Source organism: Marmota marmota, unplaced genomic scaffold (genome assembly GCF_001458135.2).
Source record: "Marmota marmota marmota unplaced genomic scaffold, marMar, whole genome shotgun sequence".
Classification (NCBI taxonomy): Eukaryota; Metazoa; Chordata; class Mammalia; order Rodentia; family Sciuridae; genus Marmota; species Marmota marmota.
In genome coordinates this window covers 32,239,720-32,383,898 of record NW_025999900.1, presented here as the reverse complement: position 1 = coordinate 32,383,898, position 144,179 = coordinate 32,239,720, and positions in this window count along the sequence as shown.

Sequence of the window (144,179 nt, the reverse complement as noted above, 5' to 3'; positions counted from 1 at the left end):
GAAGAGTCACCTGACACCTAAACCTGGTTTATGCAACTACTAAAATACTTAGTCATGGGCTAAATTGCATTAGCATGAGTTGTATGCAGATAAGCTCAATGCATGCCTCCTGCACACTTGTACTGGCCTGCTCCTGTTAGAACCCAAGGGACAGGGACCACCTGCCATTCATTTGTGTATTCCCAGTTGGCTTAAGCTTTTTTTTTCTGCTACTATAACCATTTACAACAGACTGGAAAATTATTAATAATAGTTTCTTTGGCTTCTGATCATAGAATCTAGGACGGCAAAGATCCTGGGGTTATATTTGGTGAGGGCTGATTTGCTGCAGAGCAATTAAATTGCAACATGAAATTTGGAAGGGACATTTAAACCATAGCACCTAGCATCCAGCATAACATGATTACCTAATTGGAACTGGATAAAATGATTTGATGACAGTGAATGGATTTTCCAAATCATAGCAAACTATAAAGTAAAAGAATAAAAAAATCAGACCTTTGGAAAAATTATAAAAGACCTTGAGAAATAGATAAAGTGTTTAGATTCAATTAATAATAATTGTGATTTTTGCATCAGAAGAAATGGATATAAGCAATGTTGTTTAAGTTAGGATAGTCTTATACCAAATTTCAAGATAGAGGAGACTATAAAAAAGCCACGTGACTGACAAAATTCTGTCAGCAATGGACAAAGAAGAGTAATAACACAAAGACGTCTCCAAGATGAGAGGTCAAGACATAAAAAATTTCCTTCTGACAGGCACAAATCCAACAGTTGAAACCAGTATACGAAATGTGTTTTTCAAGAAGGAGAATTAGAAGAAGAAAAAAACAAAACTAAGAACTAAGCTTTGGGACATACTCACAGCTGGTCAGACATAGAGGAAAAAAACGAAATCTGTCATTTTCTAGAAATCAACAGAAAGAAACAGTTAGAAATTACCAAAAGGCCCACGGTAGTCAAAAAGTCACTGGACTTTTAATAACAAGAAAATCCGTGATGCCCTTTGAGAAAGTGATATTTTGGGCTGTTGATGGGATTGGAATGCTAAAGGTGTGCAACGGAATAGGTGGAAATGTGGAGGCTTTGGGTGCTGTGATTATATATAGTTCTTTGTTCAAACACCAATATATATGTTGCTATGAGGATTATTTTTCTTTAATTTTTTTTTGTATCAGGGATTGAACACCAGGGTGCTTAACTACTGAGCCACATCTTCAGCCCTTTTTATGTTTTATTTTGAGACAAGTTCTGACTAAGTTGCTTGGGGCCTCACTAAATTGCTGAGGCTGGTTTTGAACTAACTTGCAATCCTCCTGCCTCAGCCTCTGGAGCCACCGGGAATTCAGGCATGTACCACCACACCCAGATCAAATAGTACATTTTTAATAAAGCAGATTATCCTCCATAATATGGATGGACCTCATCCCATAAATCAAAGCCTTAAGAGAAAACACGATGTCCCCAGATGAAGAAGGAGATCTGTCTCCAACATGTCTTCAGACATAATGTCATAGAATCTTCCTTTCCTGGTTCTCCAGCCTGCCTGTCTGCACTATGAGTTTGAGAACACAGTAGACATTTCCTCAAAATAAGTCATTCTCTACTTCTACATTCTAGTGATTCTGTTACTCTGAGGAATCTCTCTCATAGAGGTCTTAATCATTAATTTGAAACATTTAAAAGAGAAATATGGTATAGGAGCAGGAAAATAAAATACTATTGTTTCTGAAATATATAACATAAACCTGAGAGTAAGATGTCTCCAGATTATGCTTTGTCACCCAGATCCTTTCAAATGATTGAGGATGAAAAATGACACCATCCAATGAGGCCAAATCCACCTAAAACAAAAACCACATGCAAATCAATTCGGCCATGATGTAATGGCCCACTCTGATCCCAGGGCTTCTGTGAATAATCTTTTGGATAAAATGTGTATATCTAAAATCACTGTGCTTCACTCGCTGTTATGCATTTTCATTGCCAATGTGTAGTACCACCTTGTTATATACAAGATTTCTATATCCTCATCTCTGTTATGCTCAATGACTTTTTTCCCACAGCATAATAATGTTCAGGTCATGTGTCTTTTCTCTGTAAGATTACATAGCAAAGTAAAGAATTTTAAACTTTACTGTACTATATTGTCATTGTTTTTTACTCACATATATCTCATACCAGACTGTGAATTCCATGAGACCAGAAACAGTGTTTAGTAGCATGCTAATAATTACTCAACAGATCTTTGTTCTATAATAGAATAAAAGAACAAATTAGTAAAGTCTTTTTCCTTTTGGTATTGGGAATTGAACCCAGGAATATTCTACCACTGAGCCACATCCTCTTCCCCTTTTTATTTTTTTTATTTTGAGACAGGGTTCTGCTTAATCGCTTAGGTTCTTACTAAATTGCTTAGGTTGACCTTGGACTTGGGATCCTCCTGCCTCAGCCTCCTGAATCACTGGGATTACAGTTATGTGCCATGTACCCAGCTTGAATAAAGTCTTAATACAACAATCAATACCTCTATCAATTAACTCTTAAAAAGTATACTCAAATTGGAAAACCTCTGAGAGAGTTAAAACAAACAAACAAACAAAAAAACTCAGAATTACAGTGAAGTACTTAACATGGGAAATTATTGTTGTCAACCTTAGGCTCAAAGCAAGAAGGTAAAGGAGAGTTTACTAGAATCTTGAAAGAAGGAGACTCAGAGGTAGAACAGGTGATATGGCAGGAGTAGTGGGTATTGGTGCATGGACAGAGCCCACTTGTAATTATCTGTCTCTAGGGGAAAGTCACCAGATAAATAAATGTCTTTATTTCTCTTGCTCCTCCCTCTGATACATCCTGGGGCTTTCCAATGGCTGGTCCCAATTGGAAGCAAGAAGACAAGAGAACCTCTGGATACTTCCCTGCAGGCCAGCTCCTAGGGAAGAGAGCAGAATACAGTTAAGAGGGAAAGCAGATACCTATTTGGCTTAGCTTTTTATGTCTGAGATGTGGAAATTTCCAAGCCTATCTTCTAGTACTAAGTTTTGCAAATTGAATCTCCCAAACATTTTTTCTCATTTTCTTTTTTTTTGGCTGGGAATGCCTTTTTCTACTATCCCATAAGGTAATTAAATTAATTCTTCAAGATCTGAGTTAGAAATATTTCTCCTGATACTTTATCTGATCCTATCCCCAAAGATATTAGTTGTAATATATACAAATGACACTGTAGCATTTTATTCAGAGTAATTGTGATGGTAGAAATAGTCATAGTAGCTTACACCTTAGTAAAGAAAATGTTGTCTGCTGGGTACTTTCTTTTGCTTTAAGAATACCCAGGCTTAACCTCATTTAATCTTCACACCAACCCATAAGGCATATTCAAGTTTTACAAATAAGGAACCTAAAGATTAGAATTTATTTTATTTACCTTAGTCCTTACAGATGATATGTGATAGAATAAGAATGTGAATCCCTGTCTCATTCCAAATCTTTTGCCTTTTAATCACCCTCTGCCACTACCATGTCTGTCCACCCAGTAGGCTACTGGGTCCATAAGGGAAAAATTTATATCTTTAAACTACATTTTTAAACTACAGCAACTTGCATAGCATCTACTCCATAACAGACATTTCTGAATGTTCCTAGAATTAAATATTAATGATGCAGAGAAAACAAACTAAATAGGCTTATAGAATTAAAGCACATTTATCAATAAAAGAATCCAAGATATAAAACAAAGGAAAAGCAGGCAAAAGCTAAGGACACAAAATATTCCTTTTCCTGGACATGTAGTAGGTTTACTTTGATCCACTTCTGTCAGCTGGATTCAAGATAATATTTCCTCACTATTTTGCTAAGAGCCATGCAATCGACTTCTTTTTTTCTTTTTTTTTTTTTTGAGTTTGAAATAGCCAGCCTCCTTTTCCTCCAAAAAGTCTTTTCCTGAAGCAAAACCCTCCCTCCTGCAGCAAAGCCTCTCTTCTAGTTTTGTTCTACTAGTTATTTGTTCTACTAGTGTCAGTCCCTTTGAGTTTCTCTCTGGATCAGATCTAGAACCAATAACTCCTCCTTCTTTTGAATGGCTGAGCTAGTTGTCCCTCTCAGTTGCACTTGCTATGTTGGGGGCCTCTGCAGTCCTGTCCTTTATCTCAGCTATTTCAATAGCCTCCTCCAGCAAAAGCTGGTTGAATTCTTAAACAGGTTGAGTTTTTTTTGTTTTGTTTTGTTTTTAAGGTGAGGTTATTTTGGTACAGGACAAATATCTTCCATAAAAAGTAAGTCATTTTGCTATAAGCAAGTCAACTCCATAAGCAACACAGACATAGAACTCAACTTCAGTGATAAGTAGGTAATGAATCCAGTAATTCTGCATTTAAGATACTGAGAAAGTCTTGAGCATATTTCAGACCAACTGCCTATTTGGTGAAGAAATCCCTATTATAACAAACTGGGACTTAGTAGTCCATGATGAAAACCTTTCCTGTTTTGAAAGAAGAATCTAGTTCTGTGTTGGGTGCAGAGCTGCCTCAAATTAAACCGAAGTTTGCTTCTCTTGAAATTTATGACTCATTCTTTTAAGTAATGCTTACTGACTGCTCGATTCACTGGCAGTGTGCTATGTTTGAGGATTTCTACTTATTCATCGACTAAAACTAAATGCAACAGTTCTGCCTAATTGTCTACGAAATTACATGAGAAGTCTGAAATAAAAAAGGTGGAGAGTCCACTGGTGGGAGCATTAGGATGCAACATGTTGTCACGGAAAGAGAAGGTGAGGAAACATCATTTCCACATCCTAAAATAGAAAGCCATGATGCATCAAAAAAGGGTAGGAATGGAGAAGACATGAGGGGGTAGGTAGTCCATGGCCTGGGTTGAGCGTGAATAGGATGGTGAAAGCCAGATGCAATAAGTTAGAGATGAGCTATAAGATCAGAATGTATGTTGAAATGGAAGCAAAATAAATCTTTGCATAATTATAGATCTTGAAATTGACACATTTCACGACTTTCCTCCATCTCTCTTTTCCACATAGTAGCTATTTTTCATTTGTCTGGTAGGGCTAGCCCTACAGAATGTCTCCTGCAGCTCCCTCATTCCTCACCGCCACCCACCAAACCCCATGGATATTGGTGGAGTCTGAAATTAGCAGGGCAGCAGGTGGAGATAGGACACCATGTTGCCAGCCCACCAGGACTGCCTTGTCACACAATGACAATGACACAGCTTTGTATAATCTACTCAGCAGTCCTCCTCCCTCTTCTGTTACAGAAATAGATGCAGATAAAATGTTCTTATTGCCACCAAGTAGGAGTGGCTTTCACAGAAAGCAAGTACTTTTACATAATTCCTTTCAGGAAAAAAAAAAGATTAAAGATCCAGTGTGTAAAATCAACGTCATTATTTTTGGTAATAGATTCTCAGATCTAAAAAAAATAAAAATAAAAAAATACATCCTAGATATTGGATCATCCCTCCTAGTGGCATGAAAACATATTACATTGCTAACTTTCTTTATCTACTATATTTATTTATCTTATTATTCATCTTTATTTATTACCTATATCAAAGTTCCTTACCTTATTACCTCCATCTGTGACCATAAGCATAGATGAAGTTATTAAGTCTGTGTTTCTATAATTAGATTTTATTGTATTTTCTCAAACTTTTCATACCCTCTTGTCCCCTCAGCCTACTCCATTCAAGCTGTTCCAATGAACCATTTCCATTGAGTTCATGAATGACATAGGTGAGTACTTCTGGTTTTTTTCTTTCAACTTAAATTTAATTCATTTTAATCATAGTAAGTACTGCTATGGTTTACTCTCTCTGAGATTTATCATGAAATTTGATTGCCTTTTCACAGTACTGGAAGGTGAGCCGAGTGGGAGGTATTTGTATTGTGAGGTACAGCCTTCTAGGAAATGGATGAACTTATGGGAGTTTGGCCCATCTGTTCCACACGCATCTGCTTCCCTTCTGCCTTCTGTCAAGAGCTGAAGCAGTATCAAGCCTTCACCAGATGTAGCCACCTGATATTCCCAACCTCCAGAACCACAGGCCAGAATCAACCTCTTTTCTTTATAAGTAACCCAATCTCAGATATACTTTTATAGCAACACTAAACAGATGAAGACAAGTATTAGTGCAATAACATTAAATAATGCATTGCCACAGTCTGGCTGGGCACAAAATCACGAGCCACTCAAGCAGGAACAAACTTTATTTCCAAAACTCCCGCGAATGCCACATACGCGGCCTTCTCCTGGGACACACTACAGCAAAAGGAAATCCCTCCTCCGGAATTCCCTCCTACTGCACTTCCCCAACCAATGGGAACTCTCCAGGAGTCCGGCAAGAGCTCCAAAGTAGCAGGAGGAGGCGGACAGCAGGGGTCTAATCTCCAATTGAATGCACATCTTAACATAATCATTATCATCTCAATGGCTTGCTGGCATCACCTTTCAACCAAAAATGCCATGTGTCATTCCTACTTGGCTATGGCTCTCAGCAATGCATAATATGGCAAATGAAATGTTCTCCCTAACTTCAACCCTGTTACCTAATTTTTATCCTTATAGTAAATTTCTATGCAATAATTTTAGCCATGCATCTAGAAATATTTAATACATGATGTTTTTTTTACATTTTCTTTAAATGTTCGCATGAACTCTGCTGCTCATTTCTTTTTTTCATTTATTATATGTATTATTTGAATGTCTGTGTCCATCCAGAATTCACATGTTTAAATCCTACCCCTCCCCTAAGGAGATGGTGTAAAAAGAATGAGTCTTTGGCGGGTATTGGGGTTAAGAGGGCAAAGCTTTATATTAGTACCTTTTTAAGGATTTGTACCTTTTCATAAGTTGAGGACACAGGTAGAAGGGACTATGAACCAGGAAGTGGCCTCACCAGATATGAACTCTTCCTGCTCTTTATTTTTGGATTTCTCAGCCTCTAGAACTGTGGAGAAATAAAATTTCTTCTGTTTAAATGTTACTCAGTTTATGGTTATTTTGTTATAGCTGCCTGAAGAGACTAGGACACTTTTCATTGGACATTATTCCATATATGTACATAAGAAAAATTTCTTACAATCCCTTCTTCTATTGTGTGTTTCTACATAATATTCTTCTCCTTTTAGTAAACATTTTAGTATTTTTAGACTTTTGCTATTACAAGTGATTCTATAATAAATAACTTGTACATATGTCATTTCACATATGTTGGAGATTGTAAATTATTTTGAAATAGAATTGCTAGCTCAAAGGATACATGTATTTTTTATCTTTGCTATATATTGTTAAATTTCCCTTAGTATATAAAGCATGCCATTTAAATTGTTGCCTAACACATTTATCAACATGATGTGCTGTCAATCTTTTTGATGTTCCCCATTTTAAGAAATGGCATCTCACTACCATTATAACTTTAGTTTCCCTTATCCTGAGTAACTTTGTGCAGCTATTCACATATTAATAGCCAATACATGCTATTTTCTGTGAATAATACATGCATTCTCTTTCCCTATTTTCTTACTGAACTTTTGGGTCATTGGATTACTGATTGGCTAACATTCTTATATAGTAGAAAAATGTCTTCTGTCTATGAGTTGCAAATATTTCTTCCAACTTATCTTCTATGTATTTTCCTTTTTATGGTGTTATATCCCATGATTTTTAAAATCTTTGTTGAGGTAAATGTATTAATCATTTCTCTTATGATTTCTCTGAGTCTTATTGAGAAAATGTTTCCTTGATATAAGATTATGTAAAGAAAATCCCTCAATGATTTTGTCTTTTACCTTAATATTTCATTTTACCAATTTGCCTAGTCAGATTTTTCTCATTATTTTTCATTTTCTGAATATTGCTGATAATTCTTGCTTATTTGTTTTTTCACATATAATTTAGAATCACATTGAATGTTTTCTAAAATAATTGTGCAGTTTTTATTTAGATCGTGAAATTTCTGGGTTAATGTAGGGAGATTTTGATGTTCATCTTACCGTGATGAATTATGGTATTTATTCCCATTTGCTGAAGCCTTTTTCTCAGTAGCATTTAAAAAATATTTATTGTTTTTGTAGTTTTCCATTTGTTTTGATGGAACCCAGGAACTCAGGCATGCTTGGTGAGAGCCCTAATACTGAGCTATATCCTCAGCCCCTAAACTTTTTAAAAATATAAAACCTACTCATATCTTATTGATAATATGCCCAAATACTTTATTATATTTATTGCTACCATAAGTGGAATTTTTCGTTTACATTTTTAAATTTGTCATTTGAATGTAAATAATACAGTCAAATGCCAATGTGAAGTTTTACATATTAATTTTACTCAGAGACAAACTATTAGAATTGTTTTATTAATTCTATCTATATTGTGATGGCATTCCCTTTGGTATTGTAGGTATGAATGGCGGTTTTACCTCCTTTTGGGTTCATATACCTTTTGCTATGGTCTAAATGTGGTTTGTCACTGCCAGAATTCAAATTGAGACTCCATTCCCCAGTGAAGCAGTACTGAGACGGTGGATACTTTAAGGAAGACAATTGGTCATGGGGACACCACCCTTGGAAGGATTAATTATTGTCTAGCAGAAATGGAATAGACCTCAAGAGACTAAATTAGTTACCCTAAGAGTGAGACCATCCCACATGCTTGTCCTTTTATGCATAAACCATTTACTACGTTCACATACTCTTCTGCCATGTTGTGCTGCTCACCACAAGGCCCTCACCAGAAATTGATGTCAGTGCCATGCTCTTAGACCACCAGAACTATATAAAGCTAAATGAACCTCTTTTCTTTATAAAATACCCAGTTTCAGGTATTTCATTATAATAACACAAAATGAACTAAGGCAATTCTATTTTGATTTCTCTTACCTAATTTCTTAGCCTAATGTTTTAGGACAATGCTAAATAATAGTAGTGTTAGTGAACATACTTGCCATATTCATAACTTCGTGATCTAACTCATATTATTTTCGGATTAAGTATCATACAATTTAACATGATGACATTGGTATATTTTATCATGTTAGGAAAACATCATGTATTCTATGCTATTTTTATCAAGAATATTTAAGGACATGAAAATGTTATCTACTCTGATTTAATCATTACATACTATATACATGTGTCTAATTATTATACTATAGCTGATATATTTGTGAAATTAAAATAACAATAAAAATAAAATAAAGAATGGGTATGAAAATTTATTCAAACATTAATATTTATGATTTCATGACTTTTTGCACGTTTCATGTATTCATATATTTAAACACATTAGGAGATTTTTTTAATGTTTTACTTCTACATATTTAGTATAACCCCGACTTTATCATGGTATTGTGTTAAGACTTTTACAACAACAAAGACAACTTTCATGAAAGATCTCCATGCTTCACTACATTTTGTTTTATATCAATGCCCATACTTCTATTTACAATTATTCTTAAAAAAAATTGACCACTTTTGCAAAATATGTAGAAATTCAGTTAAAATATTAAAGTATTTCACAATGTTATTAAGTTCGTAATGGAGCTGGGAAAAATGAAAATCCTCATTGGTCAAATGTTATAATAAAGGTCAGAATGTAGATGACAGGGTCCATGTGTGTGTAGCTGTCTCTTTTGGTAATTTACAAGTTTTTTCTGATATTAAAAGAAAGCATTTTATTGAAGCTGCTACTCCTCTGATCATGATTTAATATAAGAACTATAAGATTTATCAGAATCGTAAACTTTGTTTTCTTACATAGTTTGTTACTTTATCTGACCATTGATAAAGTTAGTATATAGAATGATTTTTCCTCTTTCTCATTTTCTCTCTCCTTCACCATCAATTTTGGCAGATTATCCATACATTATCTTTCTTAGGATTTCAATTTTTTCTTTTAAATTGTTTTATACTTCTGTTACTTGATTTATCGATTTTATGTGTATATTTTACCCCATGACTACACATTATTTTAAAAAAAAAAACACTTTTTTCTTTCATGTACATACTTTCCCCTTCCTTCCTACTTTTCAATGACTTATTTATTGTCAAGATTTATGTCAATTGCTTTTTACTCTGTAACTATAGCCTCCACATTTGACAATCAATTAGTCTTGAAATCCTAATTAATCTTCCAATCACAGCCTCAATCACAGTCTTACAATTCTATTTTAGTCCTACGTTCTTAATTCTCTTGTCCAGGATTTTCACTGTAGTTTTCTATTCATCTACTTTCTTAGTATGCATTTTTAATTAACACATATTGAATTATACATATTAATGGGATTCGCTGTTTTATTTCCATCCATGTATGTAACATGCATTGATCATGTCCATCTACCATTCTTCAATCCTTCCCAAACCCCAAGAACTTCAAGTCCCTAGTAATCACTGTTCTACTTTTGGGTCAACTTGTTTTTTAGATTTCATATGTAAGAGAGAACATGTAGTACCCATCTTTCTGTCTGGCTTATTTCACTTAACATGATGTCCTCCAGTTCCAACAACTCTATTTAAATGACAGGATTTCATTATTCTTTATGGGTCAATCATACTCTATTTTTCACCATAGACCATGTTTTTTAGACACTTTGGGAGTAGTAGGATTCATTATGCCATATTGGTACATGCACATAGCGTTACTTGTTCAAGCCCATTCCTCAGCACCTTTCCTCCCCCTCCACCCCTTCCTCCCCACTCTGCTTGTTCTGTTCTACTGATCTCCCTTCTATTATTGCTACTGATATTTTAATTAGCACATTATAAATATATGTGCACATATATGGTTGATCATGGTATATTTGTCCACAGACATAGCGTAATTTGGTGGATTTTATTCCCTAGTACTTCCACATGCCCGTCTCTCCTCACTCCCTCTCTGTCTCCTTACTCTACTCTATTGGCCTTCCTTCTCTTTTTATAAGATCCTCTTCCATTTTTTTATTATGTATTTTTTTATTATTCCATTTTTTTATTATTTATTTTTAGTTATCCATAGCATTAGGATTCATTTTGACATGATTTGCTCTAATTCAGTCTCCAGTACTTCCTCTTTCACTCTCCTCCTCCCTCCATCCATTCCCCTGTTCTCTGCTCTACTGAGCTTTCCGCTATTTACTTAAAGACTTTTTTTTTTTAAATTAATGCCTTGTGGATATACATAAAGGTGAGATATGCTGTGGTATATTCATATATTCCCATAGGATAGTTAGGTCAGATTCATTTCACTGTTCTTCCCTTCTCCTTTCACTACTCCCTCCTGTTCAATTCCCTTCTTCTTCTCCAGTGATCTTTCTATTTTGATGGAATTAACCCCCACGTAATTTTCTCCCCCACCCCTATTTCAAACTAGGTTTGCATATCAAAGATTTGACCTTTAACTTTCTGGCTCTGTTTTTTTTTTTCACTTAGCATGATGAGCTCTAGTTTCACCCATTTACTGGAAAATGCTGCAATTTCTTTATATGTCTGAGTAATACTCCAATGTGTATATATAACACATTTTCTTGATCCATTAATTTGTTCAAGGGCGCTAGGTTGGTTCCATTGTTTGGCTATTGTGAATTTTGGTTCTGTAAACACTGATGTGGCTGCATCCCTATAATATGCTGATTTTAGACCTTTTGGAGAGGAGTGGGATAACTGCCACATATGGTGGTTCCATTCTAGTTCTTTTGAGGAATCTCCATGCTGCCTTTCCAGAGTGGTTGCACTAATCTGCAGTCCCACCAACAATGTTCGAGTACAACTTTTCCCCCACATTCTTGCAAACATATATTATTATGTGTATTCTTGAAAATTGCCATTCTGACTACAGTGAGGTGAAATTTTAATGTAGTTTTGATTTGTGTTTTCCTGATTGCTAGGAGTTTCAACATTTTTCATGTGTTTATTGGCCATTTGTATTTCTTCTTTTGAAAAGTGTCAGTTCAGGGCGCTGGGTTTGACCCTCAGCACCATATAAAAGTAAAATAAAGATATTGTGTCCACCGAAAACTAAAAAATAAATGTTAAAAAATTCTCTCTCTCTCTTTAAAAAAAAAAGTGTCAGTTTAGTTCTTCTGACTACTTATTAATTGTGCTATTTGTTTCTCTGGTGTTAAGTTTTTTTGAGTTCTTTATACATTCAGGATGTTAATTCTGTATCTGAGGATTGGATGGTAAAGATCTCTTACTCTGTAGTTTCTGTCTTCATGGTCTTAATTTTTTCCTTTGCTGTGTAGAACCTTTTTTAATTTGATGTCATGCCATTATTGATTCTTGGTTTTATTTTTTGTGCTTTTCCTAAAGTCTTGTTAAGGAAGTTGATTCCTGTGCCAGAATGTTGGAGTGTTGCCCCTGTTTTCTTCTAGCAGTATCAGTGTTTCTGGTCCAATCCCTTGATCGTTGATTCACATAAAGTTGACTTTTGTATAGACACCATGTTTTCTTTATCCAGTCCTCTGTTAACAGTCAGGCTGATGCCATATCTTAACTATTGTGACTAGTGCCACAATAAACATGAGCATAGAGGTATCTCTTTTTAGATATACCCAGGAGTGGGAGAGCTGGATCATATATATGGTAGTCTTATTTTGAAATTTTGTTGTTGTTGTTTCTTGTTTTTCTCTTTCTTTACCCTTTTTTCTTTTTCTTTTCTTCTATTTTTTTTGACAATTTTTTTGACAACTTGTTCCTCTGTTGTCTCAGGCAGGCTAGACCTGAACTAACTAACCCTCTCTTGCTTCAGCCTCCAAGGAGCTGGGATTAAAGACATGTACCACTGCACCCAGTGGAGAGGAGATTCCATACTGTTTTCTGTAGGAGTTGTACTAATTTAATCCCCAACAACAGGATATAAGAGTTTGTTTTTCTTCACATTCTTGCCAGCACTTTTTTTAAAAAAAATTAGTTATTCTAACTTGGATGAGATTAAATCTCATTTTAGCTTTGATTTGTGTTTCCCTGAAGACTCATGACTAATGATATTGAGCATGTTTTAAAATTTTCTTATTGGCTATCAGTGTTTTTTCTTATGAGAAGTGTCTATTCATATCATTTGCTCTATTCATCTATTTTTACTGTTTTTTGAAGAGGTACACAACAATAGGATTCATTTTGACTTGATATCAATCTCTACTAGTGTCTTCAAGAAGGATTTGTGGTAATTCTATTATATTGCATGTTCAAAAATGTTTGTGCCTTTATCTTAGAAAACAGATTCTTCTCTACTATCTTTGAGTATTTCCCATTGACATAAAGAAGTCTAGTTCAGTGTTAACTACCCAAAAATTGCAGAATGTTTTAGGCTGGATTACAAAACAACCAGAACAGTAACTATTGACATTTGTACATATTTGGGAATACAAATTCTCTGTGGAGCTGTTTGTTACTGCTGCTGCTGCTGCTGCTGCTGTTGAAATATTTACTCTTATATTATTTGTTTCTGTGATTGGCATATCTTAAATATATTGTACAATGCCAAAAAGCAAATGATAATCAATGAATACTCAAGCATTATACATGTAGTATTTGGGACAAAAACAAAACTCCAGTCCCTCTGGAATTCCTGCTGTTAAATCAGTGGTAACTAACCTGTGGTTTCTCTCATGGAAATCTCACAAGCAGCCTATCTGCACGGTGAGTCTATACTAAGCCAAGCTATGTCTGCTTTAGAACAGATAATATCTTTCTTCCACTGAAAATCAAAGATTATGAAACATTTGTAACATGAGTTAGTTTTATTTCCTTCCCTAAGTCACATGCTACATTGCTATGCTTCAGTGAATCAGTGGAGATCTTTCCTTTAACTACTAAGGAAATTGATTTGTATTCTAGCATCTCCAAAACACATTGCATGAAAACTGTGCCTTCAATGCCTATGGACTCACTCTTCTGGACATGATTATTGCCTACATACGTAATGGTCTCTGATGAGATGTCAGTGAGCTGTAAAATCTTTAGCGAGAACAACTTTTTTTTTTTTTAATGATGTCAATGAATTTTACTGAGTACTAAGAGCCTGGCATTGTACTTAAGTCCTTTAACACATTTTATGGTTGAAGGACTTAGCACATTTAATCCCCAAAACAAAAATAGGACAGGTACTGTCACTATTCGCATTTTACAGAGGTGAAAATTGAGCACCAGAAAAATTAAATAACCCATTTAGGAAAACACAGCTAGGGAGTGCAGAGCTATAATCTAAAGCCAGGGCTTCTGATTCTACAGCCACCAGCTAGTGCCTGGTATAACAATGTCACTAACACACCCCCCAGAACATATACAAGGGGTGTTTTGACTTATCAAACCACAGATTTACTCCATTTCTTAACAACATTAAAATTACAGTAAAATCAGGGTACTTCATTTAGAACAATAATTTAGTACTTTCAGTTGGTTAAATTTTTCATTCCTCAATCTATTTGGGCACAATATAAATATGTCTAATAAGGTGGTTAAGGAATGAAACGTGGACACACCCCCTCCCCATACACACTTGCGGACTATAGATTGGTGGCACAAATCTGTGCAAAGCTGGTTTTATGCCTTAGGTGATGTAGAAGGCAGGACTGTGCTTAGTTTGCTCTCACTATGCTCTTTGGGAAACTGTAGTAACAGCATCATTATCATATTCTCATGCTTCTCAACTGAGGGCATGATAAAGTTGCTGTGAGTATAATTTCTTCTTGGAGAATAAAACTTTGCCTCTTCTCTAGTAAATTTGCAAAAATGAATAAAAACAAAACAGGAGGAAAAAATAAAGGAGTTGTTCTGAAAAATATGCTCCAATAAAGAAAAGTTAAAAAAAAGAACATTGTTATGAGTTGAAGAGTAATATGTTTGAATAAATATTTATGTATTTTCCACAGTTTTCTTGTTTATGCTTCTGCATGTATCTTGCAGGCAGTTAAAGAAACAACTATAAATCATAAATAAGGAATAAAATGAACTCCATGAAGGTCTCTGATTACTCCATTACTGAAATCCAGCTTAGCAATCATTTCTTTTCCTTCCCAGTGTATTTCTGTAAGCAATCAAAAAAAAAAAAAAAAACTGTAGGATTTATAGAATGCATTTAATATGAATGAAAATAGGACCATATACAGAACTAGAAAGAAATTAATTCATATTTCCTTTCAGCAAAAAAAATGGTATGTTGGGAAGACAACATCTTTCTAAGGACAAACTCTACAGAAGAATTTAAAATAATTTGAGACAAATGACACAGGGAATTTCTGTGGGCTATGAAACAAATCAGATGTTGATGGACTAAGCATTTTGATATTCTTTTCTATTGTTGATTATTGTGTGAACTTTGGGAGGTCATTTTACCCTGGTTGCTTTAAATGATAAAGGTGATTAAGTGAGTGTGAGCCAGTCCAACTGAGAGAGTGACAAAAACAAGTCTACCAGAAGCTGGGTATAGTGGCACAGGCCTGTAATGCCACCTACTTGGAATGTTGAGGCAGGAGGAACACAAGTTCAAGACCAGTTCCAGCAACTTAGCCAGGCCCGGCCTCAATCAATCAATCAATCAATCAAGTCTGGGGATGTAGTTGAGTGCCCCTGGATCAGTCCCCAGCACTGAAAACAATAACAAAAGGAAACCAAATCTACCAAAAACCAAAATATGTGGTTTTGGCCAAGAAAGGCCTTTTGAAAATAGTTTGTAAGAACTACAGAGTTTTCATATCCTAATTGCAACCACAAAAACAAAAAAATACAATAAAACCCAATTCTTCCCTTCATCCACTTACATTTGGCCAAAACCATAACTTTATTATTTGTTTCCCCTAGTTATACAGAGGAAATGTCTATCCCTTGTGTCGGAGAATCTTCTAGGCTACTTTACTTCTATAATTTCCTGTGACCATCCGGGCACACATCTCATCCATTGCAGATATTCACTTTCCAGTTTTAATGCAAGAAACCAAGTGACTCACAAACCATAACTCTGGATTATCGCCTTATAAAAACTTGATCTAGTATTAATCAAAGATTAAATGTAATTTTTAAGTCTATTCAAAATGCATAAGAACACGTGATCATGCAAGATGATTCCAATGTTACTTATTGTGGAAGTAAAATTTCAAATAAATTCCAGTTACTGTCAAATGTATTTTGAAAGTAACTGAATATTGGCTCTGTGTTTGAAAAATAAATCAAGGCTTCTTGAGTCAGTTCACAGCAAGGTGGAAACTAATATCTATTTTTCTCAAATGTGTTAGAGAAGGCCACCAGAAACTATGTTAGGGGACTAAAATTAGCCATTGTAATAAAGCATAAGGCAACACTATCATGTGCTGTCACTGTGTTCCAATATAGGATATGCTTTGATGGGATTTGGTAGTTTTTATGAGTTGGAGTCTTTTGAGCAATGTTTTTTTTTTTCCCCTTTGCCTAGATTATTTAATGCAAAATAACTAACTTCATAGACTTAGTGCTTTTTAATTAAGTATTTGGTATAATGTAAGCACAGTCTTTATATAATTATTAAGGATACACAAACCTATCAAGTATTTATGGAAAGTATGATTAATGTGCCATGTGTTTTTCAACTAAATCTTAAGTTTTATACATAAGAGTTTATGAACATCTCTTTAAATAAAAACAATTTAAGATATGATTGATTAGTCAAAACAACTATGCCAACTCAGAAAATTTAAAATCAATGTGGCAAACTTCATTTGTTACACAATAGAAAAAAAAGAGTGCCTAGTAAGGAATAATATTAAATCCCACATCAAAGTCATTGAAATAAAGATCTTCAGTGAGTAACTATAGAAGAAAATATTACTAATAATGTTCCCTGGAGATTTAAAAAAAACAAATACATGCATCTGCTAAATTGAGTGATAGTCTTCTCTAGAAACTGAATGGTCTTGAGTTTTATGCTATGAATTCTCTGCTAGTTAAAATTATAGTACAATTTGATTAATGATGGACACTGTGAACACATCTTATCTACAAAAGCTCGATTTCCAAAGAGTTATTGCAAGAGGTGTATGAATTCTTGTGTAAAAGTTTTGAAGACTAAATAAATCACACAGATATTTATTGCAAGTTTAAAAATATATCTAAACATTATTGTTTTATATAGCAAAGGTTTAGGGCTGGGGGAGTAGTGCATTTGCCCAGCATGCATGAAACACTGGGTTCAATCTCCAGCACTGCAAATATATAAATAAATAGTATGAATTCATTTACACATGTCTTGCAGAATCAGGGCCCCCAAATTATATACTCTTACATCTCTCAGCCTCCACTACAGATTGATTAGTGTCCTATTTCTAGGCAGGCCAATGGATGGATCATGGATTATGAACATCTCTTTAAATAAAAACAATTTAAGATATGATCAATTAGCCAAAACAAATCAGAAAAATTTAAAATCAATGTGGCAAACTTAATTTGTTATGCAATACAAAAAAAGAGTAATCCTTACTAGTAATCCAACTAAGGAATAATTTTAAATTCCACATAGAAGTTATTGAAATAAAGAAGTGACATGGGTCACTTCAAGGTCAATACAGTTAAGTATACTCAGCACCTACTCCATTTCTCATTTCTGCTCTTGCAATGACCTTGAAGTCCTTGTCTTCTGAGGTCACCTGACCCATACTATCTCCATATGAGTGAGAAAGTAACAATTTGGGTCAAGTAGAATAGGTTTCAGGTTTGTTGACTGCAACACTGAGAGTTAATTAAGCTGACCAGTAAGACAAATAACTGAAGTCACAAGTTATAGTTTTCCTATGTTTTCTCAATCTGTAATTAATAAAAGTATATGTAAGTACTACCACATAGGAATTAGTGATTTTTTTAAAGAGGACTTTGTATTCTAAAACATCAAAAATACAGAACTAAAATATTCATTTAAAAAGAGAAAGTATTCATTGCTTTTTTCTGAGGGAGGGTAACTAGATATTGAACCCAGGGGCGTTTAACCATTGAGCCACATCCCCAGCCCTTTTTATTTTTTACTTTGAGATAGAGTCTCGCTAAATTGCTTGGGGCCTTACTAAGATGTTGAGTTACTGGCTTCAAATTTACAATCCTCCTGAGCCTTTGGGATTATAGGTGTGTGTCACCACACCCAGTTTACATATTGCATTTTACAAAATTGTATTATGGTACAGTTGTGTATATATAGTTGTGCATAAAAGTTCACATTTCTCTGATTGTCATCAATATAATATGTCATAATAAGTGTTATTTGGTTCCAAGTTGAAGCATTAAGAGGAAAATCTGATAAAAATTAAGGTATTAGCCAGCAAGTATATAAAAATATGCTTCACCAGAAAGATATAAATGTTGACAAGGATGTGGAGAAATTAGAAGCCTCACTATTGGTGGGATTGTAAAATGATGCAGCCATTATAGAAAATAAAATGATAGTACCTCAAAAAATTAAACATGGAATTACTCTATGGTCCAGCAAATCCACTAATGGGCATATTCCCCCAAAATTCAAAGAAGGATCTCAAATAGATAGTTATATCTTTATATTCATAGCAGCATTATTCACATTAGTCAAAAGGTGAAACCACCCATGTTTCTATCAACAGACAAAGAAAGCATGGTATATGTTTATGATGGAATGCTATTATACAGCCATAAAAAGGCAGAAAATTTTGACACATGTGATGGGGGATGAACCTTGAAAACATTATTCTAAATGAAATAAGCAAGTCACAAAAGGTCAGATCACTTCTGTGAGGTGCCTGGAATAGTCAAACTCATAAAGACAGAGAATATGATGGCGGTTTCTAGAGACAGGAGCACGAGAGAATGGGGAGGTTTTTTGTTTGTTTGTTTGTTTGTTTGTTTGTTTGTTTAATGGGCATAGAATTTCATTTCTGCAAGATGAAAGCATAGCAATGTGAATGGATTTAATATCACTGAACTATATACTTCAAATGGTTGACAATAAATTTATATTTTACCACAATTAAAAAATAAAAAGAAGACAAAAAGTCATGTGTCAGAATTAAATTAATTCAGTTTTTGGTAAAAACAAAACAAATCTTTAGAAGAAAAGAAGCCTTGATTGTACCAAATCACAAGGTGATTTCCTGAAGTATCCTCCAAATCAGTTCTGAACTATAGCTATGTAGCTGAAATAAGAATAGAAAACAACTGTCTACTACTGTCTGTGTCTATGGTCACTAAAGTTCTGAGTTAAAAAAGTGCTTTCTGGACTTAAATCCCATAGTTTAAATCACAAGATACTTTTAGTGAGTTAAAAACTGTGAGAAATCAGTAGAAAGGGGGGAAAGGCTTTTTAACTTTCATAAACCAGCCTTTCTTAATAATTTAACTAATGGACATTTTAGATTTTACTTAATATCTATTAACTCCTATGTGTCTAAATTTCTCTACCACACTATCCAAAATGCTAGAGTAGCCTCTCCAAAATGACTTGTTAAATTATTATGTTCATTTTCAGTGTGTCTCATTGTTTTACACATGTTTACACTTATGCCTTGAACAGCAATCTGCCATACTTAAATCATCACAACAAACCTTTGACAATGTGTCATCACTATCAGGATTTTATGGGTGAGGAAACAGAGGTTCCAAGAGGTTAAGGAACTTGCCCAGGATCACATGATTAGCAAATGCACATAGCTTGAATTTGAAGCAGGTCTGAGACTCCAGCATCAACCTCTGTGCCGCCATTTATTTTAGAGCACTTTTCTAAAAGCATAGGTCTGAGTCTTCCACAAACTATTCATTTTATAGGGAAAAGCCTACTCATCGTGATCGAAAACAAACACAAAAACCCAACAACTCCAAAAGAGATACTTGAACTTCCAAGTTCCCTCAAGCTAAAATTTCACTTTGAAACATTTAAAAATTAGTTAATAATCTCTGTTGAACTAAAAGTGGGAAAGAGATGGTGAAATATATTTTAAAGTACTATTATGTAGTTTAGAGCATGAAGTAGCAGGGCTTTGGGTAAAGAACTGGGCTAAGAATTCCACCACTAATCAGAAGTTTTCTTACCAATATCCATCAACTTTTTTTATGCCTCAGCTTCATCCTCTGAAAATTGTGAAGAGAGTCCAGACTTGCTTATCTCAAAGATATCTTCCACCCAACTTACAACTTTTCAGTGAAGGTGCCTAGTGGAAGATGAGCAAGGGTGGGGATCTCAAAACAATGGAAGTATTCACTTTAAAAGTGATACATACCAATTTCCTGTACTGAGTAAACATCCTTCTTGCTGCATTTGTGCATAAGCATTTATTTCATTTAAATAAAAATTTATATGCTCAGATGATGCAGGGAGCAGAACAGCTCTCTCAGAAGGGAGAACAGTTCAGAGGAAGTTCATTCTCCTGTGTTTCTGCTGCTGTTTGAGCCATCAGTGCCTGAGACGTGGTTTATAAAGGAGCTCTCCCTCCATCCAGAGTCCTGCTTCCTATATGAGTGGCATCTCACATGCTGGCCAATCTGCCCGTCCTCAAAGATAGAAGAAAAGAGAGGGAATAGTATGATAAAAGGAGACCAAATATGGAAACCAGAATAAAAGAATTAGAAAGAAATAGATAATTGGTCTTTTGCTTCTGAATTTCATATAGAATGGTTATGAATAGTAGAAAAGCCACAGAAAATTTATGTGTGCCCCTCCTTGTCATATCTGTACTAGTTCTACTCATGTGAAATGGAAGAAAAGCTAATAAAAGATAAACAATTGTGGGGTGGGGAGGTAGGTCAATGGTAGATGCTTGTCTAGAATGTGCAAGGCCCTGGGTTTGATCCCTAGAATCATAAAAATAAGAAACTACTGAGACAGATTATGCTTCTATACCATCACAGGGTTTCTATCAAGATGTCAGGTTCAAAGACAGGCAAACAAAAACAAGGAAAATAGGATTCATGTGAAATATGACATATCAAAAAAACTGGAATGGGATAACTGTAGGAAGCCAGCGTAATTTTCTGGCCCTAGGTTACCTTTGCGTAGGGAAAACTTTTCAATCTAACTTATATTTGGATTGAAAATAATACCAGTACTGCATAAAGTATCTGTCATAAGTCAGATGAATATTTCTATAGTCTTCTTTACTCCCAAAATGTCACTGAAGATATTAATACTGCTTACTGTTTTTTTTTAGTCCTCTGCACCACCTCCTTCCATAACAGTGCATTTTAAAATCCAACTGATAACACCCATGTGGTCACCCATGCCTCGAAATCCCAAAGACTAGAGAGGCTGAGGCAGGAAAGAAACAAGTTTGAGACCAGCCTGGGCAACTTAGTGACAACCTACCTCAAAATAAAATTTAAAGGACTAGGGATATGGCTCAGTGGTAGAAGACCCCTGGGTTCCATCCCCAGCACCACAAAAATCAATCAATCAATCAATCAATCAATCAATAAAATTCATATGATACATATTCTTTCCCAAGTTTCAGCTGACACTTGACCACTTGACTGTATCTAAGTGGAAGTACAGCCTCCATGCTGCCTGGATCATAGTGATCCCTTGATTGAGTTGGTAGCCCCTGTATCATTCTCTGTCTCTTGCTCTGTTTTCCCGTACCTCCAGTTTTCTGTTTTTCTCTCTCATTTGCTGTCTATTCTCCTTTTAACCTCATCCTTTCCAAGGCCCCCTTCACTACAAACACCTCGTCCCTACCTTCAAATTCTCATAGTTATGAATCTTGCCATGTCAGATGACCATTTGCTCTCATGATTGCTCATTGACTGCTTTCCGCTCATCTGAATCAGGTTGTGTTTGCTTATCGGTCTAGTCTCTGAAGCTCACCTCATCTTTTTTTCATTCATTTAGAGGGTGGCCATTTGTAAGCCAAGAACTTGGTAGAATCAACCCAGATTTTTGCTTCTGTTTTTGTTTTTATTTTCCTCTCTACCTCCTCCATATCAAGCATGGGAGTTTCCACTAGAAAAATGCTTGCAAACAGGTAGCAAGCATTCCTAATAATAAGTTCATGTCATTCTTACCAAAAAGAGAATGCATCCTTTTCTCCTTTCATCTGACATGGTGTTAAAATAATTTCACACTGTTGCTTTTCCATATACCAGCAATGGAAAACAGGCTCAGGGATTAAGGTAATCTCTCACATAGCAGGAGATTTGTATTTTCTAGTTTTAAAAAGCAAATTCCAGGGTCCCAGTAGATGCCAAGTCATTTATGAAATGTAAGTCTTCAGATTGTATGAGAAATAGAAGCTTCATTCTTCAACTCCAGTCCTATTCTTCTCAGAGATTAACTGTTCAAGCCTTGAACAAGAAGATCTCAAGAGTGAAATATCAACATCTCCAATAGTAAAAGAGTCAATAATTAATTCTCCTTTCTCTCTCTCTCTATGTGTGTATATATACACACACCCCCCCCCACACACACACACACACACAAATCAGGAAGGTCTGGGCCCAGGCTGAAGTAACAGGGACACAATTGCCATGACTCTTCTCTGTTGGGTGTTATGGTGATGGGTGATAAGTACACTCTCTGGCCTCCATCGCTTAACCTGCTGTAACAGATTTCGAGTTCTAAACTGTTACACCCTAGGGTAGATGTTTTGCTCCCAGGAAAAGAAGTAAGAAATCACCAACCTTATAGACGAAGCACATGATATCAAGTGTTTTCTAAGTATGATTACTCTTCAGTGCATGTCAGAGTTACTATAATTGGATTTGTTCTTTCTATATAGGTCAATAGAAGCATAAATATTGACAAAAGAAAATAAATTTCTTCACCCATATGCCATTCAAGGACACCATTTTTTGGCTGGACAGTGAAGGACTCCAAGTAGACAAAGTTAAAATCAGAGATGCACACATTCATGTAGTATTGCTTGTTACAGATACAGACAATCTCTCCCAAATAATTCTGTTGCAAAGAATTCTCTTTGAAATAAATTAGCCAAAGAAGAGAATGGATTAAGAAAAAAAATGAAAGGAAATGAAAAGAATAGAAGAATAAGATGTTATAGAAAACAGATGAAAGAGTAACAAAAAAATGCAGGAAGAAAGGTAGAGAGGGGAGGAAAGGAAAAAGATAAGAGAAAAACAGGAAAGAAAAAAATCTGTCTGAAAGCCTTTTTATATAGCCCATAATTAGCACACTTTTATACATTTAAACTTTGATATCATGCTTTATTAGGGGAAATATGTTTATAAAAGCAAGATCACTTTTTGCTTCTTTCAACCTGAATGAGTCTGATTTTTTTTTTTTTTTTGCCTTAGGAAGTACAGTACTAATCTTTCTAGTGTGTGAAGGTTTCTCTTGCCTGCCCCTCCAGCCAGTTGGAGCCAGTAACATCAATTCCACAAAAAGATCATTGAAGCATAAGAAGCTACTACTTTAGGCCATGTTCGGTGAACCAAGCAAGGTGAGGCATGACTGTAATTCCAACACCTCAGGAGGCTAAGGCAGGAGGATTGCAAATTTGAGGGTAGCCTTGACAATTTAGCAAGATGCCATTTCAAAATAAAACAAAAGGGTTGGGGATGTAGCTCAATGGTAGAGTGTTTGCCTGACATGAATGAGGGCCTGAGTTTGATCCCCAGAACTATACAAAAAAATATTATTGGGACGGTTCTAATTCATCCTTAGTCACATCAGGATATATAAACAATGTTTGTTGAATTAGTGGTAAACCTGAGAAAGAAAGTGGATTTTTGGTCTTTAGGAATAGTATAGCGATGCTATCATAGTAAAAATATTCAAGAAGTAGAGGGGACTATTTTAATTTTTTTGTTCATTTAAAGATATCTTCAGATTAATCTTTACATATTCCATTTAAGCATTAAACACATAATCCTAAAATGCTTGAAATCATGAAATTTTCAGTTAAAAAACTTTCCTTTTCTTTCTTTTAACTGAAAATCCTATAATTTCAAGCATTTCCAGGTTTATTACCAATTCTTCCATAGCATGTGCATCCCATCATGAGTGTGACTTAAGAGAGCTTGAACTCTGAGGTACTATCCATTACCATGGTGTGTGTCTTTTCTGGCACTTAACAAACGTCTCTTATTATTTTATCATATTGCATTCAGCTCTGAATCCTGAAACAGTGGGAAAACTTTTTTTAGTGCATATATTTGGCTCTTGACACACATCACTAAATAATAAAAAATTTATACAAGAACTAATTTAATGTCTGAGTTGCTTTTATGGTTTTGTTAATTTTTATGATAGATAGTTCCTAGAGTTGCATAATGATTAAGAATACAAAGTTTGATTTCAGATAAAGCTAGATGAGAAAACATCCCCAACACTAGTTATTCATCATGTGAATGCTAAATAATTTCTTCAGCCCTCCAGGGTTCAATCTGCTATCTGTAAAATGGGAATAACAATATGGGACATTAGGGTTTAATTTTTTTAATGATAGGTTAAATTATTTGTGTAAGACCTTCAATTTAATATCTTTTGTATGGAAAGAGCTCAATAAATACGAAGTGATTTTTTTTTTACTTTTAGTTTTTGCTCTTTTTCCCTTGTCTTGATTTAACTTAGTAACTTAATAATGATGCATCTTTTCTTTTTTAAAAAATGCTTAATAAAAACTTTTTAAAAATCTTAAGAAACTCTGGAATAGCTCCTTTTGACATTCCTCATATTAATAAGCCCTTGAATTCATCAGGAAATCAGGTAAGGCTTTCTGTTCCTCTAAAATATGCTGTTGGAACCCCAGGTAGCTGCCATGAAATTTCAACAATATAAAAGACAGAATCAAAACCACAAACTTTTAACTTTGGAGATAAGAATTAATATCACCTTAGAGATAAAAGCAGCACAGCTTTGGATTCACATAGGCCATGTTTTAAATTTCACTTTTGCCAAAAGGTATGTGCCTTTAGGAAATTACGTAAGCCTATTTTCTCAACAGTAAAATGTAGAAGACAATTATATCTCATGGATTGATAAACAAATTAAATAATGGCTGTAGTAAATGTAGGTTCTTAGTAAAGTATCTGGCACTTAGTAGATGTTGTATAAATATAGTAAAATATCCAAGAAATAGAAGGTCGAGTATAATCATAAATGTACCCTGGATATTAAACTGTATATTTCAAGCTACTAAGAGAAAAAAATATAGAAAGCTCCATGATGATATCTAAAGGATAACAGAAGTTAAATGCATTGAAATAAATAGAAGTTTATAAATTTATAATTTTTTAAAAGTACAGCTAAGGAAATAACAGAAACACAAAAATCCCAGTGGTTTCATATTTTAGTGTCAACAATAAATTTAATAGCATATAGCTGATTACAAATGGGAAATTATGGCCATGCATGTAAAAATAGTAATGTTACATATATAAAAGTTAGAATGAACTTAGACTGGCAAACATAATGCCAAGATACCAAAGTAAGCTGACCATGAGGGTGTGTACATATACATGTGAGTTCATGTGTCTGTTTCAAACATACAGTGAGAAAGAACAAGACAGCTAACTGTCTGGAAAAATATTGTAGCAAGTCTGGTAGCTAAAAACTGACCTCTCCAAATGATTTATATTTTCTCAGTAAAAGCAGGTGAAATTTTAGATCAGGGGATTGGAGCATATGACATAAGAATTTTGAAATTTTTCCACAATGTAAGAAAATATTGAATAGAGCTTCAGAGAATGTGGTACACACCATTAGGCCCACCAACATAAATGTGATGAGAATACCCATTTGTTTATTCTTTTGCCTGCTTAAATCTACCACTGAGTTCTTGTTGTGAAGTTTACAAACATTATTATTTCGAATATATTTTCTACTCATTTCCCTTTTTATCATGTTGGTGCACATAATAGTATCCCACAATTCTATGAGGTTTTGTCCATTTCTTTCATTTATTGTTTTCCTAAATATTTTATTTATTTTTCAATAATATTATAAATGGGATTTTCTTGATATCTTCTTAGGATAGTTCACTATTAATCTATATAGAAATATTACTGATTTTTGTATGTTGGTTTTGAATCCTACAATATTTCTAATTGTTTTTTCATTCTAACTGGGTTTTTTTTTTTTTTTTTTTTTTTTTTGGTGGTATCTTTAGTGTTTTCTATGCTTATAATCATGTAATCTGCAAATAAAGATAATTTGAATTCTTCCTTCCAAGTTTGGATGCCTTGTTTTTTTTTTTGTTTTGTTTTGTTTTGTTTTCTTGCCTAATTGCTCTGGTTAGATTGAGTACAAGTAGTGAGAGCAGTCATCCTTGTCTTGTTCCTGATCCTAGAAAGAAAGCTTCCAGATTTTCACTGTTGAATTAACGTCAAGCTCTGGGCTTGTCATATCTGACCTTTATTGTGTTGAAATACATTCCTTCTGTGCCTAATTTGTTGAAAGTATCTATTATAAAAGGATTTTGATCCTGTCAAATGCTTTTTCTGCACCTATCAAGATGATCATTTTTTTCCCTTCATCTTGTTAATGCAATGTGTCATATTTATTGATTTGTCTATGTTGAACTACCATTGCATCCCAAGGATAAATCCAATGTGGTCATGGAGAATGATAGCTTTTAATCTTATGTTGAATTCAGTGAGCTAGCATTGCTTAAGGATTTTTGCTTATATGTTAATCAATGACATAATATTTTTGGTACTGTCTTTGTCTGATTTTGGCATCAGGGTAATATGCTTATTTCATAGAATGAGTTTGAAAGTATTCCCCCCCTCTTGATTTTTGGCAAGAGTTTGAGAAACAATGATATTAAATATTTAATTATTTGTTAGGATTCAGTAGTTTAGACACAAACTTCTGGGTTTTAATGGGAGATATTTTATTGCATATTCAATATCTTTTCTCATTACTGACCTGTTTAGATTTTGCATGTCTTCATAATTCTGTCCTGGCAAGTTGTATGTTTATAGGAATTTATCTATTTTTTGCAGGTTATAATAGCTACTTATAGGTAGTCTGCTAAGCCTAATATATTGGCCTCTTCTAAGGTAGTGGGATTTTTGTTGTTCTATTGCCTATTTTTCCTCCCATATATGGGTCACACTTTTCTGTTCTTTTCATGTTTCATAATTTTTGAACTGGACATTTTATAGAATATATTGTAGAAACCCTGGATATTCTTCCCCCCCTCTGTGGCTTATTGTTTGCTGATCTGCTTGTTTTTGTTAAAGTGATGCAGCTGGAATAGTTTGATGAGGTTCATTTCCTACAAAGTTTATATCTTCAGACAGCACTCCTCAGAAGACCCAGACTTGAGTACACGATTGGTCTTCCTGACTGCCAGAGATGTCTGTGACTTTAGCAAGCCTCTTTTACTATCTCCTTCCCTGATCTCCAATTAAGCTTCTAAATTGTCTGCCTTAATGGATATCACACATGGCAGTTCACTTTCACTAATTGCTAGACGTCTCCTCTATAATTTTTGACAACATGCTGAGGTGTAAATTGCTGTGTGATTAGATGCAGCTAAGGCTGGACTCCTTGGCAGGGGCAAGGTGTTTCCAATCTTTGGGTCTTACTCTAACTATGACCCCTGAGGAGAACTTTTGTGCCCAAGAGCATGAATTGAAGCAGATGGAAAACTCACAGGTGTGGAGGCTCAGAAGTCCAAAATTATGTCCCCAGCAAGGTCAGTATCCAGTAAGGGACTAGTTCCTAGTTCACAGATGGCTGCCTTCTAACTGTGTCCTCACATGATGGAAAAAGTGAGGAAACTCTATAGGATCCTTTTTATAAGGACAGTGATACCATTCATCAGTGTTCACCCTCATTATTTAATCACTCCCCAAAGGTCCCGACACCAAATACTATAATGCTGGGGATTAGCTTTCAACATATGAAATTGATGGGGGTGGGAGGCACAGGTACTCCGTCTTTTGCAAACATCTTAATACTTTCATTCCAAAGTCTTCATTGAATTTTCAGAATTATTTACATCAGAAGTGGATTAATTCTATTTTTTTACTCTCTCCCATATCCTTATCACAATTATGTGCATTTGAGAAATTTATATAGATTCTAGATTTGGGAATTTCAATCACTTCAAGTTATATTTTGGAGAGGAGGTTCTTTAATGCATTTAATTGTAAGCACAGCCATGCTCAGAATTAAACCACACCAAATCTCAATGTTTAAGACAACAATCATTTATTCTTATTGATCTGCTGGTCCTCAGTGGGGGGTCTTGGATCTAAGTGTTTGGGCTTGTTTCAAATTTGGCTCCCTGCCTACCTATATTGCTTTCATTCTTCTTGGACCATCAGGTAAGGCCGTACAGGTTCTCATATGATGATGATTACACAATTCATGCTGCTTTTTGTATCATATCTGCTAATATCCCATTGGCCTAAGAAAACCACAAAACACAATATATGGGCAGGAGGAGAGAAATTACACTTCATACATGGTGAGAGGAAGGGAACAAACATTATTGAAGAGTACCAGTTCATTGTGTTATTGGTTTGCTTTCTTTCCCTCTGAATCTGTAATTTGTGATTGCCTGAAGCATTGGGCCTCCAGTTCTTATGGTAGTTTTATAAAGGTATTTAGAACTCTTGTACTGGGTGCTAGTTGTGACATCAGCAGGTCTAGCCTGTGAGCCACTGAAAGACTTGAATCGGTTTTTCATCTTGAGGCTTTGTCTTTCTCCTCCTACTTCCCTAAACCCAAAGTTTCCTAGAAAGTTATAACCCAAAGCACTAGGTTAGCAATTTCCCCGCCTCCTTTCAAAAACATCTCAGGTTCTGAACTCCCCCTACCTTACCACATTTTGCATGTGTTAAACCTCCAGCTATTGCTGCCTCCATACTTACTGAGGACCAAATGACCCTCTCAATTCCCACGTGTGTGTGTCTGTTCTGTGCTGAATTGTGGTAACATTCTGAAGCAAGCTATACCTTGTGGTTCTGTTTTCTATACTTCATCTAGTATTACTGTATGTCTAAAGAACAGAGAAAGGGAATTTTACTTAAGATGAAGTATGTGATCCTCACTAAAACTTAACTCAAAAAAATTCCTAACCTTACTTCATTTACTGCTGCTTACAGATCTCTCTAGGACAGATGCTCGGTGTGAAGGGCACACTACTAAGGAGAATCTGATGCCAAGACCCAACTGCTTGGAATAATCCAAGAAATCTATGAGGTACCAATTTGATTTGGCTTCATCCCTCAACACAATACTAACCTTCTTAGTTTCCTTAATTCCCTACACTTAGTTGAAGATATACTAGAGTCTAAAATAATCTTTCTCCAAATGTGCTCTTTAATAATGTTTAAAATTTGGTGACTTAATTTTAATATTAATTATAAAAATTAAAATAACTACACTCTGAATTATTGACATTCTTACTTTATAATTAAATACTACCATGTAAATTTAGTGCTCATGTTTGCTGGTATGTGCACAGCTGTGCCTGTGTGCTGCAAGAATTCCATGAGAGGTTGGACTAAATTTCTAAAGTAATTTGAAAAATAGTTGTATAATAATTGAAATATCACAAGCCTGTGGGTTTATGAATATGCCAAAACCAAAGGATCTGCCCATAGGAGAATCAGTCCTATTCTTGCAACTTCCAATAATTTATTACTGCTTAGAAGAAAAACTCAATGAATTCCTTTTCAATTCCTGTTTCTAATAATACTGATAAATGAATTGAAAATTCTTCAAATAGCATTTTCAATAGTACCCCAAAACCATATCTTAACATTAATAAGAATGCTACACAATGTTATCAAAACTTCTATTCAAGCTTCTCTCAAAGATGGGTATTGGGCTAAGAAAGAGGGCTTATTGTTCTAAATTAGCAAACTAAACTTTAACACTGTTGTCACCACCTCATCTAACCCATTTATTCAAATAATAATAATTCTCTGAAATGGAAAAGTGGAATGACTGTGGTCAAGCAAAAAAAAAAAAAAAAAGAATTATAGATTAAGAATCAAGATGCCAGATGAGCAGATACAGAAAACCTCCTTAGCCTCATATCAACCACATAGAAATTGAGCTTCCTAAAAAAAAAAAAAAAGAAAGAAAGAAAGAAAGAAATTGAGCTTCCTCTTTTGTTCTAGAATGTAATAAAATGCTGCTTTTTTTTTTTTTTTGAAAAGTGATTTAAAATCTCCACCCGAAAGACCAATTGCAGCTTTAAGAAAAATGTCTATGTGGGATGTAAAGACAAATTGAGTCATCTAAGAAACTTGGAATCTACCCTGCCCGTGGTTCCCGTTCTGATTTTTTATAACACATATTGTCAAACAACTTCAACCCCAGTTTATATTTATAGAACGTTCTACCCTACAACAGAAGAATATATATCTTTTTCAAATGTACTTGGAAGATGTTTCAATAAAGACAATATTCTAAGCGATAAAACTGCTATCCATTAAGTATAAAAGGATTTAACTATACCAGTTATGTTTTCTTATAAGAAAACTATAAGAAATCAGAAAATAATAACAAAGATATTTGGATAATTCTTAGGCATTTGAGTTAGCTCACTTATACATAGTTCTTAAAAGAGTTTTAGCAAATAAAATTCAACAAAATATGAGAAGCATGGTGGGGTCTAGTGGCACACACCTATAATCCCAGCAACTCAGAAAGCTAAGGCAGAAGGCTCACAAGTTCAAAAACAGCCTTGGAAACTTAGCAAGACTGTCTCAAAATAAAAATAAATAAATAAATAAAAATAAAGGGATTGGAGTGTGACTCAATGCCCTTTGGTTCAACTGCTAGCATCAAATAAATAACTAAAAATAGGAGCATATTATGAATTTATTCATTTTCTGTTGTTTGACAAGTTACCACAAACTAAGTGGCTTAAAATAATATGAATTTTTTTATCCCACAGTGGCTATGGGTCAGGAGTCTGGACACCTAAGCTTGATCTTCTGCTCAGGGTATGACAAGGCAGAAATCAAGATACTGACTAAGGCAGCAATCTCATTTGAGGATCATGGTGCTCTCCTGGCCTCATTCAGGTTATTGGTAATATATATATTTTTTACTGTGACTCTAGGACTAAAGTCCTCATTTCTTGCTGGAGTTGGTTGATGGTTACTCTAAGCTCTTAGGTGCTACCCTCAGGTCCTAACAGTTTGGGCTTCTGGAAGCATGGCAATTTATTTTTTTCAAAGACAACAATTAAATCTATCTCTAGTCTTCTACCATGAACTTTCATACATTCTAATATAACCTGGGTAGTGATTTTCTTACTGTTCCCACACCCCACCTCACTCAAGGACAGCCTGTATGCACCTTGAAGCAGAAGTCTCGGAAACCACCTTAGCATTCTGCCTGTCATAATGGACAACAGGAGTTTATCCCAGAATTCTAAGCCCAGCTGAACATTCAGAGATCAGTGTTATTTACCACCTTAAAACAAAAACAAACAAAAGAGCATATGATTTTCTCAACAAACATGGTAAATATATTTAACAAAATCTAGTATTCATGCCCACAAAAAATCCAATGTCCATTTTTTATTTTAAAAACTCTCCAAAAAAATATAATTTAATGGAAAGTTTCTCCATATGACAAAAAAAAATCTATGGCTGACATTCTATTTAATGATGAAAAACTGAATGCTTTTCCTCTAAGGTCATGCTGCAAGCAAGAGTATTTGTTCTCACACATAAACATACTTAAAAGCAAACAAAAAGAGCATATGGTTTTCTCAATAGACTATAATACTCTGCCAGTGTAATAAGGCTTGCATAATAATAAAAGGCATACGGACTACAAAGGAAGAATAAATCTATTTGAAATAATTGTCTATATAAAATACTAAATAATCTTTAAAACAATAAGTGATAAATGAATCTATCAAGGTTACAGAGTACATAATCAGTTTAAAACTCAATTGTGCTACCTACCATACATTAGCAAGTAATGCTTAAAAATTGAAAAATATATATATATAAGCACTAAAATTATGAACTATTTAGCAACATACCTAACAAAATACATGCAACACCAGTAAACGTAAAACTACAAAATACTGCTTAGTGGAATTAATGGAGTAAAAAATAAATGTAGACATATATTGGGTATATAGATTGGAAGACTCAATATCATTAAGATGTCAATTTTCTTCAAATAGATCATGGATCCAGAGCAATCTCAATCAAAATCCAAACAGACATTTGGAAAAATTGACAATCTTTTTCTAACATGGAAAACAAAAGACTTTTAAAAGCTAAAACAATTTTTAAAAAGGAAAAACAAAATTGATGTATTAACACTCACTACCTGATTTCAAGACATGTTAAAAACCCATTGCAAATACAGCAGCACAGCATTGGCCTTGAGATAAAACAGCTGCTACAGAAGAGAATTCAGGAAAAGACACAAGCACACACGTGCACACACACACACACAAATGTGCACACACAAGTATAAGTGATTTTCAATAAATGTTTGGCTCAATTGATTGAGGATCATCTTTTCCATATATGACATGGAATGATTTTATATCTATAGGCAAAGAAAAAAAATAATTTCACACTATAAAATGAACTGAAAATGAATTGTAGACATAAAAGCAAAATGCAAACATGAAACTTTTAGAATAAAACAGGAGGGGAATCTTTATGAACTATAGCTAGGCAAAGATTTTATCATTAGCTCATGAAAATACAGTTTATTAAAAAATTGATAAATAGGACTTCTTCAAAATTAATTTTTTCTGTCCTTGAGAGCTCATTTCTATATGTCAAGCATACATATACCAAGTACACATATATCAAATATATTTGTTTCAAAAAAAATAAGTTGTACATTGTAAATGTGTGCTATTTATAATATGCTAATTTCCCCTTTTATAGATATATATAGCAATATCCTTTTAAGTAACTCAAATATCTCTCCTCCCATACTTTCCCCACAAAAATACATTAAGTCCAGGTCATTGTTCATGTGGAATTCAGCAAAATTTTCAAGAAAGGATAGTTCTTATTTTGAAATTTTCTAAGCATTAGAATAAGAAAGCATCTTCCAAAGTTATTCATTAGGCAAATATATTTGTAATATTTAAGCCAGAGAATGAAGAATAGTACAGAATTAGAAAACTAAAGGCTCATATCAATTATAAGTATAGATAAAAAAAATTCCTACATAACATGTTAACAAGTTCACTCTAATAAGAGGTTTAAAATGGGTATTATGTGTATATAATGTGTTTATGCAGGCACACATTTGTATGTATACTTTATACATACCATTCCTTTAACCTGATAGAAGTTATTTATAAAGCCTTAAAACAAACTGTGCACACACTGAAGAAGCATTAGAAATACCGCCATTACTGTTGGGTACAAGACAACTGTCCACGTCCACTGCTAATATTTAAGAAACTGGTGAAGCTGGAATAGTTCTACTTGTAATTATATCATCACTGCTCTATATTCAATAATGAATAAAATACCCACTTCTTTTAATCTGCTACTTTTTCTTTCTTTTTTTTTTTGCAGTTTGCAATTTTTATATAAGTCTCATGCATACAAAATTTGTACGCACTTAATCAGTAATTATAAACTTAAGTCAACACTGAGAATGAGGAAAAATTTCCCACTTTAAAAATTAGGCTAGCGTAATAAGTCTTAGAAACATCACTCTAGAGGGATCATAGCATGTGATATTCCCCAGACTTGCCTTTTTCTTGTTCTGTTCAATATTTGTATCAACATTTAATATTCAATGAATAATTTAGATGAAGACATGGAAATCATGTTGATCGCATTTATGTAAATTCTTAAGTTCACAGGGAGGGCTAATGCTGAATGAAGAAATGGGAGTTTAAAAAATCTCTTTTAGCTTCAAATCTGGGTTTAAATATCCACAATGCAAAAAAATAATAATAATAATAACAATCTAATTTTTAAATCCTATATTTGGCTCAGAATAACCTAAGAAAATACAATGCTTGAATTGAAAGCAATCATGTGCAAAGGCTTTTAAATGAACTAAACATGGTCAATAATATCCAATAAGACCCTATGGTTTTGAGGGACCCAGAAACCACATCACAAATTACAGATGATCATGTTTTGATGTGGGAAAGAGGAAACTTTGAAAAAGATATGCTATCTCCTATTACATTGAAGAAGAAACTCTTATGAAACAGGTTTTTAAACAATAATAAAAATATCATTCACAAAAATAAATCATTGACTCATTTGTCTTGGGGCTGGAGGAAATTGTAAGGAAACTCATGCATGTTAACCAATGAATTGGGTTTTCTTTTCGATTCTTTCTCTATAGATAGAAACTAGTGCTATAGATAGAAACTAGATGTACTGTTTTGACTGAATTGAAATATCAGTTCATAGAATTTCAGAGTTTAAGCCCTCATTAATTTTCACCACTTAAAATGATTCAGCAGCTGTAATGAGACAATCCATCCCATCTTTGAAAACTCTTATGAGAAAGGTGTTATTATTTGCAGGAGAAAGTCCCTCAATAAAACAGCCAGTTAATCGAGATAATCAGATTATCAAATAGTAACTTATTAGCACCTGCTTTTGTGGCTAATCAGTTTGATCCACGTGGTTAAATTGCTTCTGGGACTCTACATTTTGAGAAAACTTTCCACAGCTAAGAGAGAAATTGTGTTCCCTTAACTGAAAGACCCAGGGAGCACTAAACAAGGTTTGGAAGACAAGAGCCGAGGGTTGAGTGTTGCTAAGTGCAATTTAGATTTTGTAGCTAGGAAAAAAAAATGTATGATTTTAAAATTAGTCTCATAGCTGATGTCAATCAAAAGAAAGGCAAGAGGCTACAGTTGGGGACAGGGGTTGAAAGAATATTTCCTAATTGTCTTTAGAATTTCAAGAGTAGAATAGAGAATTCCCTTCCTAACAAACAAATATCACTACTCTTACAGGCTCTCAGATTATTTAGAAAAAGAAAGGTCCAGGTTCAGGACCTGCGCTTAGCACTCTGGCCAATATATACAGTCATTTCATTGCTCCATTTTCTCATAAGGCAAGGTGATGAAGGAGATGACATCTGAAATCTAATGTCATCAACTCAGAGCAAACTGCCCCCATCATTTTCATCCCTTTAGCTGGGTGATGATTATTATGATCTTACAATATTCATTATTCTCATTTAATCAATGTACTACACTTACATTGTGTTTAACTCATTTTTTTCAGTTTAGATATTATACATATTCCACTTGCATAACACCTAGATTTTGGGACCTTATGGGTGATTTTGTCCCCTTTTGTGTCGTGATTGAAAGATGGGAGATGAAAGGCAACTGATCTGGAAGAGGATAATGCACCCAGCATGTGAAAATAAGAGAAGGGGGTGGCATAAATTCTTCTAATAAAAAAAATTATTATTATGTCCTTGTGCATGTAATTACTGTCCAGTATGCTAAGGACAGAAACTATAAAAAATAGAAAATCTCTTCAAACACCAGCAGTCTCCATAACCCAAGTGACTCTCTAAGCTAGGAAAAATGGCAATTCTAGAAAAAAAATAAAGACTTTAATAGAGAATAAAATATTCTATTTTGCAACGCATGAGGTAGAGTGTAGATGAACTGAGTAAAATATGTAATAAGTCTAAGTAATTTGTTCTGCCCTTGGAAAAAAAAATCACCCTCTGTTGAAAATAGAAGCTATTATGTCCCTAAACTCAGGAAGTCTTCATTATTTTTCATCAAAAGCAAATATATGTAAAGGACAAAGCAGGGTGCTTACACCAAAGGTTCTACCATTTGTTTCTTATTAATTGTATTTCTGATTCCAATAGCATCATTAAGCACTTTCCAAACTACTGAGGCACTGAGCCAGCTTTGCCCTCACAAATGACTGAAAAGAAAATCAGAAGAGTAAAGGTGAAGGGAGAAGGTGAACTGCTGTGTTAAGCTGGAGAGAGACAATGATAATGACATCATGGTTCTATGATGTTGAACTTTCATTATTTTTTAGACAATGCAGGTCATTCGGCAATACTTTACCTAGCTTTAGCAAGTGGTTGCTAATCTCTGTCTTTTATTTAGTAGCTTTATAGAAAAAAGTGTTTATGGAGAAATGCCTCATCTTCTGGCACATTATACAGCATGCAGACCCTGACATATTACTACTTATATGGGAGCATCATTCTTCAAACAAAACACATTCCTGGAAGTTGTATGTAAATTTACACTTGGATAACTAGCTGTTTTTTTTTTTTAAGTTTATGGAAGTTCGTTTTGCTTTCCTATTTTTTAATGGGAGCAAATCCTTTTATAATGACTTAACTCATATTTAACCACTTATTATTTTTATTTTGTTATGTTTCAGATTTTTTAAATAAAAAATTTGTTTTTAAGAATTTTATCAAAGTAGAAAATATGGCAAAGAACTAGAAAATGCATGTTGATTTATTTCTTTTAAAAACACCAGCTTTAACTATTCATTTTATGCATTTTTGCCTCATTTTTCATAAGTGTCAAATAATCATGAAGTCCCTTGCAGTTCCATTATCCTAACATAAAATAGGTAATGTTGAAAAACAAACAAAAGTCGCTAACCTCTACTGAGGTGCTGTATGCTGTGGTGCAGTTGCCTGCAACTAGGGAGCGCTATTCACATTGGAGACAATTTCCGAGGAGAAGCCGGTAAATGTCTTAGGGCCAGAATACCTTTTCTTCAATTGTCTAGCTAGCAGTGAACCTCCCAAGTTCCATATTACTTTACTATTAACACATCGGGAACGATTTCTTTATGACCATAATACTTACTATTTCATAGAAAACTAAAATTAAAAAGATAAGGTTTGGATCCAGAATCCAACTGCATATTGTCATGTCCTCCATTTCATTGGAAAAGTTCACAAGGCATGGATCATGAAGATTGGATAACACATTCACAGTGGCTAGTTCTCAAAACTCAAGTCTTTTCCTGCAATGTTTTGAAATTCAGGAGACCCCTCAGTTTCTTTTACTACCCAGCAAGAAAGAAAAGCCTTCCCATAAAATAATCAGGATTTCATTTCCTGCCATCTAGATACTCAAAGTACACGAACTGACTCAGAAAATAAATGAGTCTGTTATTTATTTTACCTGAGTTTTGTGAAATAAAAATCATACCTCCCAATTATGTGAATGGCTCATAGTAACATATGGATATTTTCTGAATATACTCCTTGGTCATGGAAAGCTCTGAAAAACTAGAGTAGGAAGTAACTTGATTCATCACCTCTTCCTGACAGAAAGCCGATCTTCTCTTTGTGGACATCTCCTACTAATAAAAGGAAGTAAAATGCATGGTCATTGGCAAAGTGACTCATGAGAAGTCTCCTTACTTTTGGTCACTATCACATTGGTTGCATGAAGAAGTGGAGGATGGCAGGTTGAACTATCTGGGTACCTAACAACTTCCACCAAACGATTTTCCAAGTGTCTATCATGTGAATAAAATCACATTAATTAAGATGCCATCTAATGTGGTATAAGAGATAAACAGAAAGACTACAGGAAAATTTGTCTTTCTGTGCCCTGTTTCCCTATCTTGGAGGCCAAACTTTGCCCTTGAATGAGCACAAACACCTCCTATCTCAATGAGTCATGGCCGATGCTGGCTCCAAGTCTATTAGATTATCATCATGTCATCTTTGTTTTTGGCAGTGTTTGAAAGCACCTCTAGCAGCTTTATTTGAACACTGTTTTCATACCTAAAAGCCTGAATCTGTAAAACAAATACACAAACATTTATAGACATCCTTATATCACTTCAAATTGTTGTGATTAGTGTACACACTTTGAATATTATTACTTAAACAACCTCCAGCTGATGTTTAAAAAAAAAATAACACTTCGGAACAAGGCATTCTCCAAATGTTCTATTAAGGATGCTGTTTATTTATATCAGTGTATAGAAAAGTACAGCTGTACAAAACATAAATCAATGTCAAAAGTAAAAGGCATTAAAATTCATAAGGTTCATTTTCCGACATCCAGAGCAAACTGTAGCTGAGAGTTTGTCACAGTCTTCACATCAGCAATAAAATTATATAACTGCTGATGTCACATTCTTTGAGGTACACTCAAAGGCATCTAAAATTTTATAGCTCGGTTTTGCTTATTTTAAAAATGAACATATATTACTCTTAATTTTGTTTCTTATGTTACCTAGAAGACCTGAATATTAAAAACAGCATCAGAGGGGAAATAACTTGCAGTCTGTAGAGTCTTAACCAACATGAGAAACTATATATATATATACGATCATTCTGCTATTGATCAGGAAACCACAGGAATTAGTGTTGGCTTAATGCCTCTTAAGGGAAAGGGTGATTTCTGTAGCAGGATGAAAAAGGGTTATTGCCAAGTAAGAAAGAACAAAAAGCATTTCATGCAGATACTAATATTCATTCACATTTAGGTAATATTCTTCTTTGGCTTTCAGTGATTAAAGCTCTAGTGTCATTTGCCTCTAGTGATTTATGAAATTTTGATTCCTATTTAAATATTCACCTGGCTTGGGAGGGATATGTGTTTTGTCTTATTATGTAGAAATCCTAATTTCTTATCAGATCCTAACTTCCTTGAAGGCAAGAACCATAAAGCCACATCTCCATCTCCCAAGAAGCTGAAATAAATTCATTTGCTATTTTTTTTTCCTACATGGTGAATTGGTGACACTGAGCTACTACTGGGAAGGTAGGGTCTGAAGTGCATCATCCCATTTCTGTGTTCCAAAGAAGGCATGAAGCTGCCATTGCTTGTGGGACAGACACCATCCTCAGCAAGTTACTTATAGAAACTCATTTAACCCAGCAGCAGCTCTGTGATGTAGGGACCATTACAGAACCCATTTGACAGGAGACGAAACCGAAGCACAGATACCTAGTTTGCCCAAACCACATGGCTGTGGTGTAGCAGAGCTAGGGTTTGAGGCCAACAGTGAAGCTCAGGAATTCCTGCTCCTCAGCATTTTATCCTACCTCCTTTACCCTAAAGATGGAGATGGTGTTTTGATTCCCAATATCTTTTTTTTTTTCTTAAGAAAAAATATGGCCTATTTGTTGTGAGCTATCACAAGGCATATGTCTGTGAACCAGAAAGTATTGCAGAGTAGTTTTTCCTTTAGAGGACGCACATATCCATGCCCACTTTCCCTTCTCATGGGACTTTTAATATTTTTATGAGCGATTTTATGTAAACACATACACATGCACACCCTTGGAAAGCTATATTTATGTGGCAAAAAATGTAGGTTGTTTGTGTGAAATTACCACAGTCACACAGGGAACCCGAATTCAAATGCCTTTTTTTTTAAGAACATAAGAGAGTGGAATTTTAGAGGAGAGGATGGCAATTCATCCAGTGTTACCTAATTACCCATGCTTGCATATGTCAGCTTTTTGTTTTTTTCCATTTACTGTGTACCACTCCCAACACTCAGTTCTGTGTTTATTAATGTAGTCGAAATGCCCCATTTCTCATCCTCCTTTGCTCACGTCTTCATGAAAATGACAACAGACAGAGCCTGAGCCAAGCAGGATTTCGGCGCACTGAGGTGCCTCCTGTGCCTGCATCCTGTGCAGGTGAAAGCAGCTCAGCCCATCAGGACCCGCCTGCAGGACCATCCTGCCGCAGGCATTAGGGAACGTGGAATGCAGCCTAGTCTGACTGGGAACAGCGCTCTGAATACAAATGTGTTTAAAATGGCTGACTCTGTACAAGAGTAAATAAGAACCTTCCCAGCTTTTCATTAAGTCACAAGATCAGGAGGTCTCCTCACCCCAAATAGAGTAGAGAATTGAGGTAGTTTTCCAGCTGAGCCAGGCAAAGTAGGAAGATGGGAGAAGGTGACTTTCTCTAGCAAAGACCTTGCCTTTTAATGCTCTTTTTAAAAGAATAGAGCTCAGACTGAACTAATCCCTGCCTGAATATATGCCCTAGGAAATAATTTTTATTAATAGCTGAATATTTTTACTTCCATCCACATGCACCCAAATATTGGGTTTATGATATTTAGTTGCATGCATACATCACTGTGTCAAAGAAAAGGGGGAAATCCAGCCTTAATAAAAAATGATTTATTAACTGTTCCACGTCCTATAAATTTAATATGCTATGGGTTCTTGCTCTCATTGCAGATTTCTTTTAGAAGTCTGTTTCTGAGTATGTGCTCATAATATTTCTGAATAATGTATTGGTACATACTAACACCATGAAACATCTCTGCGGCACATAATCTACAGACACGATTGGGGTGACTACATGTCAGTTAGCCATGCTATTTGTTTTGTGTTATTTTACTCTCAACCAGTTCATCTCTTTCCTCGAGAGAAATAGCTGAAGCTGGTTTATATTGCTCCATAACATTAAGCACTGATGTATTCATTTTCTGAACACAAAGTAGCACAATGATTTTTTGTCATTCTCCTTTTAAATCATAGGCCCTGTTTTTAGTAGCAATGTTTTTTTGGTTTTGTTTGTTTGTTTTTTGGTTAGGATGCAAACTCATTTCCTTCTGTTCTTTGTAATAATCATAACAACAACAAAGTACAATCTTTGTATAAATATATATATATATATATATATATATATATATATATATATATATATATGTTTTCCTCCATAATTGCACATAAAATCCATCCTTCTTAGAAACTGCAGAGAGTAAAAGAATCACTGTAAATGCTGGCCTCGGGGAATCTACACTTCCTACAAGATATAAGGTACAAATATTCAGAGGCCATGTTACTCAAACAAGACCCAACCATTTTTTTGTTGTTGTTAGTTTCTTTCCTTTTCTTTTCAGCAAAATATTACCTAAAGGTAGCTCTAAGCACTAAGGGATTGAGGTTTCTATTTAGTCTACAAGTGAACTAACAGGTTTTTGCTACCTGTGGGTATCAACTTGGGATTTCAGTTAGCTAAGCAACTTTGGACCTAGAATAAAGCACTTAAGGGACCAGAGAAAATCTAGGCAGCAAGAATCTGCAGACTGGCAGACCTCATTTATTTATTTATAAATTGTACTTTCTCTTTTTACTGTAAAATTTAGATAGTCCAGAGTTCTCATATACGCCACACATAGTTTCCTTTCCACCCTCTCTTAGACAAATGCACAATAATATTTTTGTATTTCTATTGTGCCTAATGTGCCTGTTTATACTGTTCCCCAATAACTATACATGCATTCTATATACATACATATCACATGTATAGATTATATATTATTACAATTGTAGTCTACCTATGTGTTATAGGCAGAAAAATAGATATTTTTGTATTTTAAACTGGGGAGTGGAAACATATAGTACTGTCCAAATAATGCCATCTGATTTGATTTAAGAGACCAAGAAGACCTTTGAGTGGGGAAAGAACCCAAAAGCTGCCCAGCCTTTGAAGAAATTTGACCCTTTAGGGGGACAACCAATGGCAAAGGATGTCACCTCTACTATGAAGCCAATTCCACCATTTTTGCTTATTGTGATAGATCTAGAACTATTTCTAAAGGTCAAGGATACAGGGTGGAAAGAGTTGTGTAACCGTGTCAGATGTGTCATCCTCTCATCTTTGACATAAAGGGTTGTGACTAACTGGTGTTTAAAGTCCCTTCACAGCTATAATACTGCATGGGGCACAGATGAAAGGAAGAAGCTCTTTACAAGAAAGAAGAAAAATTCTCATCGGGCTCAGCCCTTTTGTCCTGTGCATTATCAACACAAAGATTGAAAATATATAATATATTGTAAGCCTTTTTTATTCCAAGATGATATAAAACTGAGAAGTTTGACGAATGATCAGACGCATAGAAAACAGTTTGAAAGTATAAAGGGATATGGAGGAACATGAGAAATTTTGTCCCCAAAAGAAGGTCAAAGTGTTTGAATAACATTTACTTACGTATGACTTGATGTTTTCTTCATCAAAATTGTTTATGCAATTGTCATATGTATCACTATGCTCTTCTTATTAATGTATTTTTTTTCAGAGTTTCTTCCCCTTGAGGCAACTTCATATGGAACATCTTTGAAGGCTTCTCTAGAAACTTTATGGCTTATATGCAGGAGACATAAATTTAAACTTTTTCTTGCCTTTTCTTCAAACTAACTAAAGACAGAAACTCTGAGAAATATTAGCCGGAGGGTATTCTGTTTCTCCCTTGCTATTTCTCTATCTTCTTTTCCTATTAGGCTAATAAACAAATTCTGAAACTTTTGTTTCTGGGTCCCAAGACCCTGCCTTTGTGATAGGGAGCTCTAGGGAAAGACTTAACAGAGGAACTTGAAGTCACCCTCAGGATGTTTGTTCATTCTTCTCTTATTTTCTCCTTAGATTGGCTTTAGGACTCTGTAGCCTGAGCTTCCACAATATAGTTAGAGGAAGCAGAGGTACTATATGTATGATTTGTACTTGTACCTATTTCCCAATTCCATCTGTTTTTAATATATTCTCTTGATAAAAATTTATCCCTTCTTTCCAGTCAGGCTTTTGCCTGATTTGATAGAGAGTCCCTCTGGCTTGTGTTGAAATTGAAATGTATGATATCTTATTGTTTGCCTATACACCCAGATGTCCAGGTGCTGAGTTTACTTTTATAAATGAAATATTGAAAATAAACATAAAGCTCCGGGGATGCAGTTGCAAGGGACAGGATCAACATTACTATATTAGAAATGGTCAACATAAGACTAGAAGCTTCTACACCTCAGGTGGCAGATCTCTGAACATCTCTTTTCATGGGCTCCTGGCAAGTCATCAGTATAACAAGGGAGCACAGCAGTGTCACATACAAGAAATACAGACTTTGAGTTTTAATTCAGATTTTGCCACTTGACTTTGGTAAGTGGTTTAACGTATCTGAACCCAACATTCTCACTTGAATCAGGGGTGCTGCAGTTTAGGGGAGAAAGATGATCCATGAACAAGCTGTTTTAATACTCTGTGATCTACAGATTCTGTGAGAGGTGCCTGGGAACATGAACAAGAGACAAGTAACCAAGACCTGAGTGACCAGGAGGGTTTGCAAAATGAACACGGTGACATCTTTGAAGAAATATTACCTAAAAGGTAGCTCTAAGCACTAAGGGATTGAGGTTTCTATTTAGTCTACAAGTGAACTAACAGGTTTTTGCTACCTGTGGGTATCAACTTGGGATTTCAGTTAGCTAAGCAACTTTGAACCTAGAATAAAGCACTTAAAGGATGCTTTATGGAATTCTTATGGAATGAAGGAACAGCGATGCACGCATCAAGAGCTAAGCATTGTGCTTGGTACATTGCAGTAGTTCAATGGGTTGCATTTCTCTTTACCTTTTCTTCTGCTATGGCCCCTGAACTCCTGCAAATCAAGCCCACACAAAACATTTCATTCACTGACATAAGAATATTTGCTGAGCACTTGATATATGCCATGATTAGTGCTAGTGATGAGGGATACGTCCATGAACAAGCACATGAGCTGTCCTTTGGAAGTTTATGATTTGGCAGAGCCAAAACGCCAAACCCAGGGATTATCACAGTTCCCCCTAGAAAGTGAAAATAAGATTAATCTATCGGTTTCCTTAAAAAGTACTCAAAGAGACTGAAAATTTGAAATGCAATCCAGGAACCACCAGTGACAGATCACTTGACTTCATGTACTGAAAACATAGATTTAGTCTCTCCTTTTAAATTATTTCTTCTAATTAAAAAATTCTTATTAAAAAAATACTGAAAGGCTTAGAAATGGCAGTGTCCTAGAATTCATAGCTTTCTTGGCAAACATGGGTAAAATTCATCCATTTCCTGGAATATTACTCATTCTAGGTGAAGAGAAAATTAAAAACAAAATCAGGGTAGAGGTAATATTTTATTATAGAGCCTGTCTTTCATTTTTGTACCATAAAGAGAAAGACTGTGTTTTTTTTTTTTCCTTTTGGAAGAATACCTATTCTCATTTCCTAGGCATATTAATTTGGTGCCATTCACTGCAGAAGCTAATTTTTATTTTTTGGAATTAATTGAGCTGAAAGCTGGATTCATGACAGCCCATCCCCTCAGTGGCCAGCACAGAAGCTGAGGACAGACGGCCATTTCAACTTTACTAGCCTGACATCCTGCATAATCAATGCACGTCAGCCACAAAAACTGGCTGCCTATGTTCATGCCCATTTGCAAGTTGGCTGAGTGCCCATTCACAAATTGGGATGCCAGTTCCACTAGGGCAGAAGTGTCAACAAAAGATCACTTCAAACAAGAAGCCTGCTCGGTTTTGCAAGAGCCATCATTTTGTTTAGGAAAAAAAAAAAAAAAAAAACAGGTTTAAGGTGGTTCCTCCCATATCGCTGACAAATGGCTATTTACATCCCATCATACCTTCAGCCTCAGGGGACATTTTATTTAATAACTTAATGCGATCTTCTCAATCCTTTAAATTTGACTTTCAATCTCTCCATTTCAAATGAGGCAAAAAGGAGATGGTATGTCAGTCCTGAGAGTCTCTGGAAATGCCCATATCCTTTATTCCCATCACGTGCATTAGAAATGGGAAAAGTAAGCAAGCAGCATCATGTGCACAATGTCTCCAGACACCAATTAGAATGGTGAATAGTGCACCTAACCAAATGCAAATACATTTTTTTAATATTCAATTAATTCAGCAAATATTGGTTAAGTGCCAGGCACCCAGTAGGGACTGATCTCCCTGCCTGGATTCTTCTCTCTTCAATCGAGCCTGCACACCTGCTGTCATATTAGTCCATCTTACTAAAGCATGGTTTCCATTTTATTAATCTCATACTCAAGAGTCTCTTAAGGTTTGCCACTGGCCACTGAATAATTCCAAATGTTTTACATGGAAGAAAAGAACCCCTTGTATTCTAGCTGAGGCCAATGTTTTTATTATCATACATTCTTATAGGTTTTCATAGAAGCTAAACTTAAGTGTTCAGAAATGTTCTCCATCTATGTCTTAACCTCATTCCATCTGTGCCTTTCTTCTCTCTAAATCCTTTCCTCTCTCTAAACATTGAAATTCTCATCATTTTGGTAAAGACCAAATGTCTTCTTAGATTCAGCTTTTCAAGTTCCACTATGAAAAGTATCAAGGAGAGGCATTTAAAACAACGATCTCATCTGATCTTCAATTTGAATGTGAAAATAAGATATTGTTAACAATAATTGTCATGTGTGTGACCAAATGTTGGGAGAAACCAAAGACACTCGAGGTGTTTAGCTGGCCACACTCAAGGTGTTCAGTCTGAGCTGAGGCTCCTGGGTTCAGCCAACTCCAGGGCCAGGCTCCTGCATACTTTATGGAACCCTCCCTGTCCCCTTTCCCTTCATCCCAGCCTTCTCCTGAACATTTGTAACACTTAATGCATGCCATTCTTGAGATTTAATTGCCTTATAACTTGTATTATTCAACAATTCATTAAAGATTTAGGGACTAACTCCATCATTTTAATAGAAACTGAGGATAATCATAATAGAGAGGAAAAGAAGAAAGAAAGACATCTGAGACTGCAAACATTTTCTGATCCTGATGCTGGTGTCAGAACTGTACTGAGTACTTCATAGACCTCCACCTTGGATCATTACAACACACCTCCAAAGCTATAAAATAGGCATTGTTCTCTCTAAAATAGAGATTGAGACTGGAAAAGGTTAATGACTTCCCAAGATTGTTAAGTCAGTAAGTCATTAGATAAGGATCAAACCTACTCATTCTTTCACCATTCAAAATAACAACAACAACAACATTTAATTGCTTGCCATGTATGTACTGGGACTGCTCTAAGTTCAGTACATGGAAGTAAATGAAGTAAACAGATATCTCAGTCCATGAAGAACATGGTTCTAGCAAGGAGGATCAGGCTGGCAAGCTGAATATACCATGTGTTACAAGATGAGATGGGAGATATGAAGCAAAGTTAAGTCAAAACTTCCACATTGAGTTTGAGTAGGCAATTCTACATATATAGCATAGTCAGCATAAGAAGAAGGTGAAGCTTGAGAAAAGTTACCGAAAACTAAGTGAATGAAAGAGAAAGGCACTCTAGGCAGAGTCCCTACAAAGCCCCAAGGTGGGAGCAATCTTACTCAAATGTAAGACAGAGAAAAAGGACCCAAGCTGAAACTTGTTTGTGTGATCTGTTTTCCAAGCCTCAATCCCCCCAAAATAAAAAATAAAAATCAATTCAACAAACAAAATAACACCGCTTAATAAAATAACAGTAGTATTTGGAGCTCTGACAAGTACTCTTATGCTTGATTTACATGTATGTGCATTTAATGCTTTGAAGAAACAATAAGGTTGGTACTTTTATTATTGCCACCTGGAAAAAGAAAATGTGGCGATGGGTTTTTTACTCATAGTCACACAGGTCTTAAGAGCTGAAGGTATGCATGAATCAAAGTAGGCTTGCTTCAGAGAACCTGTTTTGAACTACAAATGGAGTTCATTAGTATTCTATTTTATGAATATAATATAATGCTTTTGCCTAATGTCTTGCGGATGAACATATTAGTGTTTCTAGCTTTATTATTACTAAAAATTATGCCATTGTGATTTGTTTTATATGTCTATGACATATATGTCAGAGCTTCGTTAGGTTATATGCCTTCAAGCAGAATTGCTGAGCCATAGATCATATGATAAAGATGCTATACACAGTCCTTTCTGATATCAGACAAAGAAAGATGCTCACTGCTTACTCTTTCTCAGTGGGGCTCAGTATGATTTGGAATTTATCATTACATAAGATAGCTCGTGAATCCTTTATTTAATATTTTCCTAAAATTATTTATGATTATTTTATTTAGTTTTCTTAATCAGTTACACAATTCTTTAATTCTACTTTGAAAAGACTTTATTGATCACTATTATTTTAAAATCCAAAATGTATAATTAAAACAGGATTGACATGTTTCAAAAATCTGAACAAAGTTGGATATGGTGGTTCATGCCTGTAGTTCCAGACACTCAGGGTCTGAGGTAGAAGGCTCATTTGAGTCCAGGAGTTCAAGGCTGTCCTAGGCAACATGGTAGATCCTGTAGGAAAAAAAGCAGCTTAATGAAATAAATAAAAATGGCTCATATTCTGCTAATATTATTACAGTTCATCCATACAATTAGATAATTTAGCTACTAGAATACTAAAAAAAAAATTTTTAAATCATTTAAGAAAATAAAGAATAATTCTGATAGTATGAAATAAATTGAGAATATTAAGTTTTATAATCACAGTTTGTAATGTATATATCTATCATTTACAAATAATTACAACAAATATTATATATTTATAATATATTATATTATGCATATAATATATTATATTATTATATAATATAATATATTATTATATTATTATAATATATATGCATACATATAATAATTATTCATGATATTTCACAGTACACATTTATATTATATTTGAGATAGAGACAACCCTTGGTATTTGTGGGGAATTGGTTCTAGGATCTCTGTGGATTCCAAATTCCATAGATGTTCGACTCCTTTACTTTAAAATGGCATAATGTTTACATATAACTTCTGTACATCCTAGATTTCTTATAATAATTATACAGTGTAAATTGTTACCGCATTGTTTAGGAAATAACAACAAGAAAAACTAGTCTGTAGATATCTACATGTTCAATACACATTTATTTATTTATTTATTTATTTATACATCTTGCAAAGTGCTTTGACTAACAGAATTCAGTAAAATTTGCATTGTGTCAGTTTCAAGCCTAGACCTCAAGAAATTGGAGTGTTTTTCATTCCTGTAGGAATACTGCCTCTGCCATAAGAAGAATAAACCTGGGTCAGCCTGCTGGAAGAGTGAGAGGCCATGTGGAATAGAAAGCAGTGATCTAAGCAGAGGCAATCTCAGGACACTTTCACTACAGGAAGCTCCCAGTCAACCCTAACTGCCCCATCGGAATGGCAGATACAAATATTACCAGCAGCCCACCTGAGATCAGCTAAACTCAGCTCAGACCAGAAGTATTTCCCAGATGACCTCTGGATCCATGTGTATTAATAAGGATTTTATTTTTTCCATGAGTTTGGATTTTGAGATTTTAGCAAAAGCTAATTAATACAGGAATTTCTTTGAACATAGAAATTAGAGCAATTTTAGTGTTATCTCCCTTTTTTGTTTATATTTTTATCAAGGATCATTTATGAGACTTTTGAGAAAAGTTTAACAAAAGTCTGCAAAGAGATTTCCAGTTTTTGCAAATATTGATTATGCATTTATGACGTGCAAGCATTGTGCTAAATGCAGAGGTAAATGGTGGGAAGAAAAAAAAAAAAACTCCCTGAAAATGAGTGTAAGCTGAAAAGTACGGGTTGAAAAAAAACTTAAAACATCTTATAAGAAACTCAGCCCAGTCTAGGAGACCAGACTTTAATAATGTGTACAGTGGTAACAGCAGTGGGAATATTCAGATAATGGTGGTAATTTAAATACTGATGGAGAAGCTAAAGTAAAAAAGGAGAGAGCAGGTAGGGATAGAGAAACCTGAGTAGAGAGTAGGAAGCTTGGAGAAATTGGTTTCAGTTGACCTAGATTGCAATGAAAAAAAAAAAAAAAAAGACAGCTATAGCTTCTGTGAGCAGAAGCTCGAAAACAACATATTAGTAACTGTCTACAGGAGAACACAGAATGTGAACGGCTGGCCTTTGACTAGGGCTCTAGATCAAGGCATTGACAGATATTGTTGTTTTATCACTAAGACTAGTAACTTCTGGAGTGGCAGGGGTTAGTGGGTATGCAAACTCAGACCATCACTTATAAAGGCCAGGAATGCACTTGAGTCCTGAGTGCAAACATTCCCTGGCACCACCTTTTCTACAATAGAGAATCATTTTTCCAGGTGTCCACCAGTCCTCTATTGATCTCTCTTCTTTTCTTCTCCTCTACTTCCATCCTTCTTGTGCTTAGCTTCAGCCTGCTGCACTCTGCACCATGTACCAACACTCAGTTTCTGTTTTATACTTCTAGCCCTTGAATCCAAGCTAGCATATCCTACTAGTACTGTATCCCCACATTTTCCCCAATAAATGGAGTTTGCAGCAGTGGGCAGGGAGCATTGAGGGCAACTTCGTTTTGCTGCTATTGTTTGTCATTGCATATTGGGTATATGTAACTTGCTTTTGATCATTATGGGAGCTCACGGCCATGAGTTTGCCTTGAGTCTCAGATGAGACTTTGACTTGAACTTTTGAGCCGTGGTGGAACTGTTAAGACTATGGAGACTTGGAGGTGGCCAAAATGCATTTTGCACTGTGAGATGAACATGAGCTTTTGGGGCCAGGGTTGGAATGTCATGGTTTGGATATAGAATGTCTCCTGAAAGCTTGAGTGAAATGATTAGATTATGAGAGTTGTAACCTCATCGGTGATATAATATACTCAGTGGATTAGTAATTAAATGGAATAACCAGGTAGTAACTGAAGGCACCTGGGGTGTGGCTAGAGGAAGTAAGTGTTGGGGACATGATTTGGGAGTATATATTTTGTCCTGGCTTCTCTCCTCCTGCTCCCCGTTCCCAAGCTGCCATGAATTGAGCAGCATTCCTCCACCATGACCTTTTGCCATGATGTTTTGCCTCATCTCAGGCTCAGAACAATATATTCATTCAACCATGGACCGAACCTCTGAAAAAGTGAGCCCAAAATAAACTTTCCTTCTTCTAAGATGTTCTTGTCAGGTATTTTGGTCTCAGCAATGAAATGCTGAATAAACCACACTGTAAGCATATTTCTGAAGCAATTTTACCACGAGATCCCTACTACACTTGGAGAGAGGGTAATGAGGGGGAAAGGAAATAAAAAGGAAAGAGAAACAAGTATTATTTCTCTTGTGGGGATGATTAAAGTGATCAACATAGGACAGCACCATGTCCTGCCATATCTTTCCTAGAAAAAGAAGAACCAGGATGTGCTCTTCCTGGGTTATGGATGAGTCATAAATATTTGTATTTGTTTCCCCTTTTGGAGTCCACAGACAACATTATGAAAATGGGCAAATCCTCTGGGCAATTGCTTATATTATTAGTCTCCCAAAACCATTCTAGTCCCAGAGTAGAGGGAATCCATATTCATGGGGTACATTTAAAATAATACTTATACTACATTTTTTCTTCTGTTTGCATTTTATTATGTGCCATTTTCTCCTCTATATAGCAGTTTTGATAGTAATAGTGCAGTGTACCTACTCACAGTTATGTCAAGAACTACTTAGAGCCAAACATAGGCAATGGGTTCTATGGCTTCAGTGTTTGTGCGTCCACCCAAATTCATTTTGAAACTTAATTTCCAATGTAATAATATAAAGATATGGGGCCTTTGGGAGGTGATAGGTGTGCATGGAATTATAATCTTATTAAAGGGCTAGAGCGATGGTCCTTTTTGACCCTTCTGCTCTCCACCATTTAGGATGCAGCAACATTGTGCCATCTCCTGAAGCAGAGTCTTCACTAAACACTGAATTTATCAGTGATTTTAATTGTGACTTCATTGTCTCCAGATCTGCAAGAAAATAAATTTATGGTTCTTATAATGAACCAAATCTCAGGCATTTTGCTATTGCAGCACACACAGGCTAAGACCTGGGTAAACTTCAGGTTCATATGAACAGAAAGAGAGAAACAGTACCTATGAACAGAAAGAAGAAAAAAAAAAAAAGACATCTGGAAAGGTTTCTCCTACAATGGTGTGTAACCTCTAGTGATAACTGGACACAAGGGAAAACTTGCAATTGCCAGCAACTCAAATTGCCCCCATTTGCATGTGTGAACTTTAAATTGGAACAAGGCACAAAAATGTTTTGCAAGAAAAAATGTGATTTGGAAGATGAACGTCTAGAAGTACCTAGAAGATTGTTCTTACTACCAACTGGCTAACCACACAAAAGAAACTCAGTCTGTGGTAATGACTTCACCTCTTTCAGGACTTCTTGATGGGAGAGGAGCTACCAAAAAATTTCTGATGTGTTGAAAAGGTGTACAACAAGATTAACAAATATAAGAGCTAATTCATCAGCAAAATGGGAAGCCAAATGACAGGCATGTGCAGATTCAGCATACTATCCTCTCCATTCTTGTGTGTTTGAAAATTTTACAACATGTAAATGAGAAAATAAACAAATTCTAGATCAAAGGTAACTAAGAACAATAAAGATACTGTGTTAATTTCAAAATATTATCGATGGGACATGAAGCTGGCAGAGGTACCTCTAATCTCCAACTCAAGTTGTAATTCATTCTTTTTTTTTTTTTTGAATTATCTTTTTTTTATTATTTTTTTTTTAATTGGTTGTTCAATACATTACAAAGCTCATGACATATCATTCATTCTTGAAATAACATATACTGGGGCTGGGGTTGTAGCTCAGTGGTTGAGTGCTTGACTCACATGCATGAGGCACTGAGTTTGATCTTCAGCACCACATAAAAAAGTAAATAAAGATACAAAGATATTGTATCCATCTACAACTAAAAACAATGTTTTTAAAAAATATAAACATATATTGATGTAGCCGGGCATGGTAGCACATGCTTGTAATCTCAGAGGTTCAGGGGGAGCTATAAAGAAAGGATTGTTACATAACTAGGTATAATTTTGCATTCACTAAGTCAATAGGTGAGACATTTCTGATTGCAGACAAATTCATCGTTGCTCTTGACACTGCACATTATTTGAATGAAAAGCTTCCCTTTGCTTTAAACTCTTAAAAAAATGGAAAAGGAGTTAGCAAAGCTGAGTTGAATCATGAGTTCAAAGCCAGTCTCAGCAACTTAGTGAAGTCCTTAAGCAACTCAGAGACCCTGTCTGTAACTAAAATAAAATAGGTCTTGGGATGTGGCTTAGTGGTTGAGCACCCCTGAGTTCAATCCCTGGTACCAAAAACTAAAATAAAATAAAATAACAGATATTGAGAAATATAATAGGAGCCCCTATGTGGAATGTGTAGTAAGCTCACCTCTGCTATAGAATATGTCACCTTTTCTTTCTGTATAACCAGAAAGTCTTGATGTCTATCCAGTTGTAAATCTGTTTTATGGAGACCTTTTTCATCATCTGAACTTGAAACATTCAATTGCCTTCAGGAACCCCCCCCCCAAAAAAAATGAATCTGTATGTCTCTGATTCTCGACTCACAGGCTGCCCAGAAAGTGGCCCTAGAGGGGAAAATGATAGGAGATAAAATTATAGAAAGAGTACTTCATTTCTAAGAGTTCCTAGAGTTTCTTTTATACATTTTAAGATTCTTTCTGCAAATATATTCATTTTTTTCATAAAGAAATAGTCTGAACACTCCTGGTTTTCAGATGAGCTATCTATGGAATTAATCTCTCAGCCTTTTAGAAACCTATCATGGGTGGCCTTCTTTCTCATCTTAATTTGTGATCTTTCCTGTGGCTATATGTACAGAATATAACTCACTGGTTTACAGTTATAAGGAGCGATAAAGAAAGGATTGTTACACAACTAGGTATAATTTTGCATTCACTAAGTCAATAGGTGAGACATTTCTGATTGCAGGCAAATTCATCATTGCTCCTGACACTGCACATTGTTTGAATGAGAATCTTCCCTTTGCTTTAAACTCTTGAAAAAAAATAGAAAAGGAGTTAGCAAGACCAAAGAAAATATTAATTTTCCTCTGTTTCAAATCTTTTTCAGCTGTGTATTGATTGGAAACCAACTCAGTGATTTAATTAGAAATACAAGCTTTCCTCCTTCCCTTAGGTTCATATCAAATTTACCAATTTTTTTTCACATATTTTCTTAGGCTAGAGCTACAAAGATCAGAGAAGGCCTCATCTCTCAGGTACCCTTTAATTTGTTATGGAGTAATTATGATCTAAATATGAGCAATGATAATCCAGCTACAGTGTGCTACCTCAACTTGCCTGCAGCAAGTGACTGGGAAGACTCATAGAAGTGCCCCCACCCCCCAACTTTAACAGGAATTTCCTTAGGAAATCTACTTGGGGAGTGCTAAAGGCACCACATTGGATTATTTCAATTCACCAGTCCCCATAGATTGTTTTGTGTATTTGGAAACACAATTCTATTTTTCTAAGAACTCTTAATTGACAAAAAAGAAAAAAAAAAAAGGTGTTTATATTCAATTTAAAGCAAATTATTAATAAGACATTTTTGCATTTGGGGGTAATCTTACTAAAGCTGGGTAAATTACTATGGTGTTATGTGCAAGTGTAAAATATTCCCTTTATCACAGTTTATATATACATAAATAGTAGAGCAATGAACAGGAGACAAGATGGTGAGAGGAATTCATGATCAGAGAAAGGGAGGGGCTCTTGGGTTACTGCCATTATGATTCTGTAAAAGGTTTGAAAATATCCTGATAACATGGGCTACGGGTCTTCATGCCCTAAGCTCACCAGGACTAGATTAAAGCATGCAGATTACCCAGAGCAGTCATGCCAAGAGACCAGAAAAAAAAGGAAACCAGTTCCAAGTACAAATTGTACTGCTTTCTTTAACCTGGTAAAGCCAACCAGGCTGCAGTCTAGAGTAGAAGTCTGTATTACTTCCAGTTGCACATGTGTTCTTCACCACAGTGTCAACATGATGTCAGACCACAGAGGGTTCCAGTCTGGTGACCACTTCTTGCTTGTAGTAAACAGTAGTTGCTTAACAATGTTTCAACAGTAAGTAAGAAGAGAAGAAAACATGGGCTCCAAAGGCCAAGACAGACTCAGAAACCACACTTCCTGGGCCTGAATCCTAACCCAAGATGTACTAGGCTTGGTTGGGTCACCCAAGGTCTCAGTCTCTCAGTTTCCTCATCTACACAACAGGAAAAAGAGTATAATCCTACCACACACGATTGGCCTGTGGGTTTAATGAGCTGTTATATGTAACAGCTTTAGAATAATGTCCCAGTTACAGTGAGATTTCAGTAAACACCATCCTTGTGATTAGGAATCGGACCTACCTCTTTCCTGCAGCTTCTTCTTTTCAGATAGCAGACTAAGGAGGTAAAATGCATAAGGCCTTTTTCCTCCAACAAAGATAAATTCCACAAACTTTGAGACATCTGAGTGGATATCATAGTTCTTCAGGACAAAATGCGAGGAAAGGAGCCTGGGAAATAATAGAGACTTAAAAAGCACACAAAAAATGCCTCTGGGAGCCAAGAGGCCTGGAGGCAGAAAGAAAGAGACATCCTGAATGCCAGCAGAAATTAGAAAAGAATATAAGGAGAGAAACGACTCCCTAACCAGGAGCTATGGGGAGGGAAACCAAAGTGCCCAGCCAGCACCCAGTCAAAGGCAGCTGTCCTGTTTGCTTACTTATCTTAAAGGCTTTTTTTTTTTTCTTTCTTTCTTTCTTTGGGTGTGAGTGAGTGTGAGGAAGAGGTCAAGCACAGTACTCTTCTTTTGTTTTGTTCTTACTCTTATTTGTTCTGACTTTGAGAATTTGCCCCCCCACCACCCACCCATTATAATTCTTCAGGAAAAAAAAAAAGGCCACCAAAGGGAAACAACAACAAAAAATTCTCAAACCTGGTGTCCTCCTTCCAGAGCGGAGAAGGAACAGCACAGGAGGTTGCAGAGCTGAAATTTCTCCTAGAAAGCCATCACTGGGAAAATAATGGGGAGGTGGCTTCCCTAGTTCTCCTTTTACACGCTCTTTACTGGAAAGCACTAGGGCAGAGATTCTTTTCAGCAGCTAGGATTTTTTGCCATGACAGATAATATTAAAAACAGCTTATTATCATTTGCTTCACTTCTGTGTTAAGAAACAGCCAACAATATTCATATCCTCTAAATAATTACCGAACCAGTCATCTTCTGGAATTCTGTGAGAGATGTAAAAGTGAACTATAAATTCAGAAAATTTTTTCTAAACTAAAACATTGCGGTCCCCTGTCACTGCCAATTAAATAATCAAACTTTGCACTGAACATGATATTTCTCCTCGTGGTTTTCCTTCCTAAAAGGAGAAAGAAAGAGCACCTTTTGCAAGTGGATTCCATGAGTTCTGTAACCCCACACCATTTCACAGGCCTCCAGAAGATTCTCACAAACTGAAACCTTTTTCAAGGTACTAAACACTTCAAGTGTCGACAGACCCAGACCTAGCGATTCACCTGGGAACTGATGGGCTCTTCTCTACGGTTCATTGTCAGCTTTCTATAGTTAAATTAATACTAACCACAAACCTAGCAGTTACTGGCAATAGTACATTATCTTTTCTCCACCATGTCCTCAATACATTTGAAAATCCCACACACTGGTGAGAATTATGTAAGAGGTTCAGGACTGTAGCTTCAGAAATTATGCATTCAATTGTCTGAATTATGCCCCAATTCTCTTTCTCTCCTAATGTTCTATAAATACAACATCCCTGTGAAACCACTTTTTTTTTCTTTATAAAAAAAAGGAATTGAAAAGATTCATGCAAAGAATGTTTTGGATTTTTTAGTTAAGTAAAATATTTCTTCCTAGCCTCCTGCATTCTATCATCACAAAATCACTTAATTAAAAAAAAATAAAATTTTATATCACTAACTCCCACAACAAGTAAACTACTTTCAGATTCCCAAAGTGACTTTTATTATCTATTTTTAAAAATACTTTTGACATGATAAAAACCATAGCTCAAGGCAGCAGGGGCAAATTAGCCTTTGATTAGAAGCAAATAATTCATTATTCTTTCTTTAGGCTTGATCTTCTGTAAGTAAACATGAACATCTACATACTTTTTTATGTTTCCTTTGAAACAAATAATAGTAACGTGAAATATATATTTTTTCCAGTTATCTTTGTATCTATTTTAGTCAGCTTTTCACAACTGTGACCAAAAGAACTGACAAGAACAGTTAGAAGATGAAAAGTTTATTTGGGGATCATGGTTTCAGAGGTCTCAGTCTATAGACAGCCAACTTCATTCCTTAGCTGGAGGTGAGGCAGAACATCATGGCACAAGAATGTGGGGGATGAAAGCAGATGAGGACATGGCACCAGGAAGCAGAAAGAAAGAGGGTGGGGCTCTGCTCACCAAGAACAAAATATGTACCCCAAAGACACTGGCCCAAATGGCCCACATCCTCTAGCCACACTCCATCTGCCTACAGTTACCAAGTTAATCCCTATCATCAAATGAATGCACTGATTAGGTTAAGACTCTCATAACCCAATCATTTCACCTCAAACTTTTCTGCATTGTCTCACACACAAGATTTTGAGGTACACCTCACATCTAAACCATAATAATATTCATTTGGTCTGCTGTGTTCTAGACAATGTGTGCCTCCAAAAATGAGCAAGATCTAGTACTTGCCATGGGTGACTTTATCACACAAGATATATAGAGAGAAAATCAGCCATCATCATTATCTGGTGTGATTAATTCTGTACTTGGAGAACCTCTTCAAGGGCAGCATCCGTTTCAGGATGAGATGGGCATTATTTAGGTCAGTTATTTTGTCAGCAATTATTCAGCACTTAGTAGAAGATTTCTTTGAAAACATGTTCCTTGTGCAGAGCCCATCAGAATATATGAAAGATGACCAAGATGAAAAATGATCAGATTCCAACATGGAAGCAAAGAGATTGAGAGAAAGCCATATGCAAAGATGAGGAGAAAAGAGTACTGTGTGTTTAGAAGTATCCAGAAAGATTAGCATGGCTGAATGATAAAGTGGTGTCTATGGGAAGTGTTATCTTGTGTATATCCTTTTATGTCATGCTAAGGATTCTGAAGGTCATCCTAAAAGAAAAGATCCAGATGTACCAGGGTCCTCCTGTTGCTGCTCAGCTCCAATTCCTCTCTTCTTTGCCCTGCTTCTAATGTTGGAACCTCTTTCCACTGCCAGCTAGCATGACAGTAGATCTCATCAGTAGAGGGTGCCAGAGGGACCATAAATGAAGGAAGGGCTCTGCTCCCAAATTCTAGAGTACATTTTTATGGTGGAATTCTTGGCACTCCAGAGCAGGGTTTCCATAGAGTCCTGTCAGTGTAGACTTCTGTAACCTTTCTGTCATGCAGGGGACTCTGTTCACCCATCAACCCCCTGCAGTGAAGGCTGGATGTCAGTTACAGTGGAGGTGAGGAGGCTCATCCAGATTTACTCTACTTCAGGCCTCTGGGCAGTGACTACTTTATTCTCTCTACATCTCCCAATCCAATCCCTTGATATAATTAATAATTTTTTCCATTGAACTTGTTGTGTACAAATTACTGCTTGTTTATGTCTCCAGATTAGAAGCTAATTGGCCAAGAATTGGTACTTGGAGAGGTACCACAAAATAGAACCACAAAGGTGAGATTTGTGGTCTGGTTTAGTCACTGAGCACTAAGTACTTGGAAATGGGAAGTGGATGTTACTAATCCATGGCATGCAATGGTATCACAATTAATCAATCTGTCACCTGTGGTTGGTGGTACTAAGGTGGCAACTGGGGCATGTACCTTGAGGGCCCAAATGAGTGGCTGTAGCATCTGACACTTATGGCAGTAATCTAAGGATTATTAAAGAATCAGGTATGAGATAGATTTGAGATAGATTCTTCTGAGTGCAATGGCATGCTTACAGAAAGGAAATGATGATTTCAGATCTTTTTTAAAAAATATACCTTTATTTATTTATTTATTTATTTATATGTGGTGCTGAGGACCGAACCCAGCGCCTCGCATGTGTTAGGTGAGCACTCTACCATTGAGCCACAACCCCAGCCCCCAGATCTTTTAATTATCAGCTCAAATCAAGACTTGAGAACAAGAGTCTCTTATTAATTATAGCTGTTGATCACTATTATTGAAAATCAAATTTAATTGAGAAGAGTTTTATTATTATTTGTAATAGAAATTGAATTCACAATCTTACAAGTTTTTTGTGTAAATGTCAGGACATTTATTGGGAAATGATGGGACCTTGAAACTTTGACTAGTGACATATAGTTAGACCCAAATGACATGCTTGAGTCCCAAATCATTTTCAGATTCTTTTGCCAGTGAGCAATTTGCTACAATATCTGAGGAGACTCTTCTTCCTCTGCTTGAAAACCCCATGATGACTGGGTACGATGGCACATGCCTGTAATTCCAGCAGCATAGAAGCCTGAGGCAAGAGGATCATGAGTTCAAAGCCAGCCTTTCAACTTAATGAGGCCCTAAGCAACTCAGCAAGACCCTGTCACTAAATAAAATATGAAAAATGGCTGGGGATATAACTCAGTGGTAGAACGTCTCTGGGTTCAATCCCTGATAACCCCTCTCCCCCCAAAAAACATAATGGTATCACCTGGGTTAAATATTTTTAAATATTATTTCTTGTTATCCTTAAACCACCTCTTGCCACAAATACTCTACACTGTCACCAGACCAGCTAAGGTGAAATATCAGCATGCTCAATGGGGAGCAATATACACCATGACCCAAGAGAAAATAGATTACACTTGGGTGTGCTTTGGTTACATATATTGGGGTAAACTTATATGTAACTTATTGATGTACATATAAATGTGTGGTAGTAGATTCTAAGGCTCTTAGACCAAGGAAGGTAAAAGATAATGCTAGAGCTAGCCAGCATTCCCAGATAATGACATGTACATACCTACTAAAGATTGTGGATTTAATGTGTTAGCACATAAGCTAGAGATGACTATAAGAGCTTAGTTAGCTGCTTAGCTGCAACCTAAACTTAATGATGACTTTCTTGATAAGCTTGGGGTTCCTTGGAATAAGCTATAGGGGGAATCCAGAGGCTAAAGTTAATGGTCTAGTGGTTATGTGGGGAATTTATGTGTGGGGGTCCTGAGGAGAATGAGAATGTTGGGCTGGATTCATTATGTGAAACCTACATACCCATCCCCAACTATATTCTTTAGAAGATTAGAAGACCCTCCTATACTGGAGCATAGAGAAACACATTAGAGAAGAGAGAAACTGCATCCTTGAAAACCCCAAGGTTTCTCTTTTTCTATAAGCCATGTTGAGGGTAGGGGACCCTGACTCAATGAGCCAGCCAGTCAAGCTTGGGGAAAAAAAACTGGAGGAAAAGCAGAGGATAGAATATAGGAGATAAACCTTGGAGTAAATTAGAAAATAAGTTAGGCTTGTAATGCCATTAAAAATTTAGAAAAGCCTAAACTAAGACAAGAGAAGTAAGGGTGTAAAAAGAAAAAAAAAATGTACTTAACAAGCATTTGGTCAGCAGACTACATGATGCTAGACTGCATCTAACATGAGGCATGAGAAAAAGTCCAAGATACTTGCAGTTTTCATGTTTTCTTTGGTTGAAAATGGGACCCATGGTATGTTCAGAATGATTTAAAATACAGGAAACAGTGTTTTCTAAGGATTATAATGAATTTGTTTAGAGATATGTTGGATTTGTGAATCCAGGTAGAGGTAGTAAGTTATATATGCAGATCTTGACCACGAGAGAGAAATCTAACCTCAAAATTGAGTCTTAAGCTTCAATAATGTGTAGGTTGGAGCCTTAGACACATAGAAGATATCCCCCAGGAAACCGATATTTAACAGGCAGATGGAAAACCAAGCACATGGAAGGAGCCCATAAACAGGGAAGAGGAGAAACACAAGACAGAGCATAACATAGGATCAGCTGCAATGGAAACACCATGCAGATTTTAAGGAAACAAGTTAAAGAGCATTTGACGTATCAATGGAAAAATATTGGTAACTACAGCAGACTACAGATGACTGGAGGCTGAAGATGGATTTCATGGGTAAGAAGTGGTCAGGAGGTGAGGAAATAAAGATGCTGTGAAAGCAACCATTTAGTCACATTAAAAATATCTTTGATCCCTTTCTTTAACCTCTACAAACAATAAACTAAAACACCAAATATGCACTCTCGAAATCCCTTTGCAAATAGGGCTCACCACTTATGGGCCATAAACTCTACATAAAAATATGCTACGGGTCTTGAGGGAAATATATTTTTCTCCCAGATAAACATACACTAGAGGGGGGAAAGAGGGACAGGGTATGGAGGATAAAGGACAGAGTATATCCCTTTTTCTTCTTTAATTCAGTTGCGATATTGATGCTGCAGCAGCTGTTTTGGCATCATAGGAAACAAACCTATAGATGAGGATGAAAACATAGTAAAATGCAAAAAGGAAATTAATCATTAAGAATATTGGTATCCAATAACATAAAATTCTAACTCCAGAATTATTATTATGTAAGACAACATAAATCCCTATCTATTTGAGACTTGGTTAATCAGGGAGGTTTTTTGTTTGTTTGGTTGGTTGTTTTGCAATTTGCAATGTGAAGAACTCCTAGAGACTCTTTTAAGAAGCCTGTCTGTGAGATCAGTAGGACAGTAATTAGAAGATAAGGATTTGATATTTGCTTTTTTTTTGTGTGTGTGGGGGGGGGAGAGTTGAATATTTATTTTAATTTTATGCTTTTTTTAATTTTAAGAAGGGACATAACTGTGCTAATTTCTAAGCTAATGAGAAGGTATCCATGGAAAAGGAAAAACTGAATAAATAAGAAAACAAAATAACAAGTAATGGAGAAAGGTCTCCTATAAGAATAATTGATGGATGGTACAGGTGAAGAGATTAGCTTCATGTAGAAAGAGGGAAACTTCCTTCCTCCTGAGGGACAGGAAGAGTTGAAAGGAAAGAGCAGTGGAAACCTGAGAGAACTGTCACCTGATTACCCTGTAATATTCCCCAGACCAGCCAACCTTGCCATTCAGTCCTGCTCACCCAGACTAGAAATCTCCTTCCTATGTGAAATCCTAACCGGCTCACAAAAATCCAATCTGTAGGGTTGGTGATGGATTTTAATCTCTCTCACCTCTTCTTTTGCCCCAAGCTACTTTGCATTGTAGTACAGAATTCATTGAAAAGAAATCTACAGGTAGAATTTCAGGCAAGCATTGGAAGGAGCAATTTAAAGCACCAGCCAGTCAGGTCTGTAATAGGTAGTGACCTACTTACTCTAAAAAAGCAAAACAAAACAAAACAAAAAAAACTTCCAGCAGACCCAGTGTGCACTCCTCCACTGTCCAGGAACTTAGAGAGGTGATATGAGATCCCTGGGAAAGAGGCGTGGTATCAGAACTGGTTTGACTTTTATTATTGTATCTTGGGGTTATCTTTGGCTGTAGTGATTTAGTAAAGGAAATCTCAGTAGTACTTTGTAAAACACTGTTTAAAACTGTTTTTTTCCCTCTACAATGAATGTGGGAGCAAAAATTCAGGTAATGCTGAACTTCACTGCCTACCTCAATTGAGTCATTTAAGTTTGCATACTACATTTCGACCTTGAGGTTTAGCAAGGGCAATGTCTGATTTGATACAAGATGGAACAGACTGTTTTATAGTTTGACCTCCAGCCATCACTTTGCCTCTTTTTTTTTTTTTTTTTTTTTTTGGATTTTTAAGCATCATGGCAAATAGTCTTTTACATAGCTGGCAATTCTCCATGGTACTTCTCAGGAGCAGGTTTATAAACAATGGAAAGCTTTAAGCTGTCTCTCTTGGCTGGTGAAGAACTTTCAGGGAACTGGAATCACTATTGCTGTTCACCCTCCAGTCCCTAGAATTAGCTGCAATGGACTCTGTAGCCTCACATTAAAAAGGGCTTAAAGCATAGCACTTGCAAGAGGGCTCATATGATCTTATAAATTATTATTCATGGCTAGGCTGTTTCTAAGCCAATTCAAGGGTATACCGTACTTCACAGAGCCAAAAGCTCACACCCCAAGAGCCTACCCACTCCATTCAATTCTAAGCATTATTCATTGCATATAAAGAGAAAAATAAAATAGTGATGACTCTTTATGCCCTTATTGTAGACTCCACGGAATAAGTAGTGTTTAGCCCAATGTTAAGAAGGCAAAGAAGGACCTGTCAAGTGCGGATTAGTAAGTTAACTTTCTGACATAATGCAAACCACTGTAACTTCCCCTGCACAAAAGGAAGGAGAAAGAAAGCCAGCGTGTGATAGGAGAAACTGCACTGAAAGAAGATGCTGATACTCCTAAGCACTGAAATGTTGAACTTTACCTAAGCCCTATGCTTCTGGAAAAGATCAGGGTTAACAAAGACCCTCTCTTTTGTGTTGCAGGAAATGGCTTGAGGTAAAAGACCTTGCCCCATATGACTGAGAGAGTTCTCACAGAGGTCTTCCTGATTTACCTATGAAGAGGTAAGACACAGACCCTCAAAATTCCCATTCCTTGTGGAATGGAGAGTATCATGCCATGTGAACATCCTGCTAATGAAGTAAGACAAACCTATTGAGAGAAAGGCAAAAGTCAAATGTTTTCTCTCATATGTAGAAGCTAGAGAGAGATATGATAACTGAACTGTCACCACTGACCAATTGAGACAAGATATCTTCTAATATCCAGGCTTCTCCCATCACCCATGGGATCCAGGATTTGACCCACCCTCAGCTTGAGTCTACCTTGGTAGAGGGACCAGCCTCTTTCCTAGATCTCCTCCTGAATGTCAACCAACCACAAAGAAAATAGTTTTCTGATGAGCTGTCCAGCCCCGTTCCCACTCCTCCCAGGTGCCACAGATCTTTAATCTGCTTACTTCTCCCTAGAGGAAGGCTTTGCCCATATGAACTTCCATGAACTTGCCTGGAGATCTCATTTGAGCATTCTCCACTGTGGCAATGGTGCTCCTGCCCCAGGACTAGAGCCCTCCTCTCCCTATCCCAATAGTCTTTAAATAAACTTTCTCCTTATCTGAGTCCAAATTTGTTTTTATTTGACAATTCTTACATTTAGTGAGCTTTATGTCTTTTTTCAGAGAGAGCAGGTCATTCTCCAACAGTGTTATCAACTCAAATGGAGGCCCAGACGGTGAAAAAATCTGATCAAGCATCCTCTGCTCAAAGAACTTAGTGGTTTTGATTCAACTTGCAACTAACTTTGTATTAAAAAGATGGTACAATATAATCTGTGCACCTTATGAAGCCATCACATAGCACAAAGCCAGGGAATAAGGAGGTGGTTACCTGTGTTACCTGGCAGGCAGCCTGGCGCAGAGAACCATCACTGGCCTGGGGACCAGCACCCGTGTCCCAGTCTCACATCTGTCAAATGACCTTTGGAAGATGACTTATTCTCTTTGGGGCCTTTGTAATTTTATCTGTAAAATGAGGGGATTGAACTTCATGATCTCTAACCTCCCTTCCAGCTCTAGAAGTCTATGATTCTAAAACAATTTAGAGTAAATCATAAAGACGGACGTGCAGGCAGTCAGATCAGCAAAGGTGACTGCAAGGAGGGCTACACGGTGTTATGGCCAGGGCCGTAATGAGATTTGTAATTAAATATAACAACACGGGGTCATAATCAGATCTCATGCTTCAGAAACCACATTAATCACGATAGGGATCAGATAGGGCACTAACCCTAGAAAGCAATGGGGACCTTGGAAAGGAGAGTGAGCTATCCCCTGCCCCCTCCAGGGCTGAGCAGTGTGCTGAGAGGGGCACAGTCGGGGGCAGGCCTGGAGATGTGAGCTTTAACCCTGAGCTACACTTCAGTTTCTATCTCAGTAAAGTGAAAAATGTAGATCCACGCTCTCAAACTTTCCTGAAGTATTTTGAAAGTAAAGAGGAAACTGCAGGCTCCTGAAGGCTGCCAAAAACATCTGGCAAGGTTTTACTTTCTTAAAAATAAGCTGCATATTTACTCCTACTCCATATTATATCTGACTCTGCCTCAAAATATTTAAAACACTGTGTCACGCTATTAAACTAACAGCCCCCAGAGACTGTAGAGTTTTGACTAGAGACTTCCAGATACTGCAGTGCAGTAGGTGGCTGAGGTCTGCAAACAGTAGGTAGGTAGACCCCATTATACCCTTCTAGGGCTGTTGTCTGTAATTCTTACACTTGGAAATATTCTTGCTTCTGGAGTAATCTTTGATCAAATAATAAACTCAGATGTGTGTGTGTGTGTGTGTGTGTGTGCAGGTGGTTAAGTGAGTGAGTCTGAATGTAAAAGTGTTGTGCTGAGTGGTTGTCAGGGGAGCAGCTGTTGGTCAGAATGAGAAAAAGGGAGCGAGCCTGGAAGGGTGGATGCCAGGACAAAGGCCTTTATAATTAAAGTCTTGACTCCTAGGAGAAGGAAAAAGAGGGGAAAACCAGACAGTGAGGCTTCAGACTCCTTGGGGCTCAGATCAAATGTAGCAGATCCGCCAAGCCTGAGGCCAGCCCTGAGGCATAGAGACAGTAAGATGGCACAGCCTAATAAATGCCTAAAACCCCACTCTGTCTGCTTCAAAACTAGCACTTTACACAAGGCAACACCACCTATATTTAAAATGATGCGCCTTAGTTACATTTAATTTACACATACCCACCCCCTCCCATGGCCAAGGCCACTGCAATGGCTCAAGGTGACTGAGAGCCAAGACCTAGCCCTGCAGCTACCTGGGCCTATATTACCCTGTCCCTCCCAGGGTCACCCTGTGATCCTCTCAACCCACCTCCCCATTAAAGACTGTAACATCTTCTACCATTCCAAATTGGAAACTTACTTAGGACTCTCCTCAAGATTGGAAAATAAAGTTGAACATGTCAGAGTTCTTGTCCCCAAAGTTAAACCGCTGACTACCCTGGAGCAGAATTAGGAAAAAACAAGATCCATGTTGACAACTATTTGTCTAGAAAGTGGATGCCAACTTAGATTCATCATGAGGCTCCTGCAATGATCCAATACCTCATAACTGTGGAATCTGCTTTAAACTGCCATAAGTCAGATGTCATAGAGATACCCAGAATACATAGGTCTGTTTTAAATAATCTTTAGATTTCTGAATGTGCAGGCTATTGTTCAGAAATTGAGCCAGAACAAAAACTGATATGGAGTCATCTCTGTCTCTTAGATCTTAATGTTAGGGTTCCACAAATTAAACCTTCCAGAAAAAGACTTTGTGTTTGAAGAGAAAATAACACCAAAATAGCAAAAATAACTGACACAAAGATTATAGTCTTCTAAGATACAGAATGCACTGGGATAATTTTGGAAGATTTTACACATTGTGTTTGGTAATTTAATTTTTCTTGGGAAATTTTTGTATTTTCCTAGGTGGCATAGGCAGGATAACGATTATCTAAAAATGTTTGTGTTTTAATTGTTTTTACCAGGTAAATATGTTCCATTGCTTGACAAAGAGAAATTAAGATTATGGATGACAGTAAGTTTACTGATCAGCTAACCTTGAGATATACAGGTTATCCTAGACTAACTAGGTAAGACCAATGAATTAAAATGTATTAGTGGAACAAGGAGGTAAAAGAGGAGATCTAGAGAGTTAGCAGCATGAAAACCACTATTACTGACTTTGAAGATAACAGATGAGAAACAAGGCAAGGTATGTCTCAAGAAGCTATGATGAACAAGGAGCAGATTCTCCTCCAGTATATCCGGAAAAGAACACAAACCCACAGACACCTACTTCATCTCATGAGACCCACCTCAAACTTATCACCTGGAGAACAGTAAATTAATAAATTGTGTTATTTTAAGACATTGAGTTTGGGGTAAATTGTTACAGGAGACATAGGAGACTGATAATACATTAGTTACATAAAATGGAAAGATAAAACAACTGAGGCAGCCAACAACTCCCTATTCAGATAGAGGCACCTGAAGCAGACCCAGAGATGGCTGGCCTCTTTATAGATGCCGAAGGAGAGAAGAGAGTAAATCTACCAACTAACAAAAAAAGTCATAGTGTGGGGAAGACCACAAACCACAATTGCCCCCGAGAGAGGAGTGTAGAACCACGAAGTCATCAAACACAGACCCACAGAACAAGCTGCTCCTTGAAAACTAACCACCCTAGCCTACAACAGCGGTCTCTGAAGGCATGATTTAATTCTACGATTGACTATCACATGTTCATGAAATTGGCCAAGTCACCACTGAAAAAGTGAAACTGTATACTGAGTATTCTTAGAAGGAAAGGAAATGTAGAGTGTTTATTTTTCTCTTAATTGCCAGAGCCAACAGTGCTCTCATGTCCGATATGGCTCTGATTCTCAATCATCTTTTCGTTTCATAAACCATTTACATGCATAAAAGATGCACATTCACAATTATCTTAGTAGAGAACTCTCGGTGAAGGTGAAGGAATGTATAGCTTATAACGTTCTTTTATTTCCAAGACCTCTCTTCCTTTCCATGGTATTCCACACTGACCATATCTCATTTTCCTTTCTGGGTTTCCCCTATCCATTTCATTTCAGTTCTTCCAGTTTTACTGACTCCATTTTTCCCCTTCTTTTCCTTCCTATACACTATGTAAAATTCACCAAGCTGACTGCCTCCACCAATCTGTCCATACTGATATCTCCAAGCCTTATGCCTCATCCAGAATTGTTTTCTGAGCGCCTGATCTGCATTTTAATCATTTAAAAGCCCACAAGCATCAAAAAAATTCAGAAATGTGCCCAGATAAATCTCAGAATCTCTACATTTCTTGACCTCAAAATTCTCTGTAGTCCTTTGTTCTTTACTTCATTGAATTAAACACCATGCATTTAGTTACCCAAACCAGAAGGTGAATCATTATTCTCTGAGTTTCCCTGCCGCAGTCTGGCTGGGCACAAATGCCGAAGTCTGGCTGGGCACACAATCACGAGCCACCACACAGCTTGTAGATTCAAACAGCAACTCTTTATTCCCGAACTCACACCAGCCGTCTACAAACAGGTTCTGGGGAAATCCACGTTCTCTGCCCAAATCCACGTTCTCTGCCCAAATCCACCTCCACTGGGCTTCTGTCTCCCCCAAAAAAATACTGTCTGAATCCCATGAGAACTCAAGGGGAACTCAGGCAGCAGGATACGCCCTATTCCCAGCAGGAATAATCTTAAACCTTAAACCTGGAACCTAAACCAGGAACGCCCTAAACCCGATTATCTTAAACCTGGAACACCCTAATCCGCCTTGGTCCTTGAGCAAGGTCACCTACATTCAATGTCACTGCAACATGGGGTACGCTGGCAAGGAAATTGTCATACCTACTTGGCTAATGGCTCCCAGCATTTCCCAACCTTGGCCTTGGAACTGCAGGTTGGAGCACTTCTTTTAGAACTTACATACATTTTATTATGGTACTGTGGTGGCTATTATCTCTGCATAACAAACTTCCTAACACTTAGTGGTATAAAGCAACCACTTTATTATGCTCGTCTGTTATTTGGACCAGGGATTTGGACAGAAGGCAGTGAAGATTGTTTTCCTTTGTTTCATGATATGTGTGATCTCAGGAAGATTCAAAAGCTGGGACTGACTGGATGGTAGGGGTGGCAGCATCCAGAGGGTTTTGTATTCTTATTGCTGTGGCTCTCTTTGGAAAGGGTAATCTGCAACAAACAATGTTATCTATGACTTTTTACCTGTTGGATTTGTTGGCTGCAATTGTTATAGAAATTTGTGCTCATCATTTTTAACCTTTTTTTTTTTGGTGGGGGGGGGGATACTGGGGATTGAACCTAGGGGCACTTAATCACTGAGCTACATCCCCAGAACTTTTTATTTTTTATTTTCAGACAGGTCTCCCCATGATGTTTAGAACCTCTCTAAATTGCCAAGGCTGGCCTGGAACTTGTAATCCACCTGCCTCAGTCTGCCAAGTCACTGGGATCACATGAGCCAGTGATGACAGACTCATCATTTAATTTTAAAGCAACTGTCAAATCCACTGTTAGATCTTTTCTGATGTATTAACAGAGAAGTATATATGCATTACATATTTTTAAAGTATTTTGATAAATTGATTTAAATTTGTGTCTTTTGTGATATTATGTTTTTTGTTTTTTGTTGGTATTTAAACACATTGTTTTGAGATAGATTCTTAGCCATAGCCAAAAGGGTTTAAACAGAAAAATAGGTTAAGAATTTCTCTACTAATTGAATGAGTGAATAAAGAAATAGCAGAAATAAAGTGTTATTGGCAGTTAAATGGTAAATTCTGGTTATGTAGATTATTTTTAATGCAGATCACCTCACTTCTCAAGAATGTTAAATAAATAAAGTGATATTCTTTTGTGTTAAAAATACATTTTATCTTGTCTGCTTTGGTTCTTATTTCATTAGCACTCAGGAAACCAGTAAATATGGTTATATAATTATTAAGCAATAATTAAAACAATATATTGTGATTTCTGTATTGTAGCTTTCTGAGTAAATCTAGAGTTCACACACAGAGGTAAAACAACCAATCAGCCTAGAGAAAATTAATTTAGTTCCTCATTTTTCACAGTGAGTTTCATAGAATGCTGATTCTGTGTTAATTAATTATATTATTTATATTATTACATAATTTTTTTAAAGAAAGGAAAGAATGAAGAGGCATGAAAGAGGAAGGAGGAGAAAAAAAAATCTTGGGGAAGTTCTTGGTTAAACCAGATATAAAAGATGACTTTGTAACAAGTTGTCCCTGTGCATGGAAGGTCCCTGAGAAGACAGAAGAGAAAGTACAGTTTCTTACAAGGCTGCCTTCTCATGAGCATCACATTCTGTAGAGAGACTGACCTGGTCCAGTTCCCTCAGTGTGTATTCACAGAAACTGAGATCCAAAGAGGCAAAGGACATGCTTGAGGCCAGCCAGCTGCTGAAGAGCAGGACCAGAACTAGAACCTGCCTCCTGGCTCCCAGCCAAGGCTGTTCCCATTCTCCCACCATGCCAATTAATTAAGAGAGCGGGAGCCTATCTGCATAGAAGAGAACAAGAGTGATAAGTGAAAATGTAAACAATTGGAGCTGGAATAAGTAATTCTAGTGGGAAAGTATGATGGGACAAAACAATTCTTCATAGTCCTGCTTAGATGAGAGTTACTGACATATTTTTGGTATCTCCCTGAGATCTCTGTAGGACTTATGGTAGGTGAGGTCTGCAGGAAGCATGGTCCATGGCAAGATGCAGAACAGAGTGTCAGTTTTACAGCTGAACAGAAAACGAGCATGGTGATAGGTTTCCTACCCTTTCTCCTGAGACTCTAAATGTGAGCTAGTGACCCCAGCAGTTGTCATGGAGGATTATCTCTAAGATTCATTACCTTTAGGTACATCTGAAATTTTGTGTTTATTTGTGTGTGTGTATGTGTGTGTGTGTGTGTGTGTGTAGCTACACATTGAAAAGATTTTCTCCTCCTTTTCACTCCCAAAGTAGCCACTTTTTTATGATGTTCAAAATTTCTTACATACATGACAATAGTGGAGTGCATTATATTCATAATTATCCATTCACAGCACAATTTTTCATAACTCTGTATATAAAGTATGTTCACTCCAAATTATGCCATTATGCATGAGCTCTCTTATTTTTTTTTTTGCATTACAATTCTTAATACACCTTTATAGCACAATTTATCATATTCTGCTTGTATATAAGGTATGTTGACACCAGATTCACATCTTCATACACGTATTTTGTATAATGATGACCCTCTCTTTCCACCATCCTTGCTATTCCTCTTCTCCCTCCCTTTCCCTCCCACCTCTCTTCCCTAACTAGAGGTAATCTTCCTCCCATGGTCTCCCTCCCTACCCTACTTTGAGTCACCCCCTTATATCAGAGAAAACATTGGGCATTTGTTTTGGGGGATTGGCTAACTTCACTTAACATAAGAGAAGAACCCCATGCGATTGTTCCTTGGGTTTGTGCAGAATCTGAACATCCTGAGACCACATCCTGACGGCAGCCTCCTGAGATGCCTCATTTTCCTTTCTCCCTTCTGCTTCCAGTTTTAACTTGTGCTGCAGCTGGCAGGTTTAAGGACTAACAGTTGGCTAATGAAAAGAGGATTAAAGAATCTGAGGCCATCAGGGAAGAGGAGAAATAAACTGTGCAACAGAGAATCTCTGCCACCCTGAAATAAGAGGGCAATCTCAAGGTCAGAGAATGGAAGCATCCAAAAAAAAGTAAAATGAGGTGGAGGCCCAAGGGGAGGAGTAGGAAGGGAGTTGAAGAAAGGTGGCAGGCAAAGACTCTTGCAGACCATATTCTTGGCTATGTGAATGTACTTGAATGACTAACAAAAACCAGGCCATTGGGGTTGTGGATTGCATGGCCCCTTCCTTTCAATTATGAAGCAGAGCATTGGAATTGATGGTATCTTGTCAAGGAAATGGTGTGACGGCTTTCAGATGCTGCAGTAATCTCATTCAATCTGTTCCATTCTTTGCTTCTATTGCAGCCACTTTTCTTCAAAATTTAATAGTAAAGGGATATGTGATTGGACTGCAAGGTAATTGTCATGGGACTCTTAGAAATTCTCCTCAGAGATCATACAAAATAGTCTGCCAATTCCCAACTGAGAAGCCAGATTCAAAAGGGATGTGTGGGGAGGAGAGTAATGCAACATTTCCAGAAATAACCTAAATTAACTGACATGTTCCTTGCCCACAAAGAAAAGTAATGGGGGGAGAGCCCTCCACTTCTAAAAGAAGACAATTCTGAAAGTGAAAACCATCCAACCACACCACTGGAGAGAAGGGAAGCACATTTGCAAAAACAATAAAGTAAATTTTTTTTCTGAAATTCTGACTGTTTCAGGCAGTGACAGCCATTCAGCTAATAATACTCTCAAACAGGAAATAGCAGTCAAATCCTTGCTCAGAGATAATCCGGTCTCTATGAACTTTTTTTTTCTTTCACAAAATCTCCTTCTCCCTACCTTTTAAGCTGGGTGACTAGGAATTATCCTTCTAGAGAAACTCAGCAAGATTTTTCATTTGCTCTTTTTACAAATGAGGACAACGAGCTAAGGAACCTCATTCTGTAACTAACAAGGAGTCAAAGGACTCCTGACGGGCGGCTCTGCAGCTGCATTGGTGGGTCTCCATTTAGTTTGTCCTTCAAAGTCCGGAGAATGATTATTCCATAATTCTTTCACCTGATTAATTCTTAACTATGAACATAATTACACTCTCCAGAAGGTAAATCGGTCTTATAAATCAGTCGTTGCTGACAGTTCACTGTGCACAGCGCAATCCACTTGTGGGGTGGGAGTGGAGAAGGGGGGAGCCTGCCAAATTTCTAATCCCTCCACCCCAGCCTGGCCAGTCCCTTCTTAGAGCTCTAGACCCAAGCCCCAGCGGCTGCTGCAACCCCACTGCAGGGCTACAAGGAGGCGGGCCTGAGGTTCGCCTGGGATGCAAGCTCCTTTTAAAGAAAGGCAAAAGGGAAATGGGGAGAAGGAGTAGAGACTTCTCCATTAAAGCTGCGCTGAACTCTAGCCTTCTGGCAAGCTGCGGCAAGCCGCCAATTTGAAGTGTGTGAGCTTTAATCTGCTTCTGGCCTGATGTGCTCCGGTGTCCACAGGGAGCTGGGAGGCATCCATTATGCTGGACCAAGGAGAAGGAGCGTCTAGGAAATATGTTAATGCTGAAGCCCTCCCCGCCAGCCTGCCCCTGCCCTTGCCTTGTCTGACAGCCTCAGAGAAAGTGACATTTCAGGAGTGTCACTCCTATCAGGGCTCCCAAAATTCACTTCTATTCATTGCATTAAACACTTTTTTCTTTTTTTGTTAGAAACTCTGTGAGCAATTTATTTGTTAAAAATTGTGAGATGAGATGATTCAGGTTCTTTTTGTACGTTCTTTGCTTCTTAAACAATGGAACAGCTAATGAAATGTTACTTTGTTTTTAAATTTTTAAAACTTAACATTTGGAATATTAGTGTTATAAATTGTAAATTATTCATATGTATATATATAGCAAATTCAGCAACAATTTTATAGGGAGTGCAACCATGTATTTGGTTTCATTTGCAAAGATTTTAAAACACATTTAAACATTTTAAACTGTATTTATAAACTGAATATATTCTGTTTTTTATTTAAGTTCCTCAACTATCTGGCAAACCTTTCTATGCTTTTAGTATGATGACCCTTATATATTAACTTGTATTCTTCTGAACACCAAATTCTCTTAAATACCCAAACTGAACATAGAGTTTGTAAAATATGAACTAAACTTACAAGTATGAATCAATTATTACACAATTAAAATGTTCAATTAGAATTATAAATTTGTCTGACACTTTTATAAGCCTAATTTTCTTAAATGTATTGTGTAAAGTATGAAATAAACTTAGATTCTGTACAACTAAAATATTAACTTTATATATTTAGTTTTCTTTCTTTCTTTTGGTACTGAGAATTGAACCTAGGGGTGCTTTTTCACAAAGTTGCATCCCCAGCCCTTTTATTTTTTTATTTTGAGACAGAGTCTCACTAAGTTATTGAAGGTCTCGCTAAATTGAACAGGCTGATCTCAAATTTAAGGTCCTTCTCTCTCTACCTCCTGAGTTGCTGTGATTACAACTATGGGAAACCATACTTGGCAGTTTTCTTAAATATATCTATACTTACTTCTGAAACTTTCTCAAGTTAAATTTATTTTTCATTAAGAAAAAATGAATATGTCTTGGATATAGTTCAGAGATTGCTTTTCTAAAAGAATAGCCGTCTTGACTTGCTGAGATTTCTTAAATAAGCAAAGGATATCCATCATACTTAATGGTCTGTAATCTTGATAGAAAACAAGGGGTGCTATATATAGTAGTTATGCCAACAACTTCAAAATCTAAAGAAAGTGGGCATGCATCATGTTTCCTTGGTTTTGAATCATTTTTTCATTTTCAAGTTAGAGTCTCTGGCCACACTCAAACTCACTACCATATTCAAGTGAATACAGTGAGCCTTAGGAATGCATGGGAGGGTTAATTCCAGTTGTTCAAACTCCTTACATAAAATGATGTAGTGTTTGCATAGAACCTATGAACATTTTCCCACATACTTTAAATCATCTTTAAAGTACTTAAAATACCAAATACTATGTGAGTGCTATGTAAATATTTGTTATGTTGTATTATTTAGGGAACAATGATAACAAATAGGAATATGTCCATGTTCAGTACAGATGCTAATTTATTTGGGATATTTTTCATTCCTGGTAGGTTAAGTCCAAAAATGTAGAACCCACGAATATGGACTGTGATTGTACTTTCACTTTTTCTCTTTAAGTTATTTATACCTTCCAGTTTAAACCTTAAGGTTTAAAAAGCCATTTGATAACTGTTTTTAAAATTAAAGGGAACATCGGACAATATAAAATAAATAGAATATTAAAATGAAACTAGGATTCTCTATCTGCCAATAACTGACCCAGTTCAAACAACAATCAACTCATGACTAATCATGTCCCATTCTCACACTTAGCCACTCCCTGAATCAGTATGAGTAAATCTTAGGTATCATATTTTTCTGCCTGAATACAAACAGGGTGGACTATTTTTTTAAATAAATTTACCATTTTCACCCTTAAGGAAATTAACTATAAATCTTCAGTATCCTCAAATATCCAGTATCCAAATTTCTGATTCTTTGACAAATGTAATAAAATGTGTTATACAGTTTGAATCAGGATCTAGGCAAAATCTACACCTTGCCATTCTTTGAAATCTCTTTTAATCCATGTGAATTTCCTTTAACTATTTTATCTTACATTTATCTATGGAGAAAATGAATGATTCATCTTGTATAATCTCTCTCATTCTGAATTTTGATGATTACATCATTTTGTGTAGGTTTACATGTTCTTCTGTCTCTATTTCCTGTGAATCATAGTTTTGGGTATGATTTTATAAATAGCATGTTCATCCAAATGGAAGTACATGCCTGTCCACTTCTCTTTGTTCTCTGCCTTTCTGTGTTTCTTTCTCTTTCTTTTGAGAGGCCACTGATAATAAGTACATAGTTCCATAATTCTTCTGTGCGAAAAAAAGAAAAGAATCCCCTTACCTACTTATTTAGTTATCTACAGATACAGTTCACACAGAAAAGGCAAGAGAAGGCTTTGATTTTGCTGCTTTACTTACCATTTTTCAAAATATTGTGTCAGTGCAGAAAGAACTTCTGATGGTGTTTAGTGAGTTTTATTTTAATTTACTTTCATTGTTATCAACCATGTGAATGCATGGTCATTAGAATAAAAAAACTACATAGGACTGCTTTCAGATGGCTGGCTTGCCAGTGAAAAAGTATCACACCCAGCTTGTGTAGCTCACTCACCAGTTCATGCTTCTGAACAGACTTGATATTAAAATATAGTTAACAGGAAGCCACTCAGGAAGGGGACCATTATAAATTTTAGTATTCTGTGCCCTAGAAAGTGAAAGTATTTTCTCTTTAAGATTATAGTGTTTGGGTAAAAATAACAATTTTATTGGTTATTTTCCTGTGTTATGCTTGGTTCAAAGCATTTTAATTCTATTACACATATAAACTAATAATCTGTACACTGATAATATCATCACCTCCATTTTACAGATGAAAATACTAAGGCAGAGCTTTGTTAAGTAATTTGGCTAAATTAAGTAATGTGTAGAGCAGCTGAGGCTCAGATCCTGAGCGTGAGCCTGAGCCTCTAGAAACACATTTAAAACAAATACATAGTTGAAACTTACTTCAATGTAGGACTTTTGAAAATGAATCTGTGTTTTGAATAGCAGGGAACTTAAGATTCCTACACAGCAATGCAAAAACAAGGAGAACAATTTATACCAACCAAGTACCTGAGTAATCAAAGGTTTTTTTTTTTTCTGAAAAAAGGGAAAATATAATCTCCTTTAGAAATGACATGTGGAGCTGGGCACAGCGGGGCATGTCTATAATCCCAGCAGCTCCAGAGGCTGAGGCAGGAGGATCATAAGTTCAAAGCCAGCCTCAGCAAAAGCAAGGCGCTAAGCAACTCATTGAGACCCTGTTTCTAAATAAAATACAAAATACGGTTGGAAATGTGGCTCAGTGGTTGAGTGCCCCTGAGTTCAATCCCTGGTTCCAAAGAAAGAAAGAAAATGTGGAGGTTTCTCCTTAGAAAGTACAGGACTAAAACTTTAAGGACATTCTGCATTTAAAAGGCAGTTGGAAACTGTATGATAGAGTGAAAAGTTTAGTTAGAATCAAACATACCTAGATAAAAATGTACCCCTGCCACTTACTGGAAATATGTACTTGGTGCTTACTGACATCCCCAAACTTGGTTTCATTCCCTGTAAAATGGGATGAAAAGCATCAATCTCTTCATTCAGTTAGTAAATTGATAAGTGACATTCTATATGCCTTCAATAAATGGTGACTTCAGATTCCTTAAATTCCTTCAAATTCCTTAATATTTTTTGTATTTCACATACTTTCAATTAACTTAAAATTAACTCTTCTGTATAAAATTATATGAACTTGAATAAAACTGTGGAAATAAAATTTTGTCTCTCTTAACCAAAGGATAATTATTTTTGTCCTCTTAACCTGGGTTGTTTTTTTGTTTTGTTTGTTTGTTTTTGTTTGTTTCTGTGGACTCCTCTAAGAAATAGTGGGAAGGGGAATAGTAGGCTACATCACATTCATTAGGTGACAGTTTACAATATGGTCTGACTATAAGGAGTACTGAGCAAAGTAAGAACATCAGTTATACAGAGCGGCAAAGTCTAATGCAGAAAGAAGGAACCTGTTTCCTACTCCTTTATCAAAGTAAGTCAATGATACAAGGAGAAACTTCCACAAACCTCAAAACAAAGAATTTGGTCAAAACACTCAGGCATAGAAAATGACACATCTCCATTTTTAAAACATCAAAATTTCTATGACTCTAATGCCTCCAATTGTTTAGATGTAAAATGCCTGATACCTGCCAGAAATCTTGAAGGAAAGCTGTTCGGAAATCCAGAATTTCTATTGAAGTTCCATAGCTCAAATGACCAAATATGGGACCATATTTCCTATTTGCTTTGCTCAGGCGAAAGGATTTGTCATTACTCATTCATTTAACAAATATTTATGAAGAATCTAATATATATCAGGTGCCATCTTAGAGATATACTATTGAATAAAGCACACAAAATTCCCTTATTTCTTGGAAATTATTTGTTTTATTTTCTATTTTCCTCTGCCTGTTCTAAGGAGCAGAAGGAAAGGTGATACAGAGTCAGCGTTGGGGGAGGGGGGTGCGGGGTTGACATTGGAGAAAGAATGGCCAAGGAAGACTGCACAGAGCAGGATAAACAAAATCCCGAAGGAAGTCAAGGAAGGAGCCAAATGGCTCTGGGGGATAAGCAGCCCACCTAGAAGCAGCACAGAGCCCCAAGGCTATGAAGAACAAGTGTCTTAGATTGTTTTCTATTGCTGTAACAGTACCAGATAATTTGTAAAGAATGGGCTCATAGTTCTAGAGGCTGGGAAGTCCGAGAGTATAGCACTGGCATCTGATTAGCACCTGGGGAGGACCTTTCTGCTGCATCATAAGAAGGCATTGCACAGTGAGACAGTAAGTGTGCTAATTCTGTCTCCTCTTCTATTATAAAGCCACTAATGCCATCCTGGGAGCCACACACGCTTGACCTCTTCTAATCCTGATTACTTCTCAGAAGCCCCGCATCCAAATGCCATTCACACATGAATTGGGGATTAAGGTACCAACACATGAACTTCTGAGGATCACATTCAAACCACAGCAGGGAACAAGCCTGACTGGCAAACAAATGGGAGACCAGGGGCTCAAGTGACAGGAAAGAGGAGAAAGTGATAGGAAGCAAAAATCACTGTTTAAAAAATAAATAAACAAAAACAAACTAAATAAGAAAAGTCCATGGGGGACTTTTGCCAGGAACCCCTAAAGCTAGGGCATTAAGTGAAGACACAGACCCCTGTCATCTCACATACCTTCCGCCAACCCTAGTCTTTTCATTTCTGTGGTTTTGCATGAAGCTCACCTTGTTTCTCATTGGTCAGTTTCTCTATATACAGTACCTGAGTCCATCCTCACCCCCACAGGAATTTGGGGTTCAGTAGCAGGCAGCCAGCCTAGAAATCCCAAGAAAGTCTAAGGGTAAAGTGCCTCTCTCCTCTGTTTTGTGCCTAAAAGGACCATTTAAAATGGTCTGAAGCAAGAGACTAGAACCCAGATCCTCCTTCTGATCCCAAGGCAAAGGGAGAGGAGGAGAACATGATCCTCTTGTGGGAGTGAGAATGCAGAAATCAGCATCTCAGCAAATTATTCTGTTGCCCTGTGTACATTGCCGGCTCTAAGGGGGATCATCTGCCAAAGTGTGGCACTGACCATGGCCTCTGGTAATTACTGAGTTATTCTCTATTTCACCACCTTTCATCTGTCAGTTCTATGGAGAAAGACTGGGAATTTTCCGTCTCTAGAACTTATGTCATAACTTGCAAGGTCAATGATTATTGAATTGTTAAATAAGTGAAATAAGTGAATGACAGGGATAATAAATATTTATATGCTCTGCAACAGAACTGATTGCTCATGAAAGTCAATGCAAAAGAGGGGCAGTGTGATAATGCTATATCTGCAAATGAATGAATGCCTCAATAATCTCATGGGGTACCCCTTCAGAAACTAGTGGTTGTCTTCCAGTGTCCAGTCTCCTCTTTGGATAATATTATATAATTTTTAGTTGGACTCACATGTACCAAGAAAAAAAAAAAAAAAAAGACCATATTTCCTAACACTCCTTGAATCTTGGTGTGGTCATATGACCAATTTCTGGCAAGGAATATTTGAGTGGATATTGAAATTGTGCATGTCCTTCAAAGTAAGAAAGGTACAACCCTGTAACCCTTCACACTTGCCAAAACAAGGATGGTTTAGTGAGCCATCTTAGATCATGCTGACTGGACAATATCCTATTGCTGGCAAAGTGAAGAAAGAAGACAATATTACTATTTCAGATCCTGTGAAGTCTATGAGCCATCACTACACTGACTGCTCATGTCTGGATACAAAATCATGGTTATTGTGGGTCTCAACTCCAATTGAACCCCTATCTTTACAATCATACGTGGTTTGTTTGTTTGTTTGGGTACCAGGGATTGAACTCAGGGGCACTCACCACTGAGCCACATCCCAGCCCTATTTTGTATTTTATTTAGAGACGGGGTCTCACTGAGTTGCTTAGCGTTCTGCTTTTAGCTGAGGCTGGCTTTGAATGGATGGTTTTTGTTTCTTTATTAAGACTGACTCCCTAAGCAGTATACAGATTCTTGCTAAGGTAATCTGAGAATAAACTTTGAGAATGCTTAAAAGAAATTCAAACCCATCCAAGAAAACGATATAAAAGAGATCACAATGCTTAATTTATGCAAGAGAAAGGGGAAAGAATGAATTTTGTGGATTCTGTTCTATGTATAATTAAACTACAACACTACATTGGGCAGTTTTTCTTTAGTTTTGTAGGATTTGTTGAATTTATTTAAAACAAAAAGAAAGTAGTACCCATTTCCCCATTTACTTCCTATTTGCCTACCTGAATCATATCAAGCAGAACTGTGAATTTGTGTGGAGTCAGCAACAAAGGCAAGGCTAAACATCACATGGCAAGTGTCATCAGTTTAGAAAACTGTGGTAGCCTTGATTTTTGTACATTCCTAGCCTATATATTTTTTTCTAATTTATCCTTTCTTCTGTCATTGCAATGCCACTTCCTCTTAGTCCCCCCAAAATGAATCCACTGACTCTAATCCCAGAGCCTATAATTGAGCCACTGCAAAGAGAATGCTTTACACAGAGTGGAGACCTAACTATATCCTTTTACTGCTCAGACGCTAGAAAGACCCCTAACATCTTCAGGATGGAGCTCCAGATCCAGAAATAGAAGACCGTTTTGAATCTGGCCCTCTGCTTTTTTTTTGCAGGTCCATCTTCTCTCCTTGTGCCTTCCCCTCATACCCCAGAAACTGCTCACATTCCAGAAATTCCACATCCTCCTTCCCATCTCCATGTCTGTATGTGTGCTCTTCATGATTTCAGCAGCAGTTCTCCCAAGAACAGCTCCTGTTCTTCCTTTCATTTATTCTCTCTGATTTTCCCCTAGGAATCATTCTTCCTGTATGCTCCCAGAACATTCTCTAGAGACTTCTATAATGCTCTGTTTATAGACATGTCCTACACTAGGTTTTTATATGCTCTTAAAGGTGAATGTCGTCAACCTATGTTTCTTCAGTTCTGGTATTTAACACAGTACCTGCCACCGAGTAACCATTCAATGGTAAACGAATGACGCTTGATTATACAACACCTTCCCCAGGTTGAGATTATCTTCCTCTTCTCTTTCTTTCTTTTTTTTTTTTTCACTTTAGTGCTTTGACTTGAAATATCTGGAAAATTGATTCATCTTTCCATTTATGTTTGCTACTGGAAGTCAAATTAGGGCAGTTCCAGAAAGGACAGAAGGCATCTACCCAGAGCCTCTGCCAACACTGATCACTTAGCCATCCGAGAAGGGTGTCTGCTTGAAGGCAGAGTCACTGCCTATACTGTTACACACATCTGAATTAGAACAGAAGGATTTACATGAGCTCAGAATTTTTACTAATGACTGTTAATAACACAGCAGAGGAATACAAGCAAAATTGTCATAGTCACACATAAAATAACAACTTTAATTGGCAAAATTAAACTTCTAAAAGCCAAAGCTGTATCAAGGTGGCTGAACCCCTTTTGGAGCCAGAGTGACTTGGATAATAGAAACCACATCTGATGTATTTTAAGGTCTTCTGTTACCATATGTGCTCCACTCACAGTGACAGATGGGTATTGATATTTTTTTCTCAACTGCACAAAAGCTAGCTGAAGCATATGCAAAACTCTTAATGGCATTAAAGTTTTGCCAATTAAAAACATGTTCAAGCATTTGATACAGTACTTGATAACATGTTTTGCAAGTTGCATTCTGAATTTTTAAATTAGACTCTTTATTACATTGTTTGTCAACCTAGTGTGACTAAAACAATTATCACATGGGTCATATTTTTAGTCCTTTTGTTATTTTGGCTCCTGTCAAATGTAATGATGAAAAAGTAGTAGAGTCATTAAACATTTTTTAAAAATAAAGTATTAAGGCACAAGTAATAAAAGTGGAAAGAGACCAAATTTCCTGTTTCATTGTGTCTCATACATTTCTAATGATAAGCATATTGGTGGTGTGTAACAGTACATTGTTAGTTAAAAGAGAACATTCTCCCAAGTGATTAGCCAAAGCCATTTATTTCTTTTAACTAATCTTAAGTATAGAATTCCTATTGCATGGGATAATTTTAAGACATTGAAGTGTTCTACATTGTCTTAGTTTTGGTTTTTATTTACTTATTTATTTTTATTTTTTTTGCTATAATGGTTTTTATTTTAAGGGACTTTGAACTTGGTGTCTGTTCCTTGGACTGTGCTTCTGATTCTCTGGATGCCTGAGATCTTGAGAAAAGCATGGTACTTTTTGATCATCATGCTTCTGCAATATCTATGAACATGTATTTAAATGAGTAAGTGCACTTTCTCTTAAAGATAGTAGGAAATTTCCAGTGGATATCCTTGAACATTACAATATATTCACTTGCTTTCTCTTATCTGATTTCATAAACTCCCTTTATCAAGTTGCTATCTGTTTTGTAATGATACCAAGAAGATAGGGGGAAGTGGAGGAAAGGTGGGGAAATAAAAACCAATAAGAAGGTTACAAAATTATTCAGTATCTGATTATTTTTAAATCCCTATAGACTCAATTAGATAAATTTATTGAAGTAACTTTTGGAGTTAATTTTGTGAAGGAAACATGATACCCAAAGAGGTGAAATAGTTGTCTAAAGCCTCAGAGTCAATTGACAGGCCCTGGGTAAAACCCTCTCTGACTCCTGGTGCACAAGTAGTGCCTTTTTCACTACAATGCAGCACACCACAGCTTGACAAGATACTGTGGCTGTACCTTCCACGTGGGATAGTTAGTTTTGGCATCTAACTACAACATCTATCTGCTTCACAGGTGAGGATAATCTTGATGTGTACGAACCAAAGCTATATGAATCCAATAATGACAGCTATAAAACAGGCTCATAAATGTCTCAAGTTGGGAAAAGATTGAACTTTTCAGACTGGAACATTATACTGTTACCCAAGAGGGTTTAGTAATGCTTAATATTTGTTAGTAGTGCTCCAGAAGCTGACCTCAAAACCCTCTTGTGGCAATAATTAGACACAAGCAAGGGCAATATTCACTCTTTGTTTGTTTGTTTGTTTGCAGGAAAGGACCAGGGATTGAACCCAGGAGCACTCTACCACCGAGCTACATCTCCAGTCCTTTTTAATTAATTAATTAATTTTTATTTTGAGACAGTCTAAATTGCTAAAGCTAATCTCAAACCAGCTATTCTTCTGGGACAATATTCTCAGAGGACAATAGAGTGGAAAGGGAGAAAAGTACTCCCAAGCCTAGATACCAGTTTTGAGGTTTGGTAGACTCAGAAGCTTCCTCTCTATCCACAGTGCACATTACTGACTTGGTGAGTTAGAGTTTTTATGGAGATAAGAGAAATTTTCATGCCATTCTAGCCATGGAAATGCCGCCAAAATCCAAAAGCCTGAACTCTGCAGGAATGAGAGAACAGTTGGCTTCTGCATCTGAAATAGGCTCTGGCAATGGCGTTGCATGTAGCTAGGTCGCGTTTTGCAAAATAGAAGCCATTATCTTTAGCATATCAACCAGACAAAATTAAATTGTAATTACATGGAGACATCCAAAAGCAAGCTATTTTGTCTTCAGTTAAATTCAAAGAAGTGTAATCGAGATTACCAATTTCAAAAGAAGTTTAGACAAGCAATAAACGTGGCTAGAAGAAACATGGAATTAGAAATTTAAAAACCACCAGTCTGAATTTTAATGATTGGTAAATAATATTTCAGAAACACCAGTAATGTACTCTGTTCAGTTTATTCAAATTTAGATTATAGGAAAGAGATGTGAATTCTCTACAGTGTTACTGACTCCCTTACCCACTGTTTCATCATCACAAAATTTTATCTGCTTTTTAAGAAATAAATACAAAGGTACTCAGATTCTTAAAATGTTGTAAAGAGCTCATCCAGTGTTAGAAAAAATGGATTATCCCCCCAAAAAACAGATAAATGCCACTTTACTCTGCAGTTCTCTTTAATAGGAGAATTAAGTCTCTACTGTGGGAAAAAAAAATATTTTTAGAATAGGTAGAAGAAATCAGGTCAGTTACTGTGGAGACTTCGAAAGAATAGCTTGTGTCTATGAAAGATGGTCAAGGAAAACTTTATCTGCCAGTGCATTTCCCAATAATCAAATCCTTTCCAAGGAGAACATTGGTGGTTTTCCATTTTACAGCCATTTGATTAGATTCTGACCAAAGAAGCTAAGAGCTAGTTAACTGTACAAACCTTAGTCTAAAATTTTGACCTACCTGACTTGAGAGTGAACTGCAAATGAGTGTTTTAAAAATTCTACCTCTTTCAGCAATCTCTGATTAAACAGTTGTCCTGGCCAAGCTAAAAGGGGAATCAGCAATTCCCCTTCAGAGCAGCCCTTTGTCTGAAAATGAGCAAGCTGGCTCCCTCCCAAGGTGCATTGCCTTTTGGGACACGGTAGCAAAGGCATTTTTTTTTTCGTGGACCTTCTCCTCAGAGTCCAGTTAAGTGTGTGTAACACACACACACACACCATGCACAAATCAGTTTGAAGAGACAGACATTAAACAACATTTTGAAAAATAACTTTAAATCATTAAAATTTAAACAGGAAAGAATACAAGAGGAATTTTATGTGTCATGTTATTCAGTTTATGGCTAATGCTAACTTTATATCAGCAAGACAAAATTGGGGATATATCATTTACACACATGAAAATTGTGCAAATGACCCAAATAAAGCCATGGACAGCATGCATTGTGAAAACATGCTGACAGGTTTCTCCCTCAATCAGGTGCCTCCCAGTTCTCTATGTCTACACCCAGAGCATCGAGGCGTCTTTCAATTCCAATTTACAAATAAGGAATTTGAATGTTGTCTTTCGTTTCAATGCAAAAATCAACATTTTCATTTCTGCCACTTAGGTCACACATAGACCTAGCTGGTATTGCTTTGATAGGTCGACTGTTTGCCTATACAGATATTTCTCCACCTCCCCTTGACTGACCTGTCATAATCCATGTTTTCTTCTTGGCAACTATTCGTTCCTCAGCTTCCCTTTGACCTTCACAGCTAATCCAAGCTCTAAATGCAGCTGGAAGGCCTTCTATTTCCACTTCTACAAGGTCAACCTGAGAGTGTGACAATCTATAGAGATCCTGTAAATAAACAGAAAGCTAACATTTGAAAGAGATAAGGCAGCTGCCAAAGTTGGCCAATGTCCAAGACAGTAAGTAGTTTATGCAGTAGGAGAAACCTGGGTTCAAGAGTATCATCCAGGTGCAAAATTTCCTATCAACACCAGAAAGAAAGAAAATATGGTGTGTGTATGTCTGTTCATCCTGACTATAAAAGCCCTGCTGAAAATAAACTAAGCATGGGACCAAAAAGCAGAAGGATTTTTAATTTCTATATTTTTGGTCTTATTTATAAGCCCATCGAATAGCTTAGCTAACAAATGTACCAACTCATTCTCTGGTCTGGATTTGAGTTACATTTGGCCTTGACAAATACTGTCCAGATGTTGGCTAAATTGTGTCTGCTTTCAACAGAAGGTCAATAAACTGAGAAAACTGGCTTTGTGTTTTCCACAAATTTATGGATCCAAATCCTAGAAATGAAATTAAGCCACAGTAGGAATAACCATGACTTGAGATGAGGAAAAAGAGCCAAACATTTTTATCCTGCCTTCTCCAAACATAACTATAATTTTCCCAGAAATTAATTCACATTATGGAGAGGGCCAATGGTTGTTAAAGAAGGGAAGAGGAAGAAGAAAGGGATGGCAGGGAGAGTAGGGGGAGAAGAGAACAAAATGGAAGTGTGAGAGAACAAAGAAAGGACAGGATGCAAGGCCAAGATGCAGCAGGCTAAATAATAGTGGCCATTCACCCTCCAAACAGCTACACAGAGTTCCCACTGCTCCTCTCTCCCATTGCACATGTGCACACTGCGAGTTGCAGAGATACCACAGATGCAAGGTGTCCTGTGCACATGACTCTCCTTTCCTTGACCCCTTTAAAAATAATCAGGTTTGGGTTTTTTTTTCCATTTATAATCCTAATGCTCAGGCTTCTAAAACAAGGTCAATAAGCCAGACAGATGTAGTATCACAAGATCTTTCTTGAGTATCATGTGGTCCTCTTTAAACCCCTCTTAATTCTTACTGGTTAACAAGGAGCTATTCAATATATAACATCTTATTATGCCCAAAGGCATCTTCCAAAGGGAAGTGTTCCATGATGCCATCACCAGGGCACTAAGATTGTTTGATCTGGCTGAAATTGTTTTTAAAAATGTATAAGATATAAACAAAATTTTCTTAAAAATCCAAATTATTCACAGATAATCATAGTGATTTTCTTAGTATAAAATATAGATCATCTAAGCTACATCAGTCTTAAAGGAAGAATATGTAAGAAAGACAGTAAGAATATTATTTTATGTTTGATTTATTTGGAGATCAGTCTGCCACAAATTTAATTATCCTGAACAGAGATTGAAACCAGAAATATATGACTAAAATCTTTCAGTTCAAGTAAGGTAGTCATAAAATGCAAGATTTTACACATAAAAAAGTCTTGAAGCCAAAAGATTGCATTCACTTAGAATTGTTTGAAACATGTAGTAGCCAATTAGAAGCATTAAAAAAAAAAAAAAAAAAAAAAGGATCCACATGCTCATAGTAATGAGAAAGAAGAGACCTCAGGAATAAAACTGCACTCTGACATTATTCATTCAGGAGGAAAGTGACCCCCAGATAATAGTTTCTAAAATCCTCACCATATTATAATTAAATGTAAGGTTTTTGGTGTATTTTGACAATACTGAAGGATGAAGAAGCATTATCCGTTAAACAAAAGAAAACACATTTTGAAGTGATTTTCCTCAGAACACTAATGGAATGCACTCTTGATTCTTAAATGGATGAAAATGATGAGAATATATGAATGAATGTGAAAGAAAAAGAAATGAAATGAAAAGAGCAATCTGCCAGAAGTTAGAGGATTATCCCAATTAGATCAGCACACCTATGGAAACCTCTATTTCCTGCAGTTGGAGAGAACATCCTGACAGAGGCGACCTTATGTAGAATACTCTAGCACATGCAAGACATTCAATAAATTTGTGAATGAAGTTCTAAAATAACAAATACAGGCAGAGATCCTGTGGGGAACAAGAGTCCATGAGAGTGGAGAGGAGGGAAGGAGTGGTGTGAGGGGAACCAGAGATGAAGGTAGGTTAAGATATTGAATCTTGGTCAAAGCAAATACAATTCACCAAAATGTTTTAAACAGGGGGAACATGATTAAATCTGTATTTACAAAAATATTGTGAGGAGGTAGAATAAAAATGGAGGTGGAGCTTTGGGAAAGCCTAGGAGCAAGTTGATGGTTGGGGCAGTAATGCAGTGGTAACATGGGAAGAGATGATGAAGGATTGAAAAACCAAGCTGAAGTGCAGAGAAGAGACAGAGTGACCTTTATGCCTGCGGTAGTGAGCTGTGCCTGTCACTGAGATGGTGAACATGGAGACAGAGTAGAGATCATGAGTTTACTTTTGGAAATGATGATTTTGAGGAAGCTTTAAGAAATCCATCAAGTAATGTAAGCAGTTGGACACACAAGTCTGGAACTTAGATAACGGTCTAGATATATAAATGTATTCTACATACTGCTAGGTGCACTGTTGCACACATGTAATCTCAACTACTTGGGAGGCTGAGGCAGAAAGATTTCAAGTTCAAGGCCAGCCTAGTTAACATAGCCAGACCCTGTCTCAAAATAAAATTTTAAAAAGTGCCAGGGTTCTAACTCAATGGTAGAGGAACTCTGAGTTCAATGCCACCAAAAAAAAAAAAAAAAAATATATATATATATATATAGACATATACATATATATGCATATACATATAAAATATGTATAAAATATGTAAGTGTGTATATATGTGTGTGTGTGAGAGAGAAAAAAACTGCAGAAATACATCTTATGTTTCTTCTTAAGGTGACTACTCTTTACCTTAATTTAGGTACCTCCAATAAAGCCATATTTTAGTCCTCTGCTTACAACTAGTGCCAGTTATTACACTAAGCAATCAAAAAATTCTCTGAACTGAAATAAGAAACCTTTGATGAAGTTTTATGTGAAATTATAATTGGACAAGCATAGGCCTTGAGCAAATTTTCTGTGTATGACATCAAAATTGTATCTCTACATGACACCAAAAACCAGTGCTGCATCTAGGAAGTGCTAGCCTAAAGACCACACAAGAAAGAAGAGTTAAGAGAACTGTAGAGAACAGAATTGCAGCCCCAGCTTAGAGCCTCCTACCTAGGAAAGCTGCTCAATAGAGATATTACATTTCATTATTGTTCAGATCAAGGTGAAGTAAATTCTTATTATTTGTAGCCTTAAGCATTCTAGCTCCCCAAATACCACTTCCACTTTAAAATAACACATGACTAGGCATGACTAACTTTGTGGACAGATCAGATGAAATACAGTTAATGCAAATTATTGCTAAGTTTTGCAGAGAATATTCCAGTATGTCTCAAACTATTAAAACTAAGGAGTGACACTAAACCACAAAGTATCAGAACCCTGTATTTTCTCAGACTTACCTTTCATCATTTTTCACACATATGATTTACCAAGACAGATGAGGGAACATTCCATTTTCTGTCCTTCAGGGATTATCAGCATTAGCATTATTATTATTTTAAACCTGCATCACGTACATTAGTAGGATGAGGTGGTTAAGGTCCCTATAAATCAAATTGTGTCACAGACCCCATTATAGAGTTGACTTCTCCCTGGGTAGCTTAATAATGGTATTCATCTGCCCTGCCAAGTGAAGGCAAACTTTTAGGATTGATAGATACAAACAAAAGAGGGTTAGCAAAATCAATAACCATGTCCCAAGTGCCATGGTTTTTATTAATTTGGAAGTGAAGGAAATTGCTTCCAGAAAAGAAGTAGCATTAAGGTCAATATCTGATAACTATATTTTAATCCATAGAAATCCCTAGATGTCATCAACCTTTCTGTGCTAACTAACATGAATTAAATGGGAAGGTGATAGAAATTACCATGTGCGATTTATTGTTTTAATACTCCACCTTCTCTGTATCCACACGTATAACTTTGTATTTCTTACTTAAGACATATAATCTATTTTCCCAATCCCTGGGTCTGAGATGGTCTTGTGACTTATTTTGGCTAATAGAATAGAAGTGACCATGTGCCAGGTTTGAACATAGTCTCAAGAGAACATGTGTGTTTCTGCTTGCCTTTTCTCTTGGTCCCCTCAATGAGAACATGCCTGGTGTCAGTTAGCATGAAGAAAAGTCATATGAGGCAGCTTTCAGTGGCTCCAGTCCTCCCAGATTAAGCATCCCTAAATCAGATGATAACCATGTACCACACAGGCATGTGAGTCACCATCTCCCAAATGAGCAGAGTTACTTAGCTGATCCATAGGTTTTCTTGAGCAAAATCAGAAAATATCAGCTAAGTCCAACTCAGAGTATCTGAGTCCCAGGTCCTGACTTATCCAGATGACTATTATTATTCACCACTGATATTTTGATGGCTATTTATAACACACGATAGCATGATTTTATCAAAGTTTAAGTGACACACCATGCTTTCATTCTCAGGTCTTGTGTTTTGCAGTGATTTCAACAACACCCAATGGTAGTATGGTTTATTGTTGTTTTTTAAAAACGTAGTATTCTACTTAGTAGTTAGAAATAGAGATCTCAGAGATCTTTCATTTGAATATTCCTACTACAATAGTCCTTATTTTAGGGGTCAGGATGGAATGATGGGGAGAGTTTGCCAGTTGCCATGAATTTTTACTCTGAACTCTTTTGAACTGCATATGGCCTACTACTTCTTGATTGTGGCAAAGACATCTCAACTCAATATGTCTATATGTCTAATAATTAGATTTGTAATTTTTAAAAATAAACCTGTTTTCTTTCTTTTCTTTTTCTTTCTTCTATTTATTTATTGGTGATACTGGTGATAGAACCCAGAATGCTGTACCACTGACCTATATCCCCAGTCCTTTTATTTATTTACTTATTTTTATTTTTAGGCTTGCTAAGTTGTCCAGTTTGGCCTGGAACTTGCCATCCTCATACCTCAGCTGCCCAAGTAGTTTGGATTACAGGCATGAACCATCACACTCATATAATAAACTTGTTCATTTACCCTTATTTTTCATCTCAATAAATGCCACTATCATCCTTAAATTTTCTCAAGCCTAGTAGTAGGTGTCCTCTTGAACTCTTTCCTATTTCCCGTCTCCAAATCTAGACAATCACAAAATGCAATATATAATCAAAAAATCAAAATCTGTTTGCTTTTCTCTACATTGGATGGTCTACCTTGGTCCAAATAACTTTATTACTATATCTCATTTGAATGCCTATACCAGCTGCCTAACTCACTGACTAATATCAACAGGTAATTCACTGGAAGGTCATGGCCCACTTCCCAAAATCTAAACAAAGCTTCATATACTGGTTCAGACATGATAAGAACAAGAGAAGCTTTGAAGAGCCAGGCAGCAGGCAAGGAGAGGCCTTCCCATCCGGTAGCACAATACTGGGATTCATCCACCCTGCCATTTTTCCTAGCTATTGTCATTCTATTTTAGAAATAAAGCCAAGACAGAGAATCCGATTGGCTTAATTTGGGTCACACATACAACCTTGACTAAGGAAATGCAAAACATCTTACTGATTATCTCATCTAATAGAAAAATCAAGATCTTATTAACGAAAGAACAAGAGACTGAATGAAACATGGCAAAATCAAACAATGTTTCAACTCATCTGGCATATCTGATTCCTCTCAAATCTTTATATTTTAACTGTCAGAATCTCTTGTTAGTCTGTTTATACCTTTATCACAGAAGCCTGGCACTGAAAATTGATGTTCCAATTTGACATCATTTTCTTACCTTATCTTTAAGTGATTTCAGCGTGCTGGCTTCAGAGAGAAGACTTCCTGCATCATGGTTACACAATGGCTTTGTTTCTTGATGTACATAAACCAGGCATTCTAGAACTAAAGATTTTCCACTCCTACCTCCCATCCCCATAATTTGCCTAATGAGCAGCTTTGCCTCTGTATTTCATGGATTGTTAGTTTCCCATCCTGGAATATGGAATGCAGTCTCATTCACATCCATCTGATAATCAGTCCTCAATATCCCTCATTCTCTATGGAAAGTATATGGTACCTACTTCTATTATAGGAAAAGAGAACACATTGGAAGAAATGGAACCATGATTCAAAACCAGCTCAAAGAGAGAGGCAGCAGAGATGTGTGCATGGATGTAGGTATTAGAGGAAAGGAAGTTATTATAACAATATACGCAAGATTTCTCATGGAAAGGGAAGAAATGCTGAGTAACCACATTTCAGGAAGTGAGTTTCAAAATAGCAGTAGACTTCATCAGCTATAATTTATATGCTCACTTTCCTGCTTCACTGTTTATCTCAGGTGTTCCATACATGCCCATTAATTCCACATGCTATCAAATTTATGATAAGGTAATTCTTGATGTTTCTTTCCAATTTCTGAAAGAGGGTTTTGGCTAGTTCAGGGATTTTTATCTTTGATTCTTGTTTGGTGCTTTAGAATCTATATATGGACCACTTCAAGGTAAGTGTTTATACTTCATTTGGTCAGTAGGTTATATAGGTCAGAACTAGCGACACTTCACAGAGCTTTAGGTGTACAGCTTTGGTAGTTATTTAATGGCCTTCTTTGAAGCCATTTCCTTGCTAACAGAACCAATGTATCCAGGAGAGTGAATTGTGGCTGAGCTAAATCAAACACAGTATTTTGCCAGTAGGTGTTTTAGGCATGTGCTCCACATCTGCCCAATGAGATAAATGAAAATCTACTGAGCAAATTATGGGGAATATTTTCTACTGCTGCAAAGCAAAGAAATCCTAAGAAATAATTTTCTCTCTGTTCTTTCATTAGATATTATCCAGAACTGCAAGATCTATGTCCCTAGAGGAACAAGTCTAAGGACTAAAGTGATACTCGATCATGTTGGAGAGAACTTTATCCTTGATTATCTTATTGACATATTATTTAATCTGCAAGTGTCCTACTAAGAAAACTTCTTTTTCAGATAATAATATCTACATTAATCTATATTCCTGACCAATGGGGGATTGAACCCAGGGGCACTCTACCACTGAGCTATATCCCTGTTCTTTTTTAATATTTAATTTTGAGACAGTCTCACTAAGTTTCAGAGTTTGGCCTTAAACTTGTGGTCCTCCTGCCCCAGTATCTCCAGAAATTGAGATTACAAGTAAATGCCACCATGCCAGGCAAGCTACTTCTAATTTTCTATTAGATATTTCTTCCCAATTTCTGAAAGATCTTATTGTAGAAGGATTTCTGTTTGCTGGGAGCCTGGGTAAGAATGATAATCCAAGACATGTCTGATAGAGAAGTGTAAAACATGGTGCTTAGTTGTATGTCTTGACACATACAACTTGATATGATTATCTCTACTTCTTGGGAGATATATACAAATCAACACTTTGGATTCTTTAATAGGGGTCCCTGAGTGATCAACCATTGATAAAGATAGCAATGTTCACAAAACCATGAAACATAATTATTAATGTCTTCTAAAATTAAGGGTATGTACTAAATGTAAGATCCTATAAAATCTAAACAGCAAATATTGCATACCAGGATTTTCTGCTAGAGATCATTTTATTTAATTCCTTTAGGGATCACCTATATTTTACGTCTAGATCCTGAATGCTAGTGGGAACAGAAGCATTGTTTAGGGCTGGGTTGTAGCTCAGTGGTAGAGTGTTTACCTAGCACATATGAGGCACTGGGTTCAATCCTCAGTACCATATAAAAATAAATAAGCAAAATAAAGGTATTGTGTCCATTTACAACTAATTTTTTTTTAAAGAAGCGTTGTTTTAATAGAAAATTCTTGTGGAAATAGGAGGAGGTTATACTGTCTTCCTCAAAATGGCTGCCTTCTGCACAATATCTCCAGTTATACTGGATATGTTACAGCAAATTTTAAGTTTAAAAAATAAAACTAAAATAAATAAAAGTTAATGATTTTTCTGTCTTATAAATTAGGAAAATGGCATTGGCAAAAATAGTGGCTTTTCTAAAGTGATTCAAATTAAAGGAAGAACAAGAATGTCTTTATCCTTTAATGTTTTGCAGTGAATACTTTCTTACCTTCTATATAGTCATAATTTGAGATGAGTTTCACTAATTTTTATTATTCAATTCTTTTGTCAAGTTTAGGAAGATTATTTTGATTCTATAATTTAGATTTATTTACCCATCATCCTTTCTTTTCCCCATTTCTACACATTGTTGTCAGCTAGAAAGATACATTGTTTTTGTTTGTTTGTTTGTTTTGTTTTGTTTTGTTTTAGCTTACATTAATTTATTTGTAAAGAAGCAGGTTTTTTTTTTTTTTATCAAATGTGTTTTGTGCTGACTCTGGGGTATCATTATGACTTAGATAGCTTATTTATCTAGAACCAGCTTCCTACATAGATTTGATGCAGGAAAACAAGTGCCCTAAGGTAAAAGTTTACTTTTGAATTTGACTAAATTTTTGCTGGTATGGACAGCCTCTCCTCTCACTACAAATAAATGAGAAAACTGGCTAAAACACAAGATCTGGGGACTGGTGTATTAGCTCAGTGGTAGACCACCTACTTAGCATGCCTTGTGTTTGATCCCCCCGCCATAAAAAACAAACCAAAACCAAAACAAAACAAAACAAAAAAACCCATAGGATCCTAAATATTGCTGTTTTTATATATAATTAACTAAAAGCAAACAGGCATAACTTAAAGGAAGTCAGGTCTTTAAGTGAATCCCCTATATATAGAATAAAGCATTAAAGAATTACTATATCTGTGGAAAAGACAATTAGAAAATTCCCACCTGCCAGCTTGGATGGCCAATGTAGGGTTACAAATTACACTGAGTTATGTGAAGAAAATGTCACTTACAACAAATGAGGATTGCAGATTACTAGCACACAAGAATATGAGATCCACAGATATTATAGCTGTTCCATCCATTTGGGTGGAGGCTGTTTGGTGTCTACCCAATAGTCATCCTTTAAAAAAATGCCTGTTATTGGACTGGAAATGTGCCCAATTAATTTAGTATCACCTGATTACCCTGTAGTTAAATAAGTTATCATTCATACTTAACATTTGTAACGTATCACCTAATAACTTAACACATGATAAATTTGGGGAATTTATTTATTGTTGGATGTCTTAGAAGTCTTCTTAAATGGCAAGTAGGGGCTTGGATTGTGGCTTAGTGGTAGAGCGCTCCCCTAGCACAGGTGGGACCCGGGTTCGATCCTCAGCACCACATAAAAATAAAGACATTGTGTTGAAAAAAAAAAACAAAAAAACAACTCCTATGTTTAAATAAATAAATAACTTCCAGTGTTCTATGGAATAGTAGGATAACTATGGTTGACAACAGTTAATTATATATTTTTTAAAAATGGCAAGTAAACTCATTTCTTCCTCTTAACTTTTTTCTACTTCTTCTCTTCAGAAAGAATGGCATAATGTGATCTCTAAACCAAAGAAGGGACACCATGTAATAAGGATGGAAGAGAGAAAATAAACTTTTAATATACTTCTTCACATCATGTTGTACAAGATAAAAACATACAATGCTATTTGTCGGATTCAAAATAAACAAATAAAAATGTTTAAAACTACAAAAATATAGAAGCATGGAAGCATACGATTTAATTTCTAAAACAATAGAGGAAAATGAGGCATAAAGAAATCATATTGAACATAAGGGAAGAGAGAAGGATGAAAAGTAAAAATGAATGAAAAGCATGATAATACAAAAATCATAAAACAAGTATAATGGTAGAAATATTTTCAGAACATCTGTAAGCACAATAAATATTAATGGATTAAGCTTGACTGCTAACAGAGGTTCTCATCTTGAATAAAAATATAATAATATTAAGATGTATTAGTTTTACAATAGATACATCAATTAAATGACAAAAGGCACAGAGAGGAAAGAACAAAGGTACAGATATGTGTGTGCATCTATGTGTGTGTACATATGCACACACCAGGGGAATAGTATTCAGGAGAAAGATGATGTGGGGCTTTTAATATTGCAGAAAAATGGGTTTTAAAATTAAAAAAAATATTCTTGGATGTTATGGTATTACTACTTAATAATAAAAGAAACAATATGCCAGAAATATTTATCAATCTGAATTGAATGCATCTTACACAATAATTACAAATATATAAAACATTGGCAGAATTTAAAAGCAATTTAAAAAATTATCAACTATTTTGAGATAGCATCATGATTCTCTCAAAAACCAAGTGATTAAGCAGAGAAAAGAAACATCAAGGACATAGAAAATTTGAATGTAATAATTAACAATCTTTTAAAATAAATAGCAAATATTTATTCTTGTCAGGCACATAAGAAACATTTGCAAACCTAATATAGACCATCTCTATTTTATACATAATACTCAAAGAAGAGAGAGAAAAAAAAAATCCCCTCTCTTTCATATGTGATCAGAAAACTCTTAACATCAAACAGAAAGCAGCGTGAAAAAGAAATTTTATTCAAACGTCATCTATAAACATGACTCCAAACTTTTTGAACAAGTAATTATCAAATTCAGCAGTAAACAAATAAATCATATTTTGTGATCAATTAAGTTTTATCCCAGGAATGTAGGACTGGATTGACATTAGAAAATGTATTAATGTAATTCATTACATGATGAAAGTAGAAAAGCTATTTGATCATTTCAGTATATGCAGAAGATAGAATTGAAAAAAATACAATAATTTGTTGTTAAAAACAATAGCAACAAGGAAACACTTAAGGCAAAATACTGTTCACATGCAATGGTCTCATTCTGATAAATAGTTTAAAGGTAAAGCATCAGAAATATTCCCTTTAAAGTCAGGAGAGTTATAACTTGACCTACTCCAACATTTTCTGGAAGTATTATCCAATGCAAGGTTTTGAAGAAAAGAAGTAGGAAGAAATGAAACTTTAAATGACTGGAAAATAATTTGTACACAATATATTAGAACTAATGTGAGTTGATCAAAATTGCAGGATTTTGTATATTGAGAGAACGTTTCTACATAACAGCAACCACCAATTAGAAATTGCATGTAAATACAGAGCTCACTCATATTAATAGTAGGAACTTCAGGGACTTGGAAATAAATCTAACAAAATAAGCATAAAACATTCAAGCATATAATAAGTTAGTGCATTTCATTGTTGAACAAAAACATAAATGTATAGATGCAATTGTTTTATAGAAGGCAATAAACTTACCCTAAAATTCTTATGGAAGAGTGAAGGTCCAAGAGTAATCAAATTCAGTTTAAGGAGGGAAAAGAAGGAGAAGACCCTACAAGTTAAGAATTTGTTATGTAATTAAAGTACTTGTAGAAAACTCCACTGTTGTCCTTTTCAAGTTCTCAGAGATGGTTTTTACTGGCAACTGTGGTTACTGAAACTCACTGTTGATTAGAGAAGTTTTCGGTAGGATTGCCCTGGGGCAATTGAGCTGCCCAGAAAGGAGGTATGTGGAAATTTCATCAATGCCCCAGGCAACCTGGAGCAACACCTTCTCTTGCAGAGAAGTGGAAGTTCCACTCCTGTGCTCCAGGCTGACAGAACCTACACTGCAAATGATGTTGCAGAGTTCTTTGAGGGATGTGGGCAGAGAGGCCTGTCTGAAAGCACATTCTTACTGAGCTTCTTCCTTTTCTGTTTTCCTCACTACCTCACATGTTTAACCTGAAAGTATGCCCTTAATAAATTCCTTGAGTAAGAATCCTCATTTCATTCTCTGCTTCTAGGGAACTGGACCTAAGACAGTGTCAAAAGAAAAATTAACAACAAATACAGCTTAAAGATCTTAATTGTCTTTTGTGAGTCTAGACTTGTGTAATACTTCAATCCATAAAATAGAGTGTGTTCAAATGAACGGGAGCAGAGGTTGGTTTTAGAGGTAGATAGCAGCTGAAGAAAGGAAGGAAGGAAGGAAGGAAGGAAGGAAGGAAGGAAGGAAGGAAGGAAGGAAGGAAAAAAGACCAAAGTTACTCTTCTTGTAAAGTTTCAAACAGAGGAACTATGACTGTCTGAGGTTTAGGATATTATCTTACATTTCCCTGACTTCTTAGAAGATCAGACACACAATTAGTTTTGTCTTTGTGACCTGAAACTTTAGCATGGATAGCTCCATTTTGCTTTGACCTGTTGGGCCCCCTGCAGGAGCTCAGTCCAAACTAAAGGCTTCCTATGAATTTAACAATAGCAACCAAAGTGTGCCTATAATGCTAATGACTCAGGGGGCTGAGGAAGAAGGATTGCATTTGAGGCCAATTTCAGCAATTTAGTGAGACTCAGTTTAAATAGATAGATAGATAAATAGATAGATAGATAAAGCTGAGGATATGGTTAAATGGTTAGGTGCCCTTGGGTTCAATCTTCAGTACCAAAAAAAAAAAAAAAGAGTAAAATAATAATTAAATGTGGTATTAGCACATAGAGGGTTAATTCAAACAGTGAAGCAAAATAATATATTGAAGAGTAAATAAGAAAGGCAAATAGATGTGTAAAAATACCTTTGACCTCAACTAATTATCAATAAATGCAAATATTCAGTACTCATGAGGTTGGTACATGTTTAAACTCTGAAAATTCAAGTGTTGATGGTGTAAATAAATGAGAAATCTCATACATTATTGGTGGGACAGTAAATTTGTTAAGAAACCATTTTCAAAAGCAAAATTTAAGAGGCACATAACCTATAACCTAGCAATTCTGTTTTCAGGAATATACCCAAGGGGATCCTTAGATATGTTCCTAGAGACATAATGTGAAGATATTCACTGTGGGATTCTTTACAACAGTGAAAAACAGAAAGGAGCTTAAACAGCTGTCACTAAAAGAAAAGATAAAATTGTAGCATACTCATACTACAGAGCAGTTTAAATAAATAAATAACCAAATTTAGATGTGTCAGCATATGTACATGTAAAGAAGATGAATTTTATCAATGCAAGCTGAAGAAGGGCAATTTTTATAAAAGATTCCTAATTGTAGGTAACAAAACCAAATGAAATATCTTATTTATACATATATGGATACATATATATATATATGCATATACAAAATGTAAGTGTAACATCAATACTACATAATATGTGTAGGGAAGTATACATATCATGTCAGTACTGATACATCTGGGGAAGAAAGGAGGGTGCAAGACTGAAGAATACAAGGGATTTCGATGAGTTTTAATCTTAATTTCAAAAAAATAATAATTATAAAAAACTCAGGAAATGGTTGACAATTTGTTGAATCTGCTAAGAGATACATGTGCACATATTACCTTGTTCTCTGTATTTTTCTAAATATTTAAAATATTTTGGGATAGAAAACAAATAAAACAGAAAAATAGAATTCAAAATATAACATTCTAAATACTGTTTTCAATATAACACTTGAATAGAATGTTTAATCCTATTCTTAAAGCAATTATGAAAAATAATTCCAATATTCATCTTTCTGTCTTATTCTTTTTCTTATAAATTCTTGGAAAAGTAGGAATATACCTTTCCTTGGAACTTCCACAGTTTTCCATTTTACTTCCTTCCCTTCTTTTTTCTTTCTCTTCTTCCTTTTCCTCCTCCTCTCTCTATTTCTTCTTCCCATCCTTGCCCTTTCTTAAGGAATAACAATAATCTCTATGCCTAATATTTCCCTAATATTTTTCATAATTTCTAGGTTCACCATATAAAATATAAGAAACTCAGTTAAATTTGCATTTCTGATAAATAATAAACTATTATAACTATATTCCACATATTGTATGGGATATATAGGATTACTAGAAAGTATTTTTTATTGAAAATTCAAATTATTTCCTAAATCTGTTAACCTTACTAATTTCAATTCATGATAATTGCAGTTTATTAATGTAGATCATCTATCTCACAAATATTTTAAAGTCTGAATTTTCTATACAGAATAGATCTGAGAGCCTTCTCCTCCTAAGTCTGATGAACAAGACTATTTATCAAGGACAGATGTTATTGATATATTTTTCAAGGACAAAAATATCCTACTAGTCCTAACACCAACAATGCAATTTTTTAGTGATTTGAGTACAAATTTATTTGTTCTTAAGGTCAAGATACCCGGAATCATAAACTAGTTTTAAGCTCTGGTAACTTTGAAGTAAGTCCCACAGATAGCCCAAATTTTACTTTTGAGTTTTGCGCAGATAAATCATGTGAGTGTTCCCCTATATGGGCTTCTAAGATAATAATTTTTCCTCTGAAAGAATATTTTTTTCCCATATTCCATATTATCTTGTGTTGTTTCTTTGTCTAAAGAAGGAGGAGGAGAAGGAGAAAATGGTGAAGGAGGAGGAAGGAGAGAGAGAGAGAGAGGGAGAAGGAGAAGAAGAAGAATCACCTCCCAATTTGCCCTGCTTCCATCCATCTTCCTTCTCTAGTTCTCTTAAAGAGATTCTTGGTCACTGATCAGGTGTAAGAGAAATATTATTTAATCACAACAGCGAAGTGGAGATCATTTTACTGGTGGTTAACTGAATGAAAGAAACAATGATCCAAAGAGGTAGACATTATAATTGTTCTTAGGAACAATACCAATTTGCAAAGAAAATAATAGATATAGTTTAAATAATCAAAATTTTTAAAATAACTTTTGGGATCTGTTTCTATCTTTTTAAGTGAATCTTTTCATGTTTCTTCTATAGAGGTGCTTTGAAAAGTGCCAGTCCTACAGAGTAACCCCATTTGCCTTCAAATGGACAGCAACATAAGGAAAATAGAAACCACTATGATATTAGAATAGTGGTTTCTTGCATGCCTGTTACCCTCTGAAGTATCTTTTCTTTTTTTTGTAATAACAAATGCTCTGAATGCTTCTCCCCGCAAAGATATATGTTGAAATCCTAATCTCAAAGTGATAGATTAAGAGTGGGGATTTTGGGTGGCAATTAGCTCATAAACACAAGAGCCCTTATAGCTGGAGTTAATTCTTGTAGAGGAATCCCCCCAAAAAACTAGGTCACTCTTTCTACCATATGATATACAAGAAAGGAAACCGCCTATGAACAAGGAAGTAGGATCTTGTCAGACCCTGAATCTGCTGGTACCTTGGTCTTGGACTTCCTAGCCTCCAGGACTGTGAAAAATAAATTTTTGTTGTTTATAAGCTACCCAGTTTATGATATTTTGTTACAGTAGCCCAAACTAAAGGAAACACCAAATAAAAATGACAAACTTGTTAGAAATCTTTTATTTTCAAATTGGCTTTCCTTTCTGTAAGATAAACAATTTAAAATAAGACCCATATAGTATTTGTTATTTCCTATGCTCTACTTGTTTTCCTTTTTGTCTTAACAAGTTTTTAAATCTTATTATAAGATCCAATGCATTCATAAGTAAATCAAAAGAAAAGCAAAGCAACTACATATATTATATAAGTAGTATACATACAAATTTTATAAAATCACATATATATGGATTTTCAACATGTAGAAAACATTTTCCCTTCCCATTAAATATTTCATCACATTTTTTCAATGGTTTTCTAGTACTGTATTATCTTTCAAAAATGAAAGCTTGACTCTTTTGAAAGTTACTCATCTTTTGAAACTCTGAACTTTTATCTATAAAATAGAATTTGTGGAGAGAGGCAACTAAGGCTGAGCTGTGATGGAGTGTCTATGAAAAAGAACATGTTCTTGTCAGGGTAACTAATTCTACTGAGGACTGGAGGACGGTCACAATGTGAAACTATGTTTTACAACTCCAGGGATAAAAATCAGTGAAAGGAAAGGTGAAAATGATGAAAGTCAATGTGGTGACACTGTTAAAGATTTACCTCAATGTGCCTTTGTTGATTAGAACTCACTGTGCTGCCTGCAAGAGAGGGGGAAAAAAATGACTCATTTTATTGCACTCATCTGTCATAGATAATACACTGTACAAAAGGGTGGAAGGAAGTGGTGAACTTATAATCAGTCTGTATACACATACAATAGGAAGGCAGTCTGGGAGCCCAGCAGGCCTGGGAAACGAGTGGCTGTCATAGAGAGGACAGTGACACTCTGCTGAGATCAGTGAGCATGAAGCTCGAAAGAGAGGGGAAGGCCAACTTGATCTTTCTTTGTGTGCACACTGTTAGGTGAGCTAACATGCACCTTCAGACTTGGTGGGGAGTCACAGTCAATTGCCAAACAAATGCAACACACTCTGCCACCAATAGGCAGGAGTGAACTTGTCACCCTTTGAAGGATTCCACAAGATAATGCGGTCCTTCTGTAGCAGTGATGGATAGAGTCGGCCTCTGACTGACCAACAGGGCAGATTCCCAAAGCTGCTGAGATCAATGCCTGTGTGCCTGATGCAGGTATTTAAAAAAAAATTAGCAATTTGTGAAAAGATTAATATTTTTAGGCCATGTCTGTAACTTTTTAGCTATCATAGCAATAAAGAGAACAAAATGTTTTTCTTATGAGTTTCCTTTGTTTTATCACATTCTTGAGAATTTCTATAATTTGAAAAGCTGTAATAGTTTTCCCACTCCCACGTTCAGTATATTACACATGTACAAAGTTTCAAAACATAAGGTTATGGTAAGAAGTTCAGCTGTCAGACAGTAGTACCTAGGGGAATGTTAATGAATTGTCTGGTAAATAAAATAGGGCTGGTTTTTCAATTTTGAATAGTTTCTTTTCCTCTGATGGTCAACTATCAGTCTGTCTTAATCTGCCTGGCTAACTTTACACAAAAATACATTAGCCTAGGTAACTTATAAATAATAGAAATTTATTTCTCAAGGTTCTGGAGGCTGAAAAGTCAAGATTGAGGTACCTTGTAGATCTAGTATCAGATGAGGTACTGCTTCTCATAAATGGTGCCTTCTTGACACATCCTCACAGGGAAGAAGGGTGAATAAGTCCCCTTGGGTATGTTTTATAAGGGCACTAATTTCATGAGGCAGAGCCCTTATGGTCTAATCACTCTCTAAAGGCCATGCTACCTATACTATGGCTTGGAGATTAGATTCCTATCTGTGAATATTGGGGGATGGATATAAACATTTAGGCCAATAGCACAGCCTGCCCCCTAATACTCATGCTACTGTCACTTAGCACTACCTGGTATTCCTCCTTGCTCCACTGTACACAGATCTGGGAGCCCAGACACACGTAGGGACTCCATAACTGCTCCATTCTTTTCAGATTCCTCATCTGTCACACATGAGATTTCTCATCACAGAACAAAAGGTGGCTACGTAAATTAATTTGCTTTAAAGGAGTGGTGATTCCCTCTTGTTAAACTGCATCATCTCCAACCTAGAAACTTCTTGTTCTCCTCCATGTCTTTGTTGTGATGGCTTGAGATTCATTCTATCTCGCCTTGGAGACTTCTCCAGTAAAATCTTGTTTCCCTTGTTGTGATGGCCCAGTTCTATGACACACTATAGCTAACATACGCTTCGTAATTACCAATAGAGAAATTATCTGATTTTTTTTAGAACTATACAAATTCCTTTTATAAGCCATTTTTAAATGTTCCACACTATATTCCACCAGTGAAATTGACCATTTAATGCACTAAATATTTCTTGACCTTCCTGTAGTACAAAACAGACAAAGGAGTGCCTGAATTTACACCACACAAAACAAGATGACAAATCAGATATAATTTCTTTCTTTTTGTTTTTGAGGAAAATGTTTAAAATTCTTAAAGGAAGGTGTTTGGGGAATGCTGTTGTCAGAGAAGCGGCAGAAGATGCATTTATCCAGCCTATCATTGGGATAGGACTCCTCAGAGAGGCTGGCGTGGAGTCAAGTTTTTGATAAGGGAATACATGTGGCTTTGCAGACAAGGATTAGAAAGCTATTCTGGGCATGAAGTAGAGCCATTCTTTGACAGGAATAAGAGAAAGGAAATAAAAAGGTGGCGAGGGTGAATGGTTTCTCTTTACCCCTTGGATCTCTCATTGTCCATCTGACAAATCATATCTATTCCATTTTCCAAAGCTCTCCTCGAGGCTTAGGAAAACAACTGAAATCAACTCACATTACTCTATCTGTCACACAACAGGCCTCCTTTTTCCCCCAGATTGCATCTTACAGTTTATGCAAACGCTAATTTATGGTGAATCCATCGGGTGGAGAGCATGTGCATTTCATACTTCATGGAGAATATATCCCATTTCTGAACATACTACATGTTAAGTCGTGTGCACAGAAAGACTCTGAGAAAAGTCGGGCTGGTATACATATCATACACTGAGGTCTTAGTTCTGTTTCTGACATATTATTGTTATCTGAGGTTTGGACCAGTTATTTCTACATCTCGGTGTTCTCCTTTGTAAAATAGAGATTAATAAAGGTATGTTAAGAATGTTGTGAAGATTAAAGTCATGTCAGGGTACCCTTTAATGAAGTGTTGGAAACTAGCTATCAATGAGTGGTATCTTCTACTATTGTTTTTCTAATTAACATAGAAATTCTCTCTAAAGGAACTGGATCATGAATTATGAGTTTAGGGAATACAATGGATGAGTCCAAGTTTTTAACACTGATTATCCATGATTTTAGAAAAGCTACTAAAATTTCTCTCTTGTACGGGAAAAGAGAGGTCTGACTGTACAGTCTGAATATATGGAAATAGGCACAAAAATTATAACTAGAATATGTGAAAATAAGGATAGAAATCATCTGGCATTGTGAAATTTTTAAATTTCTTATGTTTTTCTTAATGATTTTGCAATTTCACAGCTGGAATTAGGACTCCCAGTTTGTTTTTGTTGTTTTTATTTATTTTGGTACTAAGGATTGAGCCCAGGGGCACTTAATCACTGAGTCACATTCCCCAGCCCTTTTAATGTTTTATTTTGAGACATTGTGTCACTAAATTCCTTAGGGCTTTGCTAAATAGCCAAGGCTGACAGCGAACTTGCAGTCCTCCTGCCTCAGCCTTCCTAGTTCTGGGATTACAAGCTTGGACCACTACACCTGGCAGAACCCCAGTTATTTAGTAGCTATGTGCTAATCAATAGCATTTCTGTCTCAAGAAAAGGAACTTTCAAAAGTTGTTTTGACCTCACTGGTTGAACCCTACCACTCCTGACAGCATGCATATTGTTGCCAGCCACTCTCAATCTTCCTTTGCCAACAGCTTTGTGATTAGCCCTTAACCAGGAAAGAGTTATTACTGCTTAGTGAAGTTTGATATAGGAAGAGTATTTGGACAGTTTGTGCTTCATTAATACAAGTTTGGTTTGTTAAATCCCCAAGTATTGCTTTACAAATTCTCAGATTAAAAATTAATTACAATAATTATCAACAAATACAAAAAGTCAAGAAAATAATGAAAGCCCATCTGTCTGTCTGGCTTTGGAGAACATAGCATAGTGGCAACAACAGAACACTGCCATCTTTTAGAGTGACTTCTTAAAGTGACATGCCACATATAATTATTATTAGTTCTTGTATGCAAGATGTCCAAATTCTGTCTTAAAGCCTGAATACACTCTAAGAAGAAATTGGTAATATGAATCATAGGAATTCACTGACATAGAAATTTTTTAAATGGTTGATTATTTTTCAGAAAAACGCAAGATATTTCTAAGATTATTCTTCTTAGAAATATCTTCTGCCCAAGGACTAATGAAAAATTTTTCAATAGTCATTTCTATTGCTATTAGGCTTTAATTACATTTTGATCACATGCATAGGATTATCATATCTGTGTATGGAAGGAGGAAACTTGCCACACTATAAATCACTTACATAAGATTAAATAATTACAATTATATTACAATTATATTTAAAATGGTCATTTGCTGGTATAGAGTGGTTTTTTTTTAAAATAAACAATTGTTTTCACAAATGACTTATCTCTGGGTGTCATTCTTCTACATTTATCACATATATAATATCCATGAATATTTAAGTTTCCCTTAAATAAAACTAGATAATGAAAGCCATAAAGAAAAAACTGAGCAAAAAATTTTCTTAGTCAAAGAAAAATAAATAAAAATTTTAAATCAGTATTTAAATGGATTTTGTGTTCATTTCCAAGTTATTCTGTTCCCCCAAAATAAATTTTCTCAATGATAGATACTACTAATGAAAAGGGAAATTAATAAATATGTTTGTAACAACTTATTATCAGTTTGTATGTATTTAAATGCTTATGTTAGAATGCAAACGAATCTTCAAAATCAGCTTGTTAAGTTACAAAAAAGATTTTCCATAGTTATAGAAAATATTAACAGATAGTTAATGCCTAGATTTCTAAAGCTTTTTATTATTTTGACTTAATCAAAATAATAAATATTGATTGGTATAATATCCAGTTGGTTAAATACGATGCAATTTTTTATATCAGATATAGACTTCATAATTTATAACTAATTACCATGAATATTACCAATGTTTGGTTTTGTATGTTTGGTTTTGGGGGGGGTGGTGCTAGAAAATGAACTCAGAGACACTTTACCACTGAGCCACATCCCCAAACCTTTTGTGTTTGAGTTTGTGTGTGTGTGTGTGTGTGTGTGACAGAATCTCACTAAATTGCTTAGGGCCTTGCGAATTTGCTGAAGCTAGCCTCAAATTGACATCACCCTGCCTTAGCCTCCTGTGTCACTGGGATTAGAGGTATGCTCCACTGTGCTCAGCAAGTGGCACAGTCTTAAAGGACCAGTAGAAAAACAAAAGATATCCAAAAGTAAATCCGTTACCCAAAAGGCTCCTCCTGCTAAAGTGTAATCTGAGTTTAGAAAATTAAAACAAATTGTTCTTGGGCTGGGGATGTGGCTCAAGCGGTAGCGTGCTCGCCTGGCGTGTGTGCGGCCTGGGTTCGATCCTCAGCACCACATACAAACAAAGATGTTGTGTCTGCCGAAAACTAAAAAAATAAATATTAAAATTCTCTCTCTCTCTCTCTCTCTCTCTAAAAAAACAAAAACAAATTGTTCTTAATAAATTACTGAGTTTACTAATCATACAGGAAATTTCTAAAATGAGGAAAAAGTAGCTCAGTGAAAGTAGAACAGAATTCAGTAAGAAGTACAGGTAAAGGACCAGGGAGTTTTCAAGGGAGATTTACCTTTGTGTGTGGAGGGTGTCCCATCACCAGCACTGCTATCCAGGCACAGACAGGATTGGGACAGAACTCCTGTCCATCATAAGATCATTGAAGGGAGCTAAGTGAGCTCACATCAGTAATGACCCTTGATCTTGTAGAGTAAAAGATTTCCCAGTATTTTTACAGGTAAGTTCCATAAGATATGAGTTTACAATAAAAATTCAGTAAGCAAACAGAGTATCTATATGTCATAGTCAAGAGAAATAAACTTACATAATTAAGCAATCAATTTATTCAGAATCCAGAATTGTCAGATGTGAGATATATATGCCCTATTTGTAAACTATTTAAAGAAATAATATATAGATTGAAAAGGAGAAAAGAAAAGATGGGCTGTTGGCCCTCTGTGTTGAGGGTTGGGAGTAGAGAGTAAGAAGGATTATCAAAAATTGCCAGATACTGCTTACAAATAGAGCTTTTGGAAATGACAAACACAATACTTGAAAATAAAAAAGTCTGCATGGACTATCAAACAAATTAGACACAGCTGTAATTAGTGAAATGGTAAATAGACAAAAATAACAGAAAGCAAAACAGGGGGAGACAAAATAGAAGTCAAAAAACACAAAGTACAGAATGAGAAAGTTCTACATAATCAGATTCCCAGATATAGAGATCTGATTCACTGCATGAAACAGAATGACTACTAGTATTTACGTTTTACATTTGCTAATTTTTAAATTATTTTTCAACAGACACATAAAAAATAAAATTTGTCTATGCTTATGGGGTACCATGTGATGTTTTGATACATGTACACCTTCTGTAATGCTTAAATGAGGTAAGCATGCCTAACTAGTCAAACACTGATCATTTTTTCTGCTGAAAATTTTCAAAATCCTTTCTTCTATCTTTGTAAATTATAAAGTACATTATTTGTAGAGTTTATCAGAAACACATTATTGAAACAAACAGAAAGGATAGCATTTACCAATGAGGATGATCTAGATAAAACAAACCCCACATTGTCGTGAAACTGAAGACACAGAGGAGATCTTAAGAGAATTAAGAGACTCAAATAATCTACAAAAGAGGACAGTTAGATTAATAACATCCCCAAAAGCAAAGATAAAAAGACAAAAACAATACTACAGTAATACTGTCTAAATTGTGATAGTAATGAGTAGAATTATAGCAGAATTGGTCTAGTTAGAGGGTCTAGAGCTGCTTGATCACCAGATGTGTTTTCAGTGGTGAGTCTTAATTTGTTCTAAAAAATGAAAAGACTTTTTTTCACTGACAGACTTTTTCTAGGAAATTTCTAAAGACTGCATTTCAGGGAGATTCAAAATGGCATCAGAATGAAGACCAAACAAACAAGAAGAAATTATGAATAAAGAAATAGATAAATTTAAAGTGCTATTGTGTGGAATTATGCTGATGATGATTTTAATTTAGGAACTTTAATTTGAAATAGAATTAAATTATTAAAACTAACCGCCCCCCCAAATGTAAACCTTAAATAGTTCTACAAACAGTAATGAAATGTCTTCATTAGGTAAAAATTCTACTACAAAGTAAGCCCCATGTTGCTAAGGTTTTACAAATGTGATCTTCCAAATTTTCAAAGAACATAAATGATTTCAACAAAGAACACTCCTAATTTATCTATAATATAAAACAATTTTAAAAAGTTTACAGATGGCACACATCTAAAATCTCAGACTTGGGAGGCTGAGGCAGGAGGATTGCAAGTTTGTCGCCAGCCTCAACAATTCAGCAAGGCCTTAAGCAACTTAGTGAGATCTTGCCTCAAATTTAAAAAAAATAAATAAAAATAGCTGGGGATGTAGCTCAGTGGTTAAGAGACTTTCAGTTCAAATCCTGGTACCAAAAGAGAAAGAGAGGGTTGGATCTAGAGGTCAGTGGCAGAGCATTTGCCTAACATGCATGGAGCCCTGGATTCAATCCCAGCACCATAAGAAAAAAAAAAATTGAAAAAATTTCTTTGCAAAAAACCCTCTGACGTACATTAAACTGAAGTGGGTTTATACCAGAATATTTTAGTTTATAACATCTCTAAGTACAATCCACCTCAAGGACAGATTTCAGGAGAAAACTCAAAAGATCATCTAAATACTTGCACATAACACATTTTAAAGATCGAATGCAGTTCATATAAAGAAATATGTACAAAATATGAAACAAAAGAAAAAAATCATTTTGAAATCTGATAAAAGACATCTACAAGAAATCCATAATAAATGTCATTTAATGGAGAATCACAAAAATATTTCAATATCAGAACAATTAAAAAATATGATTTATCATCTTCTGTATTTGAATCGTAGACGAGACCTCAGTGAAGTGAGAAGAGAACATTAAAAGACATGAAGAATGAAAACAAAAACTACAAATGTGTTTCTTGATCACATTTTATATTGTGCATAACGATGTTTCAATCAACTATGGAAAGAATATAGGATGGTGATCAAAGAAGATAACAATGCAACTGATAAAGCTCCTATCACCTAGTTCGTTGCTGCTGTTTTAACATTATGGTGAAATGAATTTCCCACGTTTGTGGAGATACAGGTGCAAACAAACCCACTGCATTGCCAGTCAGATAAGAATATGTCACAAAAAATTATTGTAGTACATAATACTCAATAATAATAATAATAATAAATAACTATATTACTGTTTTGTGTATTTACTGTATTATACTTATATCATTAGAGTATACTCTTACTTACTGAAAAATTAAACTGCAGACAGACTCAGGCAGGTCCTTCAAGAGGTATTCCAGAAGCAGGCAGCTTCAAGCACGTTCCTGCCCTTGAGGACAAGATGTGAAGGTGGAAGACGGTGATATCAATATATTGATGATTCTGACGCTGTGCAGGCCTAACGTGTTCATACATGTTCAAGTATAACAAAAAGTTTAAAAGTTAGAAAGCAATTTTTAGTAAAAAAAATACAAAAATTTTATAGAATAGGATATAAAGAAAGAAAACATTTTTTTACATCTCTATAATGTATTCATGTTTTAAGCCGTGGTTTTGCAAAGTAGCCAAAAAGTTTAAAATGTTTAGAAAATAAAAAAAAAAAAAACGCTACAGTAAGCTAGAATTAATTTATTTCTGAAGAAAAGTATTTTTAAAGTGAGCCTGGCCTAAGTGTACATTATTTATAAAGTCATGTTCTAGGACTTCACATAGACTCATTCACTCACTCACTCACCTGGAAAAACTTACAGTCCAGCCATCTTCACATGGTAAGTACATTTTACAGGTGTATCATCTCTCTATATATTTTTTCTTTATTTCTTACATATATGACAATAGTGGAATTCATTACATTCATAATTATCCATTTACAGCACAATTTTTCATAACTCTGTATATACAAAGTATGTTCACGCCAAATTATGCCATTATACATGAGCTCTCTCTCTCTCTCTCTCTCTCTCTCTCTCTCTTTTTTTTTTGCATTACAATTCTAAATACACTTTTTTGTATTTTGTCCTACATTTTCTAGGTATGCCTAGATACACACTAACATTCTGTCACAATTGTCTACAATATCTAGCCCAGTGACATGCCGTACAGGTTGTAACCTAGGAACAATAGGCTCTGGAGTATGGCCTGGGTCTGAGAAGGCCACACAATCAGGTTGTTTTAAGTGAATTCCATGGTGCTTGCTCCATGACACCTAATGACAAAGTTTTCAGAACACTTCTCTGTCACCAAATGACCCAGACTGTATTTATCTAAGAGTGTCCATACTGATCTATAAATGATAAAATCAGTAAAGAATTTTTTAAAAAATTTAACAGCTAATTGAATATAATATGAACATAAAACATAAATTGCCATTTCTATGTATCATCAAACAACATAATAGCAAAGCAGAAAACTATTCCAATCTTCAGGAAATCACTCAAGTCTTACACTCAACAAGATTTTTTCTGACTACCTGGTTTAAAATTACTATTTGCTATCAAATTCACAAACACTACCACTTCTGTTTCCCTGATTTTTTTTTCTTTCTTGTGGTATAGCTTTCTTCACTATTTTAATCATTGTCCATCTCCTTCAACTAGATTAGATGGAAAGGCTATAGGAATTTTTTTCTTTCTTCTTATTTTTAACTGCTGTATCATGTGAACCTAGAGCAGACATAATAGGGACTCAAAAAAATTTGTTGATAAATAAATAAGCTGTGCAAATGTACATAATACATCATTTATAATATCAAAAAATATGAAGCATTAATGAATCTAAGTAATAAAACATGCAAGAACCTTCTGGAGAAAATTATACAGTTTAAAAGGGAGACGTGAATGGTGACAAATACCAAGTTTATAGATAGAAGTTCTCAATATTGAAACATATAATTAATCTCCAAATAGATTTTATAATTTCAGGGCAATTTTAACCAAGTTTCAGCAGCGTTTCCAATGAACTTATCAATCTGATGTTAACATTTCCATGAAAGAACAAAAGTCCACAAATAACCAGAATCCTTGTAAAGAGAAGGAAGGAGGGGAAGAAAGATTCAAGAAAAGACAGGCTAGACTTTTTAGATTAAGAGTTATAATAAATAATGACTTGCTTTTAGTACAGAAAAACTAATAGAATATAGTAGAGAGATAGTAAGAGTTCATTATACAAATATTTATTTTTTATTAGTTATACATGTCAGTAGAATGTATTTTGACATATTATACATACATGGAATATAACTTCACATTCTTCTAGTTTTACATGATGTAGAGTTACATTGGTCGTGTAATCATATATGCACATAGGAAGGCAGCGTCTGATTCATTCCGCTGTCTTTCTTATTCCCATTCCCCTTCCCTTCCCTTCATTCCCCTTTGTCCAATCCAAAGCACTTCTGTTCTTCCCTACCTTTCCCACTTATTGTGAGTTAGCATCCACATATCAGAAAGAACATTTGATCTTTGGTTTCTGGGGATTGGCTTATTTCACCTAGCATGATAGTCTCCAGTTCCATTCATCTACTGGCAAATGTTATAATTTTATTTCTATTTATGGCCAAGTAATGTTCCATGTGTATATAAATACATTTTCATTATTCATTCATCTGTTGAAGGGCATGTAGGATGGTTCCATAGTTTAGCTATTGTGAATTGAACTGCTATAAACATTGATATGACTGAATCACTGTAGTCTGCTAATTGTAAGCCTTTGGGGTATAAACCAAGGAGTGGGATGACTGAGTCAAATCATGGTTCCCTTCCAAGTTTTCTGAGAAATCTCCATACTGCTTTCCAGAGCAGTTGCACCAATTTGCAGTCCCATTAACAATGTATGAGTGTACTTGTTTGTCCACATTCTTGCCTGTTGGGAATGGCAAATAAATCATGTTCCTTGTGCAAAGGCATTGATTTGAGACTGCCTAGCTGCTGTGGTAATGCCTTGTTCAAAGAGAAATTTCTTGTGAGCCACAGATTTGTCAGTTCTTCTCCTTGGATTCGAACTCCAGCTGCCTGTGGGTAGAGGATTATGGTCACAAGCTAATAATTCTAATTGGGCTGTTTATATCTTCAACTTCATTCCTATTTATCTTGAAGAAATTTTCTCATGAAAAATCCTTTTGGTGTTTAAACCTATATAATAAATGTGCTGAGCTATCCCTATCAGTGTTGTTTGTAAACCACTGGGACTTGGCTTTTTCTCTATTTATGTGTCTGTCTGTCTTTTCTTCATCTTCTCACCACCTGGTTTGGTTACAAGAATTAACCTCCATGCATGTCACAGCACTTGCCAACATTTATTCTTGCTTGTATTTCTTAATAATTGCCATTCTGACTGGAGTGAGATGAAATCTCAGTGCAGTTTTAATTTGTATCCAACTGCTAGAGATGTTGAACATTTTTAAAAATATTTGTATTTCTTCTTCTGTGAAGTGCCTATTCAATTTCTTTTCCCATTTATTAATTGGGTTTTTGGGGTTTTTTGGTGTTAAGTTTTTTGAGTTCTTTAGCACAAATGGAAATTTAAAATCTAACTGATGTGATATTGGAAATCACTGTGGAAAAGGAAAACTAATCAATAACCTGAGCTGAAGCATTGCTTTCCTAAATTAAAAATGAATAAATAAATTGTTGTTATTATACATAGAAGTTAATTTCTGAACAACTATAGACATAAATGTGAATGGAACACATTAATACACTTAGAATAATATATGATGAAATACAGTTGGATTTTTAACAAATGTACAGGGTAGAATTTTTTAAACTGTTTAAAAAATAGTTTAACCATAAAAATATTGATGAATTCACTGTATAAAATCAACAACTTATGTTTACCATAGAATATCACAAATAAAGTGATCCATCTGGTCACAAATTCAAAGATCAAAATTAATAGTGTATATATAAGTCAATGTAAAGAAAGAGTCTTCAGAAAAAAAGGATAAAAGAATGTATTAATCACCATACTTAAGGAAACAATAATGGCAAATAATCAAATAAAAGATAATAAACCTCATTAGTAACCAAAGAAACATAAACCCAGATGAAAACCAGATGATTTTATACACAATTAACAGTGAAAATGAATGTAAAATGGTGACAATGCTATGGATCAATTTGAGTTCTCAAACTCTCCAATATGTATGAAGACTGGCTGAATAATTTTGAAAAGCAATTTAATATGGTCTTTTAAATTTGATTGTGTGCATATTCTACTGCCTATAATTTCCACCACTTCTAGGAATATGATCTAGAAATGATTGGACATTAGTATTAGATATGTACAAAATTATTCATAGCCTTGGTATTGAAAATACAAGGCAAATTTGCATGGAGTTGAGATGGATAAGTTAGCTGTGGTATATTTAGCTAATAAAGCATTGTAAATCAGTTAAAGACAAGTTAGTTATGAACAATACTATGGATAAATCTTAGTAACAGTGATGTGTGAAACCAAGTTCCAAAGGCTACATATTGTTGCTACTTTCAAACTTTGTCAAAAGCAAATATATTTTTTCAAAATATTCTTCAGAATAAATCACACATGGACTATTTCTTTAAAAATTTAACAGTTAATTAGAATATAGAATACAGATCTCCAGTGTGGAATTGAGAAGTAGTCCCCAGTTGGGTCAACAGTGAAGACTGTTGTGTAGAGATCTAAACTTGAATGATAAATTGTATGCCCATTTTGATACTATTATAATAAATTATTATACATTTAAAAAGAAATTCCACAAAAGAAACAAAACCTAGTGCAATAAAATAAAAGTAATGTATTTTCAATAATGCCAACAATAGAAAATTTAAATAATTTTGTTTGTTAACGTTTTCTAAAAGATACCAAACTTCAAGTTTTGAGAAACTCATTTTACTATGAGATATATAAACTGTGTAATAATATAAAAATTGATATTTTCTCCCTCATTTTGACTTTGCAAATGACTTATTGATTTAAAATAAAAACATCTTAAAGACATGTTTTTGCCACTGAATTTGGATCTTATGAGCTATGGAATGACTTAAAAACACCACTGTTGTTAATAAGGTGATACATATATTCTAATACAAAAAATGAAGTATAGGGAAATCAAACTAAAGAATGAAATTGAGGATTTTTTAAAAATCCAGCCTCTTATCTATTAGTGAATATAGAAGGATTATATGTGTTTTAGTTAACTTTTGCATTGCTATGACCAAAACACCCAACAAGAACAATTAGAGGAGGAAAAGTTTATTTTGGCTCACATTTTCACAGGTTCAGGCCATGGTCAACTGACTCCATAGCTCTGGGTCAAACATGAGGCAGAAGGACATGGCAGAGGAAAGTGGCTCAAGAATGGGCAACAAAGAAGCAGAGGGAGCTCTGCTCACTAGGGGAAAAAATATAAATCCCAAATGCATGACTCCACTGACCCACTTCCTCTAGCCACTCCCTCCCTGCCCAGAGTTAATCCTCTGATGAGATCAGACCTCTCATAATCTAATCATTGCATCTCTGAAAATTCTTAATACATTGTCTTTCACATGAGCTTTTGGGGGATACCTCATATCTGAACCATAACAACATAAAATATTCCTATTATACTTTCTGGCCTCTGAGATGGCCCTATTAAAAGATAAATTCCATAAAACTTTGGAATGTCTGTTAAGTGGTTAATGAAATAACTAAACAAACTGTCCCTAAATTGCAAAGGATGAAATGCATTGCACAAAGATTCCCAGTCGTCTCAAGTCCCCAGACCAACTTCAGAAAAACAGAGCATTAATGTTGTAGAAAATACATACAAAATAAAAACAATACAAAGATGCAAATAAAATGAGGTAACTTTTAGCTATATTTTACGCAGCTTTTATTATGTGACCCTAGTTCTCCTAAAATAGTATAATTTGGGGGCTTTGGTAAACCAGTCTTTTATTATTTGTTGTGAAAATGACCCCAAATTAACTTGTTCTCCCTTATCAAACACTAAAGCTGATTTCCTTTAGGTTCATTGTATCTTTTTTTTTTTTTTGCTTCCTTTGTTTCTTAGACAGTAGAGCTCTATAGTAGCTTCTTTTAGCTTTTGAATTATCGAGTTTCTTAGTGAAAAGTTGTTTCCTCTCTCTAGATCCACTTCAAGTGAGAAAGATGGTGTCTTGGGTGTGTAAGGTATTTTGCTTTATGAATTATATGCTGGTCCTATTGTATAGTAGGTGAATGTCTTAACCTATATAAACACTGAGGTTGAACTACAGAGAGAATAGACTAAGAGGGGAGCCCAGGAAAATGTCGTACCATACAGTATGTTTACTACAGTACACAAAATTATCTTCCATGAGAAGTTTTTCTTTTGGGGGGGGGTCCAAGAGTTGTCAAAAAGAGGGATAAGGTAAAAAGTAAACAAAGAGGGAAAAAAGAATCAGTGAAACAAGAATAATATAAGAAAAGTATAAGTTCTATTCAAAATGTAACAAAAAAATGCTTATGATTTCAGCACCCTGGTCCCTCAGTATTTATGGGGGATTGGTTCTAGGACCCCTGCAGACACCCAAATCCAGGAATGCCCAAGTTCCTTGTATTAAATGGCAGAGTTTTTACATGTAAACTGTGTATATCCTCTTGTATGATATAAATCCTCTCTGGATTATCTATATTACCTAATATAATGTAAATTCTATGTAAATAGTTGTTGCACTGTATTTAGAGAATAATGACCAAGAAATTTTTTAAAAAGTCTGTGCATGTTCAGTACAAATGAAATTTTCTTTCATATAGTTTCGATTTAATATTGGTTACATCTGAGAATGTGATGTGCAACCATGGATACTGAGGACTGACTATATTTTGACATTTTCTTCCAGTGTGCTTTAGTGGACATTATCTTACCCATGGGAAGGAAAAACGAATGGGAGATTTTTCCCAGATATATTTTTGATAAGGCATCACAAAGGACATTGTGGTATTGAGGGAAGGCAAAATACTGAAAGCCAAATATTTAAATATGAAGAGGCATGCTCTGATTTTCACAGGAAGAAAGAAGAATTAATGGTATTAGGATTTTTATTACCAAGAAAAGGAAAGTAAAAGATGGATTTGGGAGAGAAGAGGCAAGACGAACAATTGCAGATGTGAAATTGAAGGCTACTTCCACAGCACCTTGGAGGAAGGGAAGCCAGAGAGAGCAATATTCAGGCAGGGAGCACAGTGCTCCCCATCCTGGTGCTCTGAGCATCTATAGAAATGACTGTGTGTCAAACAGGGGAGAAATGAAATCATTATTTTTAGAAATTTTTAGACATTTTCTATTTCCAAGCTGACTATCATAATTTATTTCCCACAGAGTTGTCCATCATCCATAAAAATTGTGTAGGATTTGTGATGCAATCTTGAATTTCTTCTCTCTGGGATATTTTAGTGTAGAACCAGGAGAAACCCAGAGTGATTTTATTTAATTTTTTTCACTCGAACTGGAGAAGAAAATTTCTGTTGAAAATTTGTATTGGAGGATCTTACAACAGGAGCACAGTTACAAAGGCTTTATTTTCATCTCTTGACTGTTTAAACTCTGGAAATCATTTGATAGTTTAGATGGTGTGTAATTAGTAGGCGGTGTCCAAGAAAGGATTGCCAGATACTGAAAAGGGAATGGGATCCGGAGCAGAGAGATTTTTGTCACATTGCATGACATATTATGTCAAAAGTACCCCTTGATATTTTGCCAGGAGCAAGGGTAAGGACTAGAGATTACAATCAAACACCCTTGCTGCTGAAGTTTTAGTTTGGATTCACAGGCCAGGCAAGAGTTGCTGTAATCTTCCAGTGAAATGTTGAACCTGAGAAAGCAGGTTGTTATTACAGGTTGTTAAAGAAGACTGTTTTCTCTAGTCCCCTTGAATTAGTATTCATAGAACCTGAAATAACTTGCATCTTTGAAGTTAGACCACATGTGTGCATTATTAACTGACCAATTATTTTTAACTGAATTGTTAAGTTGCTTAGTTTAACAGTTGAAAATAATAAAAAAAGAAAATAAATACAAAAATCAGAACAATAGCAATAGAGTGAATCATCTGAATATTCCCTGGTCTTCCATGCAATTTTTTATTTCTCTGAAAACTAGGGCTTTGTGTTAAATAATGTTGATGCAGGCAGATACTTCTAGAGTCTGGGTGTTGGATTTACATAGATTCAGTACAGAATATGTATTGATTGGAGATGGTTGTATCTTATGTCTGTTTACTAGACTTTCATTCCACTATTTCCACATAGCTTGAAGACAAGAGGATGAGGAAAATAAGCAAAATTGGGTTTAAATCCTGACATTATCCCTGTCTCTTATTCATTTCAACACTTGGAATGTGCTTTCCCTCTGAGATGCTATTTTCTTATTTATAATGTAGAACAAAAAATAATATAAGCTAGACATTTAACTACTCTGGCATATGTCATTCACTAAAAGTTGGTATATACAATATTATGTGCTTAAAATTCATTTGATATATTAAACTTTTAATAAGGTACACAGAGTACATTCTTCAAATCATAAATTTCCTGTGAATTCACTAGGTAAAAATTCAGGAGGGTAAAAAAGAGACTAAAATGCATATTTCTGATTGGATGTTACATGACTAAGAGTGATATGGTTTATTTCAGTATTAATTGTATGTCTACAATAGCTAATATTTTGTGTATTTGCCTTCTAAACAGTTGATACAAATTAAAGCCACAGATATTCAAAATAATCTTAGGAAGCAAGAACTAGTAATATATTTCTTTCAGATATAAGGAAATTGAGTCACCAAGATATTAAATAACTTGCCCTAAATCTCACAGTTAGTGAATGACTACATTGGGATTCCAACCAGGCAGGCTGATACTGGACTTGGAACCACCATTCCTTCTGGCTGCCCCATCCCCACTGTAGGTTAGATCCACATTGGATGTTGCATATATTGAATAATCACACTTTTGGTGGGTCCACATTAGAGTGAAGATTACGGTTAGATCTACAATAAAACCATTTGGTTATACTGTGCTGTGCTATGACATGATCCATAATAATCTACCTACATTTCCTTCTCAATTTCTATGAAATATCACCTTTTAATAAATTTAATTAATATGGCATATGCTTATCTTCATGTGAAACTTGTAAACTCACTATATAGTTAAATATAAAGAATAAAACAAGCAGCAAATACCCAGTAGTGGGAACAGAAGCTGTAGGGAGAAGTAAAAGCATAACTGTTTCCCTCAGTTTTCATGAGATGTGTAAAATTCCCAAGATGCTCTGAACAAGGATCATTCCAGTCTTGAATTGCAAGGCTATAAGGAGAGTTTTTAATTTCAGAAGAAACATCAATAGATTCATTCACAGATCTATGGGTTTTGAACAAACCAGAAGTATGAATAGGTTTTCCCATAAATTCCAATTGCTTTTGACTGAATAGAAGGATATGCTAAGTCATAAGATGGCCTCTATTTGGATCACTGAGAAAGTAAACAATGCTTCCTTAGCAACCCATCATTCATGCAGAATTAGAGAAGGGCAGCTCAGTTGTCACATGTTTTCCCTGATGTGGCATAGTCAACTTCTTATATACTTTTGCTCTTCTCTAACAAACACTTTCACATGTGTGTACATACAAATTCAAATGAACACACAAACATATACACACAGAATCATCACCACCAGGGAATTCTTTAAATAAAATCCTGGGATGACTTTTCATACCAAACTTCTTCACTTCACTTAATATATGGTGTGGTATTAGCTAAAGTTCAACAAACATCTTGTTTAGTTTACAAAACATAATGCTTTCAGTCAGCTTTTTCACTGCTGTGACTAAAAGTCCTGACAAGAACAATTTTAGAGGAGGAAAGTTTTATCTGGGGGATCACCGTTTCAGAGGTCATTCACTAAAAGTTGGTCCACAGACAGCTGGTTCCATTCCTCAGGACCTGAGGAGAGGCTGGACATAATAGCAGAAGGGTGTGGCAAAGGGAAGCATCTCACATGATGATCAAAGACCAGAGAAAGACTCCACTTGCCAGATAGAAAATATACACCCCAAAAGCACACCCCCAATGCCCACCTCCTCCAGCCACACCCAACCCACCTTCAGTTACAGCTCAGCTAATTTCATCAGGAGATTTATTCACTGATTGGGTTAATGCTTTCATAACCCAATCATTTCTCCTCTAAAATTTTAAAACCTGCTTGTATTGTCTCACACTTGAGTTTTGGGGATACCTCACATCCAAAGCATAGTACATGGTAATGATATTGAGCTAAGAAGGTGGTAAACATAATTTTATTATATTTAAAAGTTTTAAATCAACATATTTACTTTGAAGTTTTTGGGGAATAAATAACACCTCCCTGAACGTAAATAAAAAGCATGCTAGCTTTCCATGCATAGTATCAGGTAATGTTGAGTTTGATGAACTGGTGAGTAAGAAGTTGGGGGATGGGAAAAAGGAAAGAGTAGGGAAAAGGTGGGTAGGTATGAAACTCATTTTGGAGAAAGGAACACAGGAAGAAGAATTAAGGGGGATAAGAATGAATTGTGTGAGTAAAATAGCAGTAGGAGAAAATCCAGAAGGTCTTACAATGAAAAGAATTATGCTGGGACAGAGTCAACATCCAGCAATTTTTATTCCAGAACTGTTCTGCATGAGACTATACACAGGATGTCTCCCCTGGACTTGAAGTTCAATGGAACATTTCCCACGTCACACATACAAACACATGCAGTGTGCCCCATAGGGAACCTACTTTAAAAAAAATCAGAAATTTATTAGTTGTTCAAAACATTACATTGATCTTGACATATCATATATCTTACATTTGATTCAAATGGGGTATGAATTCTTATTATTCCCATGTGTACAGATTGCAGGATCACATTGGTTATACAGCCACATTTATACATGCTGCCATACTAGTGTCTATTGTATTCTGCGGAACCTACTTTCTGAAGAGCAGAAATCAGATTCCTCTCATTGTTTTTTGGGAACACTAACTTTTCCAAGAGAAAACATTTGTTTCTCTTCTTGCTTTTATTAGGAAGAGGAAACAACTTTGCTGGTGGTGTGTATCATGAAAATTACTTAATAATCACCCTCATCCCCAAATTAGGCTGAGTTTCCCAAAGGGGGCACAAAAATAGCTTTTATTAAAACCAACTTCTGAGGGGGCACTGCAAGTGAGATGCAATAACACTTTCCAATAGTCCTTGCATCACCATTTATAAGAGAAAAACAATAATCTGATAGTCCTTTCTATGGCTTGGCACCATTGTTTAAAAATGGGACACTGGTTTTAGCAAATATCCATGGATTGAGAGATAATTATAACACAATAGTGGCCTCAGTATCTAATGATATGAAACATTACTCTCTGGCCTTTGGATTAGAGCTGTCTGATGAACAGGAGAGAACTGTAGCTGGGTTTTAGTTAATAGAAACCCAAGTGATACTTCTTTAGTGTGCCATATTTTTCAGTTCAAACATTTTTGCTATGCACAGTTGGTGCATAATGCTAAAATTTCAACCAATGTTAACCATCTCTGAATAAACAAACTTGGTTTACAGTGGGTGGAAATGAAACAGAATAAAAACACTTTGACACAAGCCAACAGAACATTCTGACCTTGGGCAACTGGCCTACTAATTGCATCATGATCATATTTAAAAATCAGGAGGGCCATTTATTGGCTTTAGTTAATCCTGATAATTCTAAGTTTTGTTTATAGCATATAAGACGCAAAGAAAATTAGACAATTATCCATCTGATTTGATCAGTGTAGACAGCCAAACCAGTTAATTCAGCCGGGACACAGAGCTTTGACTAGCTACACTGATCAAATCAAGAAAATAACTGCCAGATCTCCCCTTGACTTTATCCTGAGTAGATGCTGCCTTGGGGAATGGCTTAGATTCAAAGGCTGTGACTGTTTGAAGTCCCCCAAAAGTCTGTTAATTGGAGCTTTTTGGACAGTTAAAATTGTATAGCTTGGGTTGGTTGGTTAATCAGTTTTCAGACACCAAAAATTCTGCTACCTTTAAATGGTAATGAAAATATATTCACAATAGGAATAATAGTCTGGTTTTGTTGTTAAAAAGGAAGTAAAACAAATTTTCATTTGGAATTGTCAATTATTCTTTAATTTGTGAAGACAGCCAGGAGATGTTAATTTCTTTTTTTTTTTTTTAGTTCAGAGTCATGTTTTAGATGCTGGTCATATTAGGCACAGGGTCGCAAACAATTCCTTAACTAAGCACCAAGTTCTGTCCATGTCAACAGTTGAGAAAAGACTAGACAATCATCTTAATATCATATTCTAAATTTGTCCTTAAAAATTAATTTAGGGACACATCTAACTTTTTTTTCCCCTTAAAAAGAAAAATAACAGATCTCCTTTATAAAATAAAGAGAATCAAGAGTTAGCAGACAATACCAGGAGAACCTCATTGAAGAAAAGGGGAGAAGGTGTTCACAATTAAGGAAACTAACAGGGCCCAGTATAGGAAATTGAAGGGCTTGATGTCTTAGTTTTTTTTATCAAAAATGATCCATTCCAGTACAAAAGTATAAGATTCCAGTACAAGATTGGTCTGACTCCTGTACAGATGTGGATGGTTATCCTACCTCACACACACATCCTTGCTCACAATCTGTGTACTCCAATTTATGTACTCATTCACTCTGAGTCATATTACCACCACTAAAACACACAAATATGATTGTTGTTTGAGTAAACTCTAGATATCTACTTGTCTACAAGATTCCTGGGACAAAGGATCTTTCCTGGATGATTGACAGTGGAGATAGACCCCATGAGGAGACCTGAACTAAGTTATTCTGTCTTACTTCTCTGAAGACTTGGTCAGCTCCTTGTTGCCCAGAAAGACAGCTAAATGAGCTTCATAAGTCAACTCTCATAAAACAGCAAAGTCAAACAAATATTAGTCTGTATTTATTTGCAGTTTAGTTTATTGTCTTCTAAGGGTTATGGAACAGAATCAGCTTCATTCATAATCTGAAAGTATTATAATCAGAATTCTTTTCAGGTTCTCCAAGGTCAAAAAATAGTGGGGGAGCGGGAAGCAAGCAGAACTGAGAATAAGGGTTAACAAATGAATGGAAGGGAGGGATAGAGGATGGGGAGAAAGAAGAAAGAAAAAAGAGAAAAAGGAGAACTCTAGAGAGAAATAAATAGATTAATATTTCCTTCACCAATTTTTGGTATTTATTAAAACCCTGAATTGCTTTAAGCGTATGAAGGATGAAAAAAACTCATAATTTATAACTGCCTATATAGAACTTAATGCCTAAACATTTTTATTTATTTAACACAGAAGCCCAATAAAATGACTTATTACCATTGCCCTTTCATAGATGAGAAATTTTAATCTCGGGAAAATTAAATAACTTCAGCAAAGTTGCTCAATATTGTTGCTTACAAAAATCAGTAAAAAAATGCATCCTGACTTTAAGGAATCCTCCCAAAGAGTTAACTAGCAATGCAACTAGGAAAACTAGTTGCCATGGGAAACTTGCCACTTTGAATGAGTGGCATAAGTTGTGGAGAGTTAACAGCAATAAGATTTCAGAGGCATGACAGATCAATAACTGTTTTATGCAAAAAGTGGGACTTGAGGACAACCAACAGAAATGGCTGGGAATTGGATAAGTGGATAAATGTTAGGGAATATTTCAGTTAAGGGAAATGCTGTGTGCAGAACTGCTGACTGCTTCAGAATTCATAATACTAAAGGAGGGTTTGCAAAAGATTTCTGGGAGCAGGCTATAAAAGGAATAATGGGTTAAAGAGTTTATATTTTAATATCCAGGTGATGGATAGGCATTGAAAATTTTGAGTAGGGGATGGACATGAAGAAAACAGAGCTTGGGGGAAGGTCAACTTATCATCAGTTTTAAAAATGTATTAAAGAAAGAGATGAGAGGCAGAGGTGTTTGTTAAGACACTACTGGAATGTGTTGCCTCAAAATAATAGAGATTTCCCTTTAGGTTTCCCCAAGCAGAGATGGGGGTGTTAAAGAGAATAATTCAGACTGGTCAGCAGCAGGGAGATGCATTAGGCTTTGAAAAGTGTATATTTCATGAGAATATCCCATCAATACTGTAATCATATAAAAAACATCGAATTCATAAAAGCCTGAGAATTTGTAGGAATTATGAGGGAAAGTTGTGTTCAGAGGTAAAGGGTATTGAAGAGCAAAGGGAAAATGACAGAATAAAAATCCAAAACATATATAACAGCATCCATGGTGACTGAGAGGTGGGATAAGAGCTTGAATGCAAAACTCTGCAGAAGAAGGGGGTCCTTTTACCAGAAGAAGACTAACTGGGAAGTAAAGGAGCACAGCACAGGTCCATAGGGAAGTTGCCTGGTACACCGGCCTGTTGGAGGATGAAGGCGGCTCCCAAGGGAAGCCTAGTAAATTTCATCAGTCAGGACATTTAAGGTGAGTTTAAACAAAGCAATAAAACATTGGCAGCAAGAGCAGATCTGCATCTGCATGAAAAGAACAGGACGGTCAAAGGATCATTTGCACCTCTAATATGTGACTCCACCTTAAGTCAAAAATCAAAATAATATTTGCCTCGGTGACAGTATTTTTTACATCTCCCAGCAGGTTGAGTACTCTCAGATGCACATACTTCTTTTCTCAATCCCCATAGATGTCATTTAAATTTTTTATCACCCTCTCAAAGCCTAACACATCCTCCTTATCCCTGTACCATTGACCTTGCCACATATTTCAGAGAAAATAAGTCATCTTTCTGCCTCTGTCTGCCATCTGACCATCTGTCTCTCTTTCTCTGTCTCTTTTTCTCTTACCTACACACCTACACACACACACACACACACACACACACACACACTTTAATTCCCAATCTGGTGATTTCCATTTTTGTCAAACCCAGTTTTTTTCTCAGAGATTAGGTAGTCTTGGGTTTGAAAGGGGAGACTAATTCTGTAGCTCCTTAAAACAAATCATAACTGGTATACATCATGGTCATTCAAATTCTTCTTTACAGTGACAGATTTAGTAACAAACATGTATCATAATTCTGGCCAAAGAGACATTAACAGAAGTGTCTTAGGAAACTTAAGGAAATTTTTTTTTTTTGCTTATTGTTCCAAGGAGTGCAACTTTCTCTCAGATTAAACTATTCATATCAGTGTCACCAAAATCTAACTGACAAATGCAATGACCTCTTTTTTTATCCTTATCCAAAGTGGCATCTTTGTGGCTTGGACTCTCTTGCCCAGTCTCTTGGTGAACTTGCCAGTTATTGCCCCTTTTCTCCTAGTGTTGTATCTCAGTATCCTTCATGACATGCTTCTCCTGTGTTTACTCTCCCCACACTGCTGTTCACAGATTTCATCTCCTGCCTAGTCCCTTCTTCTCATTTCATATGCTCTTTTAAGATGCTCATTTATATTATTCTGGCTTCTAAAGGATTGCTTTACTTGCTTTCTTTCTTAAGTTCTGGATCCATTTTGTTTATTTTCTAGACATTTCAATGTAGATTTCATGCAAGCAGCCCACTCAGTCATTCTAAAATAAGTGCCCAAATTGGATCTTTTTATTGACGTCTGCAGGATAATTTTACAACATTCATAAACTGGAAACTCTAGGTTTATTTTAGACTTTTCCCTGTCTCTCAAATTTCTGCTTTTTTTTTTTTTTTTTTTTTGGTGGGGGGTGGGAGCACCAGGGATTGAACTCAAGGGCATTTGACCACTAAGCAACACCCCCAGCCCTATTTTGCATTTTAGAGACAGGGTCTCACTAAGTTGCTTAGCACTTCACTTTTGCTGAAGCTGGCTTTGAACTTGCAATCCTCCTGCCTCAGCCTCCCAAGCCACTGGGATTACAGGCATGCACCACCACACCTGGCCAAATTTCTGCTTTTTAACATTCAACAAATGTATGAATTCTGGATCAAATGTTTATTGAATTTCTCTTTATTTTGTTATTCATGCTGTTCTACTTTAGTTGAGATCTTTATTTTCACTGTTAAAAAGCATGCCTTATAGTAATAGGATTAAACCCTTCAAGGTACTGTTGATGTTGCTGAGACACAATCCTTCGGGAAGTCTAATAGAATCATGTAACAATGACATTACCAGAGTCAAGTTAATCTCATTCATGGGGAAATCTTGAATAACTACTTTTGACCTCAAGAGTCAGAAATTTTCAGTATGGTAAAGCAAGGATTTTTCATTTGCTAGCATTTCTTCCCAGAGCACTCTGAAATGATCAGAGCCACAAATTTCACTATTTTATTCCACAATTAATCAAGATCAGAAGGCATATGTTAGCCAACACCTGTTTAAAGCAATAAAGCACTTTTGTACATACAACATCCTCCCTTCCTGCTGGTGCAGCTCTTCTACATCACAGGCCACAAATAATCTTTAATGATATTAAAAATGCATCCTCCTTGCCTCAAAAATAAAAACACTGAGGATGTAGCTCAGTGGTAAAACACGTGGGTTCAGTCCCTAGCACCAATATGTATATATGCATGTGTATGCGCTTGCGCTCTCTCTCTCTCTCTCTCTCTCTCTCTCTCTCTCTCTCTCGTAAACTGAAGAAAAAGTTATTGAGCACATTTTCCTTGTATATGTCATATACATCTGCCAAGAAATAATTCCTAGTCTGAATATCAGTAGTGTCATTCACCAGTAATGTCACAGCCTTGGAAGAATAGCCTATCTCACATAGAATGTTCAAGTGACATATAAGTGAAAACTCAGACAATGAGAAGGAGAAAGTAATTCTAAGTAGAAATGAACAGAGTAAAGTTCCTGAAATAGAGGCAATTTTATTTAAAACAAGAATGCCAGTGGGACCACATAGTATATCATGGAGTGAAGGATAGAAAAAAATAGTGTAGTGAAAAAATTGGGAAGAAAGATAGGGTCTATTTTAGGGTACTTTGCCAAAAGTAAGCATATGGTATTTCAAAGTAAGGGTATATTGAGGATGTGGCATGGTGCAATTTACCTTCTAAACAAACCATTCAAGGTAATTTGTGGAGAATTGGCTCTAAGAAGGCAGCATAGAAACAATTAAGAAATAATGACCTACAAGACAGATTAGGAGGTTAAGATCAAAGCAGAAGAGATAGTGGGAAGTGATTTAATTTAGAAAAAAATATAGATATGTTTTATTTAAGCCATATTTTATAAACTGTGTGGAGTTTAGGAAAGAAGATAAAGATATTTCATAGCTTTTAAAAAATTTTTTTTAGTTGTTGAAGTACCTTTATTTCATTGATTTATTTATATGCAGTGCTGAAAATTGAACCCAGTGCCTCACACAGGCAAGGCAAGTGCTCTACCACTGAGCCACAGCCATAGCCCTATTTTATAGTTTTTTAATCTCATAGTTGAAATCTAACTTAAATATCTCACAAAAATCTCATTGTCAATGTTTGAATTCTAATCCACTATCTTGCTGTTCCTCCTGCATTCCATTTTCAGGAATTGACTAGTCTATGGATCCATGTACTCATGCTAGAAACAAGAGATACACCTTTGACACATTTAATATTCTGACATGTCTGTTGCCACTAGAGTCCAAAATTTAATCAATTACTAAATCCTGTCAATCCAGCTTCTAAAATGTCTTGTGCATATTCAGTTCTCATAATTGTGCTAAAAGCACCTGGTTCAAATTACAACCATCTTTCCTCGAGATTTACAATAATTAATTCATTAGCCTGCATCTGCTTTTTAATCTTTATATGTTCATTAACCAGTACTCAAAATGTGTTGTTAAAAAAAAACTAATTTAAGCATGTTTTCAAATCTTTTTGTGGAATTTGTTGGTAGTATTAAATATGAACTCTTTTAATGGTATGTAGAGTTTTTCAGAACCTAGCTCCAATCCACTCTCTCCAGTACCGCCACATACAATTCTTCTTCTAAGTCCCAATATTCCAGTTGCAAGGGCCTTAATTTATGCCTCAAAAGTCCCCTACCCTTCCCTACCTCAGGTCATTTGCACGCACAGTTCCATCTGCTTGCCTTATACTTCATTAGTCATGTTCTCCCATAAGTTCCCAGGATAAAGTCTTAGTTTTTACAGCAAAGAAACTGCCATCCTATGCTCTTCAAGCTATGCTGTGCTCTTCCTTTATCACACCACAAATGATGGCAATTATATTTATGATTATCTGTTGAATACTAGAGCATTCCCAAAACATCCCCAAACATCCTAAGTCCTATGGGGAAAAGAAGTGCGTCTGCTTTGTTTCTCTACATGGTTATTTCCTCCTTCTTTTGCTATTAACTGTTTCTATTAAGTGTGTAACAATACTGGCTTTTGCACAAAATGGAATTCAGTGAATATTTTCAGCTAGGGAATAAGACAATCCAATGTGTATATTAGAAACACATTTCTCCAGTTGCTCTGTGGAGAATGACAAGGCAGATTAGAGGAAATGTCATGAAAGAGAAGATCAGAAGTAAATGGGGAGGAAGGAACCCAGGATGGACACAAGGAAGACAAGTATGCACAGAGGGAATACAGGAGAAAAATATGGAGCAGCGAGGAGACATGGTTAGGTGAGACTTCTTTATGATCAGCTTGTTTTCCCACTAAACTCTTGCCATAAAGGGAAGTAGAGAAATGAGGAAATAGATCAAAGGGTACGTGATGGTAAGGGAGGCTATGAAGATGAAAGATGCTAAGTACAAAAATGTGTTATTACTTTTTAGGAGTAATCTATTTATAGAGAAAGGCTGCTTAGGCAGGGGTCACAACACAGAGCCTAAAAAGCAAGTTCCTAAAATAGGTGAGACAGGGTGGAAACAAGGACACAAATAGGGGCATGGATTTTTGACAGAGAATGGAAAAGTAATTTGCATTTGATGGCTTCTCATTTCTCAACTAAATGCAATGTGAAAACATTAGGTAAGAATGAAAAGGTAAAGGAAATGGAAGTTTTGAGAAGAAAATACTGAGAATAGGACAATAAACCTACCAGAGAAAGACATTTGGAATTCCAAGCTCTACTGAGTGTCTGAGTCTTGTAGATATAAATTTAAGGTGAAACTACTCAGTAAATAAACATTTTTCAATAAGGTATTGCTGTGTAGGTGCAAGTATATAGAGAAAAAAGAGTTAAGTCCATTCAGCATTGTAATTTAGGAGGTGAGTCCAAAGCAGAGGGAAGACCATCAAGCAAAGAGTGGCCAGGAGGAAGACTCTGTAATGGTGGAAGTAGAAAAGAAATGAAAGCGGAAAGATGCTTACAGGGTCATTGGACTGAAAGTTTCAATGAGATCAAAGATTGCTGCTGTGAGAGAGCTTGATTGAGTCAGTAAGCAGGAGGGCTAAGAGGAAGGGGTATCAGAATAGGATGCTTGGCATTGATATTGAACTTTAGGGGTGGTTGCATTTTTCATGATTAAATGATGCAGGTTATGGCAAAGAAGTGAGTTGATGAGGTAGAGTGGTTGAAAGTTACATGGAAATATGCAGATGGCAAGCGTACTGGATAGATCCTCCCCTTGGCATCTTGAAATGATGACATCAATGGCAAGAATAGAAATCATGAGAATGAATGAATCAGGATCAAATTTCAAGTAAATGCAAAAATGTCTTAAGTCTGACATAGCAAAGGGGACAGAGGAAAGGAATGCCAAAGAAAGAAACAGTTTTACTTTTACTTTCTGGAGAGTATGAGGGTGATTATTAGGTCAGAAATTGAAGAGCACCAACAAGTGAGCAAAATAGGCATGGAGATCTGTGTACCTTGCATAAACTCATGAGGGAAAAGTAGCAATCAAATAATTAAATAAGTATGCAAGTTATAAACTCTGACAAGTGCTATGAAGAAACAGGCTACTGTGAGGACAAGAGAATCAAGGACTCCCCTGATGTGTGGATGGAGGGAGGACATGAGGGTATGGCATTTGAGCAGAGATCTGAAGAACAAGTGGAAGATATTTTGGCAAAGCATGATTGAGGGGGAAGTTGACAACACAGAAAAAGTGACTTTAGGATAGGCATAACAGGAAAAGAAAAGATAATGTGAGTTGAGGGAAATTTCTAAAGCCTTAGAAGTGACACATATATTGGATCAAGGAGAAAGAAGAACTACCAAAAGAAAATGAGTTCATCAGGGGCTAGGGATGATGTGTTTTTGAAAGTCGGGGCATATGGAGAGTAAGAAGTGAGAGAACTGTTGGACAGAACATGCTGTTCAGAGTAAGGTGGCATTCACCAGAAGAATGACAGGTAGAGACCTTCACCATCCAGGATATGTCCATGGGAGTGGGTTGTGGGAATTACAGATGAAGTTCTGTTCTCAAATGGTTTGGATAAACTGCTAGGCTTAAAAATAGTCAGCCAGGTGCCAAAGTTCTCACTGCATTCAACTAAGTTAATGTGATGTTAAGACAAAAAGAAGGGAACAACAGAAGTGCCGTCTTCCAAGGAGAAGGATATATTCCGAACAAATTGTGTCAATTGTATAAACTCTGAATCTCAGTTTCATTGCATTATAAGTGTAAATAATAACCCTGTCCTATTGTCAGGGTTGTGCCCCAAGTTGCAAGTTCAAGGCCAACCTGGACTATTTAATGAGACCCTGTTTCAAAAACAGAAAAAGAAAAAGGCTGGATGTGTAGCTTAGTGATAAAGTATCCCTGGGTTTGATCCCTGGTAATGCGACACAAACAAATGAATGAACAAAAATCCTTTGGAAATAGCTCTCATGAGCCTTGCTATAATGTAAAATACCCAGTAGGTTGCCTACCATATAAAAGAAAATATAAGGCATCAATTGTTGTATTCATATTTATTAGTAATCACAGTTACTGGATATATAGTTATATACAGTAACCATAGCTATTAGTTATTTACAGATTTCTATCTTAGTCTGCAGCCTGTAGAATTATATGTGTATAGAGGAAGAGTAGCTTTATGAGGATTCCAGCATGTTGACATGGTTAAGTTATAGAAACAGCTAATACTATAACAGGGGGGTTAAAGGGTGGAAGAAGGGGGACTTTTGCTGATTCCTTTGACAAAGCCTCTCTCCTCCTGGAGGCTCATCAAACAGCTAGCATTATCATTTCCCTGATAAGGACTCTAAAGCACAAAAAGGGTTTCACAAAGTCACAGAATAACTCAGCAGCAAAGAGACCTGAGACCCATGGTTACTTTTGCCTACTTGACAGGGCAGGCACTGGATCACCCTGTCCCTCTTGTACTCAATCACTGGATATTTTGACTCTGTTCCTCATTATCTTAGAGGTTCAAATTGTCACTCTTGGGTCCAGATACCTAGCAAATGTTGCATATCAATGTTCTTTCCTGTAAAACCCACTTACTGCACAGTGAGTTGGAGCAAGGGGTTGGCTAGACCACAATTTGAGAGACAGCAGAAAAGAGAGATTACGGATGTGCTGAACTCTCACACATTCTTTAGCCTTGGTTCCCTTCACTGTGACACTGTAGAATAAAGGAGCCATGATTACAGGCCCTCATCCCTCACCTGGATACCTTCCTAGCAGACTGAGCTAGGTTAGGCAGCCAAGATTCACAGGAAACAGTGAGAGGGCATAACTAGCGCAGGAGGCAGCACTCCTCCTATTTGGAAGCCCACTTAAGGCTGAGAGTAGTGGTACTGGAAGGCAGTGTGCACTCCTGTCTGTGATATCCTTAGCTATTATCACAATGAGTATAGCACTTTAGGGGGTAACCCACTGATACAGTCAAGTTTGACTCTAAAATGTACAGTAATGAACTACAGCAGCTGCAGTGCTCTAAATCAAAGATCCCTAGCACAGGCGAGGGACTGGGAAGGGCAGTACATCCTCTCTGTAAGTAGATTCTTTGCCAGGCAGCTTGCCTGCTACCTCAGAAGTAAAATCCTTTTATACCTGCGAAACCCCACAGTGAGGAGCGGAGTCAGACAACCATCACAAAGCAACTTGGGCAAATTCCTGGGATGCCCAGCCACCAGGGTAGAGCTTTTAGGGACAACAATTATCCTATCTGCTGAATTCCTTTGAAAAGCACACAAAAATGTGTAGGTCATGACATAAGCCCAGGGCAAGCACCAGTGCTCGAGCTGGAAACCCTTAAGAGCCAATCAGAACACGAAAATCATGTAACGTTTAGAAATTGCTATGTTTTAGTCCAGCTAAAGGCCCATATAGATTGGAAAACAACGAGTTTTTGGAAGAGGCAGGCGGAAGATTTTAGAAAACTGTTGTGGATTCTATTGAGTTTATAAGACAATCCCTATACAGTAATGAACAGGGGAGATCTGGAGCCAGTAGAAACTAGAGAAAATAAAATTACTATTATAGACACTCTGGGAGCCTTGACTATATTAATGCAAATTCATTTTAAAGGTTGCTAAATTATTTACACAACTGTGGAACTTGTAAACTTCCCTGTCGTCCTGAAAGCATTTCCTCATTTAAGGTTCTCTGGAATTCAAAGGGGAAGGGACCAAAGAGAAATAGGTCAGAGAAACAGGTCCATTAACTGGCCAACAGTTGTTCATCCACAAATTGACAAGGTAGAACAAGGACCCTTCCTGAGGAGACTGACACAGGAACGAGAGGATTATAAATCTTTTGTTATTTCTTCTATTCCTTTCCTTTGAAATATCCATAGTCCAGACCATGGTAAGGAGAGGCAGAGTGGGGCCGAGCTATAGAGATCAGACCTCTGCCTACACTGAACGAAGGAGTAGCCACACTGGGGCATAGGAAAGGGGGAACCAAAAGTTTCTCCAAGCAGTCATCTTCCCTGCAGAACAAAGGATGTGAAATTGCTGCTATTCTGCAGAAGGTAATTTAGAAGCTCCAGGCTCTAGGTTTTCAATTAAAGCAGGAAGTACCTGTTCTTTTTTTCCTTAAGTAGTTTCTCATCTCAAGGTTATGATTCTTTCCCTCAGCCTTCTCTCTGTGTTACAGGTGATATGTTAATGACTTGTCAATGTGTGTCTCTGCTGACATTTAGAATAAAAAGCAAATGATCAATATACTTCACTCTGTTTCTATTCCATACCATATATTGGTTGGCCACTTCACTGTGAATTTCTGATCTGAAAATGATCCTTCTTCTTTTCCAATGCCCTCACTGACCCAGATGGCTTTCCAAGATTTCTAGTGATTTTTGGTCACATGATCCATTCATAACACAGTGTTACCTAGATTTCATGAGGGTACGTCCTGAAATTTTTCTTCTTGGGAATCCAGCCAGCTTCTTGGACTCAGTTCTGACTCCATTGTGTTTCTAGTACATGTCTTTGGTACCAGGTTCTCTCTAAATAAGTGTCATTTCTGGATCAAAGCTGAAGCTTCATGGTTGCTTTTGTTTTCCTTTGTCAATTACTTATTCATCTAATTTATATTACAGTATAGTGTTTCTTAGGTACTTAGATTGTTTGGGGGATATATGAGAGAATTAACTTCATTTTCTATTCCCAGTTTAACAAAGCCATCCATCAAACTTCTACCAAGTTTAGATTTTCAAGTTGTGCAATCGTTGCATGTTGACTGCAGTGTAATGATACTTAAAAAAAGGAAAAAAAAAAAAACACTAAGAGGATAACTTTGGGAAGTTCATATTCTATTTCTTCATTCATATTGAAATTGAATAGTTCTCAAGATGTTAAAATGAGAAAGGCTAATTTTCTTCATGAGCAATGAACTGAAAAACAGCATTCTTACAAACTACTATCTTGGATATAGAATATCATGAGTTTAAAAAATAATCAGTCTTTACTGCTGAGAAAGTGTGTCACCATTCTTCCTTGTTTCAAATATATTGTATATTTCCCAGGAAGTATTATTCAGTAATGCACCCATGTCCTTACCATAGAGTCTGGGATACAGTGGCTGTCTCCATCAGTTTATGGTGGGCTAAAGAAAAGCTGTGTTCAGATGATGAAGTACACAAATTCCAAAATGCAGGAGATTGTTTCATAAACTTGGAGGTACAGAGACCAGAGCTTTCTCAAATGGGAAACTCTAGATCTCCTAGTACTTACTTAATACTGTCAGATAGCAAACAAAGCTCAAAGAAAAAAAAAAACTTAATACTTTGAAAAGTTAAATTACAAACTTTTAAGATAACATGTGCAATGGCTAAGCAAGGAGAATAATATTACAATATATAAATCAAGAGCTCTCATTGCCATCCCTGACTCTATACACTCTTTGGCCCTAATTTACTCTCTGCTAGCCAGCACCTTCAAAACTGTCTTGCCAGCCTCAGCAACTCAGTGACATCATCACAAAATGGAGAGGGGGGAGGACTGAGACTGTAGCTCAGTGGTAAAGTACCCCTGGGTTCAAACCTCAGTACAAAAAAAAAAAAGTCCCAAGTGGGAGGCAAAGATCAGTAGAAGAGTATTTGCCTAGTGTGCATTTGATTTTGATCCTCAGCACCAAAAAAAAAAAAAAAAAACCCACCTTCTAAAATTTTCAGGCATTAAGAAATGATTAGATTTAAAATATTACAGAGATAAAGTCCTTTGAAACTAATGAGATTAGGAAAAGAGGTTCATAAGCAGAAATCTTAAAGGAGTGACTGAGGTGAGCTGAGGAGAAGGAAGAGGCACCAACCAACTAGGTAAATAGTTTTGGGAGCAGTAGGATTGACCCATTTTTCAACTGCCATGTTGGGGACTTCCCAGTTTTAACTGTGGTTGTGCAGGGGAATCCCCCTATGCCCAGAGAATCTTATCCTTCCTTGTGTTAGAGATCTCTTTGACAGTTATGAAACTTTCCTTAGAAAACATTGGTGGCATGTACAAGTAAGGTTTTGCAAGCTGCTTGGAGAGATAAGTACCCTCTACTTCCCCTAATGGAGCCTGAATCTTTCTCCCCAAACAGAAAAACAATGAGCTTTATGAGAATGAATTAATAATATTATCAAAGTTAAGTTTTCTTCCTTAAAACCACTGGCCCATGTATAGAGATATGATCTTGACAATTACAATCCAATAGAGTGTTTATTCCAGTGATTTCTTATGCATAAACAAGCAAATCTGAATTTTCACCTTTTCTTCACACACACACACACACACACACACACACACACACACACATGAGAATCCTATGGACAAGTTTTTGCTTTTGATACCATATCCTGGAGATTTTTCAGACAGAAGGTAGAGACATTTTCACTCTTTGTATAGCTACGTATTAATCCATTGCTTGTTTATCTACTATGTGAAGAAACCAGTTTATTTCACTGGGATCCAATCTGGATTCTGAGTTATGGTTAAAAAGGTCATCCCACCTCTTGTTAGCTAAGGCATTTATGACAGCAAAAACACTTCTTTCCATGCCAAAATAAAATAAAATAAAACTAAAAATAATATTTGAGGCAGAGAACTTTTCCTTTTATCTGGGCTTACTCAAAGGTCAGCTGCAGAAAGATAATCTAGTCATCTCAAAAGGTGGCCAATGCCAGGTCCTCTGGTTGTGCTTACAGGGAAACCATTTTTTTTCTAATCTGGTTTAATCTTGGCGTGTTTGGTATGTGGACCCAGTGACACAATACATGTCCTTTTCCTAGACTTGAATTCGCACATATTAAGGGGAAAGGGTGAGGGGTTATGGGTGATGTAGGTGGTGACAGTCCTTACAAAGAATCAAGGATGCCGCAGCTCTTTATTTCTCCCCAAAGCAGCTGGCATGTTGAAGTTATCAGACCATATCAGGCTTAAGGGACATTAAATGTCAGGAGAGCAGACCTGCTATAGAAAGCTGATGGGAGCTGCGGGAACCTTTAGTATCAAATGTTCTCCTGTATAATAATAGGCAGCAGCATCAATCTCAGAAACGCTGCTACAAATGTCAAAGAAAACCTTCCCTGTATATAGATTAAAGTTGCAGATAAAAACAGAGGACCAAATCAAAGCCCTAGTGTTTCTTTTTTTTGAAACCACCCTACCAAAAATGCAATTTCTGAGTTATCAAAAAATAGAATCTCTCAAACAGCATTCATAAAGTTTCACATTTTGGTGTTATCACAGAGCTTATACTGAGAAAATGCTATTTCTTCCGTCCCTCCCCTTTCAAGGTTGAAGCAGCGTCCTATCTTTTCTAACAAACAATGTTTATTTCCGAATGGCAAGCGTGGAGACAAATAGCACCGTGTTCTGCAGAGCTGGTGTGCCATATGCCAATCTGTATTTGCCATTACCTAGGAAACCCCTCTTTTCAAAAGGATCCAGAAAATAAAATTTTCAGAGTGACCTTAGAAAGCCAACCTTGGTGACTTCTGAATAAAATTTCATTTCATGGAGCAATTTAGACATCATAAATTCAGTGGAGTGTCAATTGAGAAATCTTAGTATAAAAATACAAGCAGAGTCTGGATTAATAAAACTCCTTTTGGATGTAACAATCCAAACATTTAGCGTTAAGAGTTTGATCTAGGGTGGAGGATGGGAAAGGCAGCGGAGCACAACAGACACTAGTATGGCAATATGTAAATCAATGGATGTGTAACTGATGTGATTCTGCAATATGTGTATGGGGTGAAGGTGGGAGTTCATAACCCACTTGAATCAAAGTGTGGAATATGATATGTCAAGAAATTTGTAATGTTTTGAACAACCCACAATAAAAAATTTAAAAAAAAAGAGTTTGATCTATCAAGTAGAAGGGTAGGCCAGGAGAACTTTTTTTTTCTCCTTTTAGATGGGAGAAGCAATATTGCAAAACAAAATAAGAAATTTCATCAGCCTTGGCTAAGGCACAGAACTGTTCATATATGCATGCACACACAGACATACACATTCAGGTATCTACACACATGCTTAAATGAAGACTGCAGTTGCTAGGGAGGAAACTGCCTGGATTAATTTATCAATGTGCACAGATTCCAGAGCAGAGGATGTCTAGAAAACAGTGATGCTATTCCTTCTGCTCACTTACATACTAAAAATGACTATAAGGTGTTTCTCTGAGGAGTGGTTCTCAGTCTTTTATCATTTCTCTTGATTTCACCCTCGAGAATGTCTTGCCTGCTGATAACAACCCTGGTTGTGAAGGGAGTCTCCACACTTTTTGATAAACAATATGTTTATTGTAAAGTACAGTTAAAGAAGTTCTTAAAATAGCTTAGCATTCATGTTTAGGAATTTGTTTTTAATTTTCTTATGTTTCCCTAAACAGGGCTACTGATTTCCTATGCCACCCTGGAATCTCATAAACATTCAAGTGACTCAGTTTCCCCTCTGAACACAGTAGGTGGAGAAAACTTTCTGAAGATAAAGATTCTTGATATCATCACTGAGATCAGAGTAGTTTTAAACTATCTTTCTAAATCTCTGATAAACAGATAATAATTAGTAGATTTGTGAGAGATTTCCTTGGCACCTCCTATTTCCCCAGTTTGTCTGCAACTTGGATCATTGTTGTTAGTTTGGTAGGGTGGAGGGGCTGATAAGGCTGTCCTCACATTAGACAGCCAGTTCTAAGATATTCCTGATTTGTTTCCTAAATAAAAAAAAAAAAATGTCATGGTGGGCTAGGACTGTAACTCAGTAATAAAGTGCTTGTCTGGCATGTGTGAGGCACTGGGTTCGATCCTCAGCACCACATAAAAATAAATAAAGATATTGTGTGTCCATCTACAACTAAAACAAAATCCATGGTATTAAAAGAAAATTATAACTATTTACCTACTATATTAAAAGAAACACCTTTCTTCAGTAAGATACTCTATTTAAAAATAATGTGGAGCAGAATGGCTCTTCACAAAAATCAGTGGCTTCCAAATAGTACCTGCCTAGATAGATTGTCACTTTTTTGTGCAATGTCACTTTATAGTTCAACTCCCTACACTAATGTTACTCTGAATTTGTATCAAGTAGTTCTGTTACTTTAGGTCCTAAACTTCATTTCCTCAGCCCCATTTCAAAGGTTTTCAAGTGTCCCAAATTTAAACCACCAATTTAGAGTTGAAAGCAAGAACTTGGGGAAAGGGAGATTCATACTATACTTCTCTTAGGCAGCTATACTTCTAATTTTTGCTCTTCTAGGTAAAGGGGGAAGATTTTTTAAAAAGACAGTGTCAGAGCTTTTTCCATAAAGGAGAAGATTACTGATTTCATACATCCTTTCTGCAGTTTTGTAGATGATAATACATTTCAATCTCCTTCCTTTAATCCATTCATTTTTTGTTTCCCTCCCTAAAATATAAACCTCATGAGTGTAGACAATTTGTCATTCCCCACTGATCCCCATGATATATTTCAAGTGATTAAGGCAATGCACAATACATGCTGGTACTCAATATTTATGCGAGAGGACCATTTTCTCTGCATACCTCACTAAACCCATATTGTATGTTCAGAATCTTTTTAGAATTTTAGATGTTCCAGTAGCCATGCAGTACTATCCCATTGTGGTTTCCATATGTATTTCCCTAATGGTTAGTGGTATTAAGTATACTTTCACATACTCACTTGTTACTCATTTATATTTTTTGAGGAAGTATGTCTTCATGATTCAGTACATTTTCGAATTGGGTTGTTTATTTTACTCTTAGGCTTTGAGGGTTTTTGATACATTATAAAACCATTCCTGTTATGGTTGGGATATAACATAGCTCCTGTGTTAATGCACAAATATTCAGAGGTGAGATGATTAGATTGTGAAATGATTAGATTACTCAGTCCGTTCTAGTTTGAATAGACTGACTGTAATTGTATGCACGTGGGCATGACTGGAGGACGGGGGTCATTAGATGCATGCCCTGGAAGGGTACATCCTTTCTGCAGTCTCTGTCTCTCTCTTTCTCTCCCCTCCACCTCCTTCCTGACCCTGCCATGAGATGAGCAGCTTTCACCTGGTGGGCCCTTCTCCTATGATATGCTGCCTCACCTTGGAGCAATGGAATCAGCCATCTATGGACTGAGACCTCTGAAACTATGAGTCCCCAATAAACTTTTCTTCCTGTGGGTTATTTTTGTGGTGTGTTTCGGTCACAGTGATGAAATGGTTGAACAAAACAACTTCTTTATCAAAACTTACATAAATGTTTAAAAATATTTTCTCCCAGTTTATCTTGTCTTTTCATCCTTTTAACGAGGGTCTTGACTGAGCAAAGGTTTTTGATTATTTTCATTATGTTTCTGCCATCCTAAGAACTTTTCACTAAACTATAGATTCTGCATTTTTTCATGTTTTCTCCTAGATTTTTTAAAATTATATACTTTATATTTAAAGTTGTTTCTCATTTTGAATCAATTTGGGGATAAATCAGGTTAAGGTGGCTTTTGCTTTATTATTTTTTTTTCTTTTTAGATTGTTTTGTTTATGGTGTGAAATTTGGATTGCCTCTATATCTTTGCAAAAAATCAGTTGGCAATACTTTTCTGGGTCTATTTCTGGGTTCTCTCTTCTGTTCATTTCACCAATGTTTCTATCCTCTATTAATAATCCCACACTATCCTGATTATTATAGTAATACAGTGTCTTAGAGTTGGATAGAGTTATTCTTCCTATTTCATTCTTCTTTGAAAAATCTGTTTTGGCTATTATAGTTCCTTTTGCATTTCTAAATAAATTTTAGAAGAAGCTTACCTTTATCTTGAAAAAATACTTTATCTTTGAAAAAATATGTGGGAGAGTTGATGGACCAATTGGGGAAGAATTGATGTCTTTATTATGTCAACTCTTCTAATCCATAAATATGTTTTTCCATTTATTTTGAGCTTCTTAAAATTTCTATCACTAACAATTTTTTAGTTTTCAGAGGATCATTCATATTTATACCTAAATATTTCATTGTTTGATTAATTATAAATAGGGTTAGTCTTTAATTTTAATTTCCATGTATTTATTACTAGTATATAGAAATAGATGATTTTGATATTGATACTGTATATTTTGTGAACTTGCTGAATTCACTTATCAGTTTTAGGAGGATTTGTTTTAATTTTTGATTTTTCATTTTGTAGATCTCTTCAGATTTTCTGCATAGAACTTATGTCATCTGCATATGGAAAGAGTTTTATTTTTTGATTATAATTTCTATGACTTTTATTTTCTTTTCTTGCTTTAGTGTGCTGGCTATCATTTACAGTTGGACATACATTACATTTATGTTGGATAAGAGTTGTAAATGTAGATATCCTATCTTTCTCCAGATCATAGTAGGAAAGCATTTAGTCTTTGATCATTAAATAAAATGTTAGCTGTACACATTTTATAGATGTCCTTTACTAGATTCAGGGATTTCCTTTCTATTCCTGATTTGCTAAACAATTTATCTTAAATGGGTGTTAAATTTTATAAACTTTTTCCTGCATCATTATCATTTGCCTTCTATATGCAATTAATGTGGTGGATTACACTGACTTCATTTTTAAATATCAAACCACCTTTGTACTTGGTTGCAGCATAAAAATACTTTTTACATATTTTGAATTGCTAATATTTTATTAAGTATTTTTGAGTCTGCATTCATGATGCATATTCATCTGTGGTTTTCTTTTTGTGCTGTGTTTTTCTAGTTTTGATATCAGGCTAATCCTGACTTCATAAAATGAACTGAAAGTGTTCCTATGCTACTTTAGGGAAGCAGCTTTGTAGAATTAGTGTTAATTCTTTAAATAATGGTAGAATTCTGCAGTGGAATAATTTGGGTATATCTGAAATATCTTGTGGAGATTTTTCCACACTTTTTATTATTTGCATTATAGTTGTATATACTGATGGAATTTGTTATTGTATATTTGTACATGCACACAGTACACAATATAGCAATATAATTTGGCCAATTTTTCTGGAGTTTTAAACCAATAAACTCAATTGCTTTAATAGTATCTGAATTATCTGAATTATTACATATTGTGTGAGGGCTTTTTTTTTTTTTTACTGTTGTTGTTGTTTTAGTGGTTTAGATAGGAAGATTTATTTGACATCAGCTATTCCCCCTCTATCTCTGAACATATATTTTCTTTGTTTATTTTACGATGATACATATCACACCTTTAGAAATTACCTGAAAAGTAGAAAGTCTCAGTATCACTACACCTCAAGAAATAGCCTTTAGAATAATTTTAAATACATCTATTAAAAGCACAAGAATTTTAAATGAAAAAAATTGTTGATAAAATAAATGTTGCAGAACACTAAGAAAACCCTGGTGAAAAATATAAGCCTGTGATGATCATGATTTTTTAAATTAGTTTATTTATTTCAATTAGGTATATATGACAGAAGAATGCATTTTGATTCATTGTACACAATTGCAGCACTTTTCATTTCTCTGGTTGTACAATATGTAGCATTTTACCATATGTGCAGTCACACATGTACCTAGGGTAATAATGTCCATTTCATTCCACCATCTTTCCTGCCCCCATACCCCCTCTCTCCCCTCCCTCACCTTTGCCCAATCACAATTCCTCCATTTATTCCATGCCCCATGCATTATGGATCAGCATCCACTTATCAGAGAGAACATTCAACCTTTGGTTTTTTGGGATTGGCTTACATCACTTAGTATGATATTCTTCAACTCCATCCATTTATATGCAAATGCCATAATTTTATTCTCTTATAATTCTGAGCAAAATGAAACTAAACCCCTATCTCTCACCATCACTCAACTCATAGTGGATCAAGGACCAAGCAATTAGACCAGAGACCCTGTGCCTAATAGAGAAAAAAGTGAGTCCAAATCTTTATCACTTTGGATTAGGCCCTGACTTCCTTAACAAGACTCATAAAGTTTAAGAATTAAAATCAAGAAATAATAAATGGGATGGGTTCAAACTAAAAAGCTTCTTCTCAGCAAAAGAAACAATCAGTGAAGTGAAGAGAGAGCCTACATTTTGGGAGCAAATTTTTGCCACATGCACATCAGATAGAGAACTAATCTCCAAGATATATAAAGAACTCAAAAAACTTAACACCAAAAAACAAACAACCCAATCAATAAATGGGCTAAGGAGCTGAACAGATACTTCTTAGATAATCATGATTTTTTAAAAAAATCTGTGTATTTCTTAAAAACCAGTTGTTATTTTCTGGATAGTTTTTTTTAGCTACGTATACTCCTGATGCTAAGCAGTATCCATAAGTATCTCACAAAATTTCACATGGAAGATCCTAATAACTAAAGGATGGGTACCCAACACTGGCTCACAAATAAGTCCTAAAGTCTCATAGACATCCAAGTAAAATTGTCTGATCATCACAATTCTTTTTTTTTTTTTTTTGGTACTGAGGATTGAAACCAGAGGTGTTTAAACATTGAGCCATATCCCCACCCCTTTTTAATATTTTTATGTGGAGACAGGGTCTCACTTAGTTGCTAGGTGCCTCACTAAGTTGCTGAACCCACGATCCTCCTGCTTCAACAATTTTTATATTTGTAAGTGAAAACAAAAACTTTGGTAAAGTGGGGAAGTGGCCTCAATCTAAAAAGCATCTGGCTCTGCTATGGATGCTGATTTGCTATAATCCTGCAAATAGTAAATTGCTTAGATGGGACTCAAATTTATATAAACATTTGAAAATAATCAAAGATCAGAGTCAGCTCAAATATCAAACTCAGGCAAATGTCAATTTCCGTCTTTTTTGCTTCAACTGAAAATCAAAAAAGACTAATTTTACTAGTATCAAAAACATTTCCCCTCCTCAATAACCCCATGTGACTAAGGCCAAATCAAATATAATATTTGCTTTTACATCAAAAACAAAGTGAATTTTTGTAAATCAGATTTTATGCAGTCTATAGTGTAAAGAACCAGTGAGAGAGATTTATACCAAAATCCATAAATTGAACGCAAACTCACAAAATAAATTAAATCAAGTATGAAAGAAAATCAACATCTAGGTTTATGGAACAATAAATATGTAAAAAGGTTGAAAAATAATACAGAAGAGCAATCGAAACCTCAAGCAGAAAAGGTAGCAAGGGATAGATCAGGGAGAGAGGGAAAAAAACGGAATGAGAAAGAATGGTATTAAAGTAATTTAATTTATAATTTATAATAAAATAATTTATAATTTCCACATAGAATTTCCAGAGAGAAATCAGAAAGAAGCTTGATGTACATTGTGATTCTGAAACAGAGATAAAGTTTCTGAGCAATGAAGTTATTTTTGTCTCTATAGAAGGATCTCTCTCTCTTGACCTCAGGACATGAAGCTTGCTGGGAATATTTTATAACTACTTATTTCAAAATTATGTTTTTCAAAAATACTGAAGTTGAAGAAACAGAAGGAAGAGGACAGATACAGTTAGGTGGCTGCATAGTACCAAATTTTCAAAATATCATGGTATTGCTGTGACAGACAGCCAAATGGATTCATCTCATCCTAGTCTACAAAGAAATCATACTGGCATCCCTAGAGCCTGTTTAACATAGTAAGCAGTTAGTGGATGTGTGTATGTAGTGGTGGTGCAGAGGAGATGGGCTGTATAGAAAACCAAAGAAGAATATGCTTTTTAGTCATTTTACAATCCATGTATCTCAAAAAGTAGAGCCAGGGTGATATGAGATATCTTTGACACTGCCTTCATAGACTCCAATTTCTTATGGCAATTGATGTCTACAATATTGGTATAAAACCTCCAAGACAGCATTGGTTCAGGAGTAATAACAGCATTTATTGACCACTTTTCACATGAGACAATATTTGTGAAACGTTTTCCCGTCTAATTCTTAAAACAACTCTGTAAGGCATGTCTTTAGAGATGATGAAATAGAAGTCTTAAGGAAGTTAAGTAGATTGCTGAAGATGACACAACTAGAAAATAGCGGAGTTAAATTTTAAAATCCCCATGTTTTGACCACTCTAGAGTCTAATACTTTTATGTTGTTTTGCACAAGAACAAATATTTTTAACCCATGTTAAAACAAGAGTCAGACATTGTGTTACCTTTATATTCTTATTTATTAAAAACATAGTTCTACTTAAGCACAATCTCTGAGACCCTTTCAAGATCTACCACACTATCTAGATTGCTGCTCTGTAAAACCCTGAGCACTTGGAAAGCTGCCATTAACATATCAGGTGCTCAATCAAGTAGTGTTCAGAAATGGTTCCCTTAATAAATAGATCAGTCTTCATGTAAAAGAATATCATAAACTCAACAACCACTGGAGTTGCCATTAACTTGAGTAACTTAAAATAAGGTAAATTAAACTGTTTCATGTTTCATTCATCAATGAATCTGAAATATATCTTATCAGATACCTATATTAATTATTTTAAAGTTTGCGTCTTATGTTTAGTTTCCTTCTAAGAGTCTAACTTACTCTATCCAACCTCTCCTAACACATTTCCACCTAACGTTTTGAATTAAAAAAAGCATTGACTCTGAGTGATTAACACATTTCACACTATGCTCATTCTTTGTCATTATAATTTTGAATCACAAGACCTTTATACAATGTGATATAGTTCCAAAACAATCCCAAATAGCAGTGTTAAATATTTCAATCTATTTTCTGTTGTGCCAATGTAATACATTTCAACATGTTTTATTAAATATTTTTAAAATCACATAATATTTTTCTGAAAACATTAGGCATGAGTCAGTGCTTGAAGTATTTTACCCAATATTCTGATAATTCAGTTATGACAATTCTCCCCAACTAAGCTGTCTTGTTAATCTCTTATTCTATCTTTGCCTGTGAGAGAAAAATAAATCTGAACTTTAAAGTGATTTTAAATAAGTTATTCAAATTTCCTGATGACTTATTTAGGTTGAATAAGTATGTAGAAAATTTAAAATTTTGCAGTTTTCTTTGTTCCAACACACAATCCAAAGATAGAGGTAAGTGAAGGGTTAGGTAAGGATTCTTGGTAGCAGCAGAGACAGTGGGAGGGAGGTAATATTCTTGATACTTTCTCATAAAGAATAGAAATTTAGAACCAAGTTCTCAGATAAATGTTTTCTGCTGAGAATCAATTATGTGTTTATGACCATAGAGATGGATTAACATCTTCTCAGGATGTTTACTATGGTGGGGAATCAGTCTCAGTGCAAGAATCCAGACAAGTATGTATCCTGAAAATGAAAAGAGGTCGCACTGTGAAGATCCACCTGCTAATGTTAATGCTAATACACACACACAAGTAGAAATACATTTACCATCTGTGCAATACCATCTACCTCCTAAAATTCAACTACTACAGGACTACTTTTTAAATTTTTTTTATTATAATTGGTTATATACAACAGTGGAAGGCATTATAATTCATATTTCACATATAAAGCACAATTTTCCGTATCTCTGGTTATATACAAAGTATCTTCACACCATTCGAGTCTTCATACATATACTTGCTTCACTCTTCTTGCTAAGGATTGCTTTAGCTATTCTGGGTCTCTTACGTTTCCAGATGAATTTCATGACTGCTTTTTCTATTTCTATGAGGAATGCCTTTAGGATTTTGATCGGACTTGCATTAAATCTGTATAGAGCTTTTGGTAGTATGGTCATTTAGATAATATTAATTCTGCCTAATCAAAAGCAAGGTAGATTTTTTTTTATCTTCTAAAGTCTTCTTTGATCTCTTTCTTTAGAGTTCTGTAGTTTTCATTGTATAGGTCTTTCACTTCTTTCATTAAGTTGATTCCCAAGTATTTTTTTTTTTGAGGCTATTGTAAATGGGGTAATTTTTCTCATTTCCATTTTAGAGGATTTGTCACTGATATACAGAAATGCCTTTGATTTGTGGGTGTTGATTCTATATCCTGCTACTCAGCTGAATTCATTTACTAGTTCTAGAAGTTTTCTGGTGAAATTTTTTGAGTGTTCTAGGTACAGAATCATATTGTCAACCAATAGTGCTAATTTAATTCTTTTCCTATCCGTATCCCTTATAATTTCTTTCATCTGCCTAATTCCTCTGGCCAGTGTTTCAAGAACTATGTTAAATAGAAATGGTGAAAGAGGGCATCCCTGTCTTGTTCCAGTTTTTAGAGGGAATGCCTTCAATTTTTCTTCATTTAGAATATTGTTGGCCTGGGGCTTAGCATAGAGAGCCTTTATGATATGTTTCCACAGGAAGATTTTTAACAAAGATATTTCCTACAACATATTTAAGTCTAGCAGTTGTAAGCAGACTTGATACATGAGAACAGTCCATGAAGAAACAAGAATCTCTGGAAGACTTGGGTCATCCTATGAACATAAGATATCACAAATGCCACAAGGTTTGGAACAGGATGTAGAGGACAAGTAAGCAGAAATTTCAAGTTATGAAGTGAAAAAAAATTACAACTTTGGGGCCTGTAAGTTGTATGGCTGAAGAAACCATTAAAAGAGAGTTGAGAAGCCATCAACAAAGCAACAGATTCACCTCTATTTGTGGGTAGAGGTAGACTGCTGTATGGCCAAGAGGGTTTAGGCAGAAACAGTTAACCCAAGATTAAACCAGGCATTCAAAGAAATCCATAAAATAAGGACTGTACTTTAGTCAAAGAAGGGAGAAATAAAGTTGACTCTAGAAGATGCTTGGGGACACTGTCGAAGATATTTGTTATTAACTCTTGAATATGATCTCCAAATCCTGGCACTTTTCTCATGCCTAGAGTTAAGTTAAAGATGCACCAGCTTATGCACTCTCCTGTATGTAACAGGCCATTTTGGATTAGGAAATTGCTGGGAAACTGAGAAAAAAGGAGACCACCACTTTATGGACTTATCCTTGGGTGGTGGCAGCTGCCATAGTGACTTCGGTTTCTTTCAAATCAGGAAGTTCCTCTGTTCAAAATCAGAGGGACTTAATTTTGCCGATTCACCACACTTATCTGTGCTGAAACAGTGCTACTTTAGGAAAACTCTGAAATAGAAGCATCTCTGTCTGAGTGCAGTGTTATTAGTTCACATAGGCTAGAAGGTTTACTTTCCAACATTTTTGCAAGTATGGAATATGAATCAAATAAATAATTCACCAATAGATACATATAAGGTATGTAGTTACTTGAAACATCTGAATGATGCTAAAGTCCTGGCTGCTATTTTAACATTTTTTTTCTTTTCAGAGATTTCTAGAAACTCATCTTGACATCTAGACTCTCTTTTGCATATGACTAATGTGCTGCCCAGCTTTCTCCCATAAGATCTCTTGATACTATAAAAGATTGCTGTTATTTCAGAGCCTAAAGTAGTTTCAGGAAAGTTGGTTAAGTTGAGCTATTCAAAACAATAGCAGAGGTTGACATCCAACTATCTTAAAATCTAATCAACCTCACATTCTAAAGTCTTCTGATATTTTCAAAGAAGTGAATAAAAAGTTAATTAGTACGAAGAAGCCAGGAAGTTGCAGCCGAGGAGCCAGTAGCTCTTTCAGGATTTTCATCCTGATGTAGAAATGATTTTATGTTATATTTTTACTGAGCCATTTCATTTCTTGAGACTTGAGCTCTGGGGAGCCTGCTCCCTAAACAATTTTCTTAGAAATATGCCCATATTCTGAAAGGAAATCTGTGGGGATAAGAACTAAGAAAATATGAGAAAGCAGGAATCAAAAAGTAAAAAAGGCATAAG